This window comes from Oreochromis niloticus, unplaced genomic scaffold, assembly GCF_001858045.2.
Source record: "Oreochromis niloticus isolate F11D_XX unplaced genomic scaffold, O_niloticus_UMD_NMBU tig00002037_pilon, whole genome shotgun sequence".
Classification (NCBI taxonomy): domain Eukaryota; kingdom Metazoa; phylum Chordata; class Actinopteri; order Cichliformes; family Cichlidae; genus Oreochromis; species Oreochromis niloticus.
In genome coordinates this window covers 1-131955 of record NW_020327541.1, presented here as the reverse complement: position 1 = coordinate 131955, position 131955 = coordinate 1, and the positions used below count along the sequence as shown (strand labels likewise).

Here is a 131955-nt window from a genome sequence, read left to right as displayed (position 1 = left end):
CCAGTCCAGCCCTGCAGGTTAATACTGGCAGTGTCACCATGCCAGCTGACTGTATTTCATCATCAGCCAGTGTTGTCTTTATACATCAATATTACCAAAGTTTACCATAAGGCAGCATAGAAAATATTTACTTGCTTTCAGGTTTCATTCAAATGTTAGTCTTTTCAGTTGTTTCCCCACTTTTTTCCTGTTTCAAAATCAAACACCAGTTTGTAAGAAGATTGTCTTCTTTTTTTATAGGCGGATAAAGTTTGCATTGGCTAATTTGCCAATTGTATGTTAAAAATGTTTGTATTTTAATATTCAAAATGTTTTTGCCCAAACATATGTGCACTATGTGTCAGTAAAAATACTATGTAAATATTGCTGTCCTTGAACGCTGCGTAAACACTGACAAAGCACTGATTGTATCTCTTGTACTTCATCAACGCAGTATCTAAAACTTTGCACCGTAGTGGTTAAAACCTCATTCTAATAAGAGTCAAAAAATTCAAGATTAGGTTTACAGGGTTATTGAATGATGGTTAACTGTTGGTAGAATTTTTTTAACATTATCTGCCAATTACATCTGCCACCCTTCTCCAAATCTGTGCCCCTACCTGGCCCCCAACAAAAATTTTCTAGACACGCCACTGAAAGGATGGAGTTACTCGAGATGCAAACTGGCCACAGTACAGAGTTCACATCTTGGGCAAAGCTGGTAAAGGGCATAATTGTATATTGCTACCAAATATTCTCTCATTAAAAACCGAAAGAGAAGTTTAGCTGTAATTCCACTAACAACAATGTGTTCATGTGTGTATTTCAAACATTTCCTATGAATATACCAGGGTGAAACTGCGGAGGTCGGAAGCAACATCTTATTTGCAGACTGAGTCTGATTCTGGAAGCAGATTGGGAAAAGGGAAGCTTAAAAGGAGGTAATTATGTTTCTTATAAACACCTAAATATTAACAGTTTATTATGGAAATTATAAGAAACAAAAAACAAAATGACAGTATGTTTACCAGACCATTGTTGCTCACCAGATTCAGATATGATCTTAAAAAAGCACTATGTAACTTTTTGACTTTTGAAATCTTTTTTTGAGTCTTTTTGATGCAGGCCTTTACATTAATGTTTTGGCTTGTAGCACTAAGCACTACCTAAATCATGTGTTGTTTTTCGTTTTTTTTTTTTATTACTTTTTGATTCATTTGAAGGCCACTGATCCAGTCAAGCTCTGATCAGGATTGGGACAATACTGCAGAACAGCCAGAGACCTCACCACCATCAGCAATGTAGAATAGACATTCAAGTGAAACTCCCCACCTGAAAATCACTCCTCCATTTGTTCAGCCACCACCCTGAACTCCTTCACCTGTAATTTCACAACCAATTCCAAGACAGCTTGTACACCCCCTGGAAGACTAAGGGGACGGCACTTCTGACTCATCTGTGCCCCCTGTTTGTTGGCTGGGCCTGATTTGGGGCCCATCATAAACCCACCTAGGCAAACACATTTGGGGCCACCATGGAAACTGAGGACAAAATTAGCTCGGCCCCAGTTGGGTTTCCAAAGTAGGACCGAAATATTAGCCCTGTTACTCCCCATTTTGGCCTCACATGTGTGTGTTGGCTGGGCCGTTTCCCTGGCTGCTCCGGACCAGTCTGCCGGGCGACAGCTAGCAGAGCTTATCCTACCTTTGGCTGCACCAGCTACAGTAGCCATTTATTACAAGTGTCATTACTGCTAAAGGAGACTGAGGAGTAACTAAACATCTGACACAATGAGCAGGAAAGTGCAGGAGGGACAGGTGAAGAGGCCATGCTGCTAGTGAGTTGGCTACGAGGTAAGCTAAGCTAGCAAAACCCTAAAAACAGAGTGAGTGAATACTTTGGCTATAAGTTAGGGAGTGAGTACACGGTGAGTGTGGTTCGGATGAAAAGCCTGAAGATTACACTAGCTATCTATATGTTTTTAATTAAATTGCTACACAGATGAGCTACACAAAAACACCACTATGTGTTGGAATAGAAACAGGAAGTGATACTCTACCGTAGAGAGAGCAAACACCAAGTGACAGCGCAGGCCCCATCTTATCTTAATGACCTAATAGTACCATATCATCCCATTTGAGCACTTTGCGCTCGCATTGCAATCTTACTTGTTGTTCTAGAGTATTTAAAAGTAGAATGGGAGGAGAGCCTTCAGTTTTCAGGCTCCTCTTCGATGGAACCAGCTTCCAGTTTGGATTCAGGAGACAGACACTATCTCTACTTTTAAGATTAGGCTTAAAACTTTCCTTTTTGCCAAAGTATATAGTTAAGGGCTGGATCAGGTGATCCTGAATCCTCCCTTAGTTATGCTGCAATACACGTAAGCTGCTGGGGATTCCCATGATGCATTGTGTTTCTTCTTCAGTCACCTTTCTCTCTCACTAAGTGTTAATAGACCTCTCTGCATTGAATCATACTTGTTATTAATCTCTGTCTCTCTTCCACAGCATGTCTTTGTCTGTCTTCCCTCTCACCCCAACCGGTCGCAGCAGATGGCCGCCCTCCTGAGCCAGGTTCTGCCGGAGGTTTTTTTGTAAAAGTGAGCTTTTCCTTCCCACTGTCAGCAAGTGCTTGCTCATAGGGGGTCATATGATTGTTGGGTTTTTCTCTGTATGTATTATTGTAGGGTCTACCTTACAATATAAAGTGCGTTGAGGTGACTGTTGCTGTGATATAGTGCTGTATAAAAAATTGAATGGATTTGACATTTACTGATGCACTAGCATGGTTTTGTTTCAGTGTATTTACGGTGCTGGGCAGTCAGATCCCATCTTGCACCTTGATTTGCCTCTAACAATATTTCCAGAACAGCCTTTCACCCTCTATGAAATTTATTTTTCTCATTTTACTCACTCAATTTCATCCAGCTCTGATTCATGGCTCCGTAAGCTTCTTGTATTGCTCCAGCCTTCTCTCTCAGGTACCGACTGTTTCTGTCTCATGGCTGTTCAGATTTTACAGTTTCGATGAGCTCTGGAACCGAAAAACAGAAGCCCTACTGCCCTGTGCCAATCTGAAAGTGAGCATTTAAGAATAAGAGCTCCAGGATTTACAGCACTGAGATTATTTTATATTGAAATATTAGTTCGAATCTGAGTATGTTGTTTAGTGCTGTGATTAGTGGTTCTAGAGTATTTCTTAACTCTAGAACCCATTGTAATGGCTGTCTGATACTCACTTTTCCAACTGCTGTAGTTGATGCCTTTAAACCCAGGGAATTGGCTTTGCTGACCCTATATTCATGAGTTTTTCTGAGACAACCCTGTAACAAAGTCTGAAAGCAGTGGCACCTCCGTTGTTGACTTTTTGAGGAGGTCTGATTCTACGTCGTTCTTAAAGATCTTCTCAAGTGGCACTGAGATAACAGCTTGATTAAACTGTCCTTCTCCTTAATATCAACCCTTGCGTTTGGCCATTGCTCTCAGGATCGCCTCCTTCACATATTCTCTGGAGAAACATTTTACCCCGTTCTGTCTGCTGTTGTTTTTGTTAAGAGGACTCCATGAGTGCTGTGATTTCTGCTGTAAGAGCATCAAGGCTTTTTGAAATATTGTGGCCTCTTCCATAGTCCTACTTGATAAGACAGCACCAACAACATCAGAACCCACACTAGTAGCCAAACCGAGACCTGATGCCACTACTCTGTTCCAGCTAACAAAGGTATCGACAGTCCTCCTGTTAAACACTTACTACACCTGCTACTGTCATGGCAGCTGCACCACCCCACAGACACTGACTCCCGACAACTTTAGTGACATTGATAGTCTTCTGCTGTTCCTCCAACTGAGTGGCTAGCTCGTTCAACTTGTCTATACTGTCCTTTTGTAGATCCATCCCATGAGAAGATTTTATTCACGATCTTGTCTGCATCATCCATCTTGGGTCACACCTACGTCAGCAGCTCTATAAGAGGAAAACATAAGTACAATCAGAAATAAAATTCAAACATTTGTGATAAAAACAATTTTAAAATTAATAACAGAATTGTAGAATTCCAATGTTTAAGATAAGATAAGATAACCTTTATTATCCACATGTGGGAAATTTGTTTGTCACAGCAGGAAGTGGACAGTGCAAAAGTTATATACCAAAATTAGATACAATAAGAATAAAATACTGTACACAACTGTACAGAATAGAATAAAATAAAATACTATATACAGTAGAATAAAATAGATAAATATACAATAGATAAAAAAGAATACAAATGCTTATAGAACTGAGTAAAAATACAACTTTGTCAGAAAAGAGTATTGCACTTAGTCTTATTGCACATGTGTGGGTTTGTGTGTGTTTGATCGGTTGAAGTCTTTGTTGTGGAGTCTGACAGAAGTGGGGAGGAAAGACCTGCAAAATCTCTCCACCGTGGTGCCGCAGCCTGCTACTGAAGGAGCTGCTCAGTGCTGTCACAGTCTCATGCATGGGGTGGGAGATGTTGTCCAACAGGGATGACAGCTTAGCCACCATTCTCCTGTCACTCACCACCTCCACTGGGTCCAGAGGGCATCTAGAGCAGAGCTGGCCCTTCGGATCAGCCTGTTCAGTCTCTTCCTATCCCCGGCAGAGATGTTGCCACCCCAGCAGACCACACCATAAAAGATGGCTAAGGCCACCACAGAGTCATAAAAGGTCTTCAGGAGTGGGCCTTCCACCCCAGAAACCTAGTCTCCGCAGCAGGTACAGCCTACTCAGACCTTTCTTGTAGAGGTAGTCTGAATTATGAGTCCAGTCCAGTTGTTGTTCAGATGAACACAAGGTACCTGTAGCTGTCCACAGCCTCAATGTCCATACCTTGGATGTTCAGTGGTTGCAGTGGAGGATGTTTGTGCCTGCGGTCTCACATACTGTGGTCAGTTGGTGAGGTAGTCCAAAATCCAGGTAGTGAGGTGATGGTCCACTCCTGAGTTCTCCAGCTTGTCCTTCAGAACCGAGGGAAGAATAGTGTTGAAGGCACTGGAGAAATCAAAGAACATGATTCTCACAGTGCTCCCAGCGGTCTCCAAGTGAGCGAGGGAATGATGTAGGAGGTGAATCCGCTCCAATGCCAGGCTGGTAGGCAAACTGAAGTGGGTCCAATGATGAGCTCACCAGGTGCCGAAGCTGAGCCAGGACCAGCCGCTCCAGGGTCTTCATCAGGTGGGATGTCAGAGCCACCGGCCTGTAGCTGTTGAGGTCCTTGGGGCGTGAAGTCTTTGGCACTGGAACAACACAGGAGGTTTTCCAGAGCTGTGGGACTCTACCCAGCCTCAAGCTCAGGTTGAAGAGGTGCTCCATCACCCACACAGTTGGTCCGCGCAGGACCTGACGACCCTTGAACTGATGCCATCTGGGCCCGCTTCCTTCTTGGCTTTAATCCTCCTCAGTTCCCTCCTAACCTGGGTGGTTGAGAGAGACAGGCTGGAGCCTTGTGTTGAGTGTGTATTGGATGCTGTTGTTGGGGGTGGGAGGAGTGAGCAGGGTGAATAGAGGAGGTGTGAAGTGTCTGAGGTGTCAGAGGTGGAACAGCAGCAGTGGGGGTGGGTGAGTCTGCAGCCGATGTTGGAGACTGCCTCATGGCTGAATCAAATCTGTTGAAGAAATGATTCAGTTCATTTGCCCACCTCACATCCCTCGCAGGCAGAGAGTTCTGATGTTTGTGGCCTGAGATGGTTCTGAGGCCTCTCCAGACTTCAGCAACGTTGTTTTGCTGAAGCTGGTTCTCCATCTTTTGCCTGTAGCTATCCTTCCCATTCCTTATCAGTCCCCTCAGCTCTCGCTGCACCCTTTTCAACTCCTCTTTGTCTTGGATTTGAAGGCCCTCCTCTTCTGCTGAGGACAGCTTTAATTTCTGCGGTAATCCAAGGTTTGTTGTTAGAAAAACACCGCACAGTCCTGGTAGTACGGTGTTATCCACACAGAAACTAATATAGTCCGTAATGCATGTCACAAGGCTGTCGATGTCCTCTCCGTGGTCATCACAGATCACCTCCCACACAGTCGACTCAAAACAATCCTTAAGAGCCTCCTCGCTCTCCTCCGACCATCTCTGTACTGTGCGGGTGGCTGGTGCTCCCTGCGCACTAAGGGCTCATACACAGGGACAAGGTGCACCAGATTGTGGTCATATCTGCCCAGGGAGGGAGAGGTGATTAACTGTATGCCTCTTCAGCATTGGCATACAGTAAGTCAAGTGTTTTATTGTCTCTCGTTTGGCAGGTCACATACTGGGTGAAGGTGGGCAGTGTGGAGTCCAGTGAGGCATGATTAAAGTCCCCTGATATTATGAGAAGGGCTCTCGGAGATTGCGTTTGCAGTCTGCTGACCACAGAGTGGAAAGAGTCACAGGCTGCATCTGCGTTGGCCAAAGGAGGGACATTCGCTGTTATCGCGATAACATGCGAGAATTCCCGGGGCAGGTAGTACGGATGCATGCTAACGGCTAACAGCTTTTACAGTGATGTGCCCGGGGTTACACCATCTGTCATTCACAAACACTGCCAGTCCCCCCTCCTTTCCTCTGGAATCCCGGTAGTGTCACGCTCGTGTCTGGAGTTAGCGGTGTTAGCCAGGACTCCGTTAGCATCATGATGCAACATTGCCGGTAGTCCTCTGTGACCAGGTTAGCAACGTGAGCTCATCCATCTTATTGGGCAAAGATCTTATGTTTCCAATGATTACAGAAGGAAGAGATGGTCGATAACGTCTCCTTCTCGGGTGATGGCGCTCCTTCCAGCACGACAACCCGTCTTTCTTCCTCAGCTCGCTGACAATATCGAGTCTGTCCGCCGGCAGTACCGCTGCGGGACGTAGTGCTAACAGCTGATCCCTACTGTAACAAAGGATCCCTGCCTGGTCCCCAGACACTGGTGAAAAAGTGGAAAAAAAACTAAGAAAAACGACCAAGACTAACACAAACAGTAGAACATGATTGCAGAGTCTAATTACTAATACGTTAGTTATAAAATTACGAGAAAAAAAAGATAAGAAAGAAAGAAACTCAGATGAGCAGAGCTGCTGTAACAGGCTGCCGCACACGGGGGGCGCCGGAAGATCTGCGTTTATAACAATATCATGTCAGTTTTTTAATTTTTAAACATAATTACAGTGTCAACCAATCACCACCTGGTGGTGAGTTGGATCAGGTGGCGGGGGAGGATACTGGACAGACCTGGAACACAAGCCAATATACTGCCAAGCAGAGCACACCAGCTACCTGACGCTACTCCAACAGAATTCCATCCATCCATCCATCATCTTCCGATGGATGGATGGCCCTTACAAAGGGCCGTTTCGCGGGGGCAGCAGCACTAAGAAGAGAAGCCCAGACCTCCCTCTCCCCAGCCATCTCCTCCAGCTTATTTGGGGGAATACTAAGGCCAACCAAGAGATATAATCCCTCCAGCATGTCCTGGGTCTGCCCCGGGGCCTCCTCCCGGTGGGACATGCCCGGAACACCTCACCCAAGAGGCGCCCAGGAGGCATCCTTGTCAGATGCCCAACCACCTCAACTCGCTTCTTTTGATGTGGAGGAGCAGCGGCTCTACTCTGAGCCCCTCACGGATAGCTGAACCTCTCACCCTATCTCTAAGGGAGAGGCCAGCCACCCTTCAGATGAAGCTCATTTCTTGTATCCGTGATCTCGTTCTTTTCAGTCACTTCCCACAGTTCGTGACCATTGTCCCAAAATAATATATTGTTAGTGCTTATTTAGTGCTTATTGTTACTTGTTTTTAATATAGTCTAAAAGGGCCAACTCTGAGTAGAGTCTGAGCCAAAAGTACCTACAGGAAACTGCATGCTTTTGCAGAGAACAGGAAGTTTTAGTGCACCAGACACAGAAAAAGATGAACTAAGTAAACTGTGTGTGTGTGACGTATATCAGAGATATATGTACACATGTAGCTTGTAATACTCTCAGACCTGAGCATATGTGTTCGTGTGGCGGGTCTCCATTTCCGGAAATGTAAAATAAAGATCATTTTTTGAGCTTGACCACTCTGAGTCCAGTCTTTCTCTGTCACCAAAAGAATTCAAAAGAACGGAATTTAATACCATAGGTGAGGGTAGGGACGTAGATCGACCGGTAAATGAGAGCTTCGTTTTACACTCAGCTTTCTCTTCACCACAACAGACTAGTACAGCGTCCACATCACTGCAGCCATAGCACCAATCCGTCTGTCAATCTCCGGCTCCCTTCTCCCATCACTCGTGAACAAGACCCCAAGATACAGTGGATGCAAAAGTTGGGCAACATTTTAATAGTCATTATTTTCCAGTATTAATCGTTGGTTGTTACAATAAAAAATGTCAGTTAAATATATCATATAGGAGACACACACAGTGATATTTGAGAAGGGAAATGAAGTTTATTGGATTTACAGAAAGTGTGCAATAATTGTTTAAACAAAATCAGGCAGGTGCATAAATTTGGGTACTACAAAAAAGAAATGAAATCAATATTAGTAGATCCGCCTTTGCAGAAATTACAGCCTCTAAACGCTTCCTGTAGGTTCCAATGAGAGTCTGGATTGTGGTTGAAGGTATTTTGGACCATTCCTCTTTACAAAACATCTCTAGTTCATTCAGGTTTGATGGCTTCCGAGCATGGACAGCTCTCTATAACTCACACCACAGATTTTCATTAATATTCAGGTCTGGGGACTGAGATGGCCGTTCCAGAACGTTGTACTTGTTCCTCTGCATGAATGTCTTAGTGGATTTTGATCAGTGTTTCGGGTCGTTGTCTTGTTGAAAGATCCAGCCCGGCGCAGCTTCAGCTTTGTCACTGATTCCTGGACATTGGTCTCCAGAATCTGCTGATCCTGAGTGGAATCCATGTGTCCCTCAACTTTGACAAGATTCCCAGTCACAGATTATTAAATCCCAGTTCTTTAAATTCTTTACGGCCAAAAGACACAGGGCTCAAAGTGGTCCTTTTACTTTAAAATGATCTTATTTTGCATATCCGGGATATGGAGACCTGAACACAAAACACACAACCCCAGGTCTGAAGCACAAACGGAAGCCTAGATATTTACTTGCTCTCTACGTCACACCACACTTTAAGTTTCGATCAAACAGCCTAGTTGGTTTCACTTTCTAGCTGCAAAAGCATGTAATTTCCTGTCAGCCTGCAACCTAGTTTTACACTGAAGTCTGGGCCTTTCTTATATAACCAATATAATCACCATATAAGCATTTAAGATTATATATTCATTACCTAACAAGATGTAACATTATCTACAGCTACTTTTAGTACCATTGATATTCATGTAACTCTTTTTCTCCAATTGATCTTTCTGAGTTAACTTCAGTAATTAATTCCTCCAAACCATCAACGTGTCGTTTAGACACCATTCCCACAAAACTGCTCAAATAAGTTCTGCCATTAATTAATGCTTTAATCTTAAATGTGATCAACCTGTCTTCAATAATCGGCTATGTACCTCGGGCCTTCAAGCTGGCAGTAGTTAAACTTTTGCTTAAAAAGCCATCTCTAGACCCAGCAGTCTTAGCTAATTATAGGCCAATCTCCAACCTTCCTTTCATATCAAAAATCCTTGAAAGAGTAGTTGTCAAACAGCTAACAGATCATCTGCAGAGGAATGGCTTATTTGAAGAGTTTCAGTCAGGTTTCAGAGCTCATCACAGCACAGAAACAGCTTTAGTGAAGGTTACAAATGATCTTCTTATGGCCTCTGACAGTGGACTCAACCCTGTGCTTGTCCTGCTAGACCTTAGTGCAGCGTTCGATACTGTCGACCATAATATTCTATTAGATTGATTAGAGCACGCTATAGGTATTTCGAGCATGCTGTAGATATTACATGTACTGTGCCGCAGTGGTTTGTATCAGTATTGTATCTATCTAATAGACTCCAATTTGTTCATGTAAATTGAGAGTCTTCTTTACACACTAAGGTTAACTATGAGGTTCCACAGGGTTCAGTGCTAGGACCAATTCTGTTTACTTTATACATGGTTCCCTTAGGCAGTATCATTAGAAGAGATAGCATACATTTTCACTGCTATACAGATGACACCCAGCTCTATCTATCCATGAAGCCAGATAACACACACCAATTAGTTGAACTGCAGGAATGTCTTAAAGACATTCATAACTTTCTGCTTCGTAATTCAGATAAAACGGAGATTATTGTACTCAGCCCTGAAAATCTTAGAAATATGGTATCTAAACAGATTCTTACTCTGGATGGCATTACCTTGGCCTCCAGTAAAACTGTGAGGACCCTTGGAGTCATTTTTGAACAGGATATGTCCTTCAATGCACGTATTAAATAAATATGTAAGACTGCTTTCTTTCATTTGCGCAACATCTCTAAAGTTAGAAATATCCTGTCTCAGAGTGACGCTGAAAAACTAGTTCATGCATTTATTTCTTCCAGGCTGGACTACTGTAATTCACTATTATCAGGATGTCCTAAAAACTCCCTGAAAAGCCTTCAGTTAATCCAAAATGCTGCAGCAAGAGTCCTGACAGGGACTAGAAAGAGAGAGCATATTTCTCCTGTTTTGGCTTCCCTTCATTGGCTTCCTGTTAAATCCAGAATTGAATTCAAAATCCTGCTCCTCACATACAAGGTCTTAAATAATCAGGCCCCATCTTATTTTAATGACCTTGTAGTACCATATCACCCTATTAGAGGCTTACCTGTTGTTCCTAGAGTATTTAAAAGTAGAATGGGAGGCAGAGCCTTCAGTTTTCAGGCCCCTCTTCTGTGGAACCAGCTTCCAGTTTGGATTCAGGAGACAGACACTATCTCTACTTTCAAGATTAGGCTTAAACCTTTCCTTTTTGCTAAAGCATAAAGGTAGGGCTGGATCAGGTGACCCTGAATCCTCCCGTAGTTATGCTGCAATAGACGTAGGCTGCCGGGGATTCCCATGATGCATTGAGTGTTTCCTTTCCAGTCACCTTTCTCTGTATGTGTTAATAGACCTCTCTGCATTGAATCGTTCTTGTTATTAATCTCTGTCTCTCTTCCACAGCATGTCTTTTATCCTAGAGTTTTTCCTTTCCACTGTTGCCATAGTGCTTGCTCATAGGGGGTTATATGATTGTTGGGTTTTTCTCTGTATGTATTATTGTAGGGTCTACGTTACAATATAAAGTGCCTTGAGGCAACTGTTGTTGTGATTTGGCACTATATAAATAAAATTGAATTGAATTGAATCCCTTGTAGTTGGAACACACTCTATGGTCCCCCTTCTTAAAAATGGGGACCACCACCCCCCACATAGCAAGCAGGTCTGGCCCAGATCTGGTATCAAGCCGGCACTGCTGGCTGACTTTTGGCATGATAAGACGCATGTCATCCAGATATGGGCCAGGCCTGACATAGATGGCACTGTCTATGTGGTGGCATGCCATATCTGGCTCGATTGTAGTTTGGTGTATGTGGGCCAGGCCCAGGCCCACAGAAAACAGGTCTGGCCCGGATCTGGCATCAAGTTGGCACTTCTGACAGACTGGTGTCATGGCAGAGTGAATGTCAATCAGATGTGAGCTGGGTCTGGCAATGATGGCAGTATTTATGTTCCTATTTTCCTATTTTAGTTAGAAGACCCAAATGCCATTTTGCAATACTATACTGCTATGGTAGCCAACGTTTACAATGGTTTACTCATCTTTATCAGTGGGTGGCTGTAGCTCAGGAGGTAGAGCAGGTCACCTAATGATCGCAAGGTTAGTGGTTCGATCCCTGGCTCCTCCAGTCTGCATGTCAAAAGTGTAAATGTGTATGAATGTAGTTAGGAAGCATTCAGTTTAGAGAAAGTGTGTAATTGGGTGAATGCGGCATGTTGTATAGAGCACTTTGAGTAATCTGGGAGAGTAAAAAAGCGTTATATAAGAATCAGTCCGTTCACTGTCTGAACAGAGTTTCGTCATGTTACTTTTGCACTATTATGTTCTGGCACATGTTGTTATTACATGGCTTGATTAAGGTACACATTAGGCTGACCTTCGCTCCGGGCCGCTACCCGCACACAATGCACCTGACCCCTCCTGCGGGTTGTGGGCCTGCAGGGCACCCTCCCCAGGCCTGGCTCCAGGGCGGGCCCCAGTAACCCTATCCCAGGCAGGGTGAACTGTTCCCTTGATGGTCTTTTCATAAGGGTCTTCTGAATCACCCTTTGTCTGGTCCCTCACCCAGGACCAATTTGCCATGGGAGACCCCACCAGGGGACAGAAGCCCCTGGACAACATAGTCCCTGGGATCCCTGGGACACACAAACCCCTCCACCACGATAAGGTAGCAATTCGGGGAGAGGCCAACAGTGGTCAATTATCTTTTTAATAATTTTATCACTTCTCAACATATATTATTATTACATGTATTATTATATTTATTATAATTTTGCCTCCTCGCTATATATGACACTGGATACTGTGAAAAAGAGAGCCTCAGATCAGAAGTACTCCGTGGTATAATTCTCAAACACGTAGCCTAAAGCAGATAACTCGTAAGCTGGAGAGGAAATGGCGTATCACAAATTTAGAAGATCATCATTTAGCCTGGAGAAATAGTTTGCTGCTTTATAAGAAAGCCCTTCATAAAATTAGAACATCTTACTTTTCATCATTGATTGAAGAAAGTAAACAACCCTAGGTTTCTCTTCAGCACTGTGGCCAGGCTCTCAAAAGTCAGAGCACTGTTGAGCCAACCATTCCTTTAGCGTTAACTAGTAATGACTTCATGAACTTCTTCACAAAGAAAATATTAACCATTAGAGAAAAAAATTACTCATAATCATCACACAGATGTAATATTATCTAGAGCTTCTTTCAGTTCCATTGATATTCATCTAGAGTCTTTTTCTCCAATTGATCTTTCTGAGTTAACTTCAATAATTAATTCCTCCAAACCATCAACGTGTCTTTTAGACCCCATTCCTACAAAACTGCTCAAAGAAGTTCTGCCATTAATTAATCCTTCAATCTTAAATCTGATCAACCTATCTCTAATAATTAGCTATGTACCACAGGCCTTCAAGCAGGCTGTAGTTAAACCGTTACTTAATAAGCTACTTTTATTCCTTGACTTTTAAATCAGAATGAGTTTCAGCTACTTTTGTGTTACTCCTTACTCACATTTTTCATTTTATGCTTCCATTCTCAAATTTTGTCATGTCTTCCTATGATTGTATCTCATTTGACTATTTTAAATGTACAGCACTTTGGTGAACAGGTGTTATTTTAAATGTGCTATAATAAATATATTTACCTTCGACTTTAAAAAGAGAACGGGAGGCAGAAGAGGTAGAAGAAACACTCAGTGCATCATCACTCAATGCCCTCGCCCTGTGAGCTGGCACAGGAACTGGTGATGGCTGGACATCAGCTGCCCCGACCCGAGGAACTGGCACGGGTACAGGGGAGTACTAAGTACTCTCATTAGTACCAGAATGAGAGAAATGATTGGATTTGAAAGATTAAATGTTCTTGGTGAAAGCCTCAGAGGGCAGAACAGTCTTTATGGGTGCAGGTTGGTAATTAACATTTATCGGATAGTTGGTTGGTTACAATGGTTACAATAAATCTTTAGTTTTGGTGGGCGGTGAGCAGCGGTCATTAAAGTTATTGAAGGGTGAATAGGAGTATTTGGGTTGAGGAGGAAGAAAAAAAGTCTGTTTCACTCACCGCCAGAAGCGGCCTCCCCTTGGCGGAAAAGCAGACCAGCTTCCATCAAGCCGAGATCAGAGGTGGAGCCACTGTGCCACCGTGAGGTGGGAGTGCGGGTGAGTGACAGGCGGATTTCAAGGAACGGACAGGCGAGAGAGTGAGCAGGTGGGGAACCGCGGCGTCTTTGAGGCCTGGCTAGAGCCAGACGAGTCCCCTTGAAGACATGCTCATACTCCGGGAGGGGCCACGGCTTCCACCTCACCTCTCCCTCCAAAACGGAGAGCGGTGCCTGCTGCAGCTCGTACAGTTCAGATTCGGCTGGGTCCATTGCGTGTCGGCACATGAGTTGTCATTCTGTCAAGGGTCGCTGTGTGGATGTGGAAAAGAGAGGACCCAAACACAGGACTTGGGGGTTGGCGAAGGATGAAGATGGTTTTTATTAGGAAGGCAGGATGAACAGAACATGAGACTGACTGACTGACTGAAAGATTGAAGGGTTGGCTGAATTGAACTGAACTGAAACACAAAAGCGGAATTGACCACAACAATGACAAGACAATGAACTGGAGGAAACTAAGGACTTAAATGCCAGAAGTGGGTCAAGTATCTAAAAAACTGAAAACTGAAAACTGAAATAATAGTAGCATTACTTTAAAATATTATTACTCAAGTAAAAGTGAAAAGTATTCATCCAAAAAAAATTACTCAAGTAAGAGTAAAAAAGCAGTTGGTGAAAAGACTACTCAAGTACTGAGTAACTGGTTGTAAAGTCTGACGTAATTTTTACTTTTTTAAAATAAATGCTATCAGACAAACAAAAATAAATGTAGAAATGTTAGTATTTTTGAAGAGAATTTATGTAAAAACATCAACAAATTAAGGCACAACAATTCTAATTTCCAGATTTCAGTTTTTCACAACATAAAGCTTTTTTTAACCCATACCTACAGTAAATAATATAAATATATGAACAGTGCAAACCATTTGCAGTGACACGGTGTGCTGTATACTCAGCCTCAGAGAAAACATTAGAACGAGGCAACTTCAACATATGCACATACAAGGCAGCTCACTTTACCAGAAATTTAATGAGTGTGCATCTATCTCTGCATATTTAGCAAAAATGTGCCATTTCTACACTCAGTGAAATGATGGTTAAGCTTCAGCAGCAGTTTGCTCTCAAGGTTCTTGCTGTGAAGCTGTAATTGTTTAGCAGTGAACAGGAGTCCTGCCTGACTAAAATGTCCCTCACAGGCTCCAGATGCAGGAAGAGCTGTATTGATTTTGATCGACAGCTTCTTGATGTGAGGAAGGCTTTGCAATAGATCAGCACCTCCAGTGAATGGACATGAAAGGTACCAGTCCAGCTCCCTTGCTTCTGGCTTCATCTTCATCAAACAGGCTGCCGTTTGTGCTGGTCTCATCCAGCTCTGTGTCTAGGTGATGTCTGATGAAGTTGAGACCTGTGGAAATATATAAGGTTTTCAAAAGAATTAGGTCTAGGAATTATTGTGCTGTATAGACTGCCAAGCTGCAGATGTTTGCCATGAAAATTTTATAACACTGGAGATGTTTTTTACCAACTCTTATTCTTGTCATTCATATCCCACACAAACAATTTGCAATGAATTCCAGATTAAGTTCAAAATAAGAACGTATGTAATAGCTAAGCAGTGCTAGCCCATAGATTCTCCTTCAAAATTGTTTAGCTCTTCCTCTTAGTTATAAACTCCTACACGTCATCGCTGTTGTTCATTGAAGGAGGATTCAGGACAAAAAGTCGCTTGTTGAAGAAAGAAAAATATTAAAATGGCTTAATTACTAATACAGTTTCTAGCAGAGAAAGGGAGTTATTCTGGACATGCGCAATTTTTTAATCATTTAATTTTTAATGTGGCAAAGACCTAAGACTGATCCTGTAACCAACGGGTGTCAAGCTACAGTCCTCAAGGGGCAGTGTCCTGAAACTATTAGACATGTCCAGCAACACACCAGAAAAAATTATTAGGTCATTAGCAAGACTCTTGTTACGAGCCTGCATTATATGTGTTTGTTTTGTGCAATCAACACATCTGTTTATGTTTATTCACCTGTGCTGGGGCCCTGCTGCTGTGACTGGTTCCAGCTGGAGGACCTGCCCATAAAATGGAAGCTTGAGCGCCGCGGCAAGAGGGGTTCTCGCGTTTCTCCCCACGACCAAACAGTATACCTGTGCCAGCTGCTGGCTGCAGTCACGTTGTGACAGTTGATAAGGTGGAGTGGGTAGAGGTGAGCTGCCGTTTCTTTTCATCACCCATTTTCTCCTGTTTTGAGTGAGTTAAGGAGGTCAGACTCTGTCTTTATTTTTGGCTTGTGTTTTGGTAAGGTCGGGTGTGTGTTAATCAGTTTAGTTTCATTTTGTTTTTTATTTTGGCCTTGGATAACCCTGAAGACACCACGTTATATAGCTGTTCTTTTGTATTGCTTTTAAGCAAAACATACTTTGAACATGAGGCCAAGTGTGTTCATCCTCTTCAGTTCAGCGGAGACATTTGCCTCTGCCATTTTTTGATGCATTTCTTCTTTCCGTGTGTATGCTGAAAGGCTTGGGCCGCTCTGGTCATGTGACTGCATGGCTACAACTGATTGGTGAAAGAATTACAGGTAACTCCACTGGCGGCCTGATCCATTTGTAGTAGTAGCTAATGTGTGAAATTCCTTATTTTTTAAAAAGTAACAAGTTGAATTGGACCACTGTGAGCGACAGCAGACGTGTGCACTGTGGTCACGCCAGCATCGAATCCATCCAAGTTTTGAAAACACAACTTTCTGTTTTTGTTTTTTTTTATAAATCTCTGACTTGTATTGTGAGTCTGTGGTCTGAGAGAGAGTCCTGTAACTCTCTGTCTGCCAAATACAGTATATAAAGACCAATGCTGGGCAATTAATTATATAGTTCTTCAAAAAAGTAACTGAGTTTTGCAAACAACAAAGTTTTTTGCAGCTGTTTACCTAAAAATGCAGCCAAGGCTTTTTTTAAAATAAACATTTCAAACTATTTACAGAACAATCAGCTGTTCTACATTAATCTGATGCCACACAAATTATTTGTGCCACTCCAAAAAATAATTTCTGTCCACTATGAGATAAAGGAGAACAACAGCCTGATACCTGCAGGCCTGACAACAGGAGATGTATCACTGCTGTAACACCTGTAACATTCAGCAGTCGCCTCATTGTTCTGACACACACAACAAAACTATTGACTACACTACACACTAACTACACACTAACTACACAAGATTTGCGCTAAACGTGGCAAATCTCTCACATCTCAAAACACCGCCGTCACTATTGCAGCATAAATAAGGGAGGATTCAGGGTCACCTGGTCCAGCCCTAACTATATGCTTTAGCAAAAAGGAAAGTTTTAAGCCTAATCTTACAAGTAGAGATAGTGTCTGTCTCCCGAATCCAAAGCTGATACCAAATACTTTTAAATACTCTAGGATTTTAGATTTTTTTTTTAACAGACAGGTTTCAGAGGGTGAGAGTGAATGACACACTGCCCGAGTATCATTCCTTCTTCACTGGCTCTCCTCAAGGATGTGTGCTTTTGCACCTGCTAAATGTTCTTTATACCAATGGCCACAGGAGCTAGCGTGTGAGCAGGCACATCCTTAACCCTTTAATGCCATTTGTATCATATTTGATACATGAGTTTCTGAGGGGAAAAACTGTAAAACACATTCTGTAATTTCAAAATGTTATGGACAAAACTCTTTCGTTGTCAAAAATTAACACTGTTATTAATAAAAAGTTGCCCAAAACACCCAATCTATCAAATCCAATAAATAACATTTGTAATAAACAACATGATAATGCAAGGAAAATTTTTGTGGATTTTGTTAGAAGGGTTAATAAACATCTCAGTTCCAAAAAAAACCGATTTTTGTTACTATTTTTGATAGGTTGGGTCTTACAGGGTTAAATTTGCAGATGACACAGTCATCATTAGCCTGCTAAATACTGATGAAGATCAACATGGGCCAATTTTGGAGGATTTTGTCAACATGTAAATATTTGAAATTGCATTTTTTGGAAACTTTTTTTAATTACTCATTATGTTTCAGGCTTCGTTTTCACTGCAACATACGTCTGCATTAAGGTTTAGTTCCTCTTGTACCGAAATACTGCCAGGCTCCAACTTTGTATGTAAACACCTCCTCAAACCCAGGAATAAAGCAGCCTGTGATGATAAACATTTGAAATGACATTTTAAACTGAGAGAAAAAAATTCGATTACTCACTGTGTCTCAGACTTCGTTTTCACTAAAACATCCGCCCGCACTCAACTTTGCTTCCTCCTATACCCATAATATTGTCAGGCTCCACCTTTACCTGGAAATACCTGAGTGATACCAGGAATAAAGGAGCCTGTGATGATTTTCAAAGCAAAGCTGGAAAATCAGAATAACTGTCATGTTTCATGATTGTGTCTGTGAAGGTTCTCGGTCATCCAGGTCATCGTAGTCATGATTATGTCCTCCTGAAACCCAGCCTATTCATTATGTCCTCTGTAGTGGACAAGTGTTAAAGTGAAAGACATTTTTTCCTCTGTCCTCAGGAGGATATGTAACAGCAGCAATAAGTTTTAAATTAGGATAAAGTGCTCAGCTGTAGTAAATAATAAACACAGCAGTTTGTGAACTTTGTGTCATAGATAACCGTATCAACACTCAGGTTGATATCAACCTTTCAGGATGGGGTGAGTGAGGTCACATTCAGGTGAAAAAATTGTTAGTTGACTTTGTTTCTTACTGCTCCTCCATACCTTTGCATGTACGTGTTATTTTTAGTTTAACACAGGTGACCAAAGTGGTTTTGTGCAGGAAATGTATGGAATACAGAATTTGTTATAGCCAACCAAAGCCTTAAAGACTGCAGTGGACCCTTACTGAGTTAAAGTCAGGAGAAAGCATAATTACTTACAAATTCAATTCAATTTCAATTTCAGTTCACTTAAATTCAGTTCTAATTAATTTATACAGCGCCAAATCACAACAACATCTCCCTTAAGGGAATTTATATTGTAAGCTAGACCCTACAATAAAACAACTGAGAAAACCCCAACAATCATTTAACCCCTATGAGCAAGCATTTTGGCAACAGTGCGAAGGAAAAACTCCCTTTTAACTCTGTTTTCAAAGTTCCCCAATTGTCTATAAAGCTCACATCATTTTTTGGACACCACTCAGACAGCTAGCAATTTAAGGAGAACATGCGGCTAAACGTTTCATAAAGATGTCACTCCTGGTCCGATTGGGGAGGACACCAGAGAAAACTACATAGTTTGTTTTGACAAATTTACACATTGATTCAATATTGATTTTAAAGACCTCCGATTGATGTAACCAGGTGTCATTACTGCCAATGGGAATTACAGTTTTATGGAATTTCCATTTGTCTTTAGCCAGCAGTTTTAAATTTCCCTCAGTTTTGCCTGCTCTGACCCCTGGAAGACAATTGACTATGGTTGCTGGTGTCTCTAGCGTCACATGTCGCAGAACAGAATCACCGATTACCGGGGTTTGATCCCCTGCAGGCATGTCATTGAGTGGGGAAAAGCAGTTAGACACATGAACAGGGTGATGGTGTACCTGGGGCTTCTGTTTAAGACTACGCTTCCTTAATCCCTCAGATGGGTTTTAAAAATCTCCAAAGATCAGAAATGTTTAACAGCAAATACAACTCGGATTCAAACAAGATGAGAGCTTATTGTTGATCTAGTGATTAAATGCACAGAGCAGTACATAAACATTTGAAATGACATTTTAAACTGAGAGAAAAAATTCTATTACTCACTGTGCCTCAGACTTCGTTTTCACTAAAACATCCACCTGCACTCAACTTTACTTCCTCCTATACCCATAATATTGTCAGGCTCCACCTTTACCTGGAAATACCTGAGTGATACCAGGAATAAAGGAGCCTGTGATGATTTTCAAAGCAAAGCTGGAAAATCAGAATAACTGTCATGTTTCATGATTATGTCTGTGAAGGTTCTCAGTCATCCAGGTGATCGTAGTCATGATTATGTCCTCCTGAAACCCAGCCTATTCATTATGTCCTCTGTAGTGGACAAGTGTTAAAGTGAAAGACATTTTTTTCTCGGTCCTCAGGAGGATATGTAACAGCAGCAATAAGTTTTAATTTTGGATGATAAAGTGCTCAGCTGTAGTAAATAATAAACACAGCAGTTTGTGAACTTTGTGTCATAGATAACTGCCCACATAGCAAGCAGGTCTGGCCCGGTGGTCCTTTGCTGTGCTGCTGTGGAATACAGCCAGAGATAAATAACAGGTATGATTCAGTGCAGAGAGATCTATTAACACATAGTGAATGAGAAAGGTGACTGAAGAAGAAACACAATGCATCATGGGAATCCCCCCAGCAGCCTACACCTATTGCAGGATAGCATAGCACATCTAGAGGTCTGTTTCACCCAGGTTCAACATCCTCCCTGGGAAAGGACTGGGTGAAACTGACCTCTAATTAGGAGTACTGAGCATTTAACAAAGCCAAAATAATTTTCTAGCCTGTCAAAGTTGTTGTAAATGATTTGTGGGTGTCCTACAGGATAAGCCTTTTTAGACTGCACTGTGGGATAGAGGCTGGTAAAGTCATAGTAAAATATTTTTTCATCACATGTAGTCTTGTGGTACAGTTTCATGGCATTGGTGTACCCTCCAAAGAGTGCGTCTCGAGAGTTCACATTTTCTGGCTTTCTGTACATGTGCTCGAAAGCCAAAACTCTGGGGAATGGGCTGTTCAAGGCAGCCCATTCACACTCCCACATCATGACCACGTTCACACTGTGTTGTGATCTCAATGCATCCACTTTATCACAAAATATGCGATGCAGCAGTCCATAGGATGCCTTGCTGACAGGGTTAACTTCACTCTCGGGGTAGCATTTAACAGAACCGTGGTGAAAACACCCTGCAAATTCATAAGCCGTATTGCTTGTGGGGTCAAAACCATCCACAAAATATGGTCCAACTCTCTGGTCGCCTCCTCGGAGCGCATGTTTTACCCCTGTGTTGGTAGTGTGGGCCACATTTTGAAGCCATTCAATAGAGACGTTAGAAAACGTCTTATTCTGCTCAACTTATGCACCATCATACATTAGAGCAGAGGTTCCCAAAGTGTGGGGCCCGCCCCCTAGGGGGGGCGCAGAGCCATTGCAGGGGGGGCGCGGTATGAAAAGAAGAAAAAAAAAAAAGAGCGCTTGGACACTGCTAGTGGACAGGTTTTTGACGGGGCTCGGTCGATGGGGGGGCGCGAACATTTTTCTTGTAAAAATGGGGGGCCTGGCAAAAAAAGTTTGGGAACCACTGCATTAGAGCAAGAGTGTCTGTAGGCAGAAACAGTGTTTTATACACACCAATACTGAATGCAGTTAAGGTGGTATACATGAATGGATCAACATCTGTACAGCCCACTAATGTGTCGTTTTCAGTTTCCTCTTTGTATTTTTGTTTTGCTTTTCTTTGCATGTTTCTCATCAGCCTAATAATTGGTTTGATTTTTGTTAAACACACTGTGTCTCTGCACATTTGCATTTGAGTCCTCAAAAACTCGGCCTGCATGTTCTGCAGACCATGACAAGTTAAAGAGGGTCAATGTTCAGATTTACTATCAGCTCGACAAACCTGTGATTTACAGGAAGGGCATTTATCTGATACCTAATATGAAGCCTCATTTACGGCTTTGTTTTTTACCACTTAGTGTCCAAATATCTGCTGAGTGAGGGTTTTTAACTCCTCAGTGATGTAGTTTGTCTCCGTGTCTTTGACCCTGTGCAATGATTATCGCCTCTATAATAAACCGAAAATCTCAAACTAGATAAACTTATTAGGCTTCACACACAAAGTACAGCATAATCTGCTCAGATACTGTCCTGAGATCCTCTCATCACGTTTCATGGCCTCAAAGGAAAAAAGTGCTGGTAGTCGCATCGTTCTGTCATGGAACGGCTGTGTGCAGACAGGAGAAGAGGATCCAGAGAGGCAAAACGTGAACTTAAAAACACTACTTTACTGCAGGCTCGGAAATAATACAAAACAACATCAAAACTAAACTGGGAGAATTCTAAGAATACAGGAAGACACTGGGAAACACACAGAAAGAGGGTGAACGAATGTTAACGACGCAACCACGAGCACTGGAGGACACACACTATAAATACACAGGCTGGAACATGAGGGAACGAGGAACAGGTGGCAACACAGCTGGAACTAATTGGGAAGAATAGACAAGGAAGTAAAACAAAATACACTAACATGAGACAAGACCTTCAAAGTAAAACAGGAAATCCACAGACTGAACTCAGAGGCACAATACTAACACAGAACAGTGGGAACAAAGAACCAAAACCTAAGAACTAACGAAGACAAATCAAGAAATAAAAGATTAATAATACAAAACAGAAAACACTGGGTCACCGAAAGAGGACTGTGACACAAAGTGTAGATTTACAAAAAATAATTACTGTTTAAAGTAATACAAAAAAAAAATAGAAAAATAGAACATGCAATAAACTTTTACATGTCAACAATAAATAACTTATCTTAAACAGAAATAATGCGGTCAGAGACAGAAATACACACATCACATTACTAAAATTGTGTTCGATAGTTGTGCAGCTGAGCCACATTCCACACACTGCCACAATTTAAAATACCAATGACGAACACATACACAGAAATTAATTAACAAATTGATTAACATTAGTAGTGGGTGACAGAACAGCAGCTTGAATTAAACATTTCTCTCTTTTTCAAGTCCAGACATTTTTCTGATTTTTGTTGCTTTCTATTGATCACAAAAAGAACCACAAAAATAATCATGGCATAATAATCTGACAAAACTGTGAGACCGACTTTCAGTCCTACAGATCGATCCTTTCGGAGTCCTCCTGGTGTAGGTGAGGATCTGCAGGTGAGAAACAGCTTTGTTTGCTGTTCAACAACAACAACAACAACTCTACTCACTCACCTGAGGGAACAACCAGGTAGATGATGCTGATGGATTTCCACATTCTTGTTTCTGCCATGAAGACACCACACTCATATGTTCCAGTGGCATTAATTGTCACATTGTCCAGAATAAAAGACACATCTCCATCCATCATCTGTCTGTCCTGCAGGTTTTAGATATGTCCTTCTTCTTCTACTTCTTCTTTCTTACATTTGTATTGGCGGTTGGCAAACAACTGAAAGGTGCATTACCGCCACCAACTGGTATGGAGTATGATCTGGAACGACGCTCAAAAAAACCCCAAACAAACAAAAAAACAAAAACCCTGAAATCCTTCCAAACAGGTTCCCCTCTTTTAAAAACTGAAATAAGGCCTGATAACTTTTACTTCCCGATTCCTTTCGCAACAAATCAACAAGATCCAGTTTGATTTTTAGGTTACTGAGATTTTGAATCAATTGTCTCCTCTCAACCTGATACCTCTGACACTGCAACATGACATGTTCTACAGTTTCCTCTACCCCACAGTAATCACATTTTCCGGTACTATGTTTCCCTATCATGAATAAAGTATTATTCAAGCCAGTATGTCCAAATCTCAGTCTGGATACAATCACCTCCTCCCTCCTAATTCGTCCTGCATTTCTCATTCCTCCCACCCTCCTTTGAATTTTATACAACCATCGTCCCTTCCTTCCCTCCTCCCACTGCTTTTGCCATCTTGCTCTCATATCTTGCCTTACCATACTCCTTATCTCTGATTGGCCAAAACTAACAGCCATGTCAACCACCCGATGTCTTACGGCCTCCTTTGCAACTCTATCTGCCTTTTCATTCGCCCATACGCCATAGTGTGCTGGCACCCACAAAAACACGACTGCAAGTCCCATCATGCGTATCCAGAAAAGTGACTGCTGAATTTCCGCCAAAACATCTGCTCTACTGTCTGAGTGACTATGCAGTAGACTGACCAATGATGAACTTGAATCTGAACAAATGACAGCATGTAATGGTCTCATGTCCTCCACCCACTGAACAGCTAATAATATTGCAATCATTTCCCCAGTGTACACAGAAAGCCCATCACTAATCCTTTTACCCATTTCCACCGAAAACTCTGGGACCACAACTGCAACACCGGTTTGACCGGTTGTGTTCTTTGAGGCGTCTGTATATATTTGAACATAACTATAATATTGGTCAATGTAAGCCTGTACCGCATGAGAGTTCAAAGTAAATGCCTTATCCTCATTCTTCTTGTTCAACAATGTTAAGTCTACTGTAGCATCAGGAAGTAGCCATGGAGGCACTGCTGGTAACGGCACTCTGTGACTAATGTTCAACTGATCTAGATGTGTCCTTGATCCAACATAGATGATTTAAAGGCTAAATTACCTCCTCAACATGTCTTGTAGTTCTCCAGAGGTCTGGTAATGAACTAATCATTTGATTCAGGTGTGTTGACCCAGGGTGAGATCTAAAACCTGCAGGACACCGGCTCTTGGCTCTTGCCAGTGTTGAGTGTGATGGTGGTAGAGCAGTTATGGCCTGACTTAACATGCTAGGGTCTGTTGGTCAGAAAGTCCATGATCCAGTTACAGATGGAGTTGCTGATTCCAAGGTCCACAAGTTTGTTGATCAGCTTGGAGGGAATGACTGTATTGAACACTGAGTTGGGGTTAAGTGACATGTTAAAGATGTCTGTGAAGACCCCTGCAAGCTGCTCAGCACATGCTCGAAGCACACGTCCAGGAATGCCGTCAGAGCCAGCAGCTTTGACCGTTGATACTGCTCAGTGCATTATGGGCATCTGTGATGGTAAGAGTGGGTTTTGTGACTTTATGGTGGCTCACAGTTTTTGGGGGGTAGTGTTTTCAGGAAGTCAGTGATGGTCAACCTGCATGAAGCCTTTCAGCCATGACAGCATATCAGTGGTTAAAGCGGAGAGATGCAATCAGTCAAACAGCATTCGTACCACCTCCATCTCACTTCCTCTCAGCTGAACTGCGGTCAGCAACAGGAAGATGCGAGGTATTTCCAGAAATCTGCAACACGATCAACACAACCAAGGTTTAAGATAAAAATTAAATAAATCATTAATGATCATTGTTGAGATAAAAATAGTTTACTCTATAATGACAAAGACATAATCCCATCAGTGAAGGCACCATGCGGGCGATCTATAAATATAATTTTTAGTTATTTACATGTTATTTGGGGGGATTTCTTTTGTGTGTGTGGTTTCCTGACTGACACCCATGGTCCCCTTTATGTCAACCAATTTTGTTGGGGCCCATGTCTATAGTCATTATCTGTCAGTTTTACCATTTTAAAGCTTTTGTCTCTCATAATTGTTGGAGTCAGATAAAGAAACCTTTGCTTCCACTAAAAACCACAACACTGGCATCCTGTCACAGAGGAAGAGGAGGAGGGTTTGACTTTAACTGACTGTGAACTGGTCAACGTATCAGTCTGATATCACTGAGAGGATGATGAAGAACACATCTGCGCTGTGGCTGCTCAGTAAGTACACTGTAATGATCAGCTATGAAAATCTGTTATTTCTTCATGAACATGCATTCAGGTTAGATTAGATTAGGATTCATTGATTTACAGTTTCATGTACAGCCCTCATACAGATGCATGACATTTAAAGTGGTTTAAACACCGTTTGTGTTGAACTTTCATAAATATCAGAAAGTATTAGTACAGAGATTTTACCATCCAAAAGGTTAAATTACCAAAGAAATAGTACTGTCATTGTCCCTGGATTTTGGGATTTGGGTTTAGGGTTTGGGGTGTTTTGGGGGGGGGGTTAGATTTTTCTAGTTTTTGTATCTTTGTAGTTTACTTATGTATTTTGTGCTGTTGCCATGTGTCTTTCTGTTATTTCTTCTAGTTATGGGTCTTTATATCAGTTTACCTGATACACGTTCCTTTTGCTGTTATTTCATGCCTGCAGTTCTTCTGTCCTTGAAGCTCGTTTAGGTTCATTCTGTGTGTTGTGAGTTTGTGGCTTCCTTTTGGTTTTAATATTGAATTTATATTTGCGCTCCAAAGCCTTCTGCTCATGATGTTAATTTTGCTTTTCTGGTGTTTCTGTATTTCTCGTCACATTATTTCTGATTTCTTCCCACCTGTATCGTCTCCCCTCTTAACCCAGTGTATATTTATACTTTCCCCTTGTCCGCCATTGTGTCTGCAATGCTGTGTGCTCCGGTGTTCTGTGTCTTGTTCTAGATTCCTATTTTTGTACCCCTGGCTCCAGCCCTGCCTTGTTTTGCTTCTTTAGGGTTAGGCAGACGTCTCTGCTAGGGCGAGACGTCCCTCTCCTCTCCTCCTCTTCAGTTCGCCTCAACATACGCTCGTCATATTCTGTGATATGATTTACTCTGAGGTGTTTGACGAGGTTAGTGGTGTTGCCACAACACCTCACTTTCTTGCCACAAGTATCACAAACTGTGTCTTGGCTGTTTGTGGAGGTAAAATACGTCCACACATGACTCCATTTACGCTCAGCCATTGTTGTGAGTGCACACGCCAAAAGGCTGCGACACATTTATACAGCTGTATTTCGCACATGACTATGAAAGGCAGAAGAGGAAATAATTCCTTCCAATGTAGACAATCCAAATGATATAGTTTCTTTCCACCATGTTCCTGTTAATGATAAACTACAAATTTACCCTAAATTACTAAAATATCAATATTTTAATATGAGAATTTATTCTAAAACAATAAATGACTGGTATCGGAGGAATCGATATTTCAGTATCGATCCGCACATCACTATAAGTAACTTTATCTATAATAATATAACAACATATAGTAAAAAACAAACAAACAAACAAAAACTTTAAAACATATTGTGTGGAGTACAGTGTTTGAATCCAGAATGTGGCAGAGCCAAAGCAGAAAGCTGTAAAACAAAGAAATACTTGAATATAGTATAAAGTATTTAAATAGTATAAAGTAATTTCAGTTGACTTGAGTACTACTCAAGTCAATCTTGAGTACTACTTTACATTGTGTCACTAGTGATATTAACAAATTGTCAACACTCTAGTCCAGCAGACATGCCTCTGTAGGACACGAAAGAGAAAACGGTTTCATCTTTTCTCCACTCATCAGTGGATAACGCAGTAAAAACCCGTGATGTCTGTGTTCTCCACAGTCTGGTGGATTTATTTTTACTGTGTCACATTTAAAACAACCTGAGTGTCATTTCTCTTTAGTTCTGATCTCACTGCTGAGCTGCACAACAAACCAAGGTCAGTAACCTTCTTCTGTCACAGTTTAAACCTGGCATGAACTAAGCCTCACTAAGTGCCCTATCCTTTTTTAAGCTTTGTTGTAGCATGACATGATAATACAGAAATTGATCACTGCATAGTATAAAAGTATAATATCCTGAAGTATAGTCAAATAATTTATTTTATGCGCATAATATTCCATAAAGTCTTCTTCACAGCTCGTCTGACTGTGAGTCCCAGCAGCTCTCAGTTCTTTGAAGGAGACTTTGTGTCTCTGAGCTGTGAGGAGGACGACAGCTCTGCTGGATGGACTCTGAGGAGAAACACAAGCAAACAACAGAGGACTCAGTGTGGAGATGGGTGGGGAGAAGGAGCTGGTCCTTCCTGTAATATTAGCTACATCTTCACATTGGATAGTGGAGTTTACTGGTGTGAGTCCAGAGAGGGTCCCATCAGTAACATGGTTAACCTGACAGTCACTGGTAAGCTGAGTGTGTGGAGTTAGTGTTGATGAAGCTGTGTGTAAATGGATGAAATGCTGTGGTTTGTCTCTGTGTTGAGGTGGATCAGTGATCCTGCAGAGTCCTGTCCTCCCTGTGATGGAGGGAGATGACGTCACTCTGCTCTGTGAAACAAAGACCACTCCCTCCAACCTCCCAGCTGCTTTCTATAAAGATGGCTCCCTCATCAGGAAGCAGCCTACAGGTCACATGACCATCCAGCATGTTTCCAGGTCTGATGAAGGCCTCTACAAGTGTGACATCAGCGGTCATGGAGAGTCTCCATCCAGCTGGATCACTGTCACAGGTGACACACTCACCTGTCTGTGTTTCTGCAGCTTTCAACATTCACAATGTGACAACAACTTAATGACTGTGTTTGCTTTATTTTAGACAAACACACCACCACACCTCCACCTACATCCACACCTCCATCTTCATTCACTTCTCCTCCATCACTGTCCTCCACTGCTCTCTCTGTGTTGTCATTTCTTAAATCGATCTGTGGGTTCTTACTGGTGTTACTGGTTCTATTAGGGAGACGATGTGTTCAGAGGAAAACTGAAGGTGAGACTCAGATTTTGTTTTTCACAGTAAATTATTTTAATGTGGTACTCACTAATATTTTTCTCACAGAATGAAACAGTAAATCCATTTGCTTTTCATTCTGGCTCATTTCAGCTGATGGAGAAGTTAGAGATGACATCACGTACAGTCACAGAAAATCTCAAGTCATCAACAACAGCCAATCAGAGGTAGTTTTTAATGCGCTGTGTGTTTATGCTTCATGTTAATATTTAGAGGAATTATAAAACTTGGCTAAAGGAACTCTGTGAACTCACTGAGCTCAAACTAATGTGTCACACGTCTTGATGCATGCTCAATCATCCAGGTAAGTAAACCTCCAAAAGTTGATTCTGTTCATCTGGACGTAGCGTTTTTTGGGAGAAACGTTTCGTCACTCATCCAAGTGACTTCTTCAGTCTCAAATGACTGCAGGTTTCCCCAAATCTTATAAACAGCACATTTGCATAATGACTGAAACCAGCCCACTGAAGGAACAATGGGCTGTGAGGTCAGGTCCTTAATCCTTAATATGCAAATTCTCATGACCATTGATCACAACCACTGATCAATGGCCATGAGTACTATTCACAGAGAGTTGGGGAATGGCTGCAATCACAGCATTGTAAGATAGTGACAGATGTACCCTTAGGCCCCCTCCTCGATTCAGAGATGGTCTTTCCCTCTTCACGTAAATGGCCTCCTTGACTCCGCGCTCAAACCAGCGTTCTTCCCTGTCCAGGATGTGTACATCCTCATCATTGAAAGAGTGTCCACTGGCCTGTAGGTGTAAATAAACTGCAGAGTCCTGGCCTGATGAGGTTGCTCTTCTGTGTTGTGCCATCCGCTTCACCAGAGGTTGTTTGGTTTCCCCGATGTATAAATCCTGGCAATCCTCCTGGCACTTAACAGCGTACACTATGTTACTCTGTTTGTGTCGGGGGACCCGATCCTTGGGGTGAACCAATTTTTGGCGCAGCGTATTTTGGGGTTTAAAAGCCACAGAGACCCGGTGTTTAGAAAAAATGTGTCTCAACTGCTCCGATACTCCTGACACATATGGAATCACTACAGGTTTTCGCCTGGGCAGCGGTTGTCCTTCTCTCCTGGATCGGCTGGAGCTTTCTTTTGGTGCCTTCCCAGCTTTGACAAAAGTCCAGCTGGGATAACCACATTTACTCAGGGCCTTCTTGATGTGCTGTCCTTCTGCCTCCCTGGCCGCTGTGTCAGTGGGGATGGTGTTCGCTCTGTGTTGTAGCGTCCTGATGACACCCAGTTTGTGCTCCAGTGGATGATGAGAGTCAAATCTTAGATACTGATCCGTATGCGTAGGTTTACGGTACACGTCAGCTTTTAGATGTCCCCCATTACTGATGGAAATCTTACAGTCTAAGAAGGCTAACCTGCCACTTTTCATATCCTCCCTGGTGAATTTGATGTGCCGGTCCACCGAGTTAATGTGATCCGTGAAATGTAGTACGTCCTGAGATTTGATTTTCACCCAGGTGTCATCCACATATCTGAACCAATGGCTTGGTGGTGTTCCAGGGTAGGATAGCAACGCCCTCTTTTCCACTTCTTCCATGTACAAATTGGCCACGATGGGTGAAACTGGGGAGCCCATGGCACACCCATGTTTCTGCCTGTAGAACTGACCCTTGTATGTGAAGTAGGTGGAATGAAGTGTTAAGGGTCCGAAATTGAGGACGAGAGTAAAACAATGGTGGTCCAGAAGAGCTTGGTCAAACAATTGATTTTAATGAATAGGGGAGACCGGGGATAGTTGTAACATTTTTGACATTTCTGTCTGTAAATTGGAGCTCTTTTAAGGTAGTGGATTCAAAATGTAATGCAAAGTATTTACATGTCTCGGCTATTAAATAGTGCAGCTATTTTCTCTGCAGCACAATTACCCATTGCATGGTATGGTCTCAAACACAAAGAGTGAAATGTTACAATTAACCCCATAGTCTGGGTTAGTTGTAACATATCCTGGGGTGAAATGTAACACAATGAAATAAGGGTACTGACAAAACATTAACATGTAATCTTTGTTTATTCAACACATGAATGCACTTAGAGCCATTTATGTAGCTGTGTGTGTGTGACAGAATGCAGAAATCTAGCTTTTGAACATATTCCAACCCCCAAAAAAGACAAATTATGGAATTTTCTGCAACTGAATATTTCATTAATTTTGGTTGGTCTTCCTTGAGTTTGGCCTCATTGGCTCAGTGGGCATTATAACCTACAACTCTTGCACCAATTTTGAACATAACAATGAAGCTAAAAAAATGTAGTTGTTCACCAGCATCGCAATTCCATTACTTTCTATCATGGCTGACCTTGGTGTGGTTTGCAAAGTGCTTCAGAAAGATGAGGAAATCTGTTTCTTGCACCCATCCTGATTTATTTCCACTACCAATACTTCCTACTGGTCCATTTCTGACACAGTGGTCTGCATAATGTATGTGTGGGAACACAAACAGTGGAGGAATTGTGTTGCCAATGGCATTAACCGCATATACAAAGGCGACCAGTGAACCTCTCTCTGCTGATGTCGTTGCCCCAACTTGTGTAATATAAGTTAAAGTAATAGTGTGGTAAGTTGTAACATCTGCATTATTGTTACAACTAACCCAGACTGTTGCTGTTACAACTGACCCAGACTCCTATAGCCATGAACTAGCTAACAATACAGCCAACGGCTAAAACATTAGCACTAAAGACCAACACAGAATATATCCCCATAGACATACAAATAACATAATTTAAGTTTGATGAGTTTAACTGCAAAGCACATAATGCTATTAGAAATTGAAATAAAGTAGAAAAACTTACTTTTTGGCATACAAATTACTTTTTTTCGTGTTAAATTGTCTGTGTTTGACAAAATGTGCTGATTTTTCACATGTGATAGCAGAACTGAATTGGGCATGCACAGGATGAGTCACATCATTTGAAACTTAGCCCTGATTGGAGAAATTGGAAGTGTTACAACTGACCCACGTTACAACTATCCCCGGTCTCCCCTACACGCAGCGTGGGGAGATGTAAACTGTAACACATCAGTTGTAAATCCCCGTCCAAAAATACACTTCAGATTGCTTTTATAATATCAGGGTTTTGTAACGCCCCCTCTTGCGTTTACAAGGACATTATTTGCATCTTAAGAACATTGTTTGCCTCCTCTACAGATAATGATCTATTCTAAGAGATAAATGCAGACACAGAAGTTCCCCTTTCTGGCATCCTCTTCCAAATATGGTGATGATCTCAGGCCTTTGAGGTCCCCATAGACTTGTTCTCCTTCTGTCCCCTGTTGCTAGGCAAACTCAAATGCAACAAGAAGCTGAATACATTCAGGCCTTTGCTCAGCTACTATTTTACTGTAACACTACACTCAGCATATAAGCTTTTAAGATTACAGATTTAACTCAACGATTTAAGTGGTTCTAAGTGCACCTGCAATAAACATGTTAATATTTGATTATGATAACCCCTGTAATACAAATTATAACATAAAGCCAGCAACTTCAATAAATGCTTGGATGAAATGATAATTAATGCAATGATAAAGATGATGGTTATGTAAAATAATCCCTGTAATTCCACAGAAGACACAGTTCCAAAAGCAAACACACTTGGTCGATGCTGAGAGTGGTCCTGTTGCTGAGGTTGGTGTCATCCTGTAATCTCTTACGGACTACCTCCAACACTTCTGTGACTGGGATGCAAGTGAAGAGAGATGTAACGTCGTACGAGACCATGGTTTCATCTGCCTCCATAATGACATCTCTCACCTTCTCAACAAAATCCAACATGTTCTGGATGTGGTGTTCAGAGCTGCCCACCAGCGGGATGAGGATCAAAGCCAGAAACTTGGAGATGTTATAAGTGACAGAGTTGACAATCGGTCTTAAAAGTGCACCCTGTTTATGAATGGTACTCATGGCCATTGATCAGTGGGTTTTGGTCAGTGGTTGTTGATCAATGGTCATGAGAATTTGCATAATTAAGATTAAGGAACTGACCTCACAGCCCATTGTTCCTTCAGTGGGCTGGTTTCAGTCATTATGCAAATGTACGGTTTATAAGGTTTGGGGAAACCTGCAGTCAGCTGAGACTGAAGAAGTCACTTGGATGAGTGACGAAATGTTTCTCCCACAAAACGCTACGTCCAGATGAACAGAATCAACTTTTGGAGATAATGTGTCACACAACTTTATGAATACAACAACTCACTACATACAAAAAATCTCATACAAGTTCAAACATTGGTGACCTTGACCTTAGATTCAGATGTAATGCTGTCTGAAAATGTTTTTATCTCAGGAAGAATATCATATAGGCCTCTCATACTGATAGATTAGCTGCATCTACTGATAATCTCTGACAATCTGGAATTTGGCAACTTTAACACAATTCGTGCACATTTTATTTTAAAAGTTTCTGAGTGTTGCAGTATAATATGTAGCTGTAGTAGCAGACCTGTTTCAGTCTTTGACAAAATAACATTCAAAACTTTTTCCCAGTTGACATTCAGTGATTGTTCATAATAATCACTCTCCTGCTGTAAATGGACAGATTTTTTTTTTTAATTGATTTTCATTTCAGCATCAAAGTCTTAAATATCTTTAAACCTGGTAAAAGATGACCTGGTAGTCCTGTCTTCTAGAACTTGTGCACTCTGGAGTTTTTGTGCCACCAAAATCCAGGAGAGATGAAGAGGCCAACAGAGAGCAGAGAGCTCGAGAAAGCTGAAAGTTGTGAGACGGGAGAAAGAAGCTGTTTTATGCTCAGGCCGCTTTTGGCTGACAGAACAGAGTTGTATGTTCTGAGTTTGTAGGTGACCGTTAATGAATGCTGTTCTTTGCATGTGTTTTTCAGCCTGTGGTTAGTCCATTAACAGAAACTAACAGCTCTGTGGTCGTCATGTTTCCTCTGTCAGATAAAAATACTTCATCTGCTCAGGTTGTACTGCAGGACTGTTAGTGTGCAAACAGATTCACACAGTTCTGCTCACATATATGTCACAGTTTTGTGTTTTTATAGTTTGCATGACATCCTGTTCCAGTCAGTCTCAGGACCCCTGGTTATTGGGCTGTTCTTTGTTCCACACGTACAGACATTATATTTGTATTCATGAGTAAATTTGTTTTATGCCTATGATAGAACAGCTGAAGAAGATCATGAGAGTTTATGATAGGTCACAGCATCTCACTTTGAGTTGTTATGCCTGTGATCAGGATGTATTTGTGCAGGACAGATGTCATGAAGTGCTTAACAGGAAAACTGCAGCTGCACCGTGAACCAACCTCAATCCAGTAAATTTGTCATCACTAAATGATGAATATTTGTATAAAACATAAAAACAGAACTCTTTATTCTACTTTTTATCAATTAAAAGACAAATTAACATTAGAACTCCACATGAAAATAATGTTTGAAGTAAAATTTAAATGAACCACACCTCACCACCTCAAACTGTCCTTTAACAATACTGCATGTAAAACCACAGCAGTAAATTCTTTTTATTTTCCACATTTAGTAAAAACAGTAAATAAATGTCTGAGGTCTTTAGAGACCTGCAGCAAGCTTTCTTCTCCACACTGATCTTAGCTCACTATGCTAGTAAATAACAGTTTGAAGTAAATCATCAACAGCTCAGTGAGAGGAAACCGAAAGTAGAAAAGCACATTTAAAGAAATCCAAGGTGAACAAGATGATCCCTCAAAAATGTCAAATCATTGATATGATGTTATGAATTATAACTGTTACATACTACAATAGTGCTTTACTGTTATAAAGAATTTTGCAATCAGGCTTCATGTTTACTGTGTACAACAACAACAACAACAACAAAAACATTTGCATCACTTACTTCATACTTAATACTGAAACTTCTTCAAATTCCCCAAAAGTTTCAGCTTAATTTAAATTGAACTCACATAAATGAAGCTTTATCTTGAGTTTGTTTCTCCTGTAACCAGTTTGATCCTTCAGAAACAATGTCTGTCTCACTGTCTGAACACTCAACATCACATGTAAATTTATTACCAATGTGCTTTAAATCCTCTCCCCATTTTGTCAGTTTACTTCACATAAACATAACAGAGTTTTAGAGTTGCTTATTCTTCTCATGTTGAACTGTGTGTCTTTGTGTTAATACTTTAAACCAGGGTCAGACGTCGTCTCCTCTTCACTGAAGTAGTCCACCAGTCCAAACACCAATGTCCAGCTGCTGGTCTCTAACTGGTCCACACAGCACATCAAACCTGAGGAATTTGACTTGTAATATTTATTTGTTATATTGTGTAGTGTCTTCTCATTATAATATACACTCTCTGTGGTTGTATAAGTCTGTCTGTATATAGTTTAACTAAAAGTAATTGAAAATATAAATGTAATGCATTATTTTAAATGTCCTCAGTAACTTTGCTGTTTGTTACATTTCATTTCAAAGCGTGGCACCGTGCTGTCACTTCTACAGCAGTGACCTGGTTTCTCTGCAGCATCAATAAACTTTGTTGTCACATTTTGTTTCTGTAATGTGGTTCTGTGGGTTTCAGAAAGAGCACTGATGAAAAATGTGAATTGATTCTAACCGATACACACCTCTATTCAGAGGAGATAACAAAGAACAGGCAAACAGCTTAACCTCAACCACAGACTAACCACAGACAGCAGGAACAACATTCAGAGACTGAAAAGAACAACATGTGTGTGTGTGAAGAGTTTTAATTTTAAGTCAAATCTGTAAGAATTTTCTGCCGGGTAGCTTGGTGTTAGTGTGCTCTTAGTGTAGATGTTTGCACAGAGCTGAAGTCACGATGGCGATGGTTTATTTTTCTGTCCTTGAAGCAGTTTACACTTTACCATCACATTCTCAGCCTCTCATGCTACAAAAATAAGAGTCATATCTACACTCATCAAAAGTTGTAGACCTCACCACCATTTTCCTCCTCCCTGCACACAAACTGACATCAGCTGATTGTAGCAGGAAGAAACACACATCTGATTCATGTTTAATCCATTCACTGTGCAGATATTTCATTTGTTGTAATGCCAAAAGTGACCACTAGTACATAAAATAACTTAGTTTGGCATCTGGCAACACAAGTGACCTAAGTGCAGATGATAGTTTAGGATGTTAACTTGGAATATTTCTAATACATAAAATATATCATTAACCCTTTACAACCGGTCGGAGCAGGCACACTCCGTTTTGCCTAACTATTTTTAAATCCCTGTAGAACTGGAACCACGTAAGGTAGCGCAATAAATTTTTTTACATATGAAACCGTAGGAGTTGTACTTACATCTTATTCCATTAGCTTGCCCTAGGTCACGGTTTCCTTCCACATATAGCTTTGCAAAAATTGCATAAAAAGCACTTCCAGCAACAAAAACATAATATTCCAGACTTGCAGCAACAAAAACAATATTCCAGAAACACACTTTGCCGATCCGATCAGCTGTTCAAAACACTTCCTACGTTGGAATATAAGTCAGCGCGAACTATCGCATGCCTGCCATTACCTGTCCGAAACCAGAAGTGATGTCATTTTCGCGGAAAATGTAGTTTTTAAAAGTCATGTTTGACTTTATGCTTTTATGTATCGTTTCTGGGATGCTTAGAAGTCAAATTACACTATTGGAAATAGTTTATTTTGATGCACATGCTGTTTTTTTTTGCAAATTTGCATTATAATATTTATTTTCATTTTTCCTGTAGTATATAAAAATTAGTGTAACTCAAAAATAAAACTATGAAGACACTCAAAATAAATTTCTCATGGTTGGAAACTATTTTGTGAGACTTTTTTGTATTTACAGTTTTGAGGGATAAGCCTCTTAAATTTCTCTAACTAGAAATATATGTAAAAAAAAAACAAAACAAAAACGATTTTCAATTTTTTTGTAGTTTATTGCACTTTTTTGCAATTTATGTAGTTACTATGGACTTAATGCATACATATTATTAAAATTTGGGCTATAATGGTTGTATTGATGCATAGCAACTTGAAATGCTCCCACAAAGGGAACTACAGCATGTAAAATGTAAAGATAAGCTCTGGCGGACTTGGTTCTATGGTAGGTCTTAAAGGGTTAAATAGCCTGTGGCAAATATATTAGTGTTGTCTTCTCACTATACATACTCTTAACTTTATGCAAGAGAAAATAGTATAAAAGTATAAAAAAATGATATTTTTCGCAAAGAAACTCCGTCTTGTGGTTTTGCGACATGGTGCTGCTTTACGTGCACCCGGATTGGCGACATGCTTTACGGTAACTCAAAAGAAAGACTGCACCCTCTCCACTCGCTGTTTACAGACTGCATACTTTCCAGATGACCACAGGTCAGGTGGTATATCGTGATATATATCGTTATTGTGATATAAAATAATTCATATCGTGATAAATATTTTTTCCATATCGCCCAGCACTACTTCTAACTGCCATCCCAATATGAAACCATGGTCTGGTGCTGCCACCTACTGACACCGAAGTGCCTCAAGCACCGTCAAGGTTAAGCAGCTGTTTTATATCTGATATGGAGGAAACTTAACACTGACACATAAGTGTCACAAAATTACTCCTGTTATAACTCTTCATATGTTTGTAGACATCTGAGGGGTGGTCTCAGGCGGTAGAGCAGGTCATCTACTGATCAGAAGGTTGGTGGTTCGATTCCTGCCTTCCCCTAGTCTGCATGCCAAATATCCTTGGGCAAGATACTAACTCCAAGTTGCTCTCCGATGCATCCATCAGAGTGTGAATGAGTTGGAATGTGCTGGTGTGAATGGGTGAATGCACAAGTTGTGTAAAGTGCTTTGAGTGCTCAGAAGAGTAGAAAAGTGCTATATAAGAACCAGTCTATTTATGATGTTCCCAGTTTACCATCCAATTTCAAACAAAGCCCAGCTTCTGAAACCAGACAAGATTGGGGATGGATGCTCAGCTTTCTGTGACAATCTTAAGAGAAAAAAATTTTAAAAATCAATCCGTGTCCTCCGTAGTTTCCCACACACTGAATGCTTGCTGTATTTAAGAAATTGTTTTATTTGCAGTGTTTTAATGAATCAAACAACATATTTCCTCCAGTGTCCTTTTGCCCCATCATCAAGTATGTAGCTGAAACCTCCATGGTTGGGCTCATCTTTGATGAAGATGAGAAAGTGTACAGGGTGGAGATAGGGAATTTGACCTGGTGGTGCTCACAAAATAACCTGAAGCTGAACGTCCTTAAAACAAAAGAACTCATAATGGACTTCAGGAGAGACAGATGGTCCACTCCCCTCTCATAATAAATGGTGGGCACATCTCCCACAGCTTCTTCTCCTGAGACATTTGGACTGTTAACAAACACCATCCCCCAACACCCCACCCTGCCCCTGTCCACCCACCTATCTCACCAATCTGAGCCATGGCCTAAATAACCCCCATCACTCAGGCCACTCACACAGACTCTATTCAGATCAAGTCTTTTCTTTGCGCTACTTCCAAGCAGTTTGCAACTATATTGTTGCATGCCTTTCTCTTAATTTTGTACATATTTTTGTATATATCCCTCCTGATTGTATAAATTTCTCCTATTTGTTATTTATTCCTTTTGTCTAATATTTTATTTTATTCCACAGTTGGTGTCGAGCACTTAGAGTATTGATGTACATGTTTAATGAGCATAAAGGTCTATTCTATTCTTCTATTCTAGTCAGTTATTCAGTTATTAATGCTTTGGAGCAGACCTGCTCTCTCTCATTTATGAGGTTGCAGTACTGTGTCAGCTGCAGATGTTTTTTCTTTCAGCTGCTCTTTAATGTTTATATCACCGCTGAGACTTTGCTGATGGTTTTGATTTAGCTTAAGAATTTTGATGAACAAAGTTGAATTAGGTTGTGTTTATGTGTTTTTTTTTTTGTAATATATTTGTTCAGTACTTCATTTTCAAACTTAGTTTTTCTGCTTTAGTTCTGATCTCTCTGCTGAGCTCCACGGGTGCTGAGCTGGGTGCAACTCAGTACCAGCAAGGTGTTCCTAATATAGTGGCTGCTAGGTATTTGCATGGTATATAAAGGAATCAGTCACAGAGATGGCAGAGGAGGAGCTTCAGTTTGTCCAACACATGATAGTTTTCATCTGACCTTTGGCCTTCACAGTATCTCCTCTCAGGGCTGGTTACTGCTTGATATGCCTGCTCCTTGTGTCTTCTTTGGTTGCTGACTTTATGACAACTTCCTCTTATATTGTTTTATATACATTCTGTCTACAGTGCTGGGGCCAGTATAGAAAGTATACAGCTCATTCAGTTCACAAAGACATTCACTCAAAAGATACACAAAAGCTTTCCCACTACAAGTTATTTTGACTGAAATTGGATCTTGTATATTAAATGAACAGAATGTAACTGAGGACATAGGTACCGAATAAAAGGGGCAAAGAAATAAATTGATAATTTATTTATTACATTAATTAAACATACGTTTTCCCAGTTATTTCCAGACAGGACTTACAACACATCCTGCTGATATCCCAGCTGCACATGAGACCTACCAAACCGCCACATCCCGTTTAGAGACACTGCAATCAATATACCTGTGGGCACCCACTGCAAACAATTCGGATCTCAGCACAGCTGGGAATCAGTGCTATGCATGACCTGCAATCTGGGATATGAAGGGAAGTGGCACAAAAGAATAAACAAAAAACAAAAATTGAGGTTAGTCTGCCCTTATATGACTCATTCTCAATCATAAACTGCCTTTACGGCTGGACGGACTAACCAAAACAAAATCGCAAATCAATCAAAAGAACGAAAAAGGACAGCAGAGACAGCACGACAACAGAATATTGATCGGTTTTCCTGCATGCAGTCGATCTAGGGCTTGATCAGTTCCTCCATTAAAACTCGTGGTCACACAAACAATATACCCACTCGCATCAGAGTTAATCACCTCTGGAATTTCCCACAGAAGAACGCTGACCTCACCCCACACACCCACTACCTTTTCAAAGCTCCTCTGCCAATCACCTGTCAGTGAGCAGCGAACTGCCAGGTGACACTTGTTACAATAAGGTAACGTAAGATTATCATTTCGAGAATGAGATGAAATATATCTAGTTAATTAGATTAACCTCTTAACTGAAAATCCTTTTATTATATATAACTCATATTTAATCCAATCACAGAGCCCTCCGTCACTTGCCTGCTTCATTGAAGATGAATCATTACAGCTGAAATCATCAGTGGCAGCGTGCATGTATGCTACTCTGGTTATTTCTTTTATGAAACACAGAGTGAGCTGAAACAAACATCTCGTGACACTCTGTAGGTATTTTACTGGGCTGTTAGTGAGCCTGAGCTTCTCTGGAGGTCTTTGTCCAGCTCGGGTGTTTCAGTGCAGCTCTCTGAGCTTCAGCAGTAGAACTGAATCCACAGGCTTTAGCAGCAGCACAGAAAATGACACGCGACTGCTCACATGCTTTTTCCAAATGTATTCATTTTTTTTATATTCATTCATAACCAAATTTGACTTTTGTCCATGCTGCTTAACTTGCCTTACTCAGGGTTAAGAAAAGCAGGCCAAAAGCTTGCTTGGGGCAGCTGATATGACTTTAAATTAACTTGGCGTCAGTGCTAGGTGATGCCAATGTTTTCACAACAGTCTTTCAATGCTGCGCTCAGCATAAGTGTATTTAATGCTGAATTCATTCTATTTTGTGAGTTTGAGGAGGTGATGCTGAACTCTAAACTACAAACGTCCGTCATTTTGTTTTGTACTTACAGTCACAGGCTCGTAGGGAACTGTGCAAGTTCCAGTTTAACTTCAGTGTCTTTGTAACGAACTGTAGTTACCGAGAGTCGATAATTACAGCAGTTTTTGGCAGGGCCGTGCAGAGACGTTTAAAGGGGCGGGTGCTCTAAGTTAAAAAGTGGCACATTGAACCAGGCTGAATAACAACAACACACATTCATCAAGAATGTAATATGGGATCGCATCATACTATATCACTGTTGTGAGGCAAAGCAAACGTAGCCTATGTTTTACCTGATGGGTACAATGTTGCTGTTGAGGGGCTGCTGCTGCTCCTGCTGCTGATGGTGCTGGAGGGCAGGGCTGTGTTGATCTGAGACTGTAGACATTAAAAAGTCCATAGGAGAGATGGTAGCTGATTAAACAAGTGTCATGAGATAATAACAAAATGCAAAGATTGGTGACAGCGCTTGGAACCATAAGGCAACAAAAAACTGAGAAATAAACTAGACCCTGCCTGTGAATCACTCTTTGCCTCTCTTCCTCCTTCCATCCCCTCATTTCATCTATCACTCTCCACTTGCTGTCCATCTGAGAACAAGGCACAACTTGCTATTGCAATAAACTATTATTTAATTATCTACACTTAACAACTCTTACACTTAATCTATAATAAAATGATGACAGAAAAATGTTATAGAAGCAAAACATTTCAGTTGTGCTTATTATTATTTTTATACTGGAATACGTCTCCAACAACTGGTACATGTGTTAATGTTACCTGTGCTCTTTGTAATCCAGCTGCTGAGGGATCCACTGCCTTTAGTAGCCTCACACAGCTCCTACTGTTTCCTCCTCATGTCCTTACCAGCCATGTCTGGACAATGTTATATTATGAGTAATAATTTTAAAAATCCATATAAATAAAACACACACATGCACGTGCACACAGTAACATTTTAGACCTTCTTCAGAATACTGTATATACTGTGGGCACAAGTTTCCATCATGGTGCTGATCCAGAATCCTTCCCTTATTATTTATTACTAGAGCTACAATAATAAAGCAATGAGGGAAAAAAAAGTAATAAATATGAAATAATGTATTTATGATGATTCCATTTGTTTCACTATCCACTCTGTGCAGGCAGAAAGCTTATTACATTTTTAAAGTGCAGAGAAACAATAATTTTGCTGCTGTTAAATCAGCATTTTGTCATATTTAAAATATAAATAAACATAAATCTAATATAATCTATTTCTTAATTTATGTTCTTTAAAATGCAGTGTGTGTATTTCAAATATCACAATTTTAATCATCCATAATTATGTGGACATGCATATTAGATCGTTTTTAGTGAAATATAAGCCCCCCAGAAAGGCAGGAAAAGCCCTGTAACTTACTTTAAAACTAAATATGTTCCCTAAAACGGTGACAGAGCTACAGACCCATGACAGCCTTACACAGTGAGCCAGCAGCTATGACCAGCACTACTCATGCAGTTAATAAAAGGACAGGTTTGTCGCGCTGTTGCACACACAGCACGCTCATTTGTTTCAGTTCGTCAGTTGCCACAAGACAGCTTACCAACGTGTACGTAATAAGCTAACACTCCTGTGTGCTGTAGACTACAGTGTGCGCTGTACACCTACTTACTGGTTTTGTCGCATCAGTCTGTGTCTCTGAGTTAATTTGTGTTTCTCCTACAGCTCCGGACCGCAAAAAATGCGCGTGCTCTTTGTGAGCTCGTTCCCGGCTCGTAAGCAGCGCGTTCTGCCATCAACGGCGATCATTGGTTAATGGTCATCATGTGACTGATGCAAGCCAGATCCTTTTATTTAGTAAAAATGTGATTAATAGTTAAATATTACTGTTTAGGGGCACAGACAGGATTCTGCACGCACACACACACAAAATTTAATTTAAAAAAAATGCCTCAACAAAAGGGTACTTTGGGCACCCATTAGGAAAGGGGCGGGTGCTCAAGCCCCTCCAGCCCACCCCTCTGCACGTGCCTGGTTTTTGGACAAACTTGTGCTCTTCAGGCAGAGCTGGTATCTGATGCAAAGCCTGATTGATGATGATTTTTATCTGCGATATTAAGAAACACTTCAGAATTGTGTGCTCAGTGTTTGTATTCTAATAATTAAAGACCAAGTTGAATATAAAACTCTTTTTCACACCTCCAAATCATGTGACATCACCTTCAGGTGCTTCTCAGACACAAATTCACTCATAAGCTTTTGAGCTGCATCCTGGTCAAACATATGTGTACTGTGTTTGTGTGTGTCAGAGATGATAAATGTTTCCATGTTCCTCTTTATATTTTCCATCAATACACACCCGTGTTGACATTCCTCCTGTCAGTCAGCTCTCTGGGTTTTTAAGTTCTGTTAAGAGCAGAACAAAACACATGACTTTCCTGTTTATAAAAGCAGACAGTTGCTTAGACTCTTAATGTTCGTTTGCACACAGGTGTCTCTGGCTTTCTCACACAATCCATGCAGTAAGTGGGGTTAGGTTCTCTTTCCAAGCTCCTTAGACAACGTTAGGTTAACTACTAACTCTAAATTGCCCACAGGTGTCAAGAGTGCGAGTGGTTTATGGTTTCTACAGTGTCTTAACGTTAAATTCTGTTTCACCAGAAAGCTGTCTCAATGACTCATAAGCACTCATAGCACTGTCGCCTCACAGTCAGCAGGTTTTAGGGTTTGAATCTACCGAGCCTTTCTGCATGGAGTTTACATGTTCTCGCTGTGTGGATTCTCTCTGGACACTCCAGCTTCCTCCTACAGTCCAAAGACACACATGTTGCATTTACTAACTCCTAAAGTGGCTGCTTATCTGTGTATGTGTGCTGATAAACATGTGTGCTGTTTGCACATTGGCTGGTTTTTATGTGGCTTTTGACAGTAGTGCTTGATTTTGAGTAAGTTATTTATTTTATTAATTTTGAGTTAAAATAGTTTTGAGTCAAATGTTTGGTTTTGCAAGACAAGTTACAGGTTGTGTGTGTAGCTTGAATTTTACACTTTGTGTTTAGTGTTTTGACACAAAGAGATGAGATTTTAGGAAGTGTGTTTTAGTAATTCAGAAAAACTGTAAGGACTGATGCTGGTTTCATTAAGTGCCTGAGACGGGCAGAAATATGTGGGGCCTTGTTCAAAACATCTGGGTTAAAGAATCAGTGAACACAAACAAGATGGAGCTCATCCATCCATCCGCTTATCCTTTTCAGGGTCACAGGGGGTGCTGGAGCTTATCCCAGCTGTCATAGGGCGAGAGGCAGGGTACACCCTGGATAGGTCGCCAGTCTGTCGCAGGGCTAACGCACAGGGACAGACAACCATTCGCACTCACACCTATGGGCAATTTGGATTAACAAATTAACCTATCACCACAAGATGCATGTCTTTGGATGGTGGGAGGAAGCCAGAGTACCCTGAGAGAACCGACACAAACACGGGGAGAACATGCAAACTCCACACAGAAAGACCCCGGCCTGATGGTGGAATTGAACTCAGGACCTTCTTGCTGTGCGGCAACAGTGCTAACCACCGTGCCATCGTGCTGCCCGTATGGAGCTCAGTCAGAGAAAACATAAAAAGAAAAAATAATATAACACAAATTGAATAACAAATAATAAATAAAAAATAAATAACAAAAAATGAATTTTATCATGTAGAAAAACCTGACATTTACAGAACTGACATATTTAACATTTTATTAGTGGTTACACAAAGGCACTGTGAGTTTGGCTTAGTTTGTGAGTACTGAGCTCAGTTCTGTCGCACTTTTCCAAACAAACATCCCAGATAAGTTAACAAAGTGAACACAGACCTGACAGACTTTAGTTGCACGTTTCATTCATGATAGAGAGCTGTGCACGTGCGACAAATGTCATAATAATTTATTTAGAAAATAAGAAACAGGTGATTCATTGTAATGTGCAAACATACATGGACACACGATACAAGGCAAAGAGAGAGTTTGTGTGTCGAGTTTATACTGAGTCATTCATATTTTATTTATTGTTATCAATTTATTTTTTAAATACATTTAACATATAGTTTATTCTGTTTCAACACAATGACGTCTGTGAACAACTGAGATGAAGAGGATTTGAACTTTACTGTTACTGCAGTTTGTACAGAGAGATGAGGGAAACGATGAAAGGAGGACATTTTTATCTGTAAGCAGGAAGATGATAGCGATGCTAATCAGGTGATGAAAGCTCAAGGGCTTCCGAGAAACTAGCTCACCCAAAACCTGCTGAACTGCATTTCAGTCAAATAAAGCATGTTTTCAGTCCGTGTGTATGTGTCAGAGGTAATGAATGTTTACACAATCAGAGATTCCTCTGAATGTAAGTAAAAGTCCATGTTGTTGATCAGAGCAGCCTCACAGGGTTAAAATCAGACCTGAAGAGTGCCCAAAGCTCGAGCACTTTCATTTTGTTCAGCCTTTTATTCTAACAAATGTTCTTTTCATCCAACTTTAACACAGAAAACCTGCATGATCGTTTCTGTTAGTCCATCTGAAACATAAAAAACTTTTCTGATGTCACTCAGACAGATTTCTGAGGATCTCCTGAGGAAACAGTTCACCTACAGAGGCTGTGATCCACTAAAATAAACAAAAACATTTAAATGTGATTCAGTCTGGTTCACTGCTTGGCCTCCACTCTTGAAATCTGAAACATTCTCATTAAATTAATGAGTTGCAAACAGGCTCTTTAGGGTCCAGCTTTAGCTTCCTCTAATCAAGCCGAGTGACTTCTGTTCTGTGTTTTTAGGACATTTTTAAAGTCATCATTTCGCAGGTTTACTTTGATCACATGATGATTTTATCTTCTGTCTCAGAGAGTGAAACTAGAGAAAACGAAGAGAAAGGGCTAATATACAAAAATCAATCCATCAATCAATAAAAAGTAAATAAAAAGCAAACCCTAACCCCTTTCACATGTATGAACGTGGCCGTGGAGTAAGATCATAGAAATACATTTTTTCACTAGTAAGTTTAAGTAAATAAATAAATTATGAATTAAAATCAACGTTATCCACATGTTTAATGTTCAGAATCTGCCTTCAGACAGTGAGACGTTCTTTAGATTCTTAAAGTTTGAGTCATGAGTTTGTTTTGACTAGACAAAGATTCTGCAGATACTTTCTGTTTCTGTTCTGGAAAAACAGCAGCTCTGAAAAGGACGACATTTGTGAAGGTGAAAGTGAACATCTGATCACCTGTTGTCTCTCACACAGCCTCACTAGGAGCCGCAAAACTTAATTTGAGTTTCTTTGTTACAGACCTTAGTCCAAGAAGATCAGTGCAGTCAACTTAACATCACATGTCCTACAGACAGGATAACTGATGTAAAACCTTATTTGTGGGTGTTTTATGTCAGATTTGTTCATGTTTATAGATCAGCTTGATGATAAAAGTAATCAATTTTAAATCATGTCTAACAGTAGAAGAATCAGAGCTCAGTGTGCATTTATATTGACTGGTTGTCAGTGATGCTTTCTTTATAACAGTGTAGAGTTTTCAGACTGAAAGCTGCAGCACGCTCTCTGGATATGCAGGGCCAGTTACTACTTTATAAGTACTTTACTAACATGGCACTGACCTTTATATCCACTTTCATTGACACCCTAAAGTAAAACAGATACAATAACGTGTGACTATAAAGTTTAATATAATTTTTTATTTAATAAAAAAAAAGTCCACGTCCTTCCCTTTGGGACATATCTGAGTGTATTTTAAATGTAAAAACTCATGTAAAGAATTATTCTACTGGACACCTCCATATGATTACACTGCTCAGGTGTATAAATTGTACACACACACACAAACACACACACACGTTACTGTGTTCACATATTGTATTTATATCCATTTCAGTAAATGTTAGGTTTTTGTTATACACCATCTGAGGAAGTATTGCCTTAATGCTGTTACGCTTGTATGTTCTGGTGTCGTTCGTTGTCATGTTCTTCAGAATCGAAGACACGTCCTGATCTATCTCTCTGTAATACAGAGCCATCTGCTCCTTAAAGGATTAAAGATGATTGTAATGCTCAAGTAGCACAGTGGTCTGAAAAAGCAAACAGCACAGAGCAGAGAGGTTAAAGGGAATAAACTGTTAACTTGATGATGTTGATGAGCCATAGCTAGAGACCTGTGGTCTGTACTGAACCAAATGAGACACAGAACACAAAAGTTGATAATGATACACTGACACAGATTTTTTAATTGTTTTTTACTGGAGACAACACTCAACAAATCCTCAGTTAAATGTAACCAATTAGCCAATCAAAAGAAGCATATACATATGAATCAATCGTGTTTTTGCACTGACTCAGTGGAAATATACAGAACAGTTTCAGCTGCAACAGATGTTTTGGGGCAGACTGATGATTTATACATGTTGTCATGGATTTCTTGCCATTCTTAGAAGATAAAGAAATGTGGCCAGCCCCACGTGTCTGACAGACAGTCCATGACTTCAGTAAAATTGGGAAGACACTGATAATGTTGAGCTTCTGAATTAAAACCTGATAGCCCAAAAAACTTGAAATGGACGTCGTTTGCAATCACTGAACACAGCATCTGTCTGCAGCCAGCTGTGTGACAGTCTATAAAAAAACAAAGAGATACGATCTCTTCACATGGCAGTGACAGTCTGGTGGTTGGAACAACAACCTCTCAAGCAATCCAGTCACCAGTTTTAAAATGTTAAATTACACTAATATGAATTCCTCTCATCATTTTTTGAAACGTAACTGAACTAAAAGAGAATTAAAATTAAAAAAAATACATGAAAACACCAAAGTACTATGTGTAAGAGGCTCAGCAGCTACTAACAAGCAGCAGACTGTTTGTAGAAAGCTCAGTCAGAAAAACTAAAGCTGGTGTCTACTTATCTTTGGGGTCTGAGACAAGACCCGGGGGTAATAGGAGAACCATGAATATGCACAAGATGTTGGGTGCAGAAAGTCGATATAAGTTACGAACTGCAACATGAAACATGATGATATACAGAACAGATATGCAGAACAGTGCCTGCTGATATTATTTTCTCACCTGTTGCTGAATCAGCACAAATCCAGAGTCAGAAAACTCTCCGTGAACCTTCAAATGACTTTGACCCATAGCGGAAGGCTGCTGCCATCTACTGGTAATGCGGGTGTATTACGGCAGGACTACACAATAAAAATATCGAGACTTTAAAAGTCTCTACAATATAACATAAAAAGTTAGTCATTAAAATTACTTTATTAGCTACTGATAAGTTTATTTATTATTAATATTTACAATAATGCGCTACAAAATGTTATTTTTCCTTGTTGAACATGAAGACGCTGAAAACAACTGAAGTAAAACAATTTCGTGTGATTCCTTCATAACCAACTTCAGCTTTAGACATTTAACTTGACTTTTCACGCACCGATTTCTGCCCCTGCTGATGCGTGTGCACGAGGAGGTGCCAACATATACATACATATCCATGTACTTGAACTGTGGGAGAAAGTCAGAGTACCTGCAGAGAACCCATGCAGACACAGAGAGAACGTGCATGAAGATATTCACATAGAAATACCCCAGTCATGATTTTGCTGTGCGGCAACAATGTTAACATGTCATCGTGCTGCCTTCATTGCACTTTTTGTTTATTCATTTTTACTCAAGTCCCCAATGTTGTTGTTTCTTAAATGCTCAGACACTGTACACATATATTTTGCTTGATGAATATTGTACATGCTTCTTTATTTGACCATTAAACACGTTGATATCAGTGTTGTAAAGAAATTACAATTATTAGTCCTTTTCCTACTGTTATCTATACCTGAGACAGAGACTGTTATTCATGCTTTTATTTCATTTCTGTGTCGGGTCCAACAAAGAAAACATTATTTTGAAGTTCGCGGACGACACTGCAGTGATTGGTCGCATCACTGTAGGGGACGGCTTATAGGAGAGAGGTGGCTGGTCTGGTGTCATGGTGTGAGGACAACAACCTCAGCCTCAACACTGACAAGACATAGGAGATGATAGTGGACACGAGGAAGAAGAGGAGGCCTCACCCACCCCTGTTTATCCGGGGCCTTGAAGTAGAGAGGGTGAGCAGCTTTAGGTACCTGGGCGTATACACCAGTGAGGACCTCACCTGGACCCTGAACACCACACAGCTGGTCAAAAAGGCTCAGCAACGGCTGTATTTCCTGAGGAGGCTGAGGAAATTTGGTATGTCGACCAAGATCCTCAGCAGGTTCTACAGCTGCACTGTGGAGAGCACACTGACCAGCTGCATCACTGCAGCACTACTGCTAAGTGCCGCAAACGCCTGCGGAGAGTGATACCAACCGCGGAGAGGATCATCAGAACTCCGCTGCCCTCTCTGCAGAGCATCTACCATCACAGAGTCCAGAGGAGAGCTGCCTCCATCCTCAAAGACCCCACACACCACCAACTTGGACTGTTCACACTTCTGACCTCGAGGCGAAGGTTCAGAAGTGTGAAATCCAGAACATCCAGACTCACTAACTCCTTCTTCCCCACTGCTGTCAGACTCTTTAACAGCTGACCCATTTTGAACAGTAATAATTATTTTTTTGCACATCTGCACGTCTGGTCATCTTACATATTAAGCCAGCATATTAAGCTATAGCTCTTTTGCACACATCTGTTTCAAATCTCCATATTTTCTCTCCTTTTCTGTCTTCAGCTATTTATTTGTACTATTTGTATTTATGTTCTATTTCTTTTGTATATATTAATCAGCATCTGTGGGTGGACAGCAAAGAAAGAATTTCATTGCACAAAGAAATGCCTTTCTCTTGTGACACACGGCAATAAACACTGTGAATCTTGAATCTATCCATGACTACTGTTTCTCAGTCTTGCAAAGCTCCCCAGCAGACCCTCCAAGCGCTCAACCTCTGCTGATCTCACTGCGCTGGATCCCCATTAAACTTAGATTTAGTTCTGTGGACTCATTCAAAAAAGAGTTGATATTCCGGTTCAGAGCGCAATGGACGCATAGTCTCCGAGTTCTGTTCCAACTGAACTAAATTAAGGCCTCCAGACTCTGAAAAATTAAGGTCAGCCCTGTCAAAAAGGGATGAAAAAGGGAAAATCTAAAAGAGGACAGAAAACTACGCATCAGTCGAAGATTGAGGAGGCAAAGATCCAAGAAAGAATGGAACCACACGACAAGGAAGATGGCAGCTGCTTGCTATCTAGCCACCAGTCAGGGTTGCCGGAGTCTGGAGGAGAAAGCGTTATCCTCCGGGAGATCGCCAAAGTGGCCAAGGAACTTGGCAGCTTTAAAGATAAAGTCCAAGAATCATTGTTGGGACTCACGGAGGACATCGGCAAAAAGCTGGCAGACGAGTTGGCAGCTTTTAAGCAGGAACTAAATCAAAAGCTACTCGAATGTGCGGCTACACAGCAGTCACAGGGTAAGGCTATTGCGGAGGCAGAGGGACGTATAGCCGAGATAGAGGAGAGTGGAATAGTGACGAAAGAGGCCCTACTCGGTCTATTGAAAGGACAACGCGAGCTTCGAGAAAAGGTTATTGACCTGGACAGCAGATCCAGGAGGAATAATATTAGAATTTACGGGGTACCCGAGGACGCAGAGGGCGAGTCGATATTTGCCTTCGTACAAGATCTGCTTCAGAAAGAATTGTCCCTACCCGAAGGTATGTCCCTCCAGATCCAGCGAGTACATAGAGCCCTGTCACGTAAACCCGGGCCAGACGCGACACCGAGATCCATAATCATCAATTTCCTTCAGTTTGATGTAAAAGAGACGGTCCTTAGGCTCGCCTGGAAGAAAAAAGTATTGTTTGGAAATAAGCAGATTTTTTTCGACCACGACTACGCCTATGAAGTCATGGAGAAACGCAAATCTTATACGGGAATAAAAAAGGCACTAAAAGAGAGGAACATTCGGTTCCAAACGCCCTTCACGCGGATTCGCATCCACTGGAGCACCGGTCCACGGACTTACGAGGACGCAGAGGACGCCGCGAAGGAACTGAGAGCACGGGGCATTGAGGTGGCCCCCACACGTGCAAATCCGGGACCCAGCATCGAAGAGAGAGTACTTAATGCATTTTCATGGCATGGAGTGGATACGGAGAGGGACAGAGGGCCACGAATGGAAACTCGAGTCCAACGCAAACTGCGGGAATTTAGAAGAGACTATTAAATATGAACGACAAAGAGGATAAGAGCTATATTCACAAGCAAGCAGACTATATAAGAAGGTAATATGTACTATTTGGTTTCATTGTTGTTCAAGTCGGTGTGTTGACAGTTCAGTTGAACAGATTTATAAGTTGTTATATATGTTGGACTCATCTAGTGTAAGTGGGATGAACCTGCTGGATAGTCGCCACAACACTAGGGAGAGCCCCCACCTTATGGTGGGTCCTTTCTCTCCTCCCTCCAACAGGGACCTAAAGGGGTCGAATGACCCTGAGTATTTGGAGGCTCTATTGTTTTTGTGTATTTGTTTTAGTTTGGTGTTAACAGTGGGGGCACAATGTTTTACCTCAGTGACATTTGGAACACACACTCAAGGCTCTATCTGGTGTTATAATAAAGCCCAATGTTAAAGGTACTCTCACTTAATGTAAATGGGCTCCAAAGCCCAGCAAAGCAGGGGAAAATTCTTAGTAAACTTAAAAGAGAGGATATTGATGTGGCATTTCTACAAGAGACTCACTTGGTGGGCCTTGAGCACGAGAAACTTAAGAGACAAGGTTTCAAGCATGCTTATTATTCTTCAAATGGTTTAAGACATACGAGAGGGGTGATCATTTTAATATCAGGGAGGGTTATCTTTGAACATTTTGCTACAATTAGGGATAGAGAAGGCAGATTTATCATGGTACAGGGCAAATTGGACGGGGAATTGACTACGTTGTATAATGTTTATATTCCCCCTGGTTCCACATTTGATTTTTATAAGCAAGTATTCGAGAAAGTAGTGACAGAGGCACAGGGTCTACTTGTCTGTGGAGGAGACCTTAATATCACTCTAAAACCACATCTGGACGCATCGGGGATGAGAATATCTCAATCACAAAAATTAACTAGAAAACTGAATTTTCTGATAGAGGAGATGGGATTGGTGGATATTTGGAGGCATTTTAACTCAACAGTAAGGAATTATACTTACTACTCATCTCCACATAAAACCTATTCGAGAATTGACTACTTCCTCAGTTTTGGTACCGATATGAATAGAATACAGGAGTGTCACATTGGGTCAGTGGACGTTTCTGACCACTGCCCTCTATACTTATCCTTAAATCTTACTCAAAGGAGAAAAATAACCAACTGGAAATTAAACTCTAGTATACTGAATGAATCGACAAGTGAACAGTTGACAAAAGATATTGCTGAATACCTGGAATTCAATGATAAAGATGAGTTACCCCCACCGATATTGTGGGATGCGTGCAAAGCAGTGATGAGAGGAAAAGTTATTGCTATAACCTCTAATATAAAAAAATTCAAAGTTGCAAGACTCCAGAAGTTGCAGTCGGAACTATTACAATTAGAGGCCACACATAAAAACACTATTGATACTAAGACAAAATTAGAAATGGCAAAGAAGAGAAATCTAATAGATGAGATATATACTCAAGATGTACAAAAGAAACTAATGCTGACTAAACAAAGATATTATGAGGGGGGAGCTAAATATATGAAACAATTGGCATATAGATTAAGGAAGCAACAAGCAGACAGAACAATATACAGGATAAGGGATCCGGAAACCAAAAGGGAAATGCAGGGTATAGAGGAAATTAAGTATTGCTTTAAGAGATATTACGAAAAATTATATTTACAACCACCCACAAACAATGACGATCAAATGGAGAGTATGTTAGACAGGTTACACCTCCCTAAACTTACAGTAGAAGATAACAATTCGTTAGTGAAGCAAATTACAAGGGAAGAACTTCACTTGGCAATTACTAAACTCAAGGCAAACAAATCCCCAGGTACAGATGGCTTCACTGCGGAGTGGTACACGAAATTAAGGGAACCTTTGACACCGGTCCTACTTAAAACATTTAATTGGGTCTTAATGAAGGGAGAAGCACCCCCCTCGTGGAAACAAGCCATAATTTCTATTATACCTAAAGATGGTAAAGATAAATTAGAATGCTCCAATTATAGGCCAATAAGTGTATTAAATGTAGATTACAAACTGTTTACGTCAATCATAGCACGGAGACTTGAAGGGATCATCCCAAGGATAATAAATCTAGATCAAACTGGATTTGTTAGGTCGCGTCAAACCCATGACAGTGTTAAGAGAACTCTGCAAATTATTAGACACATTAATTCAAATAAAATATCAGCTATATTACTGAGTCTAGATGCTGAAAAAGCTTTTGACTCTGTGAGATGGGAATTTTTATTCCAAGTAATGCATAGATTTGGGTTTAATGGGTCCGTCATTACAATATTGAGGTCTTTGTATAATAGTCCAACTGCAAAAATAAAGATTAATGGTGAACTTTCAGACGCTTTTAAGCTCGAAAGGTCCACAAGACAGGGATGCCCACTGAGTCCACTCTTATTTGCCATTTTTATAGAGCCATTGGCTCAAGGGATTAGGCAAAATGATAAAATAAAAGGGATTAAAATTGCTGGAAGTGAGCACAAATTGGCCATGTTCGCAGATGATGTTTTGGTTTACTTATCACAACCTACTGAATCTTTTATGGAACTTATGTCAGTGTTAAAGGAGTATGGGTCCTACTCGGGATATAAATTGAATATACAAAAAACACAAGTCCTTAGTAGCTTTTATAGCCCCCCTCAAAATTTACTCAGCAAATACAAATTAGGCTGGGATAAAAAAACAATCAAATATTTGGGCATCAACCTATCAATGGATATAAACAGTTTGGAAAAAATCAACTATTCCCCACTTAAAAAAGATATCATGGTCGATATTAGCAGGTGGTCATTAACCCCTTACTTAACCATCTCTTCTAGAGTAGATATCATAAAAATGAATTTGCTCCCAAAGATATTGTATTTATTCCAGTCGATTACTATAGAAAACCCTGATAGATACTTCGTAGAATGGGATAGGATCCTCTCTAGATTTATATGGGCGGGTATAAAGTCAAGAGTTAAGTTTAAAACACTCCAGCTTCCCAAGGATAAAGGAGGACTAGGCCTCCCTTGCTTACATGACTATTATAGGGCAACTCAAATAAGAAATCTGGTGGGCTGGTGTAAACCTGGATACTGTTCAAGATGGAAGGAAGTGGAATTTTCCTTGGGAGGTAATTTCCCTGTCAGGGCACTGATAGGAGACCCTTCGGAGTTAAGACTCCTGGGAGACCCGGGTAACCCTTGGATAGTAAGCTCAATAAAAATATGGAAAAGAGTACTCAAAAAGAATCAATTAATACAGAGGGCCGGATTGCTTAGATGGTTTGCATATGACTCAGAATTTTTGCCGAGTAAGATCGACTCGACATTTAAAATATGGGCTAATAAAGGCCTAACCACATATAGTACTTTGTTGAAAGATGGAAAAGTGATGAGTTTCCAGGATCTTAAGAAAAAGTTTGGGTTGCAAAATCAAGATTTTTTTAGGTATTTGCAACTGAGGGACTTTTTGAATAAAAAGTTAAAACATCCCCAATTATCGACTGAGAATGAAGAAATTATTTATATATTCGAGAATGCATATAGAGATGCACCCTATCAAAAAATTATTTCCAAATTATATCGTTCACTGACTAATCTAAGGGGTCATGATACAAGATATGTTAAAGCTAGATGGGAAATAGAGGGCAATCTATCCTTAACAAGAGAGGAATGGGAGGGGATCTGTAGGCAGCAGTGGTCGGTAACAAGTTCCCCTTTGTGGAGGGAATTCAGTTGGAAGAATGTAATTCGTTATTTTATTACTCCGGCGCAAAAATCCAGCTATTCTCACAATACAACATGCTGGAGGCAATGTGGACATGTAGCAGCAAATCATTTCCACATTTTTTGGGAATGCCCTCGAGTGGTTCCATTTTTGAAGGAAATACATAAGGTCCTGGAAACAATCTTCCAAAAGAAAATACAATTCTATTTTGCAGTATTGTATCTAGGTAACTTAGAGAGTCTTAATCTATGCAAATCGGATAAATACTTGTGTAGTGTGCTGTTGGTAGCTGCCAAAAAGGCCATAACCCGCCATTGGTTAAAAGAAGAAATTCCTACTATAAATGACTGGATTGATGTGATATATACTATTTTTGTTATGGAAAGAACAATTTTTAGGCTAAAGTTGCAGGCGGACACATTTGAGGAACACTGGTTCAAATGGATGAAATATATTCAAAATGTGAGGTCTGATTTTGTATAACCCCATTACATTTTCTGGTTGTTGGTAGGTGTTTTCTTTCCTTTTTCCTTTCCTTTCTTTTCTTTTTTTTTTTTTAATTTTATTTCTTTTTTTGTTTTTATTTATTGATTTATTTATTTTTCCTTTTGTTGTTGTTGTGTCTGTTTGCTGGTGTTTTTTTGTGTTTTGTTTTGTTTCTGTTTGTTGGTTGTTTTTCTTCCCCTCCCCTCACGGTGATTAAGTTGTAATGTTGTTCATGTTGTATAAATAAGAAAAACCAATAAAACATAAATTTAAAAAAAACCAAAAAACAAAAAAGAGTTGAAAGGCTTATTTTTGTAATAATAACATTTGACTACCAATTTACTGTTGTTGTGTTTTTAAATCTCCAGTGTTTTGGTCTCATTTTAATCCTACTGTTATGTTTTTATTTGATGTGAAGCACCTGTGTGACTGTCATAAGAGACTTTATAAAGACATGTAATGTAGTAAATGTAATAGCTCGAGGCTACCAGTAGATGGTAGCAGACTTTAAATGTGAATCAAGGTCATTTGAAGATTGAACTGTTTTCAGACTGTCAGTTTGTGCTGAATCAGGAAGTAGAAAAGAAGAAATGTTTCAGAAGTCCAGTCTGAGTCACATGTTCATGAGTTTGACATTTATCGAACACAAATCACACAACTTTTACACGACCAAAGGCCTCCACACACACAGCTTGCCAGTGACTGTGACATTAACCACATAAGTGTTTACTCACCTGGATGACTGAGCATGCATCAAGACATGTTAATGATGGGACCCTCTCTGGACTCACACCAGTAAACGCCGCTGTCAGAGAACATTGCATTAAAAATAGACCTGATTGTGTGTTATTGTGATACTCCATGCTAATAAAAACAATTACACACAAAAAAGTTTGCCTTCATAAAGAAGGAGTGATATGGAGAATCAATGAAATTATAACTCACTGAACAACATGAATAGCCACACAGAGCTTTCTTTGAGGTGTGAGTGTCATTAGTCACCTTTGAAAAACTGAGTGTTTGAAATATTTGTTTTCATGGCTCCACCTTGTTTGTTGTGCTTTTGTTTGTGATTCTTTGGTGAAAGAGAAACCACAGGTCAGAACGAGCTGCTGAAAACACACATTCACATTTAGATACTGAGGATTTTTACTCTTGAAAAAAAGACCATCTTATGGATATTTCTCACACTTATAAAGTGGAAATGATCTCTGTAACATCTGCATCTCTCTGCTGGACTTTACTTTTTGCCTGCCTCCTCTGTGTCTTTGCAGGTGAGACTGAACGTGTTTTAAATGCAACAGGATTTTTCTGATTTATGAAATAATACCTCATCAAGAATTCTGTTTGTAATCATTATTAAAAAGTGTGTTTAGGTAGGTTGTGTGACCTGCCAGATCTCACCACAGTTTAAGAGTTAAACCTGAATTGGAACTAATCTGAGCCCTGATACAGAGAGCAGACTGAGAGAAAGCTGTGATTTTGTTAACCCTGAGATGAAATTGTTTAAAGTGCACTAATTAGAACTTAGTTGCAACATGACACTCCGATAGCCCCGAGCCTTCAGCTTCATTTGCTTCATTTCCCCATACACACAGATCTGTTTTTAGCAGATCTGTTATCTGCTAAATCTGCAGAAGTTTAAACCTTAACAAACATTACAGTAATAACATAACAGTAATTTCTGGGCAAGCTGGTTTCATCTTCAGCTCACAATACTCATTGTATCGGGAAGTTCCTCTGCACTCAGACATTTGTCAATTACTGACTTCTGCACAGAGATGGGCAGTAATTCGTTACAGAAAACTTTTTGCATTAACTTTGCTGGCAATGATTGAAACAGTGGAAGCAATAACAAATACACTGGACCTAAAACAATACGCAGCTGGAATATTTATAGATTTGAAAAAAGAATTTCATACTGTTATTTACTCAATACTTCTAAGCAAACTACAGTTTTATGACATAATCCTTTGTGCATAATCCCATAATCCCTTGTTTAGTGTACTGAGTAATCAGAGTACTACATGCAGTGACTCCCAAGCTAGGTGAGTGGCTCCAGCAGATCCCAGGAACAACATCCTACATCTTGGAAACCAAATATTAGAGATGTACAAAACCAAGTTTCCAAGAGCATCTCAATCATGAACAAAATTAAGCAGGTTCTAGACTAAACATCACTCTATGTTCTCTATAGTCACTCTAAAATCCATAATCATGCAAAATAATATAATTTCAATATTTTAATCTTATTCAAAATATTTTTACCCAGAGAGATGGGAAAAAAATTTTGAGGGCTAAAGAGAATTTCAAGGAACTACTAGGACAAGTTTTTGTGTCTCTGTGATATGTTTCTTTGTATTAAACTCAGGAAGAAGCTGAACAACTACATGACTGAGCTATAAACATGTTAAAGGGTTGGGAGTACATCAGTGTTACTTCTCCCCACTCATTTTCCAGAACCTGTTGTATGAGAGGACAGTTTTATTCTTCCTGTGCACATGCTCTTAGTACATGGGCCAGCTTAAATATATGTGCTCTCATTTTGCTCATTCATGATCAAAATAAATGATCAATCAATCAATATCTTAGTATTTCTTATATATTGAGATCTTGCCTGGTGTGATAGACCCCAGCCTCTATGGATCTTGTGCTCAGAGCTTGTTCCTGTGCTGCCATGATTAGTGCCTCTGTGCTGTCTTTCAGTGGTAGGATTTCTGGATGTCAGTCACTTCCTCTAGCTGCCTGTGGTACATGCACGTCAGTGGCCTTTCCTTGCATGATGGCTCCTTATCTTGTTCCTCTTCTTTCTCTGGATTCTGCTGCCTCAGATATTCACTAAGTATACGGTCAGTTGTGGCCATCTTCTTGATGTACCCATGACTGTTTTTCATTTCATCCTGCAAAGGGCTTCTGAGACTCCTCCTTCCTTTGCCTTGAAATCTACTGTGATTTGCTAACTCCGCAGGACTTGCCTTATTCGCCGCAGGAGTTTAGTGTTGTGGCTTTTCTTCATGGTTCTCATTGATCTGTGGGATTCAGGCCTGAAGTGGAGTCAGATGGTAACAAAGAGAGGGAAGGTAGCCAGAACTGAAGGCAACATTGGAGACATTGAAGTTATACACATGCATATAGAGACACACAACCTAACTCATTAACTGCTTCTGTACACATCTGGTCCAGTTTAGATGATCTCATTGTTCTCACTGTGAACTAAACAGCTGTACTTAGATCCTTGTAACCTTTGTGTTGTGCCTTCTCTCAGACCAGAAAAACATCAAAGCAGTGCCTGGACAGACGGTCACTCTGCCATGTCAAGCTCCAAAAAACAACAACTCCATCATTGCTGCAGAGTGGAGCAGAAATGATCTGGGGGATAAATATTTACTTTTGTACTGGAGAGAGCAATTTGATCCAAAAAAACAGCATCCATCTTTCAAGAACCGGGTTGATCTGCAGGACAGACAGATGAAGGATGGAGACGTGTCCTTGATTCTGAAGGAAGTGACGACTACAGACAGTGGAACATATGAGTGTCGTGTTGTACAGAGAGGAACAAATATGGATGATGATGAAACCATCAGCACCATTTACCTTAGAATCGTTGCTCCAGGTAAGACAGTAGATTGTGATATCAGAGGTGAGGTTGATTCCCTTATGTGGCTACAAAATCAACTATATAAAGGCCAGAGACAGGACAGCTCCATTTTTCTCAGATGGACATACTAGGTTAAATACAGTAGGCAAAGAGCCACATGTTTACCAACACGCATGGTGCTCAGTGATGATTAATTTTTAATAAGACAAACAATTTCTTAGCAAGAAGCCATGTTTCAAAAAACAAACAACACTACCCATCTGCTGTATCATAGATCATAGGTTAGATACACAAGAAAACCATTTAATTAGATAAAGAAGCATGTAAGTTTCACGGTGGCTTAAAATGAGAGGAAGAAACTAATATAGATGTATCAACGTGTGTACATGCATGTGCAGCTTATCTAAACCTGAAACTAGTTTATGTGCTTTATTTGTGCTTCCTCTGTGGTTTTACATTTTGGTGGATAAGTTCTAAGAGTTTACAGTACATCATCACATTACATTTTCCCAACTGATAACTCTCACCTATTTCTGACCTGCAGGTCAAACAAGAAGACGCAGAGAGGCTGTTTCTGATGGAGTGATAATTGGTCAGGGGGTTTATATTGCAGCTGTTTTTGTTGTTGGCTTGTTTATCTTTTACATATGCTATAAAAGAATGAACCGCAGGACAAACTAATGTTCTGAGGACAGACAGAAATTAGCAGTGTGGATAATAATGGGTCTTTGGTGGTGGCAATAGTTACCACAGATAAAGTTAAACAGTAAGTCTGTGTTATAAATTAGCAGAAATGGGTACTCTCCCCAAAATGCCATGTATAATTCATATATTTTCTTTAAGCATTTCTGACAAAAATACTTTTTAAATGTATATTTAATTGTCACATAGCGTCATTGTTTCTAATAAAATTTTATGTTGTAGATCATATATTTTTTGTTCAATTTAATTCAATTTAGTGTTTTTAGATCAAAATCGTGACAACGGTTGCCTCAAGATGCTTATTGTAGGATTGGGACCCTACAATAATACAAAGAAAATCCCAACAATCATATGACCCCCTGTGAGTAAGCAATTGGTGACAGTGGGAAGGAGAAACTCACTTAACAGGAAGAAATCTCCGTGTGAAGGCCTGTACACTCTGATATAGTGGTAGGCAGGGGAAGCAGCCAGACACAAAAAGGGTCAACAATACATATGATACTGAACAGACCAAACTGTTAGTGTCGGGTGCATCAATGAGATGTGTAATTACATTTCCAGGAAGCTTCTCAACAAGTGATTGTGTTAGTGAGTTGCAGTGTACTATTTTACCAGAGTTTGCAGTTGCAGTGTAGATTTAACACATGAATATAAATCCACAGTTACATGGAAGACTCTCTTCTCTTCCTATCTACAGGATAGTGGAGAACTAACCCATGTCCTGAACAACCTGTACAGGCGACTTCAAATAATAGTGAAGTAAAGATGAGCAAGTCAATGTGCTATTAACATGCTAACAAAATAAACTGAACATGCTAAACAACCTTTCTGCATTATATCAGCATGATTTTGGCATCACATAACTCAGCTGTAACCTCTGTGTCTCTGTTCAGACCTGTGACTCTGAAAGTATTTTATGAATGAAGGTGGAGTTTTGTATGACTTTTTCATGTTTTCATGTTACATAACAAACATTTAGTTTCACATTTTTTTAGTTTCTCTTTCAGTGTCACAAGATTGGGTGGTGTATCTGTGAACTTAACCACTTGGTCAGCAGTGCAGTTTTCACCACAGAGACAAAGAAGTGTTAAGCTGCCATTGTAGCCTCGGCAGTGGTCACCATCACACAGTTGCAGTCAGACACAGTGAGCATAAATGTGTCTCAGTGTGATGTGTTTCAGGAGTCAGGATACAGCCATGAAGCTTTTACTTTATTGTTAAAAATGTGATTAGATTAGTTTGTTTTTCAGTGATGTTTTGTCAGATTGACCCTTTTCTTTTCCTTTAGTTTGTCTATTTAAAGAAGCCAGACAGCTCATCAATCAATCAACAAAAACATTTAATGCCTGAATGAATTCTCTGAATGTTAAAAATGTGATCAGGTTAGTTTCTTTTTCCGTGATGTGTTATTAGTTTGACCCTTTTCTTTTCTTGTAGTTGCTCTATTTAAAGACTTCCCGTACACTTGCCAGCTCTTTCTGTTTTTTCAGAGGCACCTCAAGATGTCTGCAAGCCAACTGAAAGATGAATCTCTTCAGGAAGTCCTGGGTCTGCCCCAGGAGAACTTCCCTTAGTAAACACAGAACTGATCACGGGCAGGGCGTAGGTGTTGATAGCCTGGATCTTGTTTTTCTTTTCAGTTGACTCCCATTCACCTGTGGGATCCCAGGTACTTGTAACTGTCCTCTGTATCTGCAATGTTGCTTTCTGGTAGTTTGATCCCCTCCGTTCTGACTACCTTCCCTCTCTTTGTTATCTTCCAACTACATTTCTCTGAACGACATTCCTTTGTCATTGCTGTACAGCCTGGTAGTGTGGATCAGTGAATCGATGTCTCGTTCACTCTTAGCATACAGCTTGATGTCATCCATGTACAGGAGGTGGCTGATAACTGTTCCATTCTGTAGTCGATATCCTTAGCCATGTTGTCAGTGATCTCACTGAGGGGGTTCAGGCCTATGCAGAACAGCAGTAGGGACAGAGCATCTCCTTGGTAAATTCTGCACTTGATGGTGACTTGTTCTATGGGTTTGAAGTTGACCTCTAGTGCTGTTCACTACATCAGTAGGGCTTTAGAGTGTGATGTTGTGGCCAGGATTTTAGGTCGAGGCGCCATTTAAGCAGGCCAAACAAAGGGCAAAAGCACACAGATAATATCAGCCATGGTCGGTATTTGCTTTGTTGTTGGTTGTAATGTTAGATTGAATGATTGGGAAGAGAATAAGCTGGAGAATGGGATCTCTTTTTATCGTTTCCCCTCCTGAAAGCAACGTCAGGGATCTCATTTATCAGATATTAACAAATGAAGACGTCAGGCTTGGATAGCAGAGGTGAGACGAACTGATACCGAGTTCTCTACCATCCGCAGATTTTCTGTTGGTGTGCTCAGACTTTTTGTTCCGGTAAGTTCTAAACAAATTCATATTGCTCTTTATGGGCTTTTAGTTTTATTTTCAATGTGCTGAGGTCATAGAAAAATAGAGCAAACATCCTAATGTGTGATTCTGCAGAACTACATTTTGTTTATGGAGTAGCTTATTATTTAGCATTATTGCAGGCAAATCAGCCTATGAAATGGATGAAACAAATCCAGACTGGGCACATGGGGCATAATGTTAGACTTTAAGTGACACACAGTTCATTTTTGAATGTATGATCTCAGTCTGACTTACCTATGGCTGAACAACAACCTCCTCACAATGTAGAGGCTTAAAAACGGCCAAATCTTGTACCCAACCGTTTGTGAATTAGATGTGCGCCTCCAGGGATTTATAATTCTGAAACTGATTTGCCGTGTATGCGTTGACTCTACAGACAAGGTACGTAAAGATATCAGGGTAGGACAATGGCAGTAGGTCTTAAGGGTTTGTACTCCAGTGCCGTATTTCATATGGGTCCATGTTATCAATGCACGCTATTTTTTCCAAGTACCGTCCCTTCACATCCGGGTGCAATCGGTCTTGATACAGTCCTTTGTCTTTTGAGCTGATTTTAAGCATGGTTCTAGTAATCGTCCTTCCAACACAGTGTGTTTGTTTTGATTCGTGGCCTGCTAAAATGGTGCCATACTCCCACAATGCATTGAGGCATTATGTCAACTGCAAGGCCCTATATTGAGTGAAGGCTCTTAGGGTCCTGTTGATCTTGTACAGTTCAGGATCCCGGTGTGGACCATTAAGTTATGAGTGTTCTTGTAGTCAATTCAGGCAGTGCACAGGTTGGTCAGCCTGGTCTTGCAATCTCAGGTGACTGCTCTGCACACACTTTTTTTTTTTTCAGTAACAAAATGGAGTGATCAGTGGCCCCCATGTATTATACATCACAACCAAGTGGAGCTCTCTCTCTCTCTCTCAACCCTCATTCTCTTTACTCCCTAAGTTTCTTTCCTGTCTCTCCTTCTCTCTGTGTGTATGTTCAGGCCGTTCTCACTCCCGAGGCGTAACATCCCGACGTTTTGTCACGTCCCGTGTCGTTCCTGAGGAACGCGAAAGGTGACCTTCCACGTTGTTATGGTACGCGGCGAGTTCCAGCCCTGTATTGCAGCCCTAAACCTAACCTTATCCCTAAGCCTAACCATAACCTTATGCCTAACCTTAACCATAACCTTATGCCTAACCATAACCTTATCCCTAACCTTAACCATAACCGTATCCCTACGCCTAAACCTAACCTTATCCCTAAACCTAACCATAACCGTATCCCTAAGCCTAAACCTAACCTTATCACTAAACCTAACCATAACCTTATTCCTAACCTTAACCAGCACTTTAATGAGGTGAAATAGTGTTTTCCCAAGCGATTTGAAGGGAAAAAGCGAAGATGTGTAGATTGAGTCCAAACGGTTCTCATGTGTCCGCAGTTTTCCGATGTCGTCAGGAAGGAACGCGTTGGGTGCCCGAAAACGTAATATGTTGATTTGTCACCTAGCGTAAAATGTTACGCTTAGGGAGTGAGAACGTGTTGGTATGTTATGTCTCTCTATGTCACTCTCTCCTTGTTTCTGTCTGTGTCTTTCTTTGATCTTTATCTGCTGCGGGTGTTTAAGGCTCTACACCCTGGGGTTGATTTACTGTTCTGTTTACTTGATTTTTCTTGATTTTTTTTCTTTGTGTAAAAGCTCAATAAACTGTGTTTCAAAGACCTCTGATTTTCTCCAGAGGATGTTTTTTTGTGTATGTTTTGTCTTTTTTAATTTGGTTTTAATAAGTTGAATCTACAAGTGACATTCCTGACCAAGTTTATCATTTTGGCTCTAGATGTTTGAGCTGACATCAAAGGGTGCAGCACACGCAGTCTTCATGCTGACTGTAATGTACACTATGATAGGGTTTCGTTTAAAATCAACACGTGAGCAGCCCACAGCCAATCTGTTAATCTGTAATTCTCACAACATTTTTTCTGCCTTTTAAAAAAAAAAATTAAACTGAGACTTTTGCTGTAAATGTAATAAATAACAGGAGATGGCTGTGCAGGTAAATTCATTTTATAATCCCCTTGATTATGGTGATTTGGTTTATATACTGTTACAACATTGATCATAGATTATATCTAGTAATTACTTTTAGGATTATATCTATATATAATCTAGATACTGTTACTGGATATAATCAAAGAGCAGAGGTACCCAAAGAGTGTCTGCAGCAAAGCCTTGAAAGTAAACGCCATGAAATACTGCCCTCTTCTGTTCACTGAGAAGGACTGATACAGAAATATAAGATACAGAAATAAAGACCAATAAAGATTCAAGAGGCTTCAAGGGGAAGAGACATGTAATGACACTTTCATGGTCACGGGACACTTTAACATTAGGTGCACATCTTGTTCAGACTTAATTTGAAAAAAAAAAGTATTAAATTATCTGCTGCACAAAGCAAAGCATTCTCTGTATATATTTATTTAGCTGCAGCTGCCTTTGTATATATTCTGTTGATCTCTGAACATGAACATATACTGTGTTTCTAAATGATGCATTTATCAACCACTCTAGTTAAACTGTATATCTTTTTTATCTTGAAAAAGATGTTTAAGATTTAATAATCTGAAAGATTTTTGACTGCACATGTTATTAATAAAAAATGATGCAAAATCTGTAAGGTTTACAGAGATTATGTACAAGCTGTTATTTATGATCCCAAAGGGATAAATATCAGACTAAAGTTTGTAAAACAGCATTCATATGAATGTCTCTATGTAGAGGACACTGAACAGGAAGGAGGGGTTATCGTCTGACACAAGAAAAGATTTCTACTAGTCAGTAAATTGTTGCTCTGAATGTGCAGCAGTCAGGCTGTACTAAACTATAGTGACATCATTTCTGTCTCTAGTAAGACGACCTGCCAGTTATGTATCTTTAAAGTAAATTTGAACCCTTTAGTTTTGCAGTTTCCTTCTCTCTGTTTCTTTTCACCTGCTGGTGTCTGAATACTAGAAAGATTAGGCTTGATTGATCACTACACTCACTTCTGTTGAAAAATCTAAATAAGTATAAACCCTATTAGCCAAGAAACAAGGTGCATAATATATATATGAACAAATAAAAAGACCAGCAAAAAACATAGACACACGGGTACGCGCACACACAGGCACTCACGTGCTCGTGCATACACACACAGACACAGAGTTTGCAGCACACCATGGGGGTTTTATGATGGGGTCACTTCTATAAAGCTGACTGTAACAAATAAAGGAGTGGAAGATCTGCAGGGGGACACCGGCCTTGTACATCTCCCCTTCTAGAAGATGCATGCTTCACTGAAGATGAATAAAGGTTTTGTAAAATGTCTACTGAGTCCGGTGCCGTCTCTGGATGCCCGAGGAATAAAACAGAACTGGGGTGAAACTGCTTTACGTAACAGAAGTCATACTGACACATTCACACATCTAAGCATCTCATCTAAGCAAACAAAGGTTATGCCAAATCCTACAGTGAGATTCTAAACACATAAATCTAAACGGGAGGATAAACCAGAATTTTTCTATAACAGTAGATTCACCTTTCCTTCAGAACATCCAGCATTTTTATAAAGTAAGATTATAAAGAAAATAGTCAAAATCTTAATATATAAGCAAGGGGACGAGCAACTGCGTGGGCTATTTATGCTCCACTGCAGATTGATACGGAAACATCTGATCAGCATGTTTCACTTTATTGATCAGGATATTAGAAAATCGGTGTGTAACATCACTGATTAGAATCTTTTTTTCATTACCAAAAACGAAAATATAAGAAAGTAAAACAGACAAAAGGATCTATTCTCAGCAATATTTAATATAGGAACTCTTTGCTCCTCTGCTGAGGTACATGTCCTCACTCCTCACAGCTGAAGGTTTCATTCAAAATATTAAAAAGCAAAAAAAAACCAAAAGAAAAAACAAACACAGACATACATATTTATGTTAATATCTACAGAGAGAGCCAAGCACGTACACAGCATATATGGATGAAAAATAAGTTAATAAAATGTTAAAATTAATACTCTGGTTTTCCTCATAAGAAGACCCCTCTCCATTACACCAGCCAAAATTTTAGTTAATAGTATCTTTATTCAGATCCATTTAGAATTATTTAGTATTATGGAGTAAAAGCTAAATATAACTGAAGACATTTTAAACTGAAGTGGAGCGTCTCATGTACCTTTGTGTAAGAGTGACACAGAAGCAGTTGCTTTTACCTTTAGTGACATCATTTTTTACACATTTGTACAGCTTTAGAGACAGCAGGGTGCTGCAGTGATTACTCTGTGTGCCTTCATCTTCAGGTGCGTGTGAGAAACAAACTCACCCATAAGGTGTTGAGCTGTATGACAGTGAAACAAAGACATTATTATTGCCTGTCAGAGAGATGAATATTTCTTTGTTCCTCCTTACATTTCCTGTAAAGACACACCCCAGGCTGACAGTCCTCATGTTTTCTTCTGTTAATCCATCTGAGACACACAGAGTGGAATTCTTTCACTGGATGATGTAAAATCAGTGAAACTAGAAGGGTAGAAACTTTCCACCCAACAGACTTGAGTGAATCTTGCTCTCTCTCTCGGGAGGGTTGGACTTTTTAAAAGTAGAACTGTTAGTACACACAACTGTGCACATAACAATCACAGAACAAAGGGGAAGAAATAAATGGGAACAGAATTCATGCCATACACTGACATTTAAATAAAGGATCATACATATCACCCATATAAGTGTGGATCTGTGGATGATTCAAGGCAGTGAAAAGAAAATGATTAAAAAACAAATACAACTTTTTCTTTTTCACTCAGACAGATTTCTGGGGATCTCCTGAGGAAACAGCTCACAGAGGCTTGGATCCACTAAAACATACAAGAATATTTAAATGTGACTGAGTACACCGCTTGGTCTCCACACTAGAAATCTTAAATCTTCTTATTAAATCAATGAGCTAAAAATGGATTCTGTAAACATAAGGTCCAGCTTTAGCTTCCTGAAAAAGTAAATAAATAAATAAATGGCTGACTAAAAACAAGCTTATCTACATTTTTAACATTCAGAATCAGCCTTCAGGCAGTGAGACGTTCTTCAGATTCTTAAAGTTTGAATCATGAGTTTGTTTTTGAGAAGAAAAAGATTCTGCAGATACTTTCTTTTTCTGTCCTCTCTGGAAAAACACAGGCTGTGAAAAGGACATTTGAAGGACATTTGTGGAGGTGAAAGTGAAAGTAGCAAAGTTTCTTTGCTATAGACTTTAGTCCAAGAAGATCAGTACTGCCGATCTGACACCACTTTTTAATTGATATTAACATCACTTGTTTTACAGAGAGAATAACTGATGTAACACTTTATTTGTGGCTGTTTTTAAGTCAGATTTGTTCTTATTTAAAGATCACCTTAAAGATAAAAGTGGTTGATTGTTTTAACCCCTTAGTGCTTCAGTTTGTCTCTCTGTGTTTTAACTTCATCAAAGTGTCTGCTCATAGGGGATCATGAGATTGTTGAGGTTTTCTATTTACTATTGGCGAATCTTAATCTCAAAATGTCAAGCGCCTTAAGGCAACTGGTGCGCCTTATTTATGAACTCTGGTTGTACTTACTGACCTTGGACCGAGTTTGTGGCATACACGGTGCTCAAATGCCTGTCAAAAAATGTTTGAGCACTTACTTTGGTAAGCTACAAAGCCGCACCGCTGAAGGATACATGACATCCCTGAGAGTTAAAAACTGTCTAAATTCTTTCATCTTTAAAAAAATGATCAGTGTTGCTGCTTTACCAGGTGTAACAATTAAGTTTAACGTCCAGGCATCCATGAAGTGGGGCGGGGTACGGTGGGTTTGGCGGGGTGATGATAATGTCTCAGCAGGTTTATTTTGTTCATAGTGAAAAGTAAGGAATCTCACTGGCTGGCTTTTTTTTCTTTTGTTGTTGTTGTTGCTTCTTTTTTTTAATGTAAACTCCTCATGTTTTGCAAAAAAAAAACCAACAACAACCAAACAAACAAATAAAAAACCTGTACATGATGTAGGGAATCATTTTTGGATTTAACAAAACTAAAACATAAAATTCACCCAATTTTTCTTTTTTTCTTTTTTTTGCTGAGCTGTATAATTATAAATTTTCATTTCACACAATATGCTGTGACAAAAACCCCGCTCTCCTGTCTGGTTACTAAGAAACTAAAAGAAAAATAAAGGAGCCTTTGATAGGACATTTAAATCCGTCACAGCATCCACACAGTCTCTTCACTCAGCAGTGGACTTTACATCACAAAGGTTTTCACAGAACTCACTGTTGACAATCTGTGATTCCAGCTTTACCTTAAAGACCAGGGAAAGGTTCCAAAACATGTTCACAGAGACTAAAATGTGACTTTTGAAGAGATTCGTTGCTATATAATGTTATTCTAGATATGTGACCATCAATGGTGCGTGCTTATTTACATGGCTGATACTGAAACACCAGACCTAAAAGATTCTCCTTGTTCTGTTATAAAGTAGAAGTTCAGTGGATATTTACTGAGTTGAAATACACTTGTGCTTCATTAAAAAGAAATGACACCGACATCAGGAAATACACAAACAAAAGGATCTAGCCGAGGAGAGTTTTTTCAGGTATTTTATTCCATTTACCCCAAATATATTCTATTAATTACTGATACATTAGATTTTAAAAAACAGACAGGATTTTAAAAGATCAATATTAATGTTTAGTCCCAAATTTTTTAATACACCAATGGTCCCCAGAAAATATATCTGATATCGCGGTGAAATCTGTAACTATATTTTGTTGTCCTTTCTTGTTTTTGTAAATGTTTTTTATTGATTTTATAAACATATGAATATGATTAATAAGTTACAGTTATGATGTATTTCTTGTATGAAATAAAAAATATAATGTGCATTACTGCTAATTATTGTATGTTTATGTAATTATAAAATAAAAATGTGATTTTTTTTTAAATGAATTTCGCCTTGGACTTGGACATTACATTGCAGTGGTGCTGATGCCAAATTTGTTCAGTGTCTCAATCAGTAATTTAAGATGAAAACGAAGCTGAGGTGTGTTATTGTTTCATCAACTACTAACTCGTGAACATGTGAGTCAGACTGGACTTCTGATATTATTTTCTTAGAACGGTGTGATTTCTTCATAACCAGTTTTGACTTTAGAAATTTAACTTGAACTTTCACTCATAAATTTCTGCCCCTGCTGCTGCGTCTGCACGAGGAGGTGCCAACATACACACTAAGAGTCCAAGCTTTCAGACTGCTGATGGTAACTGAGTACTTCCACTCTGCTTTACTCACTGACACTTTAATCTTTCTTTTGAGTCTGGACTCAGTGGCCTCAGTTTTGATCATTGGGGTGTTGTGAGCTAGCAGGTTATGTGTGCAAAGCAAATATGTAATGCAGATTATTTTAAAACAGATTTACCAGATTTTATTCAGCACAGTGTGTGCTTGACATTTAATGATCCAAAAGATTTTGACTATGCCCATAATTAAGATCATAAATTTACGATATTGATCTTTTAAAACACAATTCTATATTTTCTTTCATTTAAACAATTTGTCAAAGTGAATAAGAACCAAAACATTGTATACAATCATATTATCATGTGTTCAAACTTTATTTATTTTGCATATAATACCAAAACTAAACACAAAGGAAGGAGGAGGAGAGTTTTGCTGGAAGTGACTAAGTAAAAAACAAACAACTAAAACCGATTCAATAATTTGGTTTAAATTTCTTTCTTTTTGCTTTCTCTTTTCCATTCACTGGTCACTTTAGAGTTTACAGAGAGTGGTGTGAAAAAAGAGATGGCTGACTTGAACTGGAAACACCTGCTGACTCAGTGTAAACAGCTGTTGTTGTTTTTATTTATTATGTCAGTTCTATATGTCGGTTATGTTGAACAAACTGATTTTATCTGGGCTTTTTTGCTGTTTTTCATGAAGGAATCTTAACAAACTGGTTTCACAAAACACTTGAATGAACATAGTAATGATGCCACAGCTCATCTGGAATAAACAGAAGTTATCATAACTGAATATTTATATATAAAGAATGTCTGGCCTTCTGTCTCTACATAGCCTTACCTGCATCTTAAAATTGTACAGTTGCTGTGACCCTTAACTCTGGCCTTCTTCTACAGTACCAAATAGGGTTGTTTCTGTGTCTGTTATTGATCATCATTGTGGAAATAAGAGCCAGTGATTTTAGAGGGGGGGGGGGGGGGGGATTTTGAAACTGATGAAGAGGAAGACTTTTCAGAACATGAGACCTTTTATCTTTATTGGATAGGACAGGGCAGACAGTAGAGAGAAATGTGGGAAGCGAGTTAAGAAGAATGACGCAGAGGAAATTATCTAGGGCAGATCTTCAGTACCTGGGCCATCTGCTCGACTACCAGAGCTTACTCTTGTACAGGAAATCAGATTTTTCACTCTTCATCTGAGGCACAGCCGAGAAATCCAGCCTGATCAGGAGATGTCCCCTGATCTAAAGTCTGTTTTATAGATCAAGTAGCAATACTTGCGTCCATGATAGACAGAAGGACAATATATACGCAAGAAATACATATTCAACACACACAGCAAGACTCCGCCCCTCATGTGTTTTATAGGCTGCTATGAACAGACTTTATGCAGTGGTGCTGAGCTGTAGATTGACACAAATCTGTTCATGTTGTAATTGGCAGAAAAACTCAGCGGTGATTAGAATATTTGCTTCATTTATATATTTTTTTACATTAACATGTTTTTCCAGGCCATATCTTGGTTATAATTAATTGAACTGTATTACATTATATGATTTTTTTTAAAATATAAACGTGTCTTTAATTCCTCCAAGAGATTATCAATATTAATGGACCAATATTATACAAATTTTTTTCTGATCACATTTCTTGCTTTTCTGTGGCTCCCCCAGTTAGATTTTAGGCCCAGTCCTACGCTATTAGTATCCACTGTGATCATGTTAGATATGACAGGCTGATGAAGCAGTTCCATAAAGCACTGCTGAACAAAGAGTTTATTACAGCTTGTTTGAGTCTCAGCTGAGGAATGAGGCTGCTTCGCCTTGTGTCACACATGCACTGCAGATAAACTGGGTGTCTGAAGGATACATGACAAGTGTGTGAAACTGAAAGAGAATCAATGCACAAAAATTCATATCATTATAATGAAACCAGAACCGTCTGCATAATTGCTGTGTAAACAGTAGAACAGGTTGCACAGGAGCCTGAGAATGTACTGACAAACTCAAACAACAGTTTGACTATGAGTCTCACATGAAAATGTCACGGTCCTGTGTCGGTGACCCAGTTTTTTTTATTATTATTATTATTTTATTATTATTATTATTATTATTATTATTACTATTACTGAGCTGTGATTTCATCATGGTTTTGGTTTCTGTTTTGTATTTCTAGTTCTGAAGTTCCTCTCTACTCTTTAAAATCTAGTTCTTGGTTTTGTTCTTTTGTCTTCGTGTTTAGTGTAGATTTATTTCAGTCTTCATGGATAATATCTTCTTCCCTTAGTTAGTCGTGTCTTATGTCACTCCTGTCTCTGTGCTCCGTGTTCCCTTTTTTTGGGTTAAGTCCAGGTCTCAGCGTTATACTTTCAGTTTTTCTTTGATGGTCCCTTGTCATGTCATTGTTCTTTTGCTTCCCCTTGGTTGCATTATGTTTGATTACTCCCAGCTTTGCTCTCTTCTCGTGTCTCATTTCTTTGTTAATTTAAGCCCTGTGTTTTCCTTGCGTTGTGTTGTGTTGTACCCTCTCCATGCTGTGTTTCTCCCCTTATGTCCTTCTGAAATTCTAGCTGCTTGTTTTGTTCCCTCAAGTCTCCTAGTTTTAGGTTCCAGCGTCCAGTTTACTGTTTAGTTTCATTTTGGTTTATTCTGTGATGTTTTTTTCGTTTGAAGAGTTTTCCCAGCAATAAAACTGTGCTTTAAGTTTAACTTTCCATGGCACCTGAGTCCTGGTCCAGAGGAAGTGCTCAAGGCGGCACCACAAGGAGTCTGCAAGCAGCAAGGTTCAACATATGTTGAAATCTCAAAGGAGTTTTATATGAAAATTTTTATTTATGATAACTCTGGCTTCATTCCTCTGTTCATTCAGGTTTTTTGTTAACGTTGTTACTGACAATGTTTTTCAGTATAATAGAAAACAAGAACAATGAGATTAAATTTGTTCTGATCAACATGACATTCCAGATTCCAAACAACTGACACAACTAAAGCAAAACATCCGGCATCTAAAGCTATAAATACGTGGACAGCGTCATTTAGCCAGTCAGTAAGCAGCTGTTTCCAGCTCAGGCGAAGAGGAGTCCTCCAGCTCACAAGTCTTGAATCTGAGGAGAACCAAAACGCAGTATCCCTGTTGTAAGTTTCTCTGATGTTTCATATTTCATATGTTGGCTGGTTTAGACACTCTGCAAACAAAACATGAGACAGATTTGTTTTCAATCAATATTTTGTTTTTGTGTTCATGGACATAAATATTCACATTACAAAAAATGCATATTTAAGTATTATCTTTCATAAGGAAGTATTCTCAAAAGTCTCAAGCCTCAAAAGTACATATTTTGTCCAGATTCTTCAGGTGTCACAGTAGCAACCAAGAAGATCCAGCTTTAAAAGACATATTAACATTTGTGCACTATAATAACCAAGGACCATGACCCTATTCTAAATAATAACACATTAAAAAAATTACCTAAACCTGAAAGACACCTTTTCATCCATGTTTATGGATTTTTAGTTTGCTTTTTGTGTTTTTGCTGCTGTTTTCACACAGCTGATATAGTATGAGGACCAACTCCTTTGACTTCCTTTGTATGTTTTCTCATTTTCAAACAGTTAAATTATGAGATAAATGTGAACATACCCCAAAACTAATTCTGATTCATGTATATTGTGCTTGTTTATTTAGAGACTATGGATCCAAGCAAAGAACTGGGTTATCTCAGGTATGAAATGATTGATTACCCTCTGACCAAAGGAATATATTAGTATTTAGCATAGCTTAGCACAAAGACTGGAATCTGTTAGCCTAGCTTCATCAGAGGAAAAATAAGCTCTTCTTTTAATCTGGTTCAAACGGTACTAAAACATGACAATTGCAGGATAAGACATTAGAGATGCTATAATCATGTTGGTTTATCAAAATGTTAGACTGTTCCCTTATCAGTCTATGACAATATAAGTGTGATGTCCATGGTAACATGCTAACAGAGAATGCTTGTCTGACCCCCCTTCTCCTTTCAGAGTGGGAAGTGTGGAAGACAAAGATCTTACATCAGAGATCAAGAGACGTACGTCTGTTTTTAATTTGATTAGTGGAAACAAAGCAGAACATATTCAACCAACATCACTAATTCACATCTCTGATATCAGGAGTCATTATCCTAGTGTCAATTGGTGAACAGGTGATGGATCAATAACTGCAGCTGGATTGTGTTTGTTTTCTTCAACAGATTCCTGTGAACTCACAGTCGACACAAAAACAGTGAGCAGGAAACTCCAACTGTCTAACGGAAACAAGACGGTGACCTATGTGGGGGGACATAACCTACATCATTTCCACAGACGCGGATTTCATTCTCCTCAGCTGCTGTGTATAAACGGTCTGACTGATCGACATTACTGGGAGGTCAAGTGGAGTGGAGATGTTTACATAGCAGTCAGTTACAGTGGAATCAGTAGGAAAGGAATAACTGGTAACAATGAGTTTGGATCAAATTCTCAGTCCTGGGCACTTGTAGTAAAAACATGTCCATCCTCTGTCATTGCGAGGCACGATAACACAGAAACACCCATCGTCTCCCACAACAGATTTAACAGAGTAGCAGTGTATGTGGATTATGCTGCAGGCATTCTGTCCTTTTTCAGTGTTTCCTCTGACACTCTGATCCACCTCCACACATTCAAAACCAGATTCACTGATCCTCTTTATCCCGGATTTGCAGTCTTTCCTGGTTCCACAGTGATTCTGCCCTGAGTTTTGTTCTGCTAGAGAAACGATGACTGTTGAACTAAGTTCAGTCTATATATGTACATATATATATATATATATATATATGTATAGATGTAGATGTATACACACACCTGTGTATACATCTACATCTACATCTACATGTGTGTATACACACACACACACACACACACACACAGGTAGTGTAGTGGTAGTAGTTTTTTTACTGTATGTCAGCTGTTGGATTACTAGTTGCTGTTCGTTATGTACCATGTATTGGTGACTGTAAATTACAGTGCATTGCCTTGTATTTTTACAATGGTTTTCTTTGTTACACTGATCATTGATTGATTATTTGTAACATACCTCCTTGCATGTGGTTTCTTTCCATACAGTCTATTTTAATGAACATTTTATATCACAAGCATCATAAAGTGAGTGTCAGTAGTAAATAACACCCTATCAATAGAACTTTGAAGTGTGTGTTTAATATATATACACTCTTTATATTGCCAACTTCCTTGACTCACACACTGCCACACTTGGCATAGAGCATAAAAAATATGTACAAATAGAATAGAAGAACAGAATAATCCTTTAATTGTCCCACAAGGGGAAATTTGGTTGTAACAGCAGCCAGAAAGACACATATACAACAAACAGTACACAGGACACAGAACAGAAACATACCCAGTTTTTCTTACATATTTACATTAAGGACAATGGCTACTATATACAGAGTACTGTACAGTTATTAAGTTAAATATAAATAACTACAGATAAGAGGCAAACCAGGTTGTAGTGCGAATCGGTTGATTAACTTATTGCAGTTACAGCGCTGATGTAAACATCTATGATTGTTGATATAATAGAGAAATAGAGATCACATTTTTATTCCTGACCAACTGTATAACAGTCTGGTACGGGAACTGCTCTGCCTCGGACCGGAAGGCGTTGCAGAGGGTCGTGAAAACTGCCCAGCGCATCGCCGGAGCACCACTTCCTGCCATAAAGGACATCTACAGGAAGCGGTGTCTGAAAAGGGCTGGGAAAATCATCAAAGACCCCAGTCACCCATCACATAGACTCTTCACCCTCCTGCCCTCTGGGAGGCGCTACAGGAGCCTCCGGACTAAGACCACCAGGTACCGGAACAGCTTCTTCCCCACAGCTGTCAGACTCCTGAACTCTGCCTCCTGACATCTGACCCACGTTAAACTCATGGACTGAACATACACACACCCACAACCACTAGCACTTTACCACTACTGTATAGTTCTGTGTAGATAATCATTCTGTACATACGATAATTTTTAATCCCACAACTGTTTATAACTTACATAGTTCACATTCTGTATAACTGTATATCTCAGATTTCTGTATAGTTTTTATTTCATATTTATATCCTGTTCATAGCCTGTACATAGCTTGTACTCACTACAGCCTGTACATACTTATAGTTATAGAATATTCATAACATACTTCACACTGTGTACATTATAACATACCATAATAGACCCATTTCTGTAATATACTTACACATCTCTATTATTGCTAATATATATTGTAATATATCTATATCACGACTGAAGCACTTTCTGGATGGATGCAAACTGCATTTCGTTGCCCTGTACCTGTGACATGTGCAATGACAATAAAGTTGAATTCTAATTCTAATTCTAATTATTCTTTGATGGTAATTCTGTGCAAAGTAGAAGCTAACGTCTTGCTAACTTCAAACTCTGTTAAATTTCATAAATTCTATTTTTATGGATTCCTGGATGTTAAACTTAATTGTTACACCTGGTAAAGCAGCAACACTGATCACTTTATTAAAGATGAAAGAATTTACACAGTTTTTAACTCTCAGGGATGCCGAAGGTTCATTTTACTTTGGGAACTGAAGCGGACGGAGTTTTGGATCCAGATTACTCTGCGAGGCTCCTGACTACAGTAGTCGTAATGCTCCAACAATCCATCAAGCGGTGTGGCTTCGTAGCTTACCAAAGTTGTACTAAAACAAGTTTTGGCAGATTTTTGAGTGCCGTGTACCACATGCAGTTGGTTCAAGGTCAGTAAGCACAACCAGGACAAACAGAATTCATACATAAGGCACACTGTCAATTTTTGAGAAAATTAAAGGATTTTATGTGCACCTTATAGTGCGGAAAATACAGTACATGCTGTTTTCATTACATCTATATTCAGCTCAATAGACAGGAATGGATACAGACCAAAAAACTACCTGCAACATTTCTGTGGGGTGCTCCGTATTGTGGAATTGGTTTGTGACATTCCTCCTTTTTATTTGACAGGAGGAATGTCATGTGACGCATGTGTCCTGACTTTAAGAGACATGCAAATATTTTCCATCTCTGATACACACGCAAGCCCAGTAACAAGTCTTTGACTGGAATGCAGTTCAGCACATTTTGGGTAATTCAGTTTCTCAGAAACATCTTAAGGTGTTGCTATACTTTATATTTCTAAAACAAACACTTTCTCTGAACCTATAATAGCTTTGAAAAGGTGACAGGCTGTACATTCTGAATAGGTCATACTCAAGTTAAAAAAATAATAAAGCTATTCTATTATACCTTTGTGCCAAAAATACACTGCACCCCAAATATTTCACAGTTCAGCAATACTGATCTTTTTATTTAAACTTTTAGCAGAACTTTAAATCTAAAGTAGTATTCAAAAAGCAAATTAAATGGAATTTTTTACAGATTTCAAAAACTCTTTGGTTCTGAAAAAAAGTTCAATATCAGCACAAAATAATGTTTATATTTAAAAACTTAAAAAAGAAAAAAGACTGTAGAATGGACCCTTTGATACTTAAAGTTTAACATAAATAGACATCCAGAGTGGAAAGCAGTGCAAATAAATGCAAACACGTTTTCATGACACTCATATTTTATCAAGATGGATGTCAGTGTAAGCTGTTTCTATCACATTTAACCTGAGACCAAATTTTTTGTAATTTTTATACAAAACTTAACACAAGTATGAAAAAAGTGTTTTTCATGTTTTTTATTTTTATTTTTTTTTTAACGACAAAACAGTTTAGCCTGCAACACTGCGTTTTGCAAAGTAAAACTTGAGTCTATCTGTTGTAGAGTCAGACTTAGCCATGGCAATGCACAGATGTCCGAGCTCCATATATTACTGGCAAAGCTTAATGTTGGAATGCTTTACAAACATTCAGAAATGAACACACTTGCTTTACTTCTCTGGGATAGCTTAAAATGCTGGTTTGGAAGCACGTAGCGAGGCTCCAAATGCTTTCAGTGTGAACTAACTCTAGACTTCCAACAGATCTCGCACACCACAGCCACTACATGACGTATACTGCTCCGATGTCCTAAGGTCATGAGCTGGGTTATGCCATGTCACATTTTTTTGAGGTGCTTTTGTGATATTTAATGGATCGGATTATATTTTTTAGTTCTCTTCGATTTCCGACCCATCATGTAGGTCAGGATCAGACCAATACCGATACTGTATATTGGGTGAGTCCATCACTACTTACTACAAAGCCAACTGTTATTAAACAGGAAACACTGCACCACCATATCTTGCCAAACTTTATATATACAAATTACAAAAGTGACTTCAGTAAAGTTTAAAGCCTCTGCCTCTCTCAGAAAAAGACTGGTGAGGTGTTATTCCACTTCAGTTTAAAAATATTAGATTATATTTTAACTTTCATGCCAACAATAGGAACGGTATTGATAAAAATCAACAGACCTAATAAATAAAATGCACATAAAACTTTTAGACTGATTCTGGCAAACCATTAAGCAATTCAGGAGGTGTAAGCTGTGCTGTGCTTGCATTGAAGACAAGTTTGTCCAAAAACTGTTGATACTAAATCTGAAAATTCACATCTTTACCTACAGTTTTTAAAAACTGCAAGACCAAAAGAGACGAAGGTTGTAGTTGAAAGTTCAGTTCACCTGCTCTTCAGTTGACAGAGGAAGTTGAATTCTATTTTTGGTGTCATGAAACTATTTATGAAACCTGTTTCTACTTTAAATAAGGTTTGATTCAGGCACAGATCCACCTCGCTGGCCACATGTAAGGAGTAAGCAAAACTTAGAACACACAGTAGTTGCTATAACTTCATTGTAGACCCTCTTAATGACTCACTGAGATGAAGATGAGACTGGCAGAGAGAGAAGACTTGATGATGAGCGATTGTAGAAACTGTGGTTACATAACTTGCATCATTTCGGGGTTGCAGCTTGGGGTGGCTGTGGCTCTGGTGGTAGAGCAGATCAGCTACTAACCAGAAGGTTGGGGGTTCGATCCTTGGCTTCCCCAGTCTGCATGCCAAATATCCCTGGGCAAAATACTAACCCCAAGTTGCCTTCCGATGCATTCATCGGAGTGTGAATGTAGTTTAGTTTGCACTTGTGTTTAGAAGTGCTTGGGTGAATCAGGCATGTTGTATACAGCGCTTTGAGTACTCCAGGAGAGTAGAAAAGCTATATAAGAATCCATTTACCATTTAAACACTGAACCTCTAAAACTGAGGCCGCTGGTTTGTCAGAGACTTAAGTTTAAGCTCAGATGAATTCAGCTTAAAGTGTCTGTAAGTAAAGTAAAGCGTAAAACTACTCAGTTACATATAACAGCCTTTATTTCTTTAACCTCTTGAAGAAGGTGTCTTCCAGAAACTGGCAGTAGGACTGGGAGTTGAGCTTGACTCCATCCTCAACCCGAAAAGGCCCCACAAGCTCATCTTTGATGATACCAGCCCAAACCAGTACTCCACCTCCACCTTGCTGGCGTCTGAGTCGGACTGGAGCTCTCTGCCCTTTACCAATCCAGCCACGGGCCCATCCATCTGGCCCATCAAGACTCACTCTCATTTCATCAGTCCATAAAACCTTAGAAAAATCAGTCTTGGGATATTTCTTGGCCCAGTCTTGACGTTTCAGCTTGTGTGTCTTGTTCAGTGGTGGTCGTCTTTCAGCCTTTCTTACCTTGGCCATGTCTCTGAGTATTGCACACCTTGTGCTTTTGGGCACTCCAGTGATGTTGCAGCTCTGAAATATGGCCAAACTGGTGGCAAGTGGCATCTTGGCAGCTGCACGCTTGACTTTTCTCAGTTCATGGGCAGTTATTTTGCGCCTTGGTTTTTCCACACGCTTCTTGCGACCCTGTTGACTATTTTGAATGAAACGCTTGATTGTTCGATGATCACGCTTCAGAAGCTTTGCAATTTTAAGACTGCTGCATCCCTCTGCAAGATATCTCACTATTTTTGACTTTTCTGAGCCTGTCAAGTCCTTCTTTAGACCCATTTTGCCAAAGAAAAGGCAGTTGCCTAATAATTATGCACACCTGATATAGGGTGTTGATGTCATTAGACCACACCCCTTCTCATTACAGAGATGCACATCACCTAATATGCTTAATTGGTAGTAGGCTTTCGAGCCTATACAGCTTGGAGTAAGACAACATGCATGAAGAGGATGATGTGGACAAAATACTCATTTGCCTAATAATTCTGCACTCCCTGTAGTTTGTGTCCTCCAGTGCTTGTGGTCATGCTGTTCTGTCTTTGAACGACTGTGTGCAGGCAGGGGAAGAGGACCCAAAGAGGCAAAATGTGAACTTAAAAACATTGTTTTATTGCAGGCTTGGAAGTAATACAAAATATCAAAACTAAACTGGGAGAATTCTAAGAATACAGGAAGACACTGGGAACGTTAACGACGCAACCACGAGCACTGGCGGACCAGTGATGGGAACAACGGCGTTACAAGTAACGGCGTTACTTTTTTCAGTAACGAGTAATCTAACTAATTACTATTTCTATCGTTACAACGCCGTTACAGTTACTAACAATGAAACGCGGTCCGTTACTATTTTTCAACAAACAGACGGTTGAAGCTGTGTTCATCTTACCGCATCTTATATCAGTCACACAGAAGTAGCTGTAAGTAATCTGGACGCTACAGCTTTAAGTAGCTGTGCACTCCCACAGACGGTAATCGCGATCACTGTCTAGCACAACACTTGGAGCTAAGGGGGCAAAAAAATTGCATGCTGCTGTTTGACTGAAGCAGAAGAAAAAAGTAGTCAATCACATGACCACTTAAAGACGAAGCAACAAGGTGATACATACCAGTTTTTAAATTGTGTCGATAGGCCACGTAAAACCAGAGTCATGATAAATAATATATACGCGGCGTTTTTTCCTCAATAGTTTCGTCACGTTTACTGTCTAAGGACAGCGCTAGCAAGCGCTCTCTGCTCATGAGCAAAAAAAAAACCAAAAACAAAAAAAACAGGGGAAGTTTTAGGATTGACAGCGAGAGAGAGAGAGCAGAAAAAGAGGGAGAGAGTGAGTTTTGAGATGTGAGAGATTTGTGATGTTTAGCGTATTTGGAGTGTGCAGTTAATGTGTTTTCTGTTGTGTAGTAGTAAAAATGGCTAATTATACCCTGGACCCCAGAGGGTTAAATGTTTTTTTTAAAGTAACGCAATAGTTACTTTTCAAATAATTAATTACTTTTAGAATATTGTAACTCAGTTACTTACTCAGTCACTTTTTTGAAAAAGTAACTAATAACTATAATTGAATTACTCTTTCAAAGTAACTTGTCCAACACTGTGGAGGACACACACTGGTTAACAGGTTAAAGATATCGGTAAAGACTTCTGCAAGCTGCTCAGCACATCCTCGAAGCACACATCCAGGAATGTCGTCAGGGCCAACAGCTTTGCGAGTGTTGATAATGCTCAGTGCATTATGGGAATCTATGATGGTAAGAGTGAGTTTTGTGACTTTATGGTGGCTGACAGTTTTTGGGGGTAGTGTTTTCAGGAAATCAGTGGTGGTCAACCTGCATGAAGCCTTTCAGCCATGACAGCATGTCAGTGGTTAAAGCGGAGAGATGCAATCAGTCAAACAGCATTCGTACCATCTCCAGCTCACTTCCTCTCAGCTGAACTGCGGTCAGCTACAGGAAGATGCGAGGTATTTCCACGAATCAGCAACACAACCAAAGTTTAAGATAAAAATTAAGTTAATCATTTTTGAAATAAGAATATTTTGCTCTATAATGACAAATACACCATCCTGTTGGTGAAGGCAATTCAATTCAATTCAATTCAATTTTATTTATATAGCGCCAAATCACAACAAAAGTCGCCTCAAGGCGCTTTATATTGTACAGTAGATAGCACAATAATAAATACAGAGAAAAACCCAACAATCATATGACCCCCTATGAGCAAGCACTTTGGCAACAGTGGGAAGGAAAAACTCCCTTTTAACAGGAAGAAACCTCCGGCAGAACCAGGCTCAGGGAGGGGCGGCCATCTGCTGCGACCGGTTGGGGTGAAAGAAGAAAAACAGGATAAAGACATGCTGTGGAAGAGAGACAGAGATTAATAACAGATATGAGTCGATGCAGAGAGGTCTATTAACACATAGTGAGTGAGAAAGGTGACTGGAAGGGAAAAACTCAATGCATCATGGGAATCCCCGGCAGCCTACGTCTATTGCAGCATAACTAAGGAAGGATTCAGGGTCACCTGGTCCAGCCCTAACTATATGCTTTAGCAAAAAGGAAAGTTTTAAGCCTAATCTTGAAAGTAGAGATAGTGTCTGTCTCCCGAATCCAAACTGGAAGCTGGTTCCACAGAAGAGGGGCCTGAAAACTGAAGGCTCTGCCTCCCATTCTACTTTTAAATACTCTAGGAACAACAAGTAAGCCTGCAGAGCGAGAGCGAAGTGCTCTAATGGGGTGATATGGTACTACAAGGTCATTAAGATAAGATGGGGCCTGATTATTTAAGACCTTGTATGTGAGGAGCAGGATTTTGAATTCAATTCTGGATTTAACAGGAAGCCAATGAAGGGAAGCCAAAACAGGAGAAATATGCTCTCTCTTTCTAGTCCCTGTCAGTACCCTTGCTGCAGCATTTTGGATCAGCTGAAGGCTTTTCAGTGAGTTTTTAGGACATCCTGATAATAAAGAACTACAGTAGTCCAGCCTGGAAGTAATAAATGCATGAACTAGTTTTTCAGCATCACTCTGAGACAGGATATTTCTAATTTTAGAGATGTTGCGCAAATGGAAGAAAGCAGTCTTACATATTTGTTTAATATGTGCATTGAAGGACATGTCCTGGTCAAAAATGACTCCAAGGTTCCTCACAGCATTACTGGAGGCCAAGGTAATGCCATCCAGAGTAAGAATCTGCTTAGATACCATATTTCTAAGATTTTCAGGGCCGAGTACAATAACTTCAGTTTTATCTGAATTAAGAAGCAGAAAGTTAGCGGCCATCCAGGTCTTTATGTCTTTAAGACATTCCTGCAGTTTAACTAATTGGTGTGTGTTACCTGGCTTCATGGATAGATAGAGCTGCGTGTCATCTGCATAGCAGTGAAAATTTATGCTATGTCTTCTAATGATGCTGCCTAAGGGAAGCATGTACAATGTAAATAGAATTGGTCCTAGCACTGAACCCTGTGGAACACCATAATTGACCTTAGTGTGTGAAGAGGACTCTCCATTTACTTGAACAAATTGGAGTCTATTAGATAGATATGATACAAACCACTGCAGTGCAGTACCTGTAATACCTACAGCATGTTCTAATCGCTCTAATAGGATATTATGGTCAACAGTATCGAACGCTGCACTGAGGTCTAGCAGGACAAGCACAGAGATGAGTCCACTGTCAGAGGCCATAAGAAGATCATTTGTAACCTTCACTAAAGTTGTTTCTGTGCTGTGATGAGCTCTGAAACCTGACTGAAACGCTTCAAATAAGCCATTCCTCTGCAGATGATCTGTTAGCTGTTTGACAACTACTCTTTCAAGGATTTTTGATATGAAAGGAAGGTTGGAGATTGGCCTATAATTAGCTAAGACTGCTGGGTCTAGAGATGGCTTTTTAAGTAAAGGTTTAACTACAGCCACCTTGAAGGCCTGTGGTACATAGCCGATTATTAGAGATAGGTTGATCATATTTAAGATCGAAGAATTAATTAATGGCAGGACTTCTTTGAGCAGTTTTGTAGGAATGGGGTCTAAAAGACACGTTGATGGTTTGGAGGAATTAATTATTGAAGTTAACTCAGAAAGATCAATTGGAGAAAAAGAGTCTAACTTAACATCAATGGTACTAAAAGTAGCTGTAGATAATATTACATCTGTGGGATGATTATTGGTAATTTTTTCTCTAATGATAAAAATTTTATTTGTGAAGAAGTTCATGAAGTCATTACTAGTTAACGTTAAAGGGATTGTTGGCTCAGTAGAGCTCTGACTTTTTGTCAGCCTGGCTACAGTGCTGAAGAGAAACCTGGGGTTGTTCTTATTTTCTTTAATCAGTGACGAATAGTAAGATGTTCTGGCTTTGCGGAGGGCTTTCTTATAAAGTAGCAAACTATTTCTCCAGGCTAAATGATGATCCTCTAAATTTGTGAGACGCCATTTCCTCTCCAGCTTACGAGTTATCTGCTTTAGGCTACGTGTTTGAGAATTATACCACGGAGTCAGGTACTTCGGATTTGAGGCCTTAGTTTTCACAGGAGCTACAGTATCCAGAGTCGTACGTAGTGAGGAGGTAAAATTATTAACAAGATAATCGACCTCTGTTGGAGTAGCGTTCAGATAGCTGCTCTGCTCTATGTTGGTACAGGGCATTGAAGATGATAACAGTGGGTGGATTATATTCTTAAACTTAGTTACAGCACTTTCAGAAAGACATCTACTTTGATAAAGTCTACACTCCACTGCTGTGTAATCAATTATTGTAAATGTGAATGTTATCAGGAAATGATCAGACAGCAGAGGGTTTTCAGGAAACACTGTTAAATGTTCAGTTTCTATGCCATATGTTAAAACAAGATCTAGAGTGTGATTAAAGTGGTGGGTGGGTTCTTTTACATTTTGAGAGAAGCCAATTGAGTCTAATAACAGATTAAATGCGATGTTGAGGCTGTCATTTTTAGCATCTACATGGATGTTAAAATCACCCACAATAATTATTTTATCTGAGCTGAGCACTAAATCAGATAAAAAGTCTGAGAAATCAGAGAGAAACTCTGTGTAAGGCCCAGGTGGACGATAGATGATAACAAGTAAGACTGGTTTCTGAGTTTTACAGCTGGGGTGGACGAGGCTAAGCATCAGGCTTTCAAATGAATTAAAAGTCTGTCTTGGTCTTTCATTAATTAATAGACTGGTGTGAAAAATTGCTGCCACACCGCCCCCTCGGCCTGTGCTTCGGGATTTCTGGTAGTTAGAATGACTCGGAGGTGTTGATTCATTTAAACTAACATAATCATCCTGCTGCAACCAGGTTTCTGTAAGGCAGAGTAAATCGATTTGTTGATCAATTATTAAGTCATGTACTAACAGAGACTTGGAGGAGAGAGACCTAATATTTAATAATCCACATTTCACTGTTTTACTCTTTGGTTCAGATGTGGATACTGTATTGTTCTTTCTTTGTGATTTTTTATGTTTAAGTTGTTTATTGCTGGTTTTTAGTTTGTTTTTTGTCTTTTTGGGAGCTGACACAGTCTCAATGGAGATGGGTTTTTGGGGGGGTAGCAGGAGGAGAGAAGCTGCAGAGAGGCGTGTAAGACTGCAACTCTGCTTCCTGGTCCCAACTCTGGATAGTCATATTTTGGGGGGTTTAATAAATTGGTCCATATTTCTAGCAATGAGAGCTGCTCCATCCAAAGTGGGATGGATGCCGTCTCTCCTAACAAGACCAGGTTTCCTCCAGAAGGTTTGCCAATTATCTATGAAGCCCACATCGTTTCTGGGACACCACTCAGACAGCCAGCAATTTAAGGAGAACATGCGGCTAAACATGTCACTCCTGGTCTGATTGGGGAGGGGACCAGAGAAAACTACAGAGTCCGACATTGTTTTGGCAAAGTTACACACCGATTCAATATTGATTTTAGTGACCTCCGATTGGCGTAACCGGGTGTCATTACTGCCGACGTGAATTATGATCTTACTGTATTTACGTTTACCCTTAGCCAGCAGTTTTAAATTTCCTTCAATGTCGCCTGCTCTGGCCCCTGGAAGACAATTGACTATGGTTGCCGGTGTCTCTAGCTTCACATGTCTGAGAACAGAATCACCAATTACCAGAGTTTGACCCCCGGCGGGTGTGTCGCCGAGTGGGGAAAAACGGTTAGACACATGAACAGGTTGGTGGTGTACCTGGGGCTTCAGTTTAAGACTATGCTTCCTCCTCACCGTCACCCAGCCGCCCTCTTTCCCCAGCTGCTTGGGGTCTGCCGGGGAACAGCTAGCGGGGCCTACGCTATCTTCGGCTGCACCAGCTACAGGGGCCTGGCTAGCTACGGGTGAATGAAGGGTGCGAAGCCGAGTCTCCAATTCAGTAATCCTGGCCTCCAGAGCTGCAAATATGCTACATTTGTTACAGGTATCATTACTGCTAAAGGAGGCCGAGGAGTAACTAAACATCTGACACAATGAGCAGGAAAGTGCAGGAGGGACAGGTGAAGTAGCCATGGTGCTAACGAGTCGGCTACGAGCTAAGCTAAGCTAGCGAAACAGTAAAGAGACAGTGAGTGAATACTTTGGCTATAAATTAGGTAGTGAGTACACAGAAAGGGTGATTCAGATGAAGCACGTTAAGATTATACTATGAAAAAGGAATGTATCAAAAGATTTAAATTAAATTGCTAAGCAGAAAAGCTACTCAGAAACACCACTGTGTTTGAGCAGGAACAGGAAGTGATACTCTACCACAAAGCGAGCGAACACCAAGTGACAGCGCCACCAAGAGATTTGGCACCATGCGGGTGATCTTAAAATATATTTTTTTGTTATCTACATGTTTTTCTTTTTTGTTTTTTTCTTTTCTTTTTTGGGGGGAGGGGTGGGGGGGTGTTCCTGACCGATTTCAGCCACTCACAATGTTTTTTTAAGTCAGTCAGTGAAGGCACCCATGTTCCCCTTAATGTCTGCAAATTTTTCTGGGGCCCATGTCTGTAGTCATTAGTCAGTTTAACCATTTTTCTCTCTCTTTGTTGCAGTCAGACAAAGAAACCTTCCACTAAAAACCACAACACTGGCATCCTGTCACAGAGGAAGAGGAGCAGGGTTTGACTTTAACTGACTGCGAACTGGTTAAACCGTTGACCTGATATCACAGAGAGTAGGACGATGAACGCATCTCTGCTGTGGCTGCTCAGTAAGTACACTGTAATGATTATCTATGACAATCTGTTGTTTCTTCATCTCAAACATTCAGGTTGGATTAGAATAGGAGAGCAGTAGATGAGTTTTGATCAAGAACACCAACAAGAAGGAAGAGGGTCAACAGGAAATCAGAATATTTTGTAATAAATTAATACAGTGCAAATAATTGACATGGATACACTGATTTACAGTTTTATGTTCAGCCCTCATACAGATGCATGACATTCAAAGTGGTTTAAATACCATTTGTGTTAAACTACTTTAGAAAATGGTAAAATAAGTTTTAAACGCTTTACTTTTGTAAATATCAGAAAGTATTAGAACAAAGACTTATCCTTATCCTGCCTCCTATACAAATGTTTCAATGAAAAAGAGACTGCTCAGTAACTTTATCTCTAATAATATAACAACATATAGCAATAAAATCTGTAAAATAAATAGTGTGGAGTACAATATTTGAATCCAAGATGCGGCAAAGCTCAAGTAGAAAGCTGCAATACAAAGAAATACTTGAATATAGTGAAGAATTTCCATTAACTACTCGAGTAAATGAACTGCTTTACATTGTGTCACTGTTGATATTAACAGATTACCAGCACTCTAATCCAGCACACGTCTCTGTTTGGGACATTAAAGAGAAAACTGTTTCATCCTTTCTCCACTCATCAGTGCACCACTGAGAAAAAAAAAACAAAAAAACATGACGTCTGTGTTCTTCACAGTCTGGTGGATTTGTTTTTACTCCTGTTTAGTTAAATGTCAAACTCAAAACAGCCTGAGTGTCATTTCTCTTTAGTTCTGATCTCAGTGCTGAGCTGCACAACAAACCAAGGTCAGTAACCTTCTTCTGTCACAGTTTAAACCTGACATGAACTAAACCTCTCTAAGTTCCTGATCCTTTTTTGAGCTGCTTTGTAGCATGACATGATAATCATGCAAAAACTGATCACTTCAGCCTGCTAAATATTTGACCCTCATAAGTATAAAGGAAGTAGAGTCACATCATTTATTTTATGTAAATTAAATTACTAAATATTCTCTTCACAGCTCGTCTGACTGTGAGTCCCAGCAGCTCTCAGTTCTTTGAAGGAGACTTTGTGTCTCTGAGCTGTGAGGAGGACGACAGCTCTGCTGGATGGACTCTGAGGAGAAACACAAGCACAGACACCAGAGCTGAGTGTGAGGAGTGGGGGCAATTAACTGGCTCTTCTTGTACCACAAGAAGTATCGACCCTTTGGACAGTGGAGTTTACTGGTGTGAGTCCAGAGAGGGTGCCATCAGTAACATGGTTAACCTGACAGTCACTGGTAAGCTGAGTGTGTGGAGTTAGTGTTGATGAAGCTGTGTGTAAATGGATGAAATGCTGTAGTTTGTCTCTGTGTTGAGGTGGATCAGTGATCCTGCAGAGTCCTGTCCTCCCTGTGATGGAGGGAGATGACGTCACTCTGCTCTGTAAAACAAAGACCACTCCCTCCAACCTCCCAGCTGCTTTCTATAAAGATGGCTCCCTCATCAGGAAGCAGCCTACAGGTCACATGACCATCCAGCATGTTTCCAGGTCTGATGAAGGCCTCTACAAGTGTGACATCAGCGGTCATGGAGAGTCTCCATCCAGCTGGATCACTGTCACAGGTGAGGAGCTTCACACTCATTTCACCTTCTTTTGTCCACATATTCACTGACCAGAAGTCTCTGCAGGTAGACCTACAACCACAACCTCACCCATCACCTCTTCAAACATGCCCCCAACCACATCTTTGCCCTCTTACTCCACCACCCTGAGACTGGTCTGTCACCTGGTGGTGATCTGTCCATACTTCATCTCCACTCTCCTCATGGTGTCTTTATATCGACACAGAGCCAAAGGTAACACTCTGAGTATCCTTGATTATTTACTAGGCTCGATTACTTTTGCCTCATTTAAATATGTCTGATGACGTCATATTACAGGAAATGACCCCGCCATCTTCTTGGCAACAGAAACCAATGCTCAGGAGAGACTCTGTGAGGACTATGATGATATTGCCGAGGTGACCACTGAGCATCAGCTCTGAGCTTATTCTCCATCAGATGGTGGTTATCATAAAAGTTATCATAATACGAGTCTTTGTTTGTGTGAACTTTGTAAATAAAGTTTTCTTTGTTCTGTCAGCTCAGAGGGTTTTTTTACATGTCAGTCTGAGCTTGTTGGCATCCTAATGTAGCTGTGTCACATTTTTAAATGATCCAAAACAACATAAGTACATGTCAGCAGTTAACATGACATCAATATCTTTTTCAATATAAATATCTGTGGTAGTAAACCCAAACAGGCTCCCCTCTGCTGCCTCGTATGTTTGGCAGAAATAGAAAACAGAGATCTGATCATTAGTGGTCCTTAGTAACATTGATTACCAAAGTCAGAAAAACAAATCAAAACAAACAAAAAAAAAAAGAATAATATTTTAGCCCATTTTTCTTTAAGCGCCTCTTTTTTGTGCATCTTGAAAACCATATTATATGCTAAACACCTCTGTCTGGTTTCCTTTTCATTCTGTTCAGGACCTGTTTGTTACAGTTCCCCACCCCTTCCCCTAGACCAGTGGTTCTCAAACTTTTCACAATGAGTACCACCTCATAAAATACATGGCTCTTATAGTACCACCCTTATGACCAACATTAAAGTATAGGCCTATTTAACACCACATACAGTTTACACAAGACAATTTCATTTCTTATATGAATGTTATTTATATTACGTACAACTGTACTGCATTTAAACATTCACAGCAGGTGGGATATCCAATCTTTAAGTGATTACCTGATGAAACCTGCTTTCGGGTCCAAACTACTCTGCATTTATTAAGGCTGTTGTGTTTTTAACATGTTTTAATACTTTGTATTTTGTTCTATTTAATCTGAACAAGCCCCTAAAAAAAGTAAGTGATCACTGTCGTCCTCTCTTGGTTTTTATCATCACTATGCATTTTAAAGCTCAGTTTTTAAAACCTTACGATGTAACAACAGCCCAGCCCATGCAGCAGTATATGAATGACTAACCTCGTATTGCAGTTGTTCTCCTGACAGAAGTTTGGTCCATTTACAGCATCCTGCCATACGATTGCATATGTGCCTAACCGGGAACCCTCACGTTAACTGTTATCGAGTGGAAAAATGTTAGCGTTCATCCTCCAGCTTCACTGTGCTAATGTTATGCTAACATAGCTTTGTAGCTAGCTACGACACAGCACATCATTATATACCAGCTAGTCCAACTTCAGTAACCCTACAAACCCCACTGCTGTTTAGTTTTCTGTCTTCACTTATGTCGGAAGTGATAGCAGAGCTGTACGTTTAAATTTTTTCTGTGGCGGTTAAGCTGCCGGATTTATGGCTTAACGACCCTCCTTCGTGGTTTGTGCACGTCGATGCTCAGTTTGCTGTTCGTGGCATTTCAGCCAGCGACACAAAATACCATCATGTGGTGGCCTTGCTGGATCTGCTGTCCACCCGCCGTGTGATGACCCTCCTCTGGGATACCCCCACCCAAGGGAAATACACCGCTCTGAAGGTGCTGCTGCTGCGGCGCTACTCCATCTCCGAAGCAGAGCGGGCCGAGAAACTCCTCACTCTCTCGGCCTGGGTGATGGTACCACTCTCAAGTTCATGGAGAGCACGCTGTCCTTGCTGGAACGGATGACGGTGGATTCCTCTTCACTCACATCTTCCTCCAACAGTTGCCGGTGCGAGCTGGCCTCGCCAGCTCTCCGCTGCTGGCCGTGAAGGATTACCGCTCACTCGCAGAAGAAGTGGATCGCATTCTCCTGGCTACCAAGAGGGTCAGCATCCAGGCGATGTTTCCGACTCACCGACGGCACCTCCCGCGCCCCCACCAATCCTTTTTTTTTTTTTTTTTTTTTTTAACCTGTCCCGTTTGGTTCTTTTGCCATCAGAATTATTGTCTAAAGGCGAAGAGAGATGCCCAACGGATTTACTTTACCAAATGGACCATCCCAGCCTTGCCGTAATGGTCCATCTGATTCACCTTTTATTGTTTATTTTATTTTCACTTGCTGAATACGGGACAGACTTGACTGCTGGCCGTGAAGAATTACCGCTCACTCGCAGAAGAAGTGGATCGCATTCTCCTGGCTACCAAGAGGGTCAGCATCCAGGCGATGTTTCCGACTCACCGACGGCACCTCCCGCGCCCCCACCAATCCTGAGGGCATCCAATTATTGATGGTAGCTGGGTTCGCAGCATGGTGGCACAGCGGGAAAGGCCTCTATTTTTACAATACGCGTGACAGTGCCATGCCGCCTTTGCAGTTTTAAGGCCCAGGGAAACGAGCCCGCCAGAGCTCTGCAGCGGCTGCGACCGCTGGCGATAAGGAAAGGCTGCTCTTCATAGAGGATTCACACTCAGGGAGACATTTTCTGGTACCTCCACAATGGTATATTATTTAATCTTCAAAAGTGGATTCTGTTTAATTCTGTTTCATCACCCATCCAAGTGACTTCTTCAGTCTCAGCGGACTGCAGGTTTCCCCAATCTTATAAACAGTACATTTGCATAATGACTGAAACTAGCACCACTGAAGGAACAATGGGCTGGGAGGTCAGTTCCTTAATCATAATCATGCAAATTCTCATGACCATTGATCAAACCCCACTGATCAATGGCCATGAGTACCATCCACAGAGAGTTGGGGAATGGCTGCAATCACAGCATAAGATGGTGACAGATGTACCCTAGGCCCCCTCCTCGATTCAGAGACGGTCTTTCCCTTTTCATGTAAATGGCCTCCTTGACTCCATCCTCAAACCAGCATTCCTCCCTGTCCAGGATGTGTACATCCTCATCATTTAAAGAGTGTCCACTGGCCTGTAGATGTAAATAGACTGCAGAGTCCTGGCCTGACAAGGTAGCTCTTCTGTGTTGTGCCATCCACTTTGCCAGAGGTTGTTTGTGTAGTGAAGTAGATGTAGGGTAGGTTGGTTTTTACCTGATGTCTGTGAATGCAGTGCAAACATCCACTCCTCCCCAGCTGATAATTAGAGGCCTTATAAGAAACAGCCGTGCTTCACTACCACACAGAGGCATTTGGCATTCTTTCCCTATTCAAGGTGGTCGAGAGTGTTAGGCAGCTAAGCACTGCAGAGTGGTTTTAGTTCTTTGGAAAGCTGCTCATTTAGCATCACCCTTAGAGTGGATCGTGCCACACTGCGGCTGTCTTGTTTACTGTTTTGTGTACCCCTGTTTGGTATTGCCACTGATTTGTCCTGTTTCTACTTTTAATTGGGTTTATACCAACTAGTGTTGGCATTTATTTGCCCCTAGTGTGAAGGTATTTCATGCTTGATGGTGATGTTTTAAAGTGTGTTTAAAGGAGACTCTAGGATAGAGTCCGTGTTTGTTGTTTATTTGAGTTGTATGTTTTGTGTAATTCTTCTGTCCTTTTCTTTGGAGACGGTCCGGCCGTTTGTGGGAGGCTAGGCATGTGTGGTGGTTTCCCTTCCCCCAAAGCATGCGTGTGTACACACTGGGGTATAGGTATAACACACCGGTTAGATTGCAGTGAGGATTGGGGTGAGGTCGCACGGGTGAGTAGCGGGTGTCACACGGGGCATTCCTCCCTGTAGTTTGCCTCCTATATTTAGTTTACCTGCTTGTCAGGCTGTTACTGTGCAAAGGCAGTCCTTTTAATGAACCTTTTTACTTCTATTGATGATTGTCAAATAAAGTATTTTGATTTAGTAGTTTTGTTTGTTTCTTTGCCCCACCTCTGCTGCAGATAACGAACCTGCGTGCCTGTGGTAATTGGTACATCTATTAATCTTTTCCTGGGGTGTAACTTCCACCAGGTGGCGTTGTCGAAAACAATATAACACATTTGGGTTGGTGGTGTTTCACCCCTCTGTTTCTCCCCTCCTCGCACCGCTACATTTGGTTTCCCCGATGTATAAATCCTGGCAATCCTCCTGGCACTTAACAGCATACACTATGTTACTCTGTTTGTGTCGGGGGACCCGATCCTTGGGGTGGACCAATTTTTGGAGCAGCGTGTTTTGGGGTTTAAAAGCCACAGAGACCCGGTGTAGAAAATGCACCTCAGCTGCTCCGATACTCCTGACACATATGGGATCACTACAGGTTTTCGCTTGGGCAATGGTTGTCCTTCTCTCCTGGATCGGCTGGAGCTTTCGTTTGGCGCCTTCCCAGCTTTGACAAAAGTCCAAAAGTTCTGATGACACCCAGTTTATGCTCCAGTGGATGATGAGAGTCAAACCTTAAATACCGATCCGTATGTGTAGGTTTACGGTACACATCAGCTTTTAGATGTCCCCCATTACTGATGGAAATGTATCTCCCACTGAAAATGTTACATCCAGATGAACATAATCAACTTTTGGAGATTTACTTACCTGGATGATTGAGCATGAATCAAGATTATTTAATCTTTAAAAAAATTAGAGATTTCACACATACCACCAGAGAGCCCAAGTACCACTAGTGATAGGCGTACCAAAGTTTGAGAATCACTGCCCTAGACCTCCTTTGTGGGGAAGTAACATAGCCACAGCCAGTTTTTGTTCTCCATGTCAGCTGAAGTTATTTGTGGGTTCTTTTCATCCAGAACATTTTTCTGGCAGCTGTGGCTGAAATGTTTTTGGCCTACCTGACTGAGGCTTAGTTTTTATAGAATTCCTCATTTTCCACTTCTTAATTACAGTTTGGACACTGCTGACTGATATTTTCAATTGCAGGACATCTTAATATCCTTTTACTGTTTCATAAAATTTAACTTCCTTCTACAAATCCTTTGATAATTCTTTTTGCTCTCCCTTTGTCTAAGATTCCATCAATGTCAGTGCAAAAAAACAAGCAGTGGTCTGTCTGAAGACCAGAACCTCACTGACTTTTTATAAACACACAAACAACAAGCAAACAGGTAGGTAGGTAAGGATGGTGACCACAGTAGTCATTTAGACTTGTGTGTGTCACCTTGTGTGTTATAATGCCAAAACTTCCAAGGTATGTAAACTTTAGTTTGCTTTCATTTGGGTATTTTCTGTTGTCATTATGATGTAAAAAGGTCAAACATAGCCACATGTGAAATAAAAGGTTTATTATTATCTCTCATATTCTCTGGAAAATATCCCCAAAATCACAAATTCTGCCAGGTTATGTAAACTTATTAGCACAGCTGTACCTCTGCTGTCTGCACAGTCCCCTGGCAGTAGGTTGAGGGTTAATATCAATATCAATATCCAGTCAGCCAGTCACATGACAGCAGCTCATGAATGTTGGTAACTAGTCATTATCAAGGAACCTCCTTGGTAAGAATCAGAATGGAGAAGATGATGCAAGTGACTTTGAACATGTGTGGCAGAGTTCTGACAGGTGAGGTGCAAGTTACCCGGCATAGAAGTCATGTGGAACTAATGTTTAACATCGGAATCACTTTTATGGCGGAACAAAGAAATTTGGAGCAGTTACATTAAGAATATACGAATCTGCGCCGCATCCACTGAAAAGCTTAAACTGCGTGTGCAAGTCAACAGTCACAATAATGAAGTGTACTGAAAAGTGCGAACATGTGCACAGGTGTTGTACCCCCGACAAAATTTGTTTCCACTGCGTCGGGAGCACGCACTGGACTGTCCAAATCACGGACAGACAGTTTCCCAAATTCTTGATTTTTAGCTCACAAACACCTCTTATAATGACTAACTACTCCTGAAACTTTGGAGGTTTTAGCTCTGTACAGTTACAGAAGAATACAAATAATTATCAGTCAAAATGTCCTTGGTGTCATGGTCCTGAGTCTGCCGACTCAGTGTTTTGTGTTTCTTTATGCTTTTGTTTATTCTGAGTATGTATTCTGTTATGATTTGCCATTTGTTAGGTTTCTGTTCTGTGCCTGCCCTGGTCCCAGTTCTATGTTGTCTGTCTATGGTGTCACACTGTCTGTTTGTGAATCTGTCTGTTTGTGAATCTGTCTGTTTAGTTCAGTGTCTTGTCTGGTTCTCTGTGTCTGAGTTTCCTGTTTTATTCTGAAGTTCCCCGTCTCATGTCAGTGTGTTCAAGTTTACGTTTCCCCTGTCCCGTCAGCTCTGATTTCTCCCAGGTGTGTTGCCCTCCTGTCTCTCGTCCCCTGATTACTGCTGTGTGTATTTAAGCCCTGTGTGTTCTCCTGCCTGTTGCAGGTTCGTCTGTGTTCCGTTCCTCTCTCTGCGTCTCTCTGCCCTGCACCCCTTTTCGTATGTTCTCAGTTTTGTTATTTAGTTCTCCCAGTTTAGGTTTCTTCAGTTATTTGTCATGCCTCACTGCTTGTTTGCCACTACACCACCTTGTAAATAAACGTCACTCGAATCATCAGTCATCGCCTGCATTTTGGGTCCTCCTTTCCTCCAACACCACATGGCTTGCCTCGGCGGACGTGACACTTGGTTTATTGAAATAATCCTGTCAGATAACACGTGAGAACAACTAATGTATCATTTTCTGTTGTAACCCACAAACTTAATGATAATATAACAACACTCATTTTTCACGTTTCACTAAAACAGTTTATTACTTCCACGTATAGGTGGTTGTAATGGAGGCAGAGTCAACTGGATCCGCTCTCCCTGCCCAGCGAATGCTGCCGGCACAGACAAAATTTTTTTTTCGGGGATACATACCTTGGCACGCCGGGGAGGCATGATTGTGGATGCCGCTCAGGTGCGTCCGCCTGCACCACATCCGCGCAGTAGACCACGCCTTGCCACAGCTCTGTAGTCAAAAACAGGCTGACTGCAGCCACTAAGAGTGAATAGTATTAAACTCTCACTAAATTATATATCTTTCATCTCTCTTCCCAAGTTTCTGGATTTTTTTTTTTTTTTTTTTTTTTTTATAAGTCTAAGACTGAACTTCATTTTTCCATTTCTGGCAATGTTCACATTTTGTTTAACTTGTCACTTTTTTGAAGAAGTGGTGCAGACTAATGAAGCAGTCTAGTGACAAAAGTTACAAATAGTTGTTTGAAATGAAAGTTGTTTAAAACATAATTACTGAAGGATTCATTGTGAATGAGTTTATTATGTAAATAAAGTTGCAGCTCAGCTTTTCTCTCATCGTTTTGTTTAGATGGGGTGTGAAAAAACTTCTTCCTGCCATGTGGGGAATGATGTAAAAAGTTTGTGAACCACTGACCTAATGTAATGCCTATAAATGTATAACTGCTGATCTTTTTGGCTATTTACATCCTTGAACTTTCTTGGTCTTGTTAATTTATTTACTTATTCAATATTAAGGCAGCAATATATTAAATGTGTAAATATAAATAAATAATTATACTGTGCACTAACTCATGGGGCACACATCTGGTATGCTTGGCCATGAAGTCTGTAGTTTACTGACATCAGCAAGTACAGAGCATCTCCTCTGCTGCAGCATCTTCAGGACTGAAGCAGCTCCCAGTGTTGGTGAACTTCATTAGAGCAGATGATCCACAGTTTTTATGGTTTACCTGTATCATCTAGCAGCACAATCTAAATTGTTGGGTACAGGGTCCAAAACAAATTGTGGGTAAAAGAGCATGTGGGTGTGAGAAAGGAAAGACAACTCTGGCAAAAATGGCAGTCTCTATAACAGATGAATTTAATTTTCTTTGGGATGGCGTCCATCATATTTTATAGAAATTTGCATAGTTTTGTGACTTTGTGCTGGCTCACAGTTTTTTTTTTCTTTCTATGTAGTTGTAACACTTCTGGAGTCGTTACAGTATACTAGGACCAGTTAGGTTCGACTACTAGAGTAGTAACGAGTGTAGCGTGTAATAAAGACCCCAGACCAGAAATAGGTTTAAATTGCCGGCTTATTATTTTGTAAAAACAGGGAATAGACAGTTGACACACATTACATAACACATTCAACACCACATTTAAAGAAAACAAGTTATTTTCTTTCCCTTTTTAGTTCAGTAATTTCTGTTAATTTTTCCTATTTATCTCAAAACCTTTTATTTGGCTTTAAAAGGATGTTATTTTCAACCTAGGTTATTGTTTATTCATTTCAAGTTCTAAGTTCAAGTTTATCCTCTAATCTATTTGAATTAACACTGTGTTATTTTAAATCAAGTTTAGTTCTTTAGGCCCAAGATTTAATGTAATCTTGGTCTAGTTCACCTTTAGATTTCAACCATTTCTTATTTTGCTCTAACCCAACAAAATTATTTACATTTCTGTTAACACCATTACAGCGTTAAAATATAAGGTTGATCAAAAAATAAATTACAAAAAAACAAAAAATGTAAAAAGCTGAAAACAATTCCGCAAAAGGCTGAATAATCCTTTAAACAAACAAACAAAAGAAAAGTTGTCTCTGTGTCCTTTAACTATTAATCCCAGAATTGCTCTGAATGGTTATCCAGTGCTTTGAAAGTCCACTGTTCTTTTGCAGAGGTGTATGGATTAATCCTACCAGTTTTTTCAGCGAAAGAGCTCAACGTCCAGCAGGGGGCGTTTTCCCTTTTCCTGCTCGGTACAGTTCAATGGGTCCGTGGGTAGTTCGCCATCTTGTTTCTTGCTTAGCGAATCAAACTCCGAATCTAGCTCGGCATTTCCCGATCCAAACCTTAATGACCTACCATAACAACAAAACAATATGCATAAACATTTGAAAATAACACACGGGTAGCCCTTAAATAACAGTAAAAGTCCGTTTTTTCCAGCTTATGTAGCCCTAAATGAGGTGACGCCAATATGGCGCGCTGAAAACAATGTCAGGCCTTTGAAGTGCAGCCTGTGTGTCAGTTAAGCACCAATCCACCTTTTAAATCCACCCTTTTTAACATGAAACAACATAAATCTGCTACCTTGACTTTCCATTTGCATGAAATGAACAATACAATACAACAAAACATTTCTTGTATTTAATAAAATACCATTTCTGAACTCACCAAGACCCGTTCGGTTACGTTCACAACGTCACCAACGCAAGGACAGCTCGGAAAAACAAAAATACATTCTCCAGAGTACAAAAATGGCTTTATGTAGAGTTCTGGCTTGTTTTTCAATATTTTTTCACTCGTTTAGGCAGCAGCTCCGGAATGACTGTCAGCATTTCTCCCTCTCCAGCATCAAAATGAAGGAACAACCCGATTGGGTGTGGCTGATCACAGGAGTCACGCTGCAGCGTGCCCTTTCACAATAAGAGTCTCACCACATATTTTAGCCATTTTACCTGAATTAATATAAAAACACCATAAATTAGCAAGTTTTTTAACCTTTCAACATGTTCTTAAACACAAATGAAATACTATACCATGAATTATATCATTGCTGATGTTTTTTAATGAGTTTTTTTTAACAATTATGATCTATTTATTGACTATTTATCACCTGTAATATATTTCTTATGACTGTTTTTACCAACAGGCTTTTATTTATTGACAGCTATGTTAACCAGGGTTACATAGTGTTGGCAGGAAGGCCATGACAGGTCAATCTGTATGAAGCCTTTCCTGTTTTCTGGATAAAACAAAACTTTAGAAATGTGTGTCTCCCACACTGATGACTAGAACCAATCACAGTGTTGGTCTTTGTCTCAGTAGGAGACGTTTTATCTGTTTCTGACAGCAAGTCAGTGGTTAAAGCAGCTCGATTACTGATGCAGTCACTCATCATTAATCAGACCAACTCCAGCTCACTTCCTGTCAGCTGAACCACAGTCAGGTACAGAAACATGCCATTATTTCCACAAATCTGCCACACAACAAACACAACAGATGACTATGACAAAAATTAATCAAACTCTTTAATAATTACTGTTGAGATTCTCTCATATTAAAAAAGAAAGGTTTGCCCACAAATCTTGAACATGGAGAAGTGTCAATGAAGGCATCTCACAGGTACTGACATGTTTTCATATATTCATTTTCGTTGTGCGGTTTCCTGACTGACTTCAGCCACTCACCCACAATGGTTGTTTAGTCTGAGAGCATCACAGAGGTAACCATTTGTTTCTGCTCATCTTTACACTCAGTTATCAGACAGTTTAACTATTTTAAAGGTTTTTCTCTCGTATTTGTTGCAGACTGACAGAGAAACCTTTGCTTACACTGAAAACCACAATATTGGCACAGAGTAAGAGGAGGTGGGTTCAACTTTAACAGACTGTGAACTGGTCAAAGTGTTGATCTGATATCACTGAGAGTGGGATGAAGAAGACATGTAATGATTATCTATAAAAGTCTATTGTTTCTTCATCACAAACATCAAGTTTGGTGTGGAATCAGAGGTGTATTACGGTGTGTTCGCACCGAATGCGATAGACGTGACCAGAGCTTCAGGTTTACATGTAAAGTCAATGGAGGAGTGTGATGAAGCGCGACTGGGGATCGCGCAAAACCTCAGAAGCAGATTTGCGTTGCGAAAACGCTTTTCTGCCTGATTCGCGCAACCAAGTAGCGTGACTGACACGTTTGAAGCGCGAAGTAAAATACACGCTGCAGTTTGTGTGGTGCATTTTGTGCATTCGCGCTTATCGCGTCTACCGGTCGAGTTGGAAAAATCTGAACTACAGCGTCAAGTCGCGCCGCGACAACCAATCAGGAGCCTGGTGACGTGATGCTCTGACCTAGTTCAAAGGGGCAGGTCCAGCCAAAGCCCTTCATTCTAGCCATCAGTAGTGTTCTGATGAGGCAGCAGGCTCTCCAGGGCAGAAACAATGTTCTTATTTTTCTCCTCCTTCTCCCCTGAATCATTCCTGCCTGTGGCCATCTCCCTGTACAACTACTCCATCTAATACACTGTAAACACTGTAATAGTTACACCCTTTTTACACACACGCTCTTTTCTACTCTGGAATATTCTCGTCAATTTTCTTGATATTTATTCATAATCACCTCTGTTAATCCTTGATATTTATAATCAAGGTGCCTATGCCATTCCCAGTATGCACTGGCATGACGTTGGGGCAGCATGAGTACAAGCAAATGTTTTTTGGGTTTTTTTGATACGACGTATCAAAAACCACTACTGCGTCTGGCACTACTTCCTCCCACATTTCCACTTCACGCACGTGAAAATTGCATATTGCATAAAATTGCAAGACCAGTTCGCTTTGGACGCGCTTCGAGGTGCGAATGTGCACGCGACCAGCTAGGGGCGCTTTTTGGTCGCGTCTATCACGCTTGGTGTGAACGCACCGTTAGACCAGTTTTCATTGAGGATACTGAGAAATAGGATGAGGGCCAACAGGAAATCATAATTAAGTAAATACAGTACCGTAAATTGATACAGAAATATTGAACTATACGTTAATATACAGCAACTATACATATGGCTGCACAGAAGTTTAAACAGCATGAAATAACTGTTTTAGCAGGGGTGAATTACGTTTTTAGATTGGTAAAGGTCAGAATCCTGCTTAAAAAAATCATACAAAACTAATATACTTAAAGAAATAGTACTTATTCTTCAAAATCATATAGATGATAATGGATCATAATTATTGATTTATGTGTGTTTCAAATGTTGCAGCTTGAGATGGTTACTTATGTACTGCTGAGTAATTTTGTCTATAATAACGTAGCATCACATAGTAATTAAATAAATGACAAGGAGTACAATGTTTGAATCCAAAATACAGTGGAGCAGAAATTTATTTTGCTTACATAATATCCCAAAACATCCTCTTCACAGCTCGTCTGACTGTGAGTCCCAGCAGCTCTCAGTTCTTTAAAGGAGACTTTGTGTCTCTGAGCTGTGAGGAGGACGACAGCTCTGCTGGATGGAATCTGAGGAGAAACAGAAGCAAATAACAGAGGACTCTTTCACACCTTGGCTCATGTGATTAGGTAGAGGATCATTAGGGCAGTGTTTCCCAACCTTTTGGAGCCACAGCACATATTTCACATTAGAAAAATCACACGGCACACCACCAAACAAATATGTCACAAAAAGCAGATTGATCATTTTTGCCCGCACACCAGGTATAGCGGAATTAGCTCGGTTTGTCCCCAGTATACCTTTTTTTTCATTCTTCTGACCACTACTCATGCTAGAGCCTTCATCTGGGCTTTTCCCCAGGACCCAGGTCAGACTGGCTACTTTTTCTTTTCAAATATTTATCTATTGGAACGTGCTGCGTTGTCTCACTCGCAGCATTACTACGTAATTTCTTCTTCGTCTTCTTCTGTTTTACTGGGTGTTGGCAACCCATTTAATTGGAGCAAGAAGAGTTGCACTGCCCTCTAGTGGAAGAGGATGTAATTGTTCTGCCGTTACTCACGCCAGTCGAGTACCAATCAAGTGAAACCAGAAAATCTTTGATGGAACACCTGATCATTTCTCATTTCTCACGATCATTTCTCACTGATGTTAGCGTCAGTGAAAGGAAAGATATGCAGGCTTGATCAACAACCGCATAAGTACATGTCACCAGTTAACATGACATCCATATCTTTAAACTGTGGTAGTAAACCCATGCAGGCTCCCATCTGCTGCCTCGTATGTACGTTTTCCCACAAACTTGTATACGTCACAGCCTGCAGACTCTCCTGTGACACTTCTCTGTGTAACTGAAACTTTGGCTCTGGCTCTATTTTAGCCATTTGGGTGTCTTTGCTCTCAGCCTTGTCTGCAGCACCACCACTTACACTTAACCTCCTCCCTACCTGAAGCACCACCCACCTCTTTGGCTTGGGCAGAAAACTGTGTCACATCATTAGTAACAAATTAATATACACACGTATATATGTATGTATTGCTCTATTAAAAAAAAAAAAAATCCCCGCTCGCCTTTCCAGGTGGTCTATCTTTCAAGCTCGGGTCCTCTTCCAGAGGCCTGGGAGGTTGAGGGTCCTGCACAGTATTTTAGCTGTTCCTAGGACTGCTTTTTCTGGACAGAGATCTCAGATGTTGTTCCTGGCATCTGCTGGAGCCAGTTGTATATATATATTTTTTTCTTTTTTGCTTTGGCAAAAAGAAAAATTAAAGTCCAATCTAAAAAGTAGAGATAGTGTCTGTCTCCCGAATCCAAACTGGAAGCTGGTTCCACAGAAGAGGGGCCTGAAAACTGAAGGCTCTCCCTCCCATTCTACTTTTAAATACTCTAGGAACAACAAGTAAGCCTGCAGTGTGAGAGCTCTAATGGGGTGATATGGTACTGACGTCATTAAGATAAGATGGGCCTGATTATTTAAGATCTTGTATGTGAGGAGCAAGATTGTGAATTCAATTCTGGATTTAACAGGGAGCCAATGAAGGGAAGCCAAAACAGGAGAAATATGCTCTCTCTTTCTAGTCCCTGTCAGTACTCTTGCTGCAGCATTTTGGATTAGCTGAAGGCTTTTCAGGGAGTTTGAAGGACATCCTGATAATAATGAATTACAGTAGTCCAGCCTAGAAGTAATAAATGCATGAACTACCGTATTTTCCGAACCATAAGGCCTACAGGATTATAAGGCGCATTAAGTGAAACAAAACAGTCAGGTAAATCAAACTCTACTCAACTCATTCTTCTTGCTTCCTCCACTTCAGTACCATTGATTCATTAATCTCGAATTCTCTCGCAGCTGCTCTATTCCCATGTTGTTGCAGCATATTAATGACTAACCTCGTATTGTGGATAGATTATCTCCGTTGTTCTCCTGACTGAAGTTTGGTCCGTTTACAGCATCCCGTTAACTTTTATTGAGTTGAAAAAAGTTAGCATTCATCCTCCATCTTCACTGTGCTAATGGTATGCTAACATAGCTGTGTCGCTAGTCCAACTTCAGTAACCATACAAACGTCACTGCTGTTTAGTTTTCTGTTTCCATTTATGTTGGAAGTGATAGCAGAGCTGTACGTTTTAATTTCTTTCAGAAATCTCTCACTCAATTTTATCCCACAACTTAGACATTCACATTACTCACACTCTCATTACACATACATATAGGATCTTGGGGGTGGGCACGCTACACGGATTCCAAATTACCATCAGGGTGTACACCTCACCCCTGGCGTCGTTGCCCACCTCTCAATTTTAAATACACGTAGACATTGAGGGCTAGCAGGAGGGGCTATACGCTTACCTGCTGCTCTGGCAGGTAGCTCCATGCCCTCCTGGGTTTTAAATGCACCTTAGAACACACATACATCAACACCACATAAGAGCGGGTGGAGGGAGGTTTGGAGTCTTCCTACACCCCCGTTCTCTGCGGCCTGCTGGAGCGGGGGGGGCTAGGAGGAGGAGTTGGCCGTCCGACTGGGGTCTGGAATGTGGGGCCTCCCTGCTGCTGCGGAGTCGGGGCAGTCTGCTTCTCCCCACCGCAGGGAAAAGGGTAACATCACCTGGGTCTGGGCGCAGTTTCCCCCTCCAGGGGCAAGGGTACCTAGACCCGGGGCTTAGAGTACGCTTGGGGAGTGTGATTGTGTGTACAGCGTCTCTTTATGTCCGTCTCCACGTTGGGTGAGTGTTGAGTAATTGTATATGAGAGCATGAGGGTGGGAATAGATGTTTGTATCTGTGTGTGCCTGTTTGTCTGTGTCTATATGTCAGGTTGGGTATCAGACGCCACCTCTCTGGGGACATCTCAGGCCCTCCAAGGTTTGGAGGCCCATCTCCCCCACCACTTCCCCTGCCGGTGGCAGACGCCCTCAGACATCGGTGCGTTGGTGGTTCTTTGTGTCCGGGGGTGGGCGCCCAGGTACCCACCGGCTCACTCCTTGGCGGCTGCTTATCGGGGCCTGGAGCCTGGGGCTCGCTCGGGCCACTTCGGGGATGGGGTGCCCTCGGCCTCTCAGCCCGGGGCTCGGTCACTCAGGCACAGCTGGCTGCCGGCGGAGCTCACGGGCACGTCACTGCAACCCCCCCGGCTTCTGCTCCGCGGCTGCTGGGTGACCCCTCATCTGGGACTCTCCTCAGCTCTTTCTGGGATAGTGGCACGGCTGCCCCTCTGTTGGTCTTCCTTGGTCTCTTGTGTTCTGGGGGCCTCTGGATGTCTGGAGTTTTGATCTCCTCCATACCTGCTTCATGCCCTGGAGGACGGGGCAGTGGCCCCCCACACCCTCTAGCAGATCATTACATGAAGGAACCTTTTAAAAACAAGCGCGTTCATGCTCACAGGTGCACACACGGGTGATCACACACACAAACTACACCCTTTTTGGCTCCTACCTCAAAGCACACTGTGCGCTGTCGATCTTACGTGCTGCACAATAATGTTTAATATTTAGTATTTACTGTCATATTCCCATATATCATTGTGATGTTGTTTATTACTCTCGTTTTCTTCTGCTTGCTTTCTTTTTTTCTTTCTCAACAGGTGATCCAGGTGATCGATATATGTATTTTTTGTCTGCTTATTCTGTTGGTTTTTGGTTTTTGCCCTTCTCCCCCGTCCCTCTTCTCAGCTGTTTTTCTTTCCCTCTTTCTTTCTCCCCTTTCTTTCCACCAGTCAAGTCTGTCCCGTATTCAGCAAGTGAAAATAAAATAAACAATAAAAGGTGAATCAAATGGACCATTACGGCAAGGCTGGGATGGTCCATTTGGTAAAGTAAATCCGTTGGGCATCTTTCTTCGCCTTTAGACAATAATTCTGATGGCAAAAGAACCAAACGGGACAGGTTAAATAAAAAAAAAAAAAAAAAAAAAAAAAAAAAAAAAGAAATCTCTCACTCAGAACATTATACCATGTTTAGGTGGAAACTAGCGAGCTAACTTCCTGCTAACTTCTAACGCTGTTAAATTTAATAAATTCTGTTTTCATGGATGCCTGGATATTAAACTTAATTGTTACACCTAGTAAAGCAGCAACACTGATCATTTTATTAAAGATTAAAGAATTTAGACAGTGATGCCGCAGTGTTCATTTGACTTTGGGACCTGAAGCAGACGGAGTTTTGGACCCAGATACTCCGCGAGGCTCCTGTCCTGACTATGGTAGCCGTAATGCTCCAACAATCTATCAAGCGGTGTGGCTTTGTAGATTACCAAAGTTGTACTAAAACAGATTTTTGAGCACCGTGTACCACATAAAATCGGTTCCAGGTCAGTAAGCACAACCAGAATTCATACATAAGGCACACCGGATTATAAGGCGCACTGTTGATTTTTGAGAAAATTAAAGGATTTTAAGTGCGCCTTGTAATGCGGAAAATACGGTAGTTTTTCAGCGTCACTCTGAGACAGGATATTTCTCATTTTAGAGATATTACGAAAATGGAAGAAAGCAGTCCAAAAAATTCATCACACTTCCCTTCGGCTTGCTCAGCGCCCCATCAATTTTTCCAGTGCCTCATTTACCTCGCACACTCTGCTTATGCTGCTATCTATCTGGATGGCGTCACCATCCATCATGACACCTGGGGGGAGCATTTAAAGTTGGTGGCTGCAGTCCTGGAGTTCCTGAAACAGGTGGGGCTCACGGCCAACACGAAGAAGTGTGCTGTTGGACAGAAGGCCTTACAGTATCTGGGGTAGAGATGGACCGATCCGATATTACGTATCGGTATCGGTCCGATACTGACGTAAATTACTGGATCGGATATCGGAGGGAAATAAAAAATGTTATCCGATCTATTAAATATCAAAAAAGCACCTCAAAAAACTTTTCAAGACCAAAAAGCAGGTGAAACATCTTTTGAGGCTGACTGGTTATTACCACCAGCTCCTTAATCGATCACATCCAAAAGGGTGCCCCAGATCTGGTCACAGTGTAGTCGGTGGCTCAGCTGCAGGGGAAGGGTGGTGCAGTGGTTTCAGAGGGCAGTGCCAGGGACAGTCCGCCAACGCAAATGGTAGTCATCATCTAATGATGCCTCCCCTATTTCAGTAGCATGGTAGGACCTGGAAAGAAGGAGAGGAGAGCTTAGCAAGCAGCAGGACGAGCAAGCTGGGCAAAGAAGCAGTGTGTACAAAAGTGTTTACAGCAGTGACTTAATTATGTGTGATACCATATTACCTGGCTTTGTTTGTGTCAGAGTTAGATTCATATCAAGTGATCTAGTAATATCAAATCATACGATTTGATATATCAAAGATCCTTGGATATATCAAATCATACAATTTGATATTTCAAAGATCCATGGATATCAAATCAGAGGTTATTCAATGTCAAACAAGTGATTTATCAATATCAAATCATACGATTTGATATATCAAAGATCCTTGGACATCGAATCAGAGGTTGTTTGATGTCAAACAAGTGATTTATCAATATCAAATCATACGATTTGATATATCAAAGATCCTTGGACATCGAATCAGAGGTTGTTCGATGTCAAACAAGTGATTTATCAATATCAAATCATACGATTTGATATATCAAAGATCCTTGGACATCGAACCAGAGGTTGATTGATGTCAAACAAGTGATTTATCAATATCAAATCATGTGATTTGATATATCAAAGATCCTTGGACATCAAATCAGAGGTTGTTCGATGTCAAACAAGTGATTTATCAATATCAAATCATACGATTTGATATATCAAAGATCCTTGGACATCGAACCAGAGGTTGTTCGATGTCAAACAAGTGATTTATCAATATCAAATCATACGATTTGATATATCAAAGATCCTTGGACATCGAACCAGAGGTTGATTGATGTCAAACAAGTGATTATCAATATCAAATCATACGATTTGATATATCAAAGATCCTTGGACATCGAACCAGAGGTTGTTCGATGTCAAACAAGTGATTTATCAATATCAAATCATGTGATTTGATATATCAAAGATCCTTGGACATCGAATCAGAGGTTGTTCGATGTCAAACAAGTGATTTATCAATATCAAATCATACGATTTGATATATCAAAGATCCTTGGACATCGAACCAGAGGTTGATTGATGTCAAACAAGTGATTTATCAATATCAAATCATACGATTTGATATATCAAAGATCCTTGGACATCGAACCAGAGGTTGTTCGATGTCAAACAAGTGATTTATCAATATCAAATCATACGATTGATATATCAAAGATCCTTGGACATCGAACCAGAGGTTGATTGATGTCAAACAAGTGATTTATCAATATCAAATCATACGATTTGATATATCAAAGATCCTTGGACATCGAACCAGAGGTTGTTCGATGTCAAACAAGTGATTTATCAATATCAAATCATGTGATTTGATATATCAAAGATCCTTGGACATCGAATCAGAGGTTGTTCGATGTCAAACAAGTGATTTATCAATATCAAATCATACGATTTGATATATCAAAGATCCTTGGACATCGAACCAGAGGTTGATTGATGTCAAACAAGTGATTTATCAATATCAAATCATACGATTTGATATATCAAAGATCCTTGGACATCGAACCAGAGGTTGTTCGATGTCAAACAAGTGATTTATCAATATCAAATCATACGATTTGATATATCAAAGATCCTTGGACATCGAACCAGAGGTTGTTCGATGTCAAACAAGTGATTTATCAATATCAAATCATGTGATTTGATATATCAAAGATCCTTGGACATCGAATCAGAGGTTGTTCGATGTCAAACAAGTGATTTATCAATATCAAATCATACGATCTGATATATCAAAGATCCTTGGACATCGAATCAGAGGTTGTTAGATGTCAAACAAGTGATTTATCAATATCAAATCATGTGATTTGATATATCAAAGATCCTTGGACATCGAATCAGAGGTTGTTAGATGTCAAACAAGTGATTTATCAATATCAAATCATACGATCTGATATATCAAAGATCCTTGGACATCGAATCAGAGGTTGTTCGATGTCAAACAAGTGATTTATCAATATCAAATCATACGATCTGATATATCAAAGATCCTTGGACATCGAAATCAGAGGTTGTTCGATGTCAAATAAGTGATCGATCAATTGAATCTCAGTTCAATTAAATTTTATTTATAGAGTGCCAAATCATAACAACAGTTGCCTCAAGGTGCTTTATACTGTAAGGTAAAGACCGTACAATAATACAAAGAAAACTGAGAAAATCCCAACAATCGTATGATTCCGTATAAGTAAGAACTTGGTGACAGTGGGAAGGACAAACTCCCTTTTAACAGGAAGAAACCTCCAGCAGAACCAGGTTCAGGAAGGGGAAGCCATCTGTCACAATGGGTTGGGGTGAGGGGAGGAAGACGAGACAAAAGACACACTGTGGAAGAGAGCCACCACAATCACTAATGAATAAATGCAGAGTGGTGTATAAACAAATAGTGAGTGAAAAGGCTGACTGACGAAGAAACACTTGGTGCATCATGGCAATCTCCCAGCCCCTTAAACCTATTGCAGCATAACTAAGGGAGGATTCAGGGTCACCTGATCCAGCCCTGAGACTAGTAAAAACTGAAGAGTACAAACTGCAGTGCATGTGAATGGTCAGTCTCTCTCAGAGAGACTTAATAGAAACAGATTATTTGGAAAATTTTATTAAATATGCCAAAATATAAATAATCTGATAGATCAAAGATCCTTGGATAATGATTTAGAGATAGTTTTATAACAAATGAGAGGATCTTTGAATATCAAATCAAAATAATTTAAAAATTCTAGCAATATCAATTTGATATAGATATTGTTATGTTGTTATATGCAGAATGTGTTTTTACTTTTGCTGCCATGATGCTAGGTTTCTCTTGGAAATGAGATTTGAATCTCAATGAGATTTTTACCTTTATAAATAAAGGACTAATAATATAGTAAATATCAATTATAATTTGATATCAAAGCAGAAATTATTCAGTAAAAATGTGCTTAATTTGCTTCTTCATCAGGTGGAGGAGGAAGGGGGGGGATTCTTTTTGTTCTTTTTTTTATAGATCAAAATAGCAACCACAAGAATTAGTACAAGAAACGAAACAAAATATATCACTTTATATCTATTGACTCCATCCTCCTTCCCTCCATCCTCTGTGTCTCCTCCTGGTGGACCTGCAGGTGAGAAACAGGTGTGAGGTGTCAGCTGTCAGGTAGGTGATGAGTGAAGAACAGAACAGAATCCATTTCCTCTTCAAACTGCTGTCAGACATTATCTACTGCACTCTGATCACATCACTCAGACCAGCTGCTTTCTACAAAGTCTCATCAACAACATCTTTAGAAACAAACATCAACAACCAGGAAGCAGCTTCACCTCTGATCACACACACACTCAACTCTACTCACTCACCTGGAGGATCAACTCTCAGGTTGACAACACTGATGAGGTCACTATCCAGTTTAGCTCTCCTTCTGTGTTTTGTTTTTCCCATGAAGACACAACACTCGTATGTTCCAGTGTCATTAATTGTCACATTGTTCAGAATCAAAGACACGTCTCCATCCTCCATCTGTCTGTCCTGCAGATCCACTCTGTTCTTAAAAGATGGATGCTGTTTGTCTGGAATGAACTTCTGGTCCTGGTAAAAAAAGACATGTTCTGTCCCCAGATCGGTTCTGCTCCACTCTACAACCACACTGGGATCGCTGTTGAGGTTTGGAACTTGACATGGCAGAATGACAGTCTGCCCAGCTGTCGTGTTTATCTGAACTGAAGGACGGGAAACACCACAGAGCAGAGAGGTTAAAAATGTCATAGAAAACATCAACAACTAGGAAGCAGCTTGTTTTTTGATTAAAAAATAATTGCAGTAACTCACTAAGAGGAATAATTTTTAGCTCGATGGTACTAGTGTGCTCTGTTGCTCTCTCCCTCTGGTTTGCTCCTTGCGTGAAGACATGACATTCATATGTTCCACTATCAGCAGGCGTCAAGTTGTTCAGAATCAAAGACACGTCTCCATCCTTCATCTGCCTGTCCTGAAGATCCACCCGATTCTTAAAAGATGGATGCTGGTCATCTGGAACAAAGTGCCCATCCTGGAACAACAAGGCGTAACCTGCCCCCAAATCAGATCTGATCCACTCTACAACTATGATGGGCTTCTGATTGTTGTGAGCTCGACATGGCAGAGTGATGTTCTGTCCAGACTCAGCTGTGATGTTTATCTTGTCTGAAAGAGGAAATAACAGAGAAGTAAAAGTGAGAGAGAGAAAATAGAGATAAAGCTAATGGTATCCATTTTTAAAAAATCCAATTTTGCCTTGTTCTCGAGTTACCGCAGTCACAAGATTTTTGGAAAACTTGACTTCTGACCAAGGTCTGGTCAAGGTCACTGAGATTCGAACTCATCTTCATTCTCACATTCACATACGTGGTTGTCCAGGCCGCTGCCCACCTGCCTAACCAGTTGACAACAATACCCCATCAGCCTTTTATGGCTGAGGGGTAAAAAGCAAATGGCAGTTAAGACCAGAAGGGTGTACTACAAAGTTCAACACAGCCAGGCTTTCTTTGTGTTAGCTGCCTCAACAAAATCTAAAACCCCAGTTGAAGATTGTGGGTATCACATTTATTAATTTTCTCTGTTAACCTGGGCTGTCTGCTTCAGGCTTACATAAAAATGTGCGACCCCTCAGCCGTCTAGCAAGATCAAGATCAGATCTCAGAGTAGTAGAATAAAATTCTCTCAAGATTTTTACAACATGCACCTATGGCATCAATTTGAAAGTCCTACGGTACATCTTTCTCGAGTTATCTTGTTCACAAAGCTGGGTGTCCCCACCAGCTGCCTTTACCAAAGTTAAAGCAGATAAACCCACCCTACACTGTGAGGTGTGCACAAAGGTAAAGTTTATGCAGACTAGGAATAGGGAGCCTGATGTAAGGGTATAGGTGATGATCATTCCAGTGCAGTGTTTGTGTATTATCTCAAAAGTAAAAGTGACAAGGTGCAAGCAACACAGACGTTTCTTGCTGATACAGCCCCGTATGGGCAGATTAAATGTATCAGACTGGAACAGAGTTTATGGCGAAAGGTTATCAGACTCTTCTTAGCAAAACTGGGATCAAACATGACACCTCAGCATCACACACACCACATCAAAATAGTACTGCTAAGCAAAACTGGCGTACAGTCTTTGACGTGGCCAGATGTATGCTAATAGAGAGAGAGTTACTTAAGGGGTTTGTATGCAGTACAAACAGCAGCTGTGGTGAGGAACAGATGTTTTAACAAACTCACAAAACAGACACCGTAATTGATGCTGACAAGAAGAAAGCCAAACCTTTTCAAGATGCAAAAATTTGGAACAGCATATTATGTGTAAATGTTAGCTGGAAATGACAAAAATATTTCAGCCTACTGGGTCTTTTATCCTAACAGTGGGAAAGTGCTCAGCCACAGACTGGTCATGTCTGTGTCGAAAACAACTGTGGAAAGACAAACACAAACTGACATGATGCCATGTGATAAAGATGACTTTGAGATATAAAATGGGACTAAAAAGACGAAGTCAGAGGAAGTCAGAAGATGGGTGTAGACTTTGAAGAAACTTTCTCTCCCACTGCTAATCTGACCAGTATCACAGTATTTATGCAAAGAGCAATACAATTAAACATGGTTTTACATCAGATGGATGTTAAATCTACTTGCACCAGTAAATTGTGAGACATACATGAAACAACCAGAGAGCAAAAAGGTAGCTGAATCTGATACAAATGAAAGGTTGGTGTATATGTTGAAAAAGTAACTGTATGGGCTAAAACAATCAGGCAGAAGCTGGAATAAGATGTTACATGAACATATGAGTGGGAACAACTTTGTGCTCCTGAATTTTGTGTGTTACACATGAACAACAGAGAATGAAAAGGTAATCTTGATAAAATGGGTAAAATGACCTGATCATTGATGCCAGCAATAAAAACACGCTGATTGTTGTGAAGGAAATGTAGGCAGGAAAATTCTAAATGAAAGATTTGGGTGAACTGAAACATTTCATTGCTATTGATTTTGACCAGAGAGATAACTATTTTAGGATGTCACAAAAAAAAAAAAATGTGGGAAAAAAATCCTTGAAAGGTTTAATATGCAAGGTTACAAAGCTAGAGCAACACCTTGTGAGCAAAAAACTGAACTACACTGATGGTGTAGAAAAGATGAACGATTTCCAAAGGTACAGAGTCTGATCAGTGCTGCAGAAAAAGCACAGGTTCTGAGCACATAGTGATACAGATTGTGGGGCTGATGTAACAGACAGAATGACACAGCAGAACTGGTTACTGTATAGGCCTGACTGTAAATGATCCTTTAATTTAATAGAAAACTAAAAAGCAAACCACTGTTGCATTATCCAGCTGTGAAGCTGAGTACATGGCCTTAGCTACAACTGTACAACAGAGTATGTACTCATACAGCTGTTCAAAGGTATCGATGGACCTATGCACCACCTAAGGTTTATGAAGACAACCAGGGTGTGATAGCATTGGCAATGAATCCTTTAACCAGACAGAGATACAAGCATAGTGACATAAACTATCACTTTATAAGGTCAACTGTAAATGAAAGGAAAATTATTTTGGATAGCTGGCCAATGGATGGGATGGTAACAGATGTGATGACAAAACCTGCTACAAAAGTTAAGTTGTTTAAATTTGAATGGTTTATGTTCATACCATGCATTAAAAAGTTTTATATGATACTGGGTGAGAAACCTTGTGTTTTTTAGGAGAATGACAAAGTGAGAGCAAGTGGAGGTGTTAGATAAAAATATGCTCTAAACTGTAAGAAGGGCATCTTTCTTTAGTATTTTCTAGACACAGACAATGTTTGAGCTGATGTAGAGAGGATATAAAGGAAAATGGAAACAGCCAATAAAATCATTGTTTGGCACATGACGTGTACGTGGCTGTCAATAAAGTTAATAAAGTCTCTCTCTCTGTCTCTCTCTCTCTCTCTTGGAGCGATGTTAAGTCTAAAAATGGCGGAAGGCTGTTGTGTGTTTATTCCTCCGTAATAATCCTCGGTGCAGTCTCGATATTTACACCACAATTCCTGAGCATTTCTCCTTCGCTAACACTTACAAATAAGAAAATATGAATGCTGCAGAAAATCGTTAATGTGGCTATTTATCGCACAGAGCGGTAAAACAAAGATTTTAATTACAGTTAATTATTTTAGCACTGAGCGCGCTCTCAGTGCTGCTGTGAAGGTGGCGGCAGCACATCAGCGCTCTGAAACCATTTAAACATAAAAGCTGACTGTCCCACCGAGAAACGTGGAAATCACTCGTTTGCAGAACAAAGTCAGATGAATTTAACTGATTGAACATATATTCTTGGTGTGTTCTGCGTTCTTGTAACTGCGACAGCAGTAGAGTAAGGGCGTTTCCACACCTATAGCTCGTTTACTCTGGTCCCAATCCGAGTTTCTAAACTGGTGGTTTGGTTTGTATTCACACAGAAAAATCAAAGTGAACTCCACACAAAATGCGTCACTACAAACAACGTGAAAATGTTTGCAAAAGGTTCCGTCAGAACAACATTTAAATGAGATTAGATTAAAACAAACTGTCACTTACCAACGGAGCCTGAGGCGAGAGTCACGGAGAGTATGATCCACGGCACAAATCCTGCGCGGAAGATGTTACACATGTTCTCGGTGACATCTCTATAAACACCAAACAAAGTTTCCAAAGTTTATTCCAAATACAACTCCATGTTTCACCTTCTGTTTTACAGCGTACCAGTGGATCAATATCAGTCTGCGTATTGATACTGAAACTTTAGACTTGTAAGTTCCTGCTCTGAACTTAATTTGGATGTTCGAAACTCAATTTTTAACGTCACTGATTTGAGCTAAAGGTGTATTTTGTTATCAAAAGAGGACACAGAAGGAGACGAATACAATACGAAGAAACTCCAGTGTAAAAAATACCTGATATAGGAACTATTTATCCTTCCGCTGAAACGCCTCCTCCTGGGATCACCTCACGGCACGCAACGGAGTCTTACAAATGCTTTTGTTCGAGTTGCGTCATTAATTCTTTTTTTCTATTCCCGTGCAGTTTTCTGACTCTTTGGTGACTCACAGTTGTTTGTTTGTTTTTTTTGTTTTGTTTTGTTTCGTTTCGTTTCGTGTTGCTTCGTGTTGTCGGGGGGCTGTGTCAGGAAATTATTGATCAGTGATTAGATTAGTGGTCAACATGCACGAAGTTTTTCAGCCTCAGCGGGAGGTCATAAAAGCAGAGAGGTGCAATCGATCAAGCAGTATTCACAAAACGTCTCAGCTCACTTCCTCTCAGCTACAGGAAGATGCAAGCTGTTTCCACGAATCTGCAACACGATCAACACAAGTCACGTTAAGATAAACATTAAACAAAGTCATTGGTAGTCATTCAGGTTCAAAAAGAAAAGTTTGCTCTCTAATCTCAGAGGCATCATACTGTCAGTGAAGGCATCGCACAAGTACTGACATGTTTTTATTCATGTGGATTTACTGTCTGTGGCTTCCTGAGTTAATTCAGCCACTTACAATTTGTTTTAACGGTCAATGAAGGCATCAAATTATTCCTTTATAGTTAGTTATCATTCTGTTTGAGCATTTGAACGCTTTCTCAAAGCTTTGTCAAACAGACGAACCATTGCTTTCATGATACCCACAACAACGACATCATGTCACGGAGGAAGAGGAGGAGGGTTTGAGTGACTTTGAACTGGTCAGCGCTGTTCTGATATTACCGAGCGTGGAATGAAGGAGACTGCCGCAGTCCTGTCCTCCCTGTGATGGAGGGAGATGACGCCACACTCTGTAAATCAAAGACCACGCCCTCCAACCTCACAGCTGCTTTTTATCAGTGATGGCCATTGACTGTAGAAAACAGTCAATGGTGATGGCCAAATGAGGCTTTCTGAAGCATTGAAGCTTCAAAACATTACTCGAAGCTTTTCAACACAGGCCTCTCTGGTGACATCTGGTGGCCAAAAATATAAAGAGCAGCTTGAATCTACAAAAAACGAACTGCTTCATGATGACTGACCGCTCTACAGAGTGGAGTTCTGTTTGATATTGGGCCACCGCGGTGTTGCTTTGAAACAGTTTGGTTTTTTTAGGGGGGGGGGGATCGTTGTCTATTTCTTTAATGAATAATTTTCCTTGTTTAAACATGCGCCATGGTGTGGTTCTTTTTTACTTGTGACTTCTTGATGAAAAATACATATAACATACATGTAATTCACTGGACAGCTGGATAAGTATGTTTATAAATATGATATTAGGCCAATTTTCTTATACATATTTTTGACCTGGGGGTAGAATTGATTGTGAACTGGAAAGGGAGAATGCTTATGAACTTGCAAAGTAAAAACTTGATGCATTTAAGGTAACACTTTTTCATTTTTCTTTAAGAAGAGAATTTGTTCTGCTGTGCGATGGCCAAGGCTGTTTCTTTTCTTGGAGATAATTTCTCCTGCCTTAGAGAAAATCCTCTCACATGACACGGAAGAGGCTGGAGGGCACAGAAACTGCAATTCAAGTTGGTAGAGATGCAGTTATATGGTCTTCCTGGGTCCCACAGACGATCACCTTAAAAGAATAAACAGATTAAATTGCTGGACATTTTGTAGAATAACATTTTAAGATTATTTAAAAAAAAAATTATTATATTAAATTCATGTCTTTCTAAATGTGTTTAAAGAAAGAGTACTTTATTGATCCCCGTGGGGAAATTCCTCTCTGTATTTAACCCATTCACTCAGTGAAGCAGTGGGTAGCCATTGGGCACCCGGGGAGCAGTGTGTAGGGATAGTACCTTGCTCAGGGGTACCTCAGGGTAGCTGTTCAGGAGAATTGAACCCCTGACCTTCTGATCATGGAGCCACCACTCTACCTACTGAGCTATCATTTTAAGTTATATAATGATAGTTATATCATGAAAAGAGGATTTTTGACATTTTAAGTTTTTCACATTTTCAGATAGAAACACGCACAAAACCAAAGTAAAGAAAAAGAACTAAAACCTGGAAAACCCACCTGATTGACCAGAATCAACTCACAACTCCTACACGACAGGACCTCCTCTCTTCTGGCTCTATATCTCTCAATAGAATGATCAGTGGTTCGCCATCTCTCACCATGAGATAAAGTGGTAGTACAAGACTTAAAGTGGCAGTTAGTACAGTTTTGCATAAAGTAAGAGTTTTTATATTAATTAATAATTTAAAAAATGAAGTGCACAGTGCAGAGTGTAAAGTGTACTTGTAAAACTGTAAGGCAGTTTCTCTGTGCTTTCTGTGATGTGTGTTGTGTGTTCAAGTGTTTGTATGAACCTTGTGAATAAAGTTTTATTTTTTATTTCAGCTTGTTGATATCCTTATGTTATTATTTTAAAAGATTTATGTTATGACTTATGGTTTTATGGCTTGATCAACAACAACATAAGTACATGTCAGCAGTTAATCAGAATCAGAGTCAGAATCAGAATACTTTATTGACCCTGGGGAAATTATGTATTTCACATGCGTATCCTTAGACTGTGGTAGTAAACCCACACAGGCTCCCATCTGCTGCCTCATCCACATTATAGCCTGCAGACTCTCAAGTGACATCTTTCTTTGAACCAAAATTTTGACTATTTTGTGTCATTTAAAAATGTCTTATGACCCAATTTTGCAGGAAATGACCCCACCATCTCCTTGGCGACAGCAATCAGTGGTGAGGCAGAGACTGTGTGATGACTGTGATGAGACTGTGGCACTGACCACTGAACATCAGTTCTAAGCTCATGCTCCATCAGATGGTGGATGTCAGGTCACTGTGACTGATTTATATGTGACATCATAATACCTGGCTTTATTTGCACTGATATTGTGAATAAGGTTTTCTTTTTTGTGAGCTTATGAACATCCTGATGTTGCTTTTTCCCATTTTTTAAATAAGTTATCTGTTAGTGTCAGTGAGAGGGAAGATATACAGGCTTGATCAACAACAACATAAGTGCATGTTGTCATGGTCTGGATGAGCCACAGTAATAGTCCAGAGTCCCTGCTTTCCTCCTCTGGGCGGAGTCTTCATCACTCCTCCCAGGTTCACCACCTGAGGTTAATCAGGCCGGCTGTATTTAAGACACAACCAGTCTCCGCTAGATTGTTGGGTAACAAATGCTATTGTATGGCTTCGTGACTTCTATGTTTCTCATAGTTCATGTAGTCACCTCTGCTCTCTTGTGTCCTCAGTGGTTCCTTGGAAAACTCACTCACCTGAACGCTGATCTCTCCTCACATCTCTGCAGCCAGTACCCTCTTTCCAGTCTCATGTGCCTGTCCCCACGTATTGGCTGTGTCCCAATTCAGGGTCTGCACGCTTGAAGTACGCACACTACGCGTACTACGTACGGTGCGTACTACAAGTACGGGAAGTGCGGAAGTGAGAGGCTTGTGAAATGGGACGGTCTAGCCTTCGTCGCGCTGTTCAGGTTGCCTAGCAACCATGATACTAACCGCGAGAAATGTTTCATACAGCATTGTGTGACAGAAATGAAGGAGAAAAAATGTTTTGTTGGTCATTCATTTTTGTCATGACATCACTTTGATTAGTTGAGACCACAGGACTGTAAAACATGATAGTTGGGCTTCATTTCTGTACTGAAGTCATTTCAATATTAGTTAGTAAATAATAATTAGCTAATGTTGTTCATGAGACTAAAGTCATCTCACTGTGGTAATGTTAATATAATATGGACAATATTATATGTATTGTCAGAATATATCTATATATATCTATATCTATATATATATATAGATATAGATATATATCTCTATCTCTCTATATCTATATATCTATATCTATATATCTATATCCATCTATCCATCCATCCATATATACATACGTATATACATATGTGTATATATATATGAGCTTGAACTCTGGGTAAAAGATGCAAGTAGCAGTTATTTATATTTCCTATCACCTTAAATCTTCACTCAAAGACAAGTATCTCTGACAGTGTATATATAGATGTATTATATATAAGAGACAAACATTGTTCTTTCAATATGTTGGCATTACTAAATTTGGCTCAATGCTTATATATATGTGTAAAAAGCAAATGTATGAGCTGTGATAACCGTTTCTAATAGAATGAAGATCAGACTGGTATATGAAATATTCCTTTATTGGGTGAGAAAATCAGACCATGTCATAACTGCTTTAAGTCATACAGAATAGATATCAGAGCCTTAAACAGGCTGACTTCTGCTAAATGGGCCAAACTGGGCAGAAAGTACACAAACACATAACATCCTTATAGAATATGATGTAACACTATAGATCAACTTACCTCAGAATATATAAAGCATATAAACAATTACAGCAATATGATGCAACAAACACAGCAGTGCTACTAATCCAAAATACTCAAAGCTTCATAGAACTGAAACAAACATTTATCTTTAGCTCCATTCTGCTGCTGATACATACTTTAGGTTTCTGAATATTAAACTTGTTGCTGCCTTTCATAGTGTGTAACTTGAAGGCTCTGAGTACTTTCTCCCACACTGAAAACACTGGGATGATAACATTATTTGAACATTACCTAATAAGACTGATTCAGGACAGACAATTAGTTATTTTAAACTTTTCTAGCAGTCCTTCACAAACAGGGAACAGTCTGTCTATTCTCTCCATCTGTCAGCTGCTGCTGGCTCTTCCTCCTCCTCTTCCTCACACACTGCTGAGTTTGTCCTGGTGGATCATCAGGGGTGCAAAGCCTCACAGATGATGTGCAGCAGTGGGTCCCTCAGTCTGTCCTCACTCTGGACACTTGCAGTTGTCACACATGGAAATCAAATGTGTGATAAGCTGCAGGATTCAAACACAAGTGTAACTTATAAATACATGTTCATACTTTTATTCCACAATCAGAGAGAAAGAAACAGAGAGAGAGTGCAGGACAGACAGACAGGTGACAGTCTCAGGTGTACACACTGCTACAAAACAGCACAAGAGAAGGAGGATTTAGTGTTTGTGTTATTACGAGTGCTAAACAAGAAGAGTTCCAGATGGTCCAGTGGACACATGTGTGACTCCTGTGATTAAAGCATCTTTCTTTCAGCTTAACGAGTGAACCGTCAGCTCGTTCAAACACACGTTAAAGTCCGTTTGGCTCGACACCACCGAACAGAGGCAGCAATATAACATAGCTAACATTAACAGTGCAGTGAATCCTGCTTGTGCCGTCATATTCAGGACTGCAAACCGAGCAGCATCACTGACTTTCAGCTTGTTGTGTTTGTGGATATATGACTGACTTTAATTATCCATAAAATCATCACATTCTCTGTAAGATTAAGGTCGACTATATATATATTTAGAAGTAGAGGCTTTAAAACCAAGTTACCGCTGAAAGTAAACATCACTAATGTCACATAACTTTGCCGACATGTGGCCAACAGTAATCTTTTAATGTTCTTAAACATTCGCACATAAATAAGTGACATAATATTCAGTACTTACTTTTGACAGTTCACTCTTCGGCCGCTCCCTTCTGCCGTATTTTGCGGCAAAATTATCCACACCCACCGCCGCGCTATGGATTGTGGGATATATGGGGCCACGAAGCGTGCACCGGACCACGCTTGATATTTGGGGAAATCGACGGCGCATTTGGAGTATGCATTTGAAGTGCACTTTGAATTGGGACAGCCGTCGTCGCGTGGCGGTGACGTAATCGCACTTGAAATGCGTACTTCAAGCGTGCATACCCTGAATTGGGACACAGCCATTGTTTGTTTGGAATCTCGGATCATTACTCCACTGGTGTCAGCCAGGCCTCATTTCCACGCTTCTCCCCTTCTTTTAAACTCCACCTGCAAACAAGTAAGGCTGTTTCATTCTTCAACTGTGGATCTGCCTTGTCATTTTCCCAAACCAACTCCGACTCAGCTCTCCTTCTCTTTGAGTGCCACTCCATCACCACTGTTCCCCTTGCTGAGCTGCGTCTATCACAGTTTATGTTCAAAGTTCACAGTAATCTCATAGCTTCTGTTCATAGTACATAACACTCACTTTGTCTGAGACCTCATACTTCATGTTACAGTAATTTCATTTTTACTTCATGTAAATATTATTGTCACAACATCAGTGTAAATTAAATTCTTGTTCACTTCATTCTGGGCCTCCGTTTTAAGTCTGCTTTTAAGACCACCTCATGTTCTGGCTTCAGCCCTGACACATGTCACCAGTAATGACGTGCTTATCTTTAAACTGTGGTAGGAAACCCACACATGCTCCTGTCTGCTGTCTGGTTTTCCACAGACTCGTGTACATCACAGCCAGCAGACTCACATGTGAAACCTTTCTGTGTAACTGACACGTTGGCTGTGGCTTAACTTTAGCCATCTGTGGTGTGTTTGCGCTCAGCTTTGTCTGTAGCATGCCTCACAACGAACATCCACTACAATTGCAGTGCTATCCAGGTCTGTGGCAAAACATTTCTATTTCTCTAAATCAAAAATCAAAGCAGAAATAAAAAATAATGATGTTGCATCATTAACAACAAATTGATTAACATGAATCGCTACTTTATTGTGCGGCAGGGCCCTATTTCATTGGGCCTGGCCGGCACAGCACAAACAAGGTCCTAAAGGATGATTCCCACCCTCCTTTAGGCCCACCGCCCATAGAAGGCACTATAGAGGTAGGTGCAATGCGTGTTGGGTGGGGACAAGAAGCGGGAGACCCTGGCAGACTGATCCCTGGCTACTGACACTTGCTATTGGGACAATGAATGTCACCTCTCTGGTGTGGAAGGAGCCCGAGTTTAGGCAAAGAGGTTGAGAGGTACTGGCTAGATATAGTCGGTGTGCTGAAAGGTGCTCCACCTGTGGACTCTGTTGTCCTACTGAAAGATTTCAACACTTATGTGGGAAACGATAGCGAGACCTGGAGGAAGGCTCTGCCAGATCTGAACCCGAGTGGTGTTCTGTTACCAGATCACGTGGATCACGTAGTGGGGAGGATGCTGGACAGACCTGAGGCACCCAAACATATACTCAGGGTACACTGGGAACATCTGACAGAGGCCCTGATCTCCAAGATCTTTAACTCCTACATTCGGTAGAGCTTCAACAGCAGTCCGAGGGAGACTGGGGATACTAAATTCAAATGGACCACTTTCCGCACCTCCATTGCTGCTGCTGCTGCACTCAGCTATGGCCACAAGGTGGTTGGTGCTTGCTGTGGTGGTAACCCCCGAACAAATGGTGGACATCAGAGGTGAAGGGAGGGGTGAAGGGAGCAATCAGGCAAGATTCAGGAGGAGACCCCGGGGCAGAGCCAGGACACCCTCGAGAGATTATATGTCTCGGCTTGCCTGGGAACGATTTGTTGTTCCCCTGGACAAGCTGGAGGAGGTGCCCAGGGGAGAAGGAGGTCTAGGCTTCTCTGTTTAGGCTGCTGCCCCAATGTAATATTTAAGGGTGCAGTGTTGTCAGAAAGACAGTGACATCTCAACGTGCATAAAACCTTTCCTGTTTTCTTCACAGCCAGTGGTTAAAAAAAGACTTTAGAAACGTGTCTCTCCCACACTGATGACTTTGGATAACCAGAACCAATAACAGTGTTGGTCTTTGTCTCATTAATAGAAGTTTTACCTGTTTCTGACAGCAAGTCAACGGTTTAAGCAGAGAGAAGCAGTCACTCATCAGCAATCAAAACAACGGCAGGTCACTGTCTCTCAGCTGAGCTGCAGTCAGCTACAGAAAGATCCACATTGTTTCCACAAATCTGCAACACGACCAACACAGGACATGATTAAGATCAAAGTTAATCAAATACACAGACAATCACTTTTGAGATTCTCTTATATTATATAAGAAACGTTTGCCACACAGAACACAGGGAACTGTCAATGAAGGCGTGTGGCAGGTACTGACATGTTTTCATTTATGTGTATTTATTCTTGTCTGTGGTTTCCTGATTGACTTCAGCCACTTTCAATGCTTGTTTTAACATTTAGTGATTTTTTTCTTTTCTCTTTTTGCAGTTTGACAGAGAAACCATTTCACTGATGACCACAACACTGGCAACCTGTCACAGAGGAAAAGGAGGAGGGTTTGACTTTAAGTGACTGTGAGCTGGTCAAACTCTGTTATCACCAAGAGCAGGATGAAGAACAGATGTCTGCTGTGGCTGCTCTGTAAGTACACTGCAATGATCTATAAAAATCTGCTGGTACTCCAATTTAAACAGTCAGTTTGGTGTAGAATCGGAGAGGTATTAGATCAGTTATTATTATTGAGACAAGGAAGAAGGGTCAACAAGAAATCAAAGATTTTCTTTACAAATAAATACAGTGTAAAAAAAACTGATGTGGAAACACTGAATTATCAGTTCATATGCTCCACTTATACAGATGGCTGCACAGGACTTTAAACAAAGTTAATAAGTTAAGCTTTTTGACTCTTTAGTAAAAGTCAGAATCCTTCTTGAATAATGATAAACAGGCAAAAACAAGTGATATACCTAAAGAAATAGTACTTATTCTTCCAAATTATAGCAGTGATATTGGATATTATTTATTTGTGCGTGTTTTGTTTTAATGTTGCAGCTTGAGATGGTTAGAACAACTTATATAATGCTGTGTAACTTTATCTATTATAAATGTTGAGGAACAAGGTGATTGAATACAAAATGTGCAGGAGCTGAAGTATAAAACTACAAAACAAAGAAATAACTCAAAAACATTCAGACATGTAGTATGAATTCTACTCTATAAGTACTTGAGTAAATGTACTACTTTCTTTGCAGGCACTGATTGCCAGCATTCTGTGTAGTATATAGAAGAATGAGCTGTTTCCTACTTTCTCCACTCATCAGTGTGTAATTCAACCAAACACATGGCGTCTGTGTTCCAAACAGTCTGGTGGTTTTCTGTTTGTTCTTCTGTTCTGTTGAATGTCAAACTGAAACTAACCTCAGTGTCATTTCTCTTTAGTTCTGATCCCATTGCTGAGCAGCTCAACAAATCAAGGTCAGTCAATTTAAATCCATTAAATCCATTAATGGGTTATACCTTTGGTCCTTTTTATGCTTTGCTGTATCATGACATGATAATTATTACAGTAATTGATGGCTTAAGCCTGCTGATTAATTGATCTTCCAAAGTATGAAGGAATTATATTCACCCTTAAAAATTCCAGTTTCAGAAAACTGATCAGTATTTATTTTAACCACAGGAGGCAGACAGTCTGAGACTCAAGTGGTTCTAACAAATTACAAGAAGATCATTTATTTTGCTTACATAATCCCAAAACATCCTCTTCACAGCTCGTCTGACTGTGAGTCCCAGCAGCTCTCAGTTCTTTCAAGGAGACTTTGTGTCTCTGAGCTGTGAGGAGGACGACAGCTCTGCTGGATGGACTCTGAGGAGAAACACAAGCAAACAACAGAGGACTCAGTGTGGAGATGGGTGGGGAACATCAGTTAATTCTTCCTGTGACATCAGCTACATCGTTCAACGAGACAGTGGAGTTTACTGGTGTGAGTCCAGAGAGGGTCCCATCAGTAACATGGTTAACCTGACAGTCACTGGTAAGCTGAGTGTGTGGAGTTAGTGTTGATGAAGCTGTGTGTAAATGGATGAAATGCTGTAGTTTGTCTCTGTGTTGAGGTGGATCAGTGATCCTGCAGAGTCCTGTCCTCCCTGTGATGGAGGGAGATGACGTCACTCTGCTCTGTAAAACAAAGACCACTCCCTCCAACCTCCCAGCTGCTTTCTATAAAGATGGCTCCCTCATGAGGAAGCAGCCTACAGGTCACATGACCATCCAGCATGTTTCCAGGTCTGATGAAGGCCTCTACAAGTGTGACATCAGCGGTCATGGAGAGTCTCCATCCAGCTGGATCACTGTCACAGGTGAGGAGCTTCACTCTGATTTCACCTTTTATTTCCTCCATATATTCACTGAACAGCTGGGGTTCTCTCTGCAGGGAGGCCTACAACCGCAACCTCGCCCACCACCTCTACAAATATGCCCCCTACCTCTGCTTTGACCCCTTCCTCCACCAGCCTCCATCTTGTGATGAGACTGGTCTGTCACCTGGTTGTCTTCTGTCCATATTTCATCTCCACTCTCCTCCTGGTGTCGTTATATCGACTCAGAGCCAAAGGTAAGTCTCTGAGTAGCTTTGATTATTTACTACACTCGATTGATTTTGCCTGATTTAAATATGTCTGATGACCTCATGTTACAGGAAATGACCCCACCATCTCCTTGGAAACACCAACCAATGAGGAGGAGAGATGGTCTGAGGACTATGATGATATTGCCGAGGTGACCACTGAGCATCAGTACTAAGCTTATTCTCCATCAGATGGTGGTTATCAGGTCAATGTGACTGAATGATGTCATAAAAGTTATCATAATACGAGGCTTTGTTTGTGTGAACTTTTAAATAAAGTTTTGATTGTTCTGTCAGCTCACAGCATTGTCTTCTTTTTTAACGTGTCAGTCTGACAGAAAGAGCTCGTTGACGTTGATGTTGCTGTGTCACATTTTTATATTATAGGTTTTATGTTGGCGTCAAAGAGAAGGAAGATATGCAGGCTTGATAAACAACAACATAAGTACATGTCAGCAGTTAAGATGACGTCCTTATCTTTAGACAGTGGTAGTAAACCCAAACAGGCTCTGCTGTCTTGTATGTTTAGCAGAAATAGAAAACAGTGATTCACATCATTAGTAACAAATTGATTACCAAAGTCAGAAAAATAAATCAAATCAAAACAATATATATGCAAACAATATGCAAACAGCTCCATGATGAGCACAACTTTATGTATTTATTTGTATTTTCTCTCATATTCCTTGAAAAATATCCCCAAAAAACCAAGCCTCGGTCAGGTGAGCCAAAAAAACTGACTGTGGCTATTGTTCTTGAATCCTTCTGTTGTCATTATGATTCAAAACGGTGAAAAATAACCACGTGTGAAATAAAAGTTTTGTATTTTCTCTCATATTCCTTGAAAAATATCCCCAAAATCACAAATTCTGCCAGGGTATGTAAACTTATGAGCACAGCTGTACCTCTGCTGTCTGCACAGCCCCATGGCGGTAGGTTGAGGGTTCATATCAATATCCAAACAGCCAGTCACATGACAGCAGGTCATAGATTTTGGCACTCAGTCATTATCACGAAACCTGCTTGGTAAGAATTGAAATGGAGAAGAAAGATGATGCAAGTGACTTTAAACATAGGATGGTTGTTTGGGCCAAACAGGCTGGTCTGAGTGTTGATCTATTCGCATTTTCGCATACCTATCTCTAGAATTTACAGAGAATAGTCTGAAAAAGAGAAAATATCCACTGAGCAGCTGTTCTGTCAGAGAAAATTCTTTGTTGATGTCATAGATCTGAGGAGAAAGACCAGACAGCTTTCATGGCACAGTAGGGTGATAATAACTCAGATAACCACTTATTACAATCAAAGTATGCAGGAGAGCATCTCTGAAAGAACAACATTTACACCTTGAATCAGATGGGCTATAACAATGTCATGAAAGCATTGATCCTTCCTTCCTTTTATCAGCAGGTCAGGCTGCTGATGGTAGTGATGTAGAGGTGTGGGCTGTATTTTCTTGGCACACTTTGTACCCTTCCTTGAACACGAAAATGAGTTCACTGCACTCACATCGTTTCAACAGTCACCAGATCTCAATCCAACAGACGACCTTTGGGATGTAGTTGAATGGGAGGAAGATAAATCTGCAGCAACTGTGTGACGCTATCATGTCAATATGACTGAAAAATGTTTCCAACATCTTGTTGAATCAGTGTCATGAAGATTTAACACTGTTCTGAAGGCAAAAAATCAGATTCCAGCCCAGTGCTTGCGAAGTGTACCTAATATAACGACCTACACATAATAATTGTTGATCTTTTTGGCTGTTTACGTTCTTGCACTTTGTTGTTCTTTTTAACCCCAGCATATGATCTGGTGCACCTTATCAATTATTAATTCATTTATTCCAAATGAAGCCAGCAAGATATTAAGTGTTTAAATATAAATAAGTAATAATACTGTGCACTACCATATGGAGCACATATTTGGTATGCTTGGGCATGAAGTCTGTAGTTTACTGACATCAGCAGCTACAGAGCATCTCCTCTGCTGCAGCATCTTCAGGACTGAAGCAGCTCCCAGTGTTGGTGAACTTCATTAGAGCAGATGATCTTCATGGTTTACCTGTATCATCTAGCAGCACAATCTCAATTGCCAGGTACAATGTCCAAAACAAACTGTGGGTAAAAGAGAAAGTGGCTCTGACAAAGGAAAGACAACTCTGGCAAAAATGACAGTCACTATAACAGATGAATTTAATTTTCTTTGGGATGGCGTCCATCATGTTCTACAGAAAATTTTGTGACCTTGTCTTGGCTCAATATCTTTTGTCTAGTGTTGGCAGGAAGACCGTGACAGGTCAACCTGTATGAAGCCCTTCCTGTTTTCTGGATAAAAAAGACTTTAGAAATGTGTCTCCCACACTGATGACTAATCACAGTGTCGGCCTTTGTCTCAATAGGAGAAGTTTTATTTGTTTCTGACACCAAGTCAGTGGTTAAAGCAGCCTGATTACTGCAGTCACTCATCAGAAATCAGACCACCTCCAGCTCACTTCCTGTCAGCTGAACCACAGTCAGGTACAGAAACATGCGCGTTGTTTCCACAAATCTGCAAAACGACCAACACAACAGATGGCTAAGACAATAATTAATCAAACTCTTTGATAATTAATGTTGAGATTCTCTCATAGAGGCAGGATACACCCTGGGCAGGTTCGCCAGTCTTGAACTATTTTAAAGGTTTTTTTCTCATTTTTGTTGCAGACTGACAGAGAAGCCTTTGCTTCCACTGAAAACCACAACACTGGTATCCTGTCAGAGAGGAAGAGGAGGAGGATTTGACTTTGAACTGGTCAAAGTGTTGATCTGATATCACCAAGTGTGGGATGAAGAACGTGTCTGTGCTGTGCCTGCTCTGTAAGTACACTGTAAAACGTCTATTGGTTCTTCATAACAAACATCCATTGTGGTGTACAATCAGAGGGGTTTTAGATCAGTTTTGATTGAGGAGACTGAGACGAAGATTCGGGTCAACAGGAAATATTTAACTATAAGTAAACACAGTGCAGGTGACTGATATAGAAATATTGAATTACACCTTAATATGCAGCAATCATACAGATGGGTGCACAGGAGTTTAAACAAAGTTTGAATACAGTTTTAAAATGTGATGAATTATGTTTTTTGGTAAAAGTCAGAATCCTGCTTAAGAAATCATACAAAAGCAATATACTTAAAGAAATGGTACTTATTCAACAAAATCATATAGATGATATTATTGCATCATATTTTTTATTTAAATGTTGATTTAATTGTGTTTCAGTGTTTGAGATGGTTAGAACAACTTATATACTGCTGAGTAACTTTATAGTCATATAGCATCACATAGTAGTTAAATAAATAGCAGGAGTACAACCTTTGAATTCAAAATGCAGTGGAGGATAAATAGAAAACTACAAAACAAAGGTTCAAACATATGGTATGAATCATACTCTGTAAGTACTTGACTAAATGTACTACTTTATATTCTGTCATGTCAACACTCTGTGTAGGATATAGGAGTATAAACTGTTTCTTCCTTTCTCCACTTATTAGTGTGTAACTCAACCAAACCCATGACGTCTGTGTTCTCCACAGTCTGGCGGTTTCTCTGCTGTTTTGTTGAATGCTAAACACAAAATTACCTGAGTGTCATTTCTCTTTAGTTCTGATATCACTGCTGAGCAGCTCAACATGTCAAGGTCAGTCAATTTAAACCATAACTGAGTTACACCAATGGTCCTTTTTATGCTTTGCTGTAGCATGACATGATAATTATTACAGTAATTGATGGCTGAAGTCTGCCGAATATTTCACCCTCAAAAAAATGAAGGAAGTATATTCACCCTTAAAAAGATTCCAGATGCGAAAAACTGATCAGTATTTGATAGAGTTAATTTAATCACAGGAGGCAGACAGTCTGAGACTTGAGATTTGAGTAGTTTTAACAGACTAGAAGAAGAAAATAATTTTGCTTACAGAATCCCAAAACATCCTCTTCACAGCTCGTCTGACTGTGAGTCCCAGCAGCTCTCAGTTCTTTAAAGGAGACTTTGTGTCTCTGAGCTGTGAGGAGGACGACAGCTCTGCTGGATGGACTCTGAGGAGAAACACAAGCAAAAGAAACACCACTCAGTGTGGAGATGGGTGGGGAACATCAGTTAACTCTTCCTGTGACATCAGTTACATCGTTGAAAGAGACAGTGGAGTTTACTGGTGTGAGTCCAGAGAGGGTCCCATCAGTAACATGGTTAACCTGACAGTCGCTGGTAAGCTGAGTGTGTGGAGTTAGTGTTGATGAAGCTGTGTGTAAATGGATGAAATGCTGTAGTTTGTCTCTGTGTTGAGGTGGATCAGTGATCCTGCAGAGTCCTGTCCTCCCTGTGATGGAGGGAGATGACGTCACTCTGCTCTGTAAAACAAAGACCACTCCCTCCAACCTCCCAGCTGCTTTCTATAAAGATGGCTCCCTCATCAGGAAGCAGCCTACAGGTCACATGACCATCCAGCATGTTTCCAGGTCTGATGAAGGCCTCTACAAGTGTGACATCAGCGGTCATGGAGAGTCTCCATCCAGCTGGATCACTGTCACAGGTGAGGAGCTTCACTCTGATTTCACCTTTTATTCCAGCCACATATTCATTGAACAGGTGGGATTCTTTCTGCAGGTAGGCCCTCTGGCTTCATCTCCCTCCATCTTGTGATGAGACTGGTCTATTACCTGGTGGTTTTCTGTCCATGTTTCATCTGCACTCTCCTTATGGTCTCTTTATATCAATGCAGAGCCAAAGGTAACCCCTTGAGTATTCTTGATTATTTGTTAAGCTCGATTGCTTTTGACTCATTTAAATATGTCTGATGACTTCACATTACAGGAAATGACTCCACCATCTCCTTGGCAACAATTACCAATGATGAGGAAAGACTTTCTGAGGACTATGATGATATTGTGGAGGTGACCACGGAGTTCTGAGCTAATGCTCCATCAGATGGTGGCTATCATAGAAGTTATCATAATACGAGGCTTTGTTTGTTGAACTTTGTGAATAAAGTTTTGATTGTTCTGTCAGCACACAGCGTGTTTGCTACATGTTAGTATGAGAAAAAGAGCTTTTCAACACGTTTTGTGTACGTGTCAGTGAAACAGTGGAAGATATGCAGGCTTCCTTAACAGCAACATGAGTACATTTCACCAGTTAACGTGTTATACATATCTTTAGACTGTGGTTGTTAACCCACACAGGCTGTTTGGTTTTCCACAGACTCGTGTACAGCCTGCAGCCTTACGTGTGACACCCTTTTGTGCAACTGAAAATCTGACTGTGGCTGTTTTAGCCATCTGTGGTATGTTTGCTCTCAGCTAATTTAATACTCTTTTAAATACTCTAGGAACAACAAGTAAGCCTGAACTGTGAGAGCGAAGTGCTCTAATAGGGTGATATGGTACTACAAGTTCATTAAGATAAGATGGGGCCTGATTATTTAACCCTTGTATGGTGTTCGTATTTTTGTTACTCAGCCAGTGTTCATGGGTCTGGTGGACCCGCTAGAGTTTTGGCTTTCCAATTAACACTATCAAACAATTTTATGTTAAATTACTCAACAGATGTTTACTTTATCCCAATTACGAGCCATGTGAACAGCAAACATGGTTCATTTTTTCCTTTTACCTTTGTTCGATCACATTTATGAATTAATGTCCTTCTCGTTTTTTGTCAATAAAATGTTATAAAAAAAATAAAATCAGTTCTAATCAAGTGTACATATCCTTATACCATATTTTGCAGGTTTTGATGGTATATACTGCCTAAAGGGGCAACGGCCTCTAAATGGCATGGGTCTCACAGACCCGAACACCATACAAGGGTTAAGACCTTGTATGTGAGGATTTTGAATTCAATCCTGGATTTAACAGGAAGCCAATGAAGGGAAGCCATTATAGAAGAAATCTGCTGTCTCTTTCTAGTCCCTGTCAGTACTCTTGCTGCAGCATTTTGGATTAACTGAAGGCTTTTCAGGGAGTTTTAGGGCAACCTTATGATAAGAATTACAGTAGTCCAGCCAAGAAGTAATAACTGAATGCACTGAAGGGCACAATAATGGTCAGAAATTACTCCAAGATCCCTCACTGTGTGGTCATCTTCTGGTGAAGAAAGGTGGGGCTCTATGGGTCTATACCGTAAGGTTAATGAGGTCTCACAGTTTGATGCCTACCCCCTGACCTGATTCGACAACTTCCTAGATCACCCCGTCAACTTTCCAGGACCACATTTACCTCCCACATGCTGCCTATGCTGCCACCTAACTTGATGATGTCATCATCAATAGTGACATCTAGGCAGAGTATTTGTAGTGGGTGGCTGCAGTTCTGCCGTAAGCAGATGGGGCTCACACCGAACCCGAAAAAGTGTGCTGTTTGACTGAGGGCATTACATTAAGCTACAGGAGAGGGGTTTATGCAGTGGTTTCAGGGGGCAGTGTCAGACATGGCTGGCCAATGATTGATGATTCCTTGTCATCCAAAGGTCATCTCCCCACACCCGTATATGGCTTAACTTTAATGGTTTACCATTTACCAATAGGATGGCCCCTAAATGTCCAGGAGTGAACATCCTTTATCAGATAAGGAAACCAGAATCTCACATGAAATGTGCCTGCAGTTAAACACTTACAGCTATTGCATCCCCCACCTAGATGTAGGAGAGGAACAGAAAAATATCTAAACATGTAGTTCAAGGCAAGGTTTACAAATTTAAGTACAACAATGGCAACATTTAACAATTCACTCTAACAGTCAGGATCTAGAAAGGAAGAGGGGCGAGCTTAGTGCAAGCCACAGGACAAGCAAGCTGAGCAAGGAAGCAGTGTGTACAACAGTGTTTACAGTAGCTTGAAAGAAGTTGCATTAATAAAGCCCCAAGCATCAAAACCCAACCACTGTGTTCATCTTGCTGGGTACTCCTGTAACACGTCTTTTGTTAAACTGTTTTTGGACAAACTTGTGCTTTGCAGGTGGCACTTTGTTAAACTGCTAACTGACACAACGTTTGATTTATGGTCGTTTTTGTGTCAAATATAAAGAAAAATGTCAGAAATGTGTGGTTAGTATTTGAATTCTAATAACTTAATTATCAGCATTTAGGGCTGCAGCTTCTCTTTGTGATTTTCAAAAATGGTGTAACCTGCAGCTGAGCTCAGGTGGTTTGTTCCGGTCACTTTAACTGGTTTACCATGATTCAAGCGAGAGCAGGGTTTTGTGATCACAGGTAATGATCCAAATGTTGTTGTTTTTTTTTTTTTGATATTCACTTTAACAGAAAAGGAACCACACATAAATCCAGACAAAGAAGCTGTGCAGCTCCAAAAAATTATGTTTCTTCTTGTGTTAACAGAAATTTTCTGCATCTTTAGTTTTCCACACCGAGACTCAGTATTAGTGACTCACCTGTTTACACACCTGGTCTCTCGATGCTGGCCTACTTTGCTTCCAAGTTCATAGTGGACACTCACCTGCCTGCCCTCCTGTTCTCATCAATCCTCTGGACTTTGGAATGAACAATATTGGACATCTTGGATTCTCACTCCTCTGCTCCATCAGACACTATCCTGGATTCCTCTTTCTCAATATCACTCCTCTCCATTTTCCCAAGTAACAAAATGTGCCATGCACAATATCTTTGTAACTTAAGTCTGCATTTTATTCTACAACTTTGTTTTTTTGCATTTATGATTTTAGCCTTAGGTATCTTCAATGATTTCTTTATTCACTCTTACTGACTTCTGATTTTTCAGTCTGTGGCTATTTAGAAGTATCGTTACTATAGTTGGAATAAAAGCCAATATAATTTAAGATGTTTTAAACTCAGGTGTGACGGCTACTGCCCCGCCCCTTCCAGGTTCTGCTCATGACAGAAAAGCAGAGACTGTGATATGTTGGTAGTAGTGTTGGCTAATGAAATATAAAACTTGTGACTTCACCTTCAGGTACTTCTGAGAAAATGACTCATACATGAGGTGCTAAACTGCATGCCAGCCAAACAAAGACTGTTTCCTGGGCATGTGCGCTCATGTGTGTGAGATGATAAATGTTTGCATATGTCACCTTAAATGTTTCATCAATAGACACCCCACCCTACACTTCTCATGTCAGTCAACTCTCTGGGATTATTTGTTGGTGACCCAGTGTTTGTGCTTATTAATATTATCATTGTTATTATTATTATTGATTATATATTCTAGTTGAGAAGTTTTCATCCTGTGTTTCCTTGTGTGTCTAGTTATCCTGTCGGTGTGCTTTCTCTGTGCTCTGTTTCATGTCCCTGAATCGGTAATATTATTTAAACAGAGTTTTGAGAGCCTGATTTAACTCAACACTCATTAAGCTGAGTCACTTCTGCTCACAGGTTTTAAGTTTCCCACAACATGATGTCAGTGAAAACAACAATAATCATGAGGTGAACGAAGGATGCGAAGGAGAATCCATAACGAAACAGGAAAAAAGAATATTGTACCACACTGACTGTTTAACATTGCATGATGGATGCTGCTGCCATGGGTCTGCTGTAATGAAACTATAAACTCCAGAAAGACTATAGCAAGCAACTTATTTAGATAGCACTTTCAGACAACTCCCAGCTGAAAACAGTGTTGTACATTTAAGATGCCAAAAATGATAGATTTTTTAACTTTTTTGTAAAAAAAATAAAAGATGTGTTCTTACTACATTGTTCCATGAAAGATGTAAAAAAATATTCAACAATATTTATTTTTCTTTTATTTATTTCACAAAACATTCATGATAAAACAACAACAACCTCATTACTTATTCATGTGATGGATTTTTTTTCATTTGGCATGCATGCAACTTATACAAAAGTGTAACAGTAGTTTTTCTCCTTTAGATGCAGTTCTGATTCATTTACATATGCAAGAACTGTATTTGCAGTCATTGCCATCCATAACTCTTTACACACTAATGACTAATACAGCAATAAAGTTCAGTATAATAATACATTTTCAAAGTTCTGCTGCTACATCATTCAGTAATATACAAAGATGAAAAGAATTTTGCTCATCATGCTTGGACATGCTTGTGGTGTTCCCCAGGGTCCTGTACTGGGTCTAAAACTATTGTAAGGTATTTGATACATTAAAACTAGTTTTATTTGAAGATGACACAAATGCGTTTTTGTTCTGGGGGAATCTAATGGAACTGCCGGACATGTTTGCTGTAGAAATGTGCAAAATGAAAAGTGAAAATAATTTGATATCAAAGATCTTTGGGTATTGATTAAGAGAGAGTTTGATGTCAAATTAGAGATCTATCAATGCAAATATCACAGATCTGAAATATCAAAGATCCTTGTACATTGATTCAGAGTTTGGTCTACCATTGAGTGAGCTATTATACCAATGATATAGAGTAGAAATAGATAGGTTGAGGTAAGTGAAAGAAAACAGCAAATGGTATCCATTTAGTAGATGCACATATACCTGCACACGTCCATACATATAAAATGTGCATTGTGCATGAAGTGGTGACCGTAGATGTCTACAGTGTCCAGTGACTCATGACATCATGATTGAGGAGTTATAGAGTCTAACTGCTGTTGGGATGAATGGTATGTGAAAGCGCTCCTTCCTGCAGCGAGGGTGTTTCAGTCTCTGACTAAAGGAGCTGCTCAGCTCACTCACAGAGTCATGTAGAGGTGATGTGGGTTGTTCATGATGATGTGGAGGTCAGCTTTACTAACATCGTCCTCTCACCCACAGACTCCAGAGCACATTTTTAACCCCAAGTTAATTATGAAAAAATAAGAAAAGTAGTGAGTGGCGCTATATAAGAACCAGTTAATTTACCATTACCATTTACTAATCCACCCCTG

At 40.2% G+C, this 131955-nt stretch overlaps 2 protein-coding genes and 1 long non-coding RNA gene across 9 annotated transcripts; 2 read left to right on the top strand and 1 right to left on the bottom strand.

Annotated features, from left to right (window-relative positions):
* The first annotated feature begins 71223 nt into the window (after positions 1–71223).
* Positions 71224–72931, top strand: LOC102080340 (stonustoxin subunit beta-like). The gene is made up of 4 exons (XM_005464329.4): positions 71224–71313; positions 71864–71900; positions 72199–72245; positions 72408–72931. The coding sequence occupies exons 2-4, from the start codon at positions 71869–71871 to the stop codon at positions 72929–72931; spliced, it is 603 nt and encodes a 200-aa protein (XP_005464386.1). The 5' UTR covers positions 71224–71313; positions 71864–71868.
* Positions 72932–86225: 13294 nt separating this feature from the next.
* On the bottom strand, positions 86226–112163 carry LOC106097095 (ICOS ligand). Of its 7 annotated transcripts, XR_003217660.1 has the most exons (9): positions 111849–112163; positions 111493–111581; positions 107733–108086; positions 107264–107623; positions 106967–107025; positions 103395–103937; positions 98779–98901; positions 96061–96344; positions 94764–95744 (listed from the first exon to the last, which is right to left on the bottom strand). XR_003217660.1 is itself a non-coding variant. In XM_019351401.2 (5 exons), the coding sequence occupies exons 1-5, from the start codon at positions 111563–111565 to the stop codon at positions 103920–103922; spliced, it is 864 nt and encodes a 287-aa protein (XP_019206946.2). In that variant the 5' UTR covers positions 111566–111829; the 3' UTR covers positions 103209–103919. The 7 variants fall into 7 exon arrangements, 1 of the variants encoding a protein (XP_019206946.2); XR_001223427.3 differs by lacking the exon at positions 111849–112163 and having other exon boundaries at positions 111493–111829; XR_003217658.1 differs by lacking the exon at positions 111849–112163 and having other exon boundaries at positions 94765–95744; positions 103753–103937; positions 111493–111829.
* LOC106097096 (uncharacterized) lies at positions 86712–87277 on the top strand. The gene is made up of 3 exons (XR_001223428.3): positions 86712–86764; positions 86831–86998; positions 87083–87277. It is a non-coding gene; the product is annotated as an uncharacterized LOC106097096 (long non-coding RNA).
* Positions 112164–131955: the final 19792 nt, after the last annotated feature.

What these genes read in the sequence shown, in the direction of transcription:
- LOC106097095 (XM_019351401.2), bottom strand. Translation starts at nt 111,565, where the DNA reads ATGTGTAACATCTTCCGCGCAGGATTTGTGCCGTGGATCATACTCTCC. An exon ending in TCTCGCCTCAGGCTCCGTTG is followed by an intron (nt 108,087 to 111,492) that starts GTAAGTGACAGT and finishes TTCCTCTTTCAG; the next exon opens with ACAAGATAAACATCACAGCT. An exon ending in CCTGAGAGTTGATCCTCCAG is followed by an intron (nt 107,026 to 107,263) that starts GTGAGTGAGTAG and finishes TCTCACCTGCAG; the next exon opens with GTCCACCAGGAGGAGACACA.
- LOC102080340 (XM_005464329.4), top strand. Translation starts at nt 71,869, where the DNA reads ATGGATCCAAGCAAAGAACTGGGTTATCTCAG. An exon ending in AAAGAACTGGGTTATCTCAG is followed by an intron (nt 71,901 to 72,198) that starts GTATGAAATGAT and finishes TTCTCCTTTCAG; the next exon opens with AGTGGGAAGTGTGGAAGACA. An exon ending in TACATCAGAGATCAAGAGAC is followed by an intron (nt 72,246 to 72,407) that starts GTACGTCTGTTT and finishes TTTCTTCAACAG; the next exon opens with ATTCCTGTGAACTCACAGTC.